The sequence below is a fragment of the Dipodomys merriami genome, unplaced genomic scaffold (genome assembly GCF_024711535.1).
Source record: "Dipodomys merriami isolate MVZ:Mamm:240054 unplaced genomic scaffold, mDipMer1.0.p SCAF_555, whole genome shotgun sequence".
Classification (NCBI taxonomy): Eukaryota; Metazoa; Chordata; class Mammalia; order Rodentia; family Heteromyidae; genus Dipodomys; species Dipodomys merriami.
Window position 1 is genome coordinate 388,929 of NW_027206130.1, and position 144,179 is coordinate 533,107.

The 144,179-nt window shown below is 35.0% G+C and overlaps 1 protein-coding gene across 3 annotated transcripts; it reads right to left on the reverse strand.

The window, feature by feature from the left end:
- Positions 1 to 3,312: 3,312 nt before the first annotated feature.
- On the reverse strand, positions 3,313 to 115,191 carry LOC138811994 (protein phosphatase 1 regulatory subunit 12A). Of its 3 annotated transcripts, XM_069999949.1 has the most exons (26): positions 114,733 to 115,191; positions 64,910 to 65,040; positions 59,784 to 59,902; positions 55,372 to 55,531; positions 52,943 to 53,087; positions 48,314 to 48,388; positions 47,399 to 47,487; positions 47,132 to 47,289; positions 41,254 to 41,378; positions 35,632 to 35,853; positions 34,332 to 34,426; positions 33,011 to 33,115; positions 32,042 to 32,209; positions 31,486 to 31,662; positions 28,007 to 28,097; positions 26,772 to 26,972; positions 26,401 to 26,569; positions 23,684 to 23,805; positions 20,768 to 20,833; positions 18,275 to 18,291; positions 17,116 to 17,251; positions 14,919 to 15,023; positions 12,380 to 12,427; positions 9,869 to 9,899; positions 9,126 to 9,176; positions 6,512 to 6,600 (listed from the first exon to the last, which is right to left on the reverse strand). In XM_069999949.1, exons 1-25 carry the CDS (start codon positions 114,967 to 114,969, stop codon positions 9,145 to 9,147), a joined length of 3,024 nt encoding a protein of 1,007 aa, XP_069856050.1. In that variant the 5' UTR covers positions 114,970 to 115,191; the 3' UTR covers positions 6,512 to 6,600; positions 9,126 to 9,144. The 3 variants fall into 3 exon arrangements, with proteins under 3 accessions (XP_069856049.1, XP_069856051.1, XP_069856050.1); XM_069999948.1 differs by lacking the exon at positions 9,869 to 9,899 and having other exon boundaries at positions 3,313 to 6,600; XM_069999950.1 differs by lacking the exons at positions 9,869 to 9,899; positions 31,486 to 31,662 and having other exon boundaries at positions 3,313 to 6,600.
- Positions 115,192 to 144,179: the final 28,988 nt, after the last annotated feature.

A 144,179-nucleotide genomic window follows, 5' to 3' on the forward strand; every position in this document is an offset into this window, starting at 1 on the left:
GAACTTGAAAGTAAATTAATAAATAAACAGGAAACACAAAACAATCTCCATGTAAGCCAAGGTATTTTTATTCACAAATATATACCACAATTATTCAGACTTACCATTTCCTTTGGAAAACATCCAATAAATACCTACTATTTACCAGGCACTGTGTTAAGTGTAGAGAATGAAAATGAGTAAGACTCTATTCTTTGTGGGAGCCCATATAAAATACACTTTATTTTTTAAAGCAGAAATACATGGTATGTAGGATTTGGTAGCAGAAAATACTAAAATCTAGTACTATTCCTCTATGCTTTTCTTGTGATTGGTCCCAGTAAAGCAACAACTAGATAGCTGAGGTGTAGAATAACAGAATGAGATGGGCAGGATTGAAGTTTCACACAAAAGAACTGACCACAGATTAGAAAACTTATGCAGAAGATCACTATGTACCAGTTAGGCTGACAAATAGCCCAGCTGAGCCAAGCATAGAAAAGCAATATGAAAACCTTTTTAATTACCCAGATTAGTGTTACTCTTAATGTTCCAACAACTATAAATTTTCTACTCTGCCAAGCACATTTTGTATGTGACATCTAGAAATACTCAGCCATTTACATGTGCTTTCTTTCCAATGGTTCAAACAAGCCCTCAAGAATCCCCATCTTCTACCTTTACTCTTACTGGTGTCAGGATAGAAACTGTTTTAGAAACTGGGCATATTATTTCAAATCCTGTGTGCTGGTCCTGGAGTTTGAACTCAGGGCCTGGTCACTGTCCCTTAACTTTTTTGTTCAAGGCTAGAGGCTCTATCACTTTAACCACAGATGCACTTCCAGCTTTTTCATAGTTAATTGGAGGTGGAGCCTATAGACTTTCATGCCCAGGCTAACTTTGAACCATTATCCTCAGATCTCAACCTCCTGAGTAGCTAGGATTAAAAGTATGAGCCATCAGTATAGGTCTCTAATATGTTTTTTTTTTTTTGTCGGTCATGGGGCTTGAACTCTGGGCCTGGGCACTGTCCCTGTGCTCTTCAGCTCAAGGCCAGCACTCTACTGCTTGAGCCACAGCACCACTTCCAGTTTTCTAGTGCTTTATTGGAGATAAGAGTCTCACGGACTTTCCTGCCCAGGCTGGCTTTGAACCATGATCCTCAGATCTCAGTAGCTAGGATTACAGGCCTGAGTTACCAGTGCCTGGCTAGAGCTCAAATCTTATACTACTACAAGATGCTCAAAAATACTGACATTTATCAAGTGAGCCTGGGATTATTTATGTCTGAATCCAAATGTTCATGTCAGTGCCCTTTGGGTTTTACAAAGGTGATTTTGAAATCCCACTGACTCTGATTTTGTCTGCCCAAAGGTTTTAAGTTTTAGAAATTACAAAAATACATACAGGTAAAATAGCAAGTTAGTAAAGAATACTAAAGCACTAATTAATACCACAATTTTGTATGGAGCTCTGTACTGATACTTTGGGGTTTTACTGTGTATGTTTTTTTAAAATTATTTTTTAAATTGTCTTGAACTATTAAGCGTGCTACTGAATTTCAAGACAGCACTAGTTCACTAGTTATGTTGACGTGAATTTGTGCTCTATGCTAGAATACAAATAACACATTTTTATTTAAAAACGCAGATCAGGTACATAGATTCACAAACTAAGAATAGTGGAGTTTTCAAATGAAGGAGTCCTGCTACTATGATGACAATGTATTAAAAAGAGTGATTTTGGATACTTTTGCCACTGAATCAGCACTATAGCTACTACGTATCTAGCTAGGACTTTAAAAAGTTTTGAGGGAATTGCACTTTAATTTCCAGTTAAAAAAGTAAACATTTTTGAAAAACATAAACAAAATTTTTGACATGGGCATGTGGAATCTTTAACAAATGTATGATGGCTATAGTCAAAATCTTTACCAGGGAACCAACTAATGCTTGAGAATTACAGCATTCATCAACTAGTAAAGAACAATAAAAACAATGTTGTTAACAGGTCAAATGGTACTTAGTAATAGAGGAGGAAAAATTTAGTAAATGTGGGAGCAAGGATATGGTATTAGACTCTGAAGGAAAAAAAAATCAAGAAATGCTAGCCTCAAAGTTAACTGGTTTAAGCCTAAACACAAACTCATAGGTAATTTACAAAAACTACCTTCAAAAGTATCTGGCATATTAAAAAAAGCCTTGGGTTTTAGAGGTAGCATTAAGGTTGGTAAGAACTCTGCCATGTAACAGGTTTTTGGGGCTAATTTATAATTTGCAACCCCAATTTTCTTACCTCTAAGATGGTGACGTACTCTTATTTCCCTAGATCAAATTAGATAAATTATTAAAATAGAGCAGTATCAAAATAAACCCATAAGAAACTGGGTGTGAAGATGGAGAGAGAAAGTAAGTTATCATCTTTTTCCTACTACCATTCTCTCAGAACCATTAGCACCAACTGCATGTTTTACTAGATATATAGGGGACAGAGTCTATAAGTACTGTATAAGTACTGTTAATTTCTCCAAATGTCTCCTCTTCCTTCCTTCAGCTTTTTAAACAATAAAATCTGGTTAAGTCCATCATCTAGACATTTATTGAAATTTAGTGATATTTTGAGGTAGCTTTGTTCAAAAGAGCTATTTATTTCTAATAAACTTTAGAAACCTTTAATAAAAATTGCAAGTTATAGCAATAAGGCAGAATTCATTGTTTGTCACCATATTACAGAATTTTACAGTTCAGGTTCTGAAGATTTTTTTTTTTTGATTTAGTACTTTGTAACCTGTAATCTACTTATTTTGTAGGCATTGATCAGCAAAATGATACTGTGTCACCTAATTAAAGAGAAAGGACCCTGTGCATTATATAGTAATTAACCATAGAAAAATTTTCCAAAACAAAAGCTAAGAAATGGATTTTATATATAGAGAAACATATGAAATGATAATGGTTAGAAAATCAATCACATTTCATCTTAAACTCCAAATCCATAATTTCTAAGTAGATACATTATTCTATTGAACTAGCACATTCAAAGACTACAAAGACTGTGCACCAGTCAACTTTCATCTTTACAATAAAGGTGTTCAATCGTAAGTCAGGACTCATAGTTGATCATTAGTGGAACATTCTCTGTATTCTGCTTATAATGACAAAGCAAAAGAAATTCTACAAAACTATTAAGGTCTTTGGGAAGCATAGTCTTAGTTTAGAAGAATCTGGCCTTCTGGATATTTTCTTCATGCCACAGTGAGAGTTGTTACTTGAGTCACAATTGTCTCAGATAAGCAAGGCCTAAAAATAAAGGCAAAAACATAAAGCAGCCTGATGGATGGATTAGCAAATATTTATTTTTCATATAAATAGTTGGAGACAGTTCTAAAGCTGCTTTCACTTAGTTTTCAAGCATCTGCATATTAAATGCTTTTCTTGTTACAATATGGACAAGTAAAAGTAATAGAGATAATTCTGTGAGTATGAATAGGCAAAATATTCAAAGTAGAGGTAAGGACAAAACTCATTAATTTAGTTCAATACAGACTTACTATAGGTCTTAACTACTACTCTATCAAATGTCAAAATTGAAAATAAAAAGGCATGTTGCTACGTGCAGTTGTGGATGCCTGTAATCGCAGCTGTGTGGGAGGAGATGTGAGGAACATGATTTCAGTCCCATTCAGGGAAGAACCAAGTTCAGCACACCTTATTACAAAATACATCTTATCTCAAAAACAAACTTGGCATAGTAGTACATGCCTATACTTCAAGCTACAGAGGAGATGGATGTAGGAGGACTATAGTTTAAGGTTTTTCTGGAACAAAAGCAAGAGACCATATATGAAAAATAAATAAAGCAAAAAAGATCTGGAAGTGTGGCTTAGGTGATATGCTTGCTGGCAAGGACAGGGACTTGAGTTCAAATGTCACTACCACCAATTAAAAAAAATGTTAGCTACTTACATGTTAGACTGAACTTTAGTCAAATCTAAGTTGGACAATGACCTAATAGTAAATTTATTTTAGTGGAATATTATTTTCATATGTATTTCTAGACCTAGACTTATAACTAAGACAGAAGAATAAGTTTAATTAAAAAAAACACAAAACTTTTATGTGAATAAAATTTTGTGCTACCTACTGAGACTGTTACCAATATTTTTTTACCCACTTATAAAAAACTAGTTCTCAGATTCTGCATACAGACAGCTTTATGTAAAATATATAAACATTTGTCCAAATTGGTACACAGATTGCATAAATATGGCAATTAAGATTGCATTTACAGATTGCACGTACAATGTTGTGCAAATTATCACAATATTACAATTTCAAAAGTTATTTAAATTGGTATCCAAATAATTAGTGAAAAAATACCCATGCAGAATTTAAATATCCTAGAACAAAATTTAAAATGTCTTCATTAAAAGTTCACACATTTAAAATAGTTTTATTCATTTTATTTGTATATGTCAAAATACATTTTTATTTCCAAAATAGTGGGTTTTGCAACTAGTTTCATGCAGAAACAAGGTCTGCTCAATACTACCAATAAAATCAATATAGCACAGTAGCTGTTCAGTTTTAGATACAAAGAATAAATAACCTAAATACAAAACACTAAAATATTAGAAACATGTATTTAATCATTCTTCACAGGCATCCAAACTTCACAAATATAAACCACAGCATGCCTTACTGTTGTGCAACCAGAACATGTTGCCGTCACTCAAACTGATCAGTTATCTGTATATTTCACCTCCACATGAGACCATGGAAACTCTATATTCAGACCCACCATTCATACAGTTCAAATATAACCAAAAATAGATTCCCCACAACTATCCTTGTACCTTTAAAATCAAGAATCCTGAGCTTGGTAGTAAGAGCATAACCTTATATCTTCATAAAACCAATCAAGAAAGAGGACTGAAATCCTGCTTACCAAAACACCCTTCCCCAACCCCAAAATAATCTAAAATAGGCAGTAGGACACAATGACCTTTTAAAATGAAGGGGTACAAATTCACATTTAATAAAGTATACAATACACTCAATAATACAGTTAGCTACTATAAGCTTTACAATGTACAATTTATTCAAATGGCGGAACTGTTCAGTGGTTAAGGAGACAGTTATGTGCCAAAAAGATGTAGTATTTTTTGCATGGTTTAATGAAAATATAAAAGCTATTTTGTCCAAATAAAAGCCATCTTTGCTATATACTTAGTTTTGCTTTTTTTTCTTTCTCATTTATAAAAAGGCCATTGAATGTATAAAATGGTCTGAACATGATGGTGGTATCAAAGTCAATGCCTCTTCATATGGCAATAACAGTGCATTTAACATTAACTCACGGGTTAGGTCTGCAAATGATTTCATAGCATTACTTTGGCTAGCACAACAGTTTTAGACAGCACTCAGATAAATATAGGTATGTGAAATGTGAAGCAATTATCTTATGCAACTTTAATTATGTTTGAATACTATCAGATAAAAACAAAATAAAAGTACAAGTCCTTTACAGTAGAAAATTTTGTAAAGCTAGGGCTCCATATAATGTGTAACTTTTAAAGTTGTTGTATCATATTGTTAGCAAATTTGTTTTTAACACTATCACGGAGTAGCCTACTTTGCATTAACAGACATTTGAAATAAGAAAATAGTCAAGCATGCCATGTGGTGGTCTAAAAAATCAAAACAATACACTTATTTATATATACAGCATCACTCAGTACCTGCTAAAAATGAATGTGAAAGTTACAGAATCTAGTATCTTATACTACAATTAAAAAAAAACAACAAAAACGAAAGGTGACCAATGAAGACAGAAAACAGGTCTTAAAAGATCTAATCACAACTGACTTTAAAGCATTCATATAAGAAATAAATGCATATTGCACAAACAGTGAAAGCAAATGTTCCACCAAGCAATTCAGGTTCAGGTGGGAGACAATACATTAGCATAATACATGACAATTACCTCAGAAGAGGAAGTTTTTTCAGTTAAGTGAGAAAGCTGTGAATACATAGAAGACTCTGCCACATGAAGAGTTAGAAAGAAAAAAATACAAACACAAACTTAGATGTAAAGAAAAAAATTAAATATTGAAAAACTGGAAACTGTGGCACATCAAAAAATGCTGAATAACTGTCTTCTGTGAGAGCTCAAAGTTTCTGTTGACACAAAAGTATCTATGTACAACTAAGGCTTACTGGTTAAATATCGGAGGCATACCTGGCCTTGAACACTTTCCTTATATGCTGGAGCTGTAAACAAGTTTTCTCAGTCATTAAAAAAAAATCTCAGCAGCTGCATTTACATGAAACAATGGTCTTGATAACGAAACAAAACAAAAATCCCAGAAATTAAACAAACAAAAATCCTAGATAAGAGGGCATTTGGCAGGATATCCGAAAATGACAGTCTCCAAGGATTCTTCTCAGGCTTCCAGTGACTGCCAATTATGGTCCACTGGGTAACTAGTATGTGCAATTCCTGCTGCTCTGTTTTTGCTTTTGTTTTTTAACTCTACTTGGAAAGTTTGCTTATAACTCTGATCAAGGCCCCATTTTCATCCTTTAGCCTCTGGTTGTCTGCTTTTAGGTCTGGTAACATCTACATGGGGAAAACAGAAGAACAAAAGTTGCAATAGAAAGATAAAACATTCTTAACAAATGTTATCACCTAAAATGTTCAATCTTTGTCAGTTATATGTATTTCTAATTTCTAAAACAAGGATCATGAAGGAAAAAAAATACTGCGAAGCTTATTAGTTTGATAATGGAATGAAATGTTTATTCTATCAAAGTTATCTACTGAAATGTAGTACTATATCACTTGATTATGACTAAGAAGCACACTGTATTAGTGCAGCCAAGAAAATGAAGCCTGCTTTTGTTAGGATAGGTACTTAAAGTGAATTCCTTTGAACGTTCCTGTTAATACCTAAACCAAAGTCTTTTTATTTATGCTAGTTAAAACCATAACACTGTTGTTCTACAAGAAAATCAGTCTATTTAGGAAAGTTTTGAGGGAGTTAGGCTTGTTTTAAATTATTAAAATTTCTTAAGCTTAAGTACCTAGTACAATGTCTGTTCCAAGACACGTGCTTATTAAAAATAATTTTTATCAGAATAGTATAAAGGAAATTTTAAATTATAGTAAAACATGTATCCAAGAAAACAATCATGCACAAAACAAGTATCTGAAGCAAAGAGAAAAGCACCTATCTTTGCAACACTGAAATTCAATTTTACAGACAAACTGAAGGAATGAAAATGCTACAAATTAAATTAATTTTCTACTAAGAATAATTATATAAGCTTCCATTTATTATTTAGCTTTGCCAGGTCAAATAATAAATGGAATAGTTTATATTTGAGACATGAAATAGTATATTCCAAAATCTTCTCACAATTACTAATTATATAAACTAAAACTTCTACTTGAAAAACTACCTTAAGCCACGTCTTTAGGAAGTTTTTTATTTTATATAGAAACAATTAATTCTTATTTGTGTTCAGAATGTTTAAATGTAAAATATACTAACTTGAATTTACACATTAAGGTATCTGTAACAAAGAACTAAATGAACATAACTTCAGATGGTTCTAAGTGAATGTTATTTTCAAATAGATGATATAGGCTTAATTTGGTTTTAAAATATATTAATTACTTGTTAATTATATGCTACTTTTTTTGCATTCCACTTTCTTTCTAATAAAGGACTATAAACATTAGACATATTTTAATCCCAAAACATTTTTAGCACAAGTCTTTAAATTCCTAAATCTTTCTTTCCCTGGTCTTACACTGTAAGTTACAATATGTTATTAGTGATACTTTAAAAAAATTCTGAGAAGCCATGCATAATTAAGGAGTTATATGATAAACTTCAGACACATGGTATTAATTTGTAAAAATGTGCTTTTACAAAAAACACACTAAAATAAAAACACCTGCCTGGCTCTACCAAGAAGAAATGATGAAACTATAATTTACAGGCTCACAGAATGCGGTTGCCTACAGAACCCTGAGCGCTTGGCTACCACTCTTGTCAAGGCCCTATTCTCAGTCAGCAGTCTTTCATTTAACTCTCTCAGACTCTGAATCTGCTTTATTTGGTGCAGGTTCTGTAGGAATCAGAACATAAAGACATAAAAATAAAAAAAAAAAAAGAAAATGAAGAGTACAGTCAGAAAATAAAGAATTACAAGGTAGTGAATAAAAAGGAGCATTCCAAAAGATTTAGAAAGGTAAACAATGTATTACTAAAATTCCATTTCAAACTGAACATACAAGCAAATAAAATCCAAAAGACTTGCCGCTACTTTTCAAAGCCTCTCAATAATAATGGTCTAACATTATGAACTAAATAATTCAATAGAACATTTAAATATTGAATTTTAGAATGTTGTACTATGTCCTAAGAGGACAATTTATTTAAGGCAATGTGGTAACAGGCCTTTAATTAGCTGATCTTTTTCTGTTTTTCCTGCAGAGTGGTCAAAATTCTAAACAAATATTTTCACAGAGAATGAATTTAATACATCTTTGCTTGTCCCTTCTTCTAATATACTTTATTTCCACAGAAGAATTTTTTTCATCTCCTTGTATTTATTTATTTTTGTTCGGTCATGGGGCTTGAACTCTGGGCCTGGGAACTGTCTCTCAGCAATTCAGCTCAAAGACAGCACTCTACCTCTTGAGCCACAGCGCCATTTCCGGTTTTCTGGTGGTTTATTGAAGATCAGAGTCTCACAGACTTTCCTGCCTAGGCTGGATTTGAACCGCAATCCTCTGATCTCAGCCTCTGAGCCACTAGCGCCCAGCCATGATTTATTTTTAAAGAAACATAAAAGTATACTTAGACATAAAGAGCTTCACAAAACCTTTCCTCTTATAGTTATTATCTAATTTTTATACCTGAATATCGAAAGTGTTATACATTTAGATTGTCAAAATGATTTGGGTTTTACATCTTCTTCTAGCTCACTACAACCTGGATTTAGAAAGAAAGAGAAGCAAAAGATATACATAACTCACTAATTGGGTAATTAGCTCTTTGAACAATATAAACATTTATACTTGTATAACATTTAGATCCATAAGCAGTACTATTTCTCACATGATCTACTTACTTTGAGCTCTTCTTCCATTTCAGATATTCTTCTTTCTAGAGCTCTTCGTTCCTAGATCAATTTAAGGTACCATTAATGACATAATGATTTCAGTTTCAATTTTTTCTCTATATTGTGAAATAGTGACACTTTAGAATCAATGATAAAATCAGGAGCAGTGTATAGAAAAATGTGATGCCAGTGATGTGAAAGAGCTTTCCAAAATGAGAAAATATGAAGATCTTTATTTTTTATTACTCTTCATGAGCTCTTTTTTTAAAGCTCTAACTTTCTGGTGAGATGCTACATAATGTGTTTAATCATTTTTTTGTTGTTCATATAAAGTATAGGCAACCAATCTCCAAGACTGAAGACTGTATAAGAAAGGAAAAAAAAAAAACTCACACAAAGATGCAATTATACTACTGTGATAGAAGCAGAAAAGCAAAAGCAAAGGTGCCTAGGATATGTGTACTTTGCAAATCTAACCACTTTGTCCTCTAACCACAATGTTTACTGGCCATTATTTTATCCACTTGCTTTTATAGTTTTGTATATAGGTTGATACTGTGTGTAGCATTAATGCGGTGATCTAATGGAGTAGCAACTCTAGCATAACTCATTTCAGAGTGACAGGCAAAGCCAACATACAATATATTATTGCAGTGTACTGTTTTATTTCCTTTATCAAATAAGCATTCTATGGTGTTATGCCAAAAGCAAGCAGCAGTAATTGATGAACTGTAAAACTGGTTAGGTCATACCGCCCAGAAGATACTGACTCTTGCCGGTCACCTTTCAGATACAAACCATTTACATTTAGTTTAATGACACTGAAACTTTTCCCAAGACATTCTCAGATTAATAATTCATGTTGATTTTTAGTAATGCAGTACATTTACTGTAAATGTAAATATCTATTGTTTTTGAAATATGTAACTTTAAGAAAAAGATAGCATCCTACTCATAGCCTTACAAGTGCTATATAGAATCTAAAAATCACATGGTTCAAGATTTCAAGTCAAAATTTACTTTCTCTATATAGACCTTTCTCCTAGATAATAACACATAAAAATTTCATATGAGCAATTACATTTTTGAAAATACTAGCATAAGGGAAAAATTTAATCCTCAAAATTTGTCAAATATTGCCAGGTGCTGGTGGCTCACGCCTGTAATCCTAGCTATTCAGGAGGCTGAGATCTGAGGATCAAGGTTCAAAGTCAGCCCAGACAGGAAAGTCCATGAGACCCTTATCTCCAATAAACCACTGAGAAAATAGGAAGTGGCGTTGTGGCTCAAGTGGTAGAGCTAGTGCCTAGAGCTGAAGAGCTGAGGGACAGCACCCAGGCCCAGAGTTCAAGCCTCGCAACCAACAACAAACCTCCTAAAACTTTGTCAAATATCAGAAATAGAATTTTGGTTGAGAGATAATTTACCCAAGTCTCAATTTTATTAGCTGTTTTCAAGGTTTTAAAAGTAGTAGAGTAAGAAAAGAATTCTATTCTCAACTGCTTAATTTTATAGGCTCAAACATACAGTTATAAAATTATAGGCCATTACCTGTGTTGGGTAAATGTATTACATTAAAAACATTAAAAAATATGGTTAAGAGAAAATGCATACAAATTGCTCAGCCCAGTGTTTATCTGATATACACAAAATGCTGAATACATGTTAGCAGTTCTCAATACTACAAATATCAATGTTTGTTAAATTGAGAGTAGATGAGCTACTTTGTAATTTACCTGCATCTGACAAGCAGAAAAAGGAGGTGAGGTGAAATGTGAGAATATTAACGAGTGAATCACAAGGATGGATACCAAAGTATCAATAATCTCTGTTTGATAAGATTGATAAAGATAAAAATAAAGATAATATATTTGATTCTTATGCTAAGATTAGGTTTTTGTGACCAAAATATACTACTTTCCTAAGAAATAGAAACTATTCTCGAGTATGATTGTGTAACAAATACAAATATTCTGATTGTGTATTTTGTTCTCTTTCATATCAACCATTAATGAGTAGAGAATTAATCTAATCACTTCTGCATAAATTATCAAAATTCAAAAGGTTATATAAAACTATATGGTAATATAAATATATAATAACTATCTATTACATTTAAAATATAAGTGATTCTGTATTTTTAGTGATTACGAGTTATAAAATTTTTTTCTTCCTTTTTTGAGATCACAATTTTGCTATGTAGCACAACAGTGTGATCTTGAGTTCTACAATACAAGTCAGGCTGTCCTCCTGATTCAATCTTCTGAAGACGAGCATTACAGGTATGTACCACCATACCCAACTAGTTGTATCAATTAAAAAAAAAATGACCATAGAACTTAATTTTAAAAAGTTTCAGAATGCTAAAAGGATAGTGTTTTTACAATATAATTTAGTACATGATAGACATTAATAAATTATGTTTAAATTTGTACTTGTTTTTCATTTTTTTTTGTGTAAAAGGCAAACTGGTAATTTTCAAAATGGAATAGAAAAAAAGTTTTCAATATTACCTTGATGTCATAGCTACCAGATATAATTTTTTCTTTGACAAAACCTCTACAATGAGGCTTAGATCAACTGCACTGCAGACTTGCAAACATTCTACAGGCACATTTCCTTTTTTGTGTGTGCTGTCCTGGGGCCTGGGCACTGTCCCTGAGCCTTTTTCTTTTTATTAAACCATGATCTTTGTATCTCCTAGATTTACAATCTGTGGAAGTAGTTGGGTGCTGGTGGTTCACACCTGCAGTCCTAGCTCCCTAAATGGGCTAAGAGCTGAGAAGGATGATTAAAAGCCAGCCTGAGCAGGACACTTTGTGAGATTTTTTATTTCCAGTTAATCACTAAAGAGCTAAAAGTACAGCTGTGGCTCAAGTGGTAGAGTTCTAGCCTGGAGTATTTTACCCCAGGCCCTGAGTTCAAGCCCCAAGCCCAGCTCACGTGCGCACCCCCCCCCCCCCCCACAAATGGAAGTATTTAAAATTTGAGAACTGAAGTAAATGTACACAATTAAAATATTTTAATAAATATACATATATTTATAAAAAAGTATTAAATATTACTATAGAATACATAATTTCAGTACACATGATTTAAAAAATTCTCTAAAATACAGAAATACAATACATTAACTCTTAGGGCCATTTCCTATCTAGAGAGACAAATTAGACTTAATTAAAACTGTCATCTATAAAAACAGAATACAAGAAACCCACCACTGCTTATACAAAAAATAACAGTTAATAAAATGGAATACTTACCCTTTTTTCCATTTCCAATAGTGACCTATCAGCAAATCTTTCTTGTCTCTGCAATAAGGTAAGAAATTACAAAATGGGATGTAAGTGCAATGAAGATGGGAAAAGTAACTTTCTTTAATGGGTATTAAAAGAAATCAAAATATTCAGGTGGTATAATACACATTCAAGTGTATAATAGGTTTGAATAAAGGAAAGAAAAAATGATGGACTTTGAATTTAGTAGATTTAAAATTGTCAAATATCTGAGAAAAAATTTATCAAATGACATGTCTTTCAAAAGCAGATTTGCTAAATAACCAGTTTTACTAATTCACAAAGAGTGTTATTTGCCAAAAAAAAAATTTTTTTTTTGGTCAGTCGTGGGGCCTGAACTCTGGGCCTGGGCGCTGTCCCTCAGCTCTTCAGCTCAAGGCTAGCACTCTACCACTTGAGCCACAGCATTATTCTGGCTTTTTCTACTTATGTGTCCTGAGGAATTGAACCCAGGGCCTTAAGCATGCAAGGCAAGCACCCTACCACTGAGCCGCCTTCCCAGCCCTGTTATTTGCCAATTTTAAGAAATGCTTTTTGTTACTACCAAGCACAAAATATATGTTGTATGTCATTTTAGTTAAGCACAATTTCACTGTTTAATGTGGTAATTGTGTTTTGTGACCAAAACCAGGGCTTTATGGAATGCTAAACAGTACTTAATGATCCTAATATGGTAATTTAAAAATATTTCCTTTATATAATTATTTTCTGCTTTAATCACATTTTAATATCTTCAGAACTTGAAGCTAGGTTTATTATTATTATTATCTTAAGTACTGATGCTGGGCTTCAGCACTCTCCTCAAGCTTGTGTTCAAGGTTAGTGCTCTACCACTTGAGTTACAGCTCCACTTATGGCTTTTTAGTGATTAATTGGAGATAAGAATCTCATGGACTTTCCTGTGCTAGCTGGATTTGAACAATGATCCTCAGAGCTGAGCCGCCTGAGTAGTTCAGTTTTACAGATAGGAGGCATTGGCACCTGGCTTCCAAGATAATTTTTGATACTTTCTTTCAGAATTTCTTCATTTCAAATGTTAAGACATATAAAATTTAAGAAAGGCCTGGTGGAATTCACTTATAATTCCAGCTACTCAAGAGCTGGGGAAGATCATAGTCTGAGGCCAACATGGGAAAAGTTAGCTGGATACCCCACCTGAAAAAAAACAAAAAAAAGCAAAAGGAGTGGGGGCATGGATCAAGTGGTAGAACATGATATTTTACCAATTAAAAAAAAATGGTGAAGATAAGGGACTGGTTTTTCCAAGATGGAATTAAGAACTCAGAAGGCATATATAACATGGATCAACAAACAGCAGAGGGTGTGGGTATGTTTTGAGATTATATACAGTTAATATAAAGTATCTTAATGTCACCTTTATGTAAATACACCTTACCCTGTTCATCAAACTAGCCAATTATGAGCAGATTGTGAACTTGAGCTCTACCAAGCTGAGCAGAGGGGCAAGGCCTACTGTGTTAGGAATAAATAGGCAACGACCTGCCTCTTCTGCCTGCTCGCCAGATTTTTGGCTGATAGCATACTTGCAGAAGTAAATTTTGCCTTGCTGAGACAAAAGAGACTGGACAAAAAGAAGTATGTGGTACCATTATCAGAACTGAGTATGTAATTTTAGATTCAGCTTCCAAGCTGGATTCTTGTACTAAGAGGCAGGAACTAACTGCTTATGCTAGGAAGTACCATGTTAAAATTAAATTGTTTGTATTTTTATTTAAATTACAGGACTCCTTAGAGCTTTTAACATATAAACAGACCCTGTAAAACTTCCAAGATTTAAATTATGAAGCAATTCCCAAGATTCTTTGATCACAAAGTTTTGCTTTGCTTTTTTAAAGGATGAGATGTGCTTATTACTATTTCCCAGAACTAGAATGTTCCAAGGAGAAAGACCTTGGGAAAATTCCTAGATCTTATGTACAAGATGGTGAGTCTTCTTGGCTATCTCAATTTTGTTAACTGAAATTGCCTCTTTTGGCATTCCATAGGAGGAAGCACTGAAGAGTTAAAATTACTTTGTTCCAGCACTACACTTCATCAAGCATTTTTAACCTGAAGAATAGGAAATACTCATAAAATAAAAATTGTTATAAAGAAATTTTGAGGGCAGCAGATATAGCCCAGAGGTACAAGGCCAAGGCTCAACTCACAGCACAACACAAAAAAATTATGACTATAAGATGATCCCCTATACTATAAAAGCGTCAATGCCTTGATACAACTGGTATGTATGATGGAAGTAAAAATTAGATCCCATATATATCATAACAAATAAAAACTTGACTTTTAATTATATTTCTATTTAATAACTTGAAAAAAAGAATATATTTATCCATAAACTGCACAGTATTGATCTCTTATTATTATTAGTTTTACTAGTTAAGCTACTATCAATAACCAAATTTGTCTTATAGAAAGTTTCAATGTGATATTTTAGGTTCAATGAAATACAACTATTATCTTGAAAGTAACAGAGAAAAATACAAACCTGGGTGGCCTTTTCCAATTGCAATTTAAGATCTGTTAGTTCCATATTTGTATCATGTAGCTGTGCCTTTAGCTTTTCATTTTCTGCTAGAATTTGTTCATAAAGCTATAAAAATCAGGTGGAAAAAAAACCCAAATTATTTTTCTGCTCTCTTTTATTTTTAAAAAAGTTATCTTAATGATTATATTAAAATAGAAAGACTAATATAGTGTATGTACTAGAAAGGATACATTAAAATATTTCAACTCTTTGTGGATGCTTTGTGGTTATAAATAAGTAGTTATAGAAAGTTAATTTATTATGTATACATTTTATAAAATAATTCTGGCATTTAAAATGTAAGATGTTAAAAGAAAATTCTGATTTTCTAAATTCTTCTAAAGAATATTTAGCGATCTGACTTTAAATCAGGTCTACATATCTCCATTGCAAGTGTAGCTAAGAAATCACTGTAATTTTTATTTTGGAGTATATGAGCTTTTCTATTATTCAAAACAGGGTTACATTTATTATTTTACTTTCATGACATATAGCAATAAAAGGCAGGTAACATTTCTTGGAGTAGTTCAAATGATTCTTGTTCTCTTTCTTAAGACTTTATATCTACTGCTTCTTTTCCACTCCAACTTTTTTTTTTTTTTTTTTTGGGTCCGGTCATGGGCCTGAACTCTGGGCCTGGGCGATGTCCCTCAGCTCTTCAGCTCAAGGCTAGAGCTCTACCACTTGAGCCACAGCGCCACTTCCGGCTTTTTTCTTTTTGCTTATGTGGTGCTGAGAAATCGAACCCAGGGCCTCAGGCATGCCAGGCAAGCGATCTACCACTGAACCACCTTCCCAGGCCTCCAACTTCTAATACATCATTCTGGCTATAATCTGCTTTCACACTGACTGTACTAACAGAACTGTTTTCCAGTTCTCCTCCCAATCTGTTTTTTTTTTTTTTTTACATACAAGAGCAAGAAATACTTTTTAAAATGAAAATTCCATAATTTTCATAAGGAAACTGTTTTGCTATCCTCTACAAATTAAAAACCCTTGAATGGCCTTCTCAGGAGCCTGATTTTAGCTTAAATATATTAGAATTAAATTATTTCAATATATTATGTATCCTTCCACCATCAGGTCTATGCAGTCTACTCAGTCTAGAATACAATTCTCATTCCCACCAATTAACAACTAACTGATCATCTTTCTGTTCTTGGCTAAAACCTTACTTCCTTAGGAAGTGCATTTAACCTGTACTACTACTTTTTGTTGTTGTTATAGCTGTACACTTCATTGTTGTTGTTGGTCATGGGACTTGAACTAAGGGCCTGTGTGCTGTCCCTGAGCTCTTTTGCTCAAGGCTAGCATTCTGCCACTTAGAACCACAGTGCCACTTGCAGTTTTGAGTGGTTAACTGGAGATAAGAGTCTCATAGGGACTTTTCTGTCCTCGCTTTGAACCGTGATCCTCAGATCTCAGCCTCCTGAGTAGGTAGGATTACAGGCGTGAGCCATCGGTGCCCAGCTAGCTGTACACTCTTTATAAAACTGTTCTCCCACTTCAGAGTAACTGTCAAAGCTTTAATTCAAACAACTGTCACCCAGGAAAATGGACAAATATCACAAGTCTTCTCCACAAACTTCATCAAGCTTAAACTCTTATGTGAAAAATAATAATCAGAATTTTGTACTGTTGAGTTTCTAAGATTTCTTAATTATTTCCAACCTTCATCCTAATAGCACCAGAACTACCATACTTTTTCAGTTACCCAGGACTGCATTATTCTTTACAAACTATATTGCTGTATGCTTATTACCAAACAGGGAAGCCATATATGGTAGATCAGTATTTGGGAGGCTAAGCAGGAGGATTACAAGTTAAGGCGTGGCCAGCCTGGGCTATATATAGCAAGACCCTGTTAATGTGAATGTGTGCATACACCCCACACATCTGCCTACTAAATGCCCCTTTCCAGTTCAATCACAGTAATTGCACGAGACAATACATGTAAAATAAAGTCTTGGATACTTTTCCCTTTAGAAAATAATACGTAAGTAAATCTATGTACAAATAATTTACAAATACAAAAAAAGAAAGTCATTTTCATGATATTGATTTCATTAAAAGTTTTTCAGAGTAAGATTAAAATATAAATACCTCAACACAAGAGATAACTTATTTTTAATTAAATATAATCAAACAACCCAAGTACCTTTTTGAAGTCAGTTGAGTCATCCTTTTCTAGCCTGCTACTATAAGGTTTTCTGTCTTCTAAGTAACTATACGATCCAGAGCGACCCAGTAAGGAATCATACCGATCACTAGATGATGTGGAACTGGTATCATATCTTTAAAAGATGAGTTCAAATAAAAACTTTATTACAGGCTTTCACAAATTACAATAACATACATATTAGTATACAGTGACTTGTTATTCTAAAATAGTAATATTTTCCTTAATTTGCTATGAAATCAACTTTTGTGATACATTTTTAATTTTTATTATTAAAATATTTTTATTTTTGTATTAACTTGTATTGAAGAAAAAAGTTTAGAAAAAGAGAATCCTGATTTTATAGTATGATAAATTATTTCAACAGATTTAAACTATATTGTTTTCACATTTTAACATTTCTGAAATCAGAACACTTTTAAGTAGTGATGTATTAAAGTTTAATTGGTAATACTTTTCCTTTTATGGAGGTAAAAATGTTTTAACATTAATAACATCTTAAATTTGATGAAATATAACATAACCTAAGTGTCAGATAATGGGTTTTCCTAAATAGCAAGAATAAATCTTACTAACTGAATTCTTTGCAATTTGGTTATGAACTAGGCTATTTTTTCTGCATTTCAATTCAACAGAATTATCAGTGCATACATTTTTTTTGCTATACTTTAACAATTATAAACAAAGCAACTGATCATGATTAGATTTAAGGATATAGTAATTTTGAGCTGGATGATACTTAAAAAAATATCTTCACCCATTTTTCTTATATCTAAAGCAAGGCTAAGGGAGAAGTTACCTAATAAAATTTTTAGCCAACTGTGGATTTCATCAGTTCCTATGTCAATGAGACAATGTTGAAATATCTTAGGAAACTTTGGAGATCTTAAGAAGAGTCATTATTGGAAGGTTAAGAAAACTTCTTATTCTTTCCTAGTGCTTTATACTATCATAGCCAGTCAGCCAAAAATACAGCCTTTAACAAAAGAAGCTAAAAAATGTAACTAGTTCACCTAAATTTTTATGCATCTTTATTACCCATCTAATTCCAATTCTAAATTTTACAGAATCCAGAAGTAACAAATGCTTTTAGTAAAAATACAAGAAGAAAAAAGTATTAAAATCAAGTTAAACATACCTAGAAACAGAATCCGTCTAGAAAGAAAAGAAACACAGGTTTATTAAAATTAAACCATTAACCTAAAAAAAACTTAATGCAAGAATGATCACACTATTAAATTAACTTATAACATTCATTATGTTGGCTGGTTTTTTCCTCAGAGAGTAGTTGGAGATATAGTCAGTGACTGTTCTTATATGCACAGTATAATCACAATTAGAACCATGTTTTATACTTCCTACAAAAACCAACATACAGTATTTCTTAAAGAAAAAAATAAAATGATTAAGAAACATATCCATTATTTATGCTCACTCAGCAGGAAAAAGTGACATATTTATACTATGTTAGCATATTATATTGCCAACTTCATATGTTTAATTGTCAATTTCTCTTATTTTAGTGGATTTTTGCCTTGGTGTTATACTTGGCTCAAGTTTTTCTGTGTGTATTGATCCCTGGGGCTTGAACTCAGGACCTGAGCCCTGTCACTGCCTTCTTTGCAAGGTTAGCACGCTATCAGTTGAGCTCCAGCTTCAGCTCCAGCTCTACTTCAGGCTTTTTGATAGAGACAAGAGTCTCAGACTTTTCTGCCTGAGCTAGCTTTGAACTGCAATCCTCAGATCATAGAGTAGCTAAGTTTACAGGTGGAAACCAAGGAGCACCCAGCCAAGTTTTTATTACTAAGTTTTTTTTTTGCCAGTGCTGGGGCTTGAACTCAGGGCCTGGGCACTGTCCCCGAGCTTTTGCTCAAGGCTAACATGCTACCACTTGAGTCACAGTACCACTTGTGGCCTTTTCTGTTTATGTGGTACTGAGGAATCGAACCCAGGGCTTCATGCATGCTAGGCAAGCACTCTACCACTGAGCCACCTTCCCAGCCCAATTACTAAGTTTTTTGTAAGCTAAACACTTTTACCAACAAATAGCTTTAAAAACAAACAACTGACAAAACTAAATTTCTGACAGTATAAGGTAATTCAAATTTTGCATGATAAAAACTTATCTTAATTTATTTTAAAATTTACGTTCTATAGATAGCATAAGCTTGATTTACAATTTTCAGTAACCTTTCAACATTTAAGTATTTCTTTAGCCAAATAAATACATGTGAGGAAGTCATTTCAGCACAATTAAATAAACCACAGAAATTTTATAACTGAATATATTTTTAAGGTAATGATGACACCATTCCTAGCTACACAATTCTAACTCGTGTGGTACAGTTAAATTCCTATGTGAATATTAGAGCTCCTTAAAGTATTTTCTTTTTTTGTGGGTGGGAGGGGATGGGGATACCTTGAATTCACGGTCTGAGGGCTGTTCCTGAGCCTCTTTGTGCTCAAGGCTAGTGTTCTACCACATGACCCACAGCACCACTTCTGTTTTTTGTTTTTTTTTTTGTTGGTCATGGGGCTTGAACTCTGGGCTTGGGCGCTGTCCCTGAGCTCTTCAGCTCAAGGTAAGCGCGCTCTACCGCTTGAGCCACAGCACCATTTGCAGTTTAGTGGTGGTTAATTGGAGATAAGAGTCTCACGGAGTTTTCTGCCTGGGCTGGCTTTGAAACGTGATCCTCAGATCTCAGCCTCCCCAGTAGCTAGGATTACAGGTGTGAGCCACCAGTGCCCGGCCACTTCTGGTTTTTGAGTGGTTAATTGGAGATAAGTGTCTAATGGGGACTTTTCTGCCCAGGCTGGCTTTGAACTGTGATAATCAGATCTCAGCCTCCTGAGTAGCTAGGATTACAGGCAGGCGTGAGCCACTAGTGCCTGGCTCCTTAAAGTATTTTATCTTTTTGAATAGTCAAATTGAAAACAGATAAGGGAAGGGCAACTTAGAAAAAAAAAAGAAAGAAAAAAAGCATTGCAGAAGAAACTTTCATATAACTTTGCCATTTACAAAAGTAAAGCCTGAGACCATTACTTCTGGTTTTCTACTACTCTGAGTATCCATTAAATATTTTCATTTGGTCAAGGGTATTATTATTATTATTTTGCCAGTTGTGGGGCCTGAATTCTGGGCCTGGGCGCTGTCCCTCAGCACTTCAGCTCAAGGCTAGCGCTCTACCACTTTGAGCCACAGCACCACTTCCAGCCTTTTCTGCTTATGTGGTGCTGAGGAATCCAACCCAGGGCCTCATGTATGCAAGGTAAGCACTCTACCACTGAGACACCTTCCTAGCCCAAGGGTATTATTCTTTTTCTTGCCTTTTCACCTCTGAAGGGTAAATCACAATAAACTACCCTCACTAGAATGTTATTGGATGAGTTGACAACTGTTGCAAATCAGTAAAACTATCATTGCAACTGAGATCCACAATATCCCATCATCTCTAAGACATTCTTAGTGTTCCTATTCAATCCTTCCTTCCCTGACTTCCAGGTAACTACTAATATGATAAGTAGGTAAGTACTGTGTCCAATAACTGCTCTGTGTGAATAAATGTAATTAAATACAATTTAAAAGCAATCTTTATAAATATTACTCAATGCAAAAAGTCAGGCTGTTTACCTGAGTTTCTTTTTTATTGGACCCTTCTTCTGTATCTGATTGTTGTTCTTGTTCATTTTCATCACTCTGAAATAGATTACCAATTTTTTATGAAAATAGAAAAATATAAGTGACTCGAGAAAAATATATCAAGAAATAGAGCAAAATAAAACCTGATTTTTTTTTTTTAAACTGTAGTGCTAGAGACTGAACCTAGCATGTGCTAGGCAAGTGCTCTTTGATTATGCTATATTTCCCACCCAGGAAAAACTGATTTTAAGTTGGTTTTTTTCCTACTATATTTAGAAAAACTCTTTTAACATGATAAAGAGAAGAAATTCCACTTTATATGACAGTGTATATACTTCAAAAGTCAAAATAAGTACTTATTTTTCCACTCATAATAAAGCAGTAGAAACAGAACTAAATTCAAATTCATTGTTTTATGTTAAAATAAAAGGCTAGATTTGCTAAGTTAAGCAAGCCTAATGCAAACGTCATATTATGTTTAGTGGAGTTCCTTCTAGAAATCTCTTGGAAATCTATAGAGTATAGAACAGAAAATCAAAGTCATACTAGGCTAAAAATTTATAATCTAACCTATGTAAATATTCTATTGGAGGGTTATAAAAAATCTCAACAATTCGGGAAAACAAACATACTGATTCTAGGTTTACTATAGAAGTACTAGAGATTGCCAACCAAAAGCTAGTTCACATGGGACTTTTAAGTCACATGGGACTTAAAATTATTTTTAAAAATTTAGATATAATTACCTCATCAATAAAGTGAGTATATCATTTTTAGATAATTGTTCCAAAGATTACAGAGTTATACAAGCTATCATTTTGGTATCTAACAAAATGGGAAGTGAAGTCATCAGAGAGCCAGAGACACTGCTATTGTTGTATTAAGTTTCATGGGAGAACACAGGTATTAGAAAGAAAAACATGAGGATGCTGAGTTCCTAAAAAACAGTAACTCGGACCTTATTTTTTTATATTGTCTGCTACAGGTTTAAATATGATGTGACAAAAAGGGGGAAAAAGTCCTGTTCCTGGATGGCAGATTAAAACCAAATCAGTGCTGGCTAAAACTAAAATCTTGTAGAGTGCCAATATGGACCTGAGGTAGGGGTCCTTATAAAGCTGTTCAAATGTACTCATCCAGAAAGTGGGCTTTGTGATAGAAAAAAACAGCGTGAATAAAATTGGATAAAAAAATAAAAATACTACATACAGCTTTACTTATGAAATTCCTAATATAAAATATTACTGGGGGAAAGGGCTGAGATGAGAAAAATGGCAACTTGGGGCTACAGCTAGGCTCAGTGTTACGTGCCTGTCATCCGGTACACAGGGGAGCTGAGGTTAGGAGGACTGACACCAGGCCAGACCTGGTATGAAAAAATCTCATCAATTCCTTCTTCATAGAAGGAGGTCAATGGTTTGGTGCACATTTGTGATCCCACTGATGATGGGACCTAAACTAGGTACATCAAGGTTCATATCTAGATAGGTGTGACCATATCTTAAAAAAAAAAAAAATCCCAACACTGAAAAAACATGGCTGAAGATGTGACTCAGCATTTTCACATTAATTTACCAAGTGAAAGATACTGAGTTCAAATCCCAAGTACTGAAAAAAAAAAAGAGCTATAAAACATAATAGTTGGGGGCTGGGAAGTTGGCTCAATGGCAGAGCGCTTGCCTTGCATGCCTAAGGCCCTGGGTTCGATTCCTCAGCACCACATACGCAAAAAGAAAAAAGCCGGAAGTGGTGCTGTGGCTCAAGTGGTAGAGCGCTAGCTTTGAGCTGAAGAGCTGAGGGACAGCACCCAAGCCCAGAGTTCAGGCCCCACAACCGGATCCAAAAACAAAACATATAGTTGGGGGCTGGGAAGGTGGCTCAGTGATAGAGTGCTTATCTTGCATGCCTGAGGCCCTGGGTTCGGTTCCTTAGCACCACATAAGCAAAAAGAAAAAAGCTGGAAGTGGCGCTGTGGCTCAAGTGGTAGAGCACTAGCCTTGAGCTGAAGAGCTGAGGGACAGCGCCCAGGCCCAGAGTTCAGGCCCCAAGACTGGACACCCCCCCTCCCAAAAAAAAACCATACAGTTGTACTCATAAGCTTTTTGAAACAGGTGTAATAAACTACAGTGTTTAATCAAGAAATTGACTCTCAAAATAAGGATGACAAAGATTTGAGTACAGGGATTTTGCATTGCCATTTTTACATTCATAAGGTATATTTTTACTATATGTTATACTTCAAAACAAGGTTTCCAGGCTGAGAATGTAGCTGTTATAGAGCACTTGTCTAGATTTAGTCCTTAGTTTTACAATAAAAATGAGTAAAAAAGAAAGCAAAGCCTGTTCTTTAAAACTGGGAAAATCAAGGTACTACAAAAAAGACAAATTATGTTTGCTGATCTGTAGTTATGTGCCATGTTGAAACAGCATAAATTTTTACATCAACAGTGCTATTGTATATAAATAACCATGTCAGACACACAATTAAGAGATATGGGGAAAAAAACCAATTTTGCTGTAATTTGATAAGTACTACTTCTACCCATAATTCTTGGACATGGAAATAGTTGTTACATACAACTTGCAGTTTTATTTTGTTTGTGAAAAATGAGATTAAAAATAAAAATGAGACTTGTAAAAGTTAGATAAAGGAGCAATCTAGCATTTTAAAATAATAAAAAAGTATATTTTGAGCAATAGCCATTACAATTTTTATTCCAAAATTGTGAAAGAATTCCTGCTCTTAAATAATAGAATATAAATATTTGTTAATCATTTTTATAAAGAACTTTAGTCTAAACCACAGTGATGAGTTCAAGAACATGTAATTTCAGACATATAAGAAATTATTAGTTTATATTTGGGCAACATTATGAAAACTATCAAGTAGTTCTAATAGGTTCTCACATCTTGTGTCCAAAAGGAAACTCCTGTAGATCTTCTTTTCTCTCTTGGTCGACGACGTTCTCGGATTGATTTAGGTTGCGATTTATCTTCACCTTCTTTCTCCTCTTCTTTTTTTTCTCCCTCTGTTAAAGATTACAATAGTGGTAGCAATTTATCTTGAAAGTGCTTTGAAAATATGTGTAAAAATAATTCTAGGTCAGCTTACTTTTAGAAGCCTCCCAAATGTATCCAGTAAGTTAGGTTTTTGATCTTTTTGGTGCTCCTGTACACTTGATATAAATGTGCAACTCTAACTTCTGGTAAGATACATTCCTAATGATCATGAAAATAATTACCTTCATTTTCCTAGTGTCTAAAATAACTTTTCCTGAAATGATAATAACATTTGCTGAATGGAAAATAATGAAATTCTTTAAGAAGAATGAGACTCTAGCTATTAATGTATGATAGCAAGGTTGTTATATATAAAGTTAATTCTAATAGGCAAAAAAAAAAAAATACAAACATATCAATGGTGGGAGAAGTTATAGGACCCATACAAATTTAAATCAATTTCTTCTACTATTACCAATACTTACATAATAGTAGTACAATATTTACTTTATTAATATTAGACAAAATTATGGCTCACACTTTTCTGAAAAATATATTTGTCTTTTGTTAAAAATAAATCAATGTATCAATAAATCAATGTTAAAATATAAATATAAAAATGTTAGAAGATTTGTTTCCTCCCTGCAAAGTTTCAAGCTTGTATAAAAATATATCAAGGCCTCAGAATACATTAAAAATGTACATGTACGTGGAACATAAATGATTTAACACTTACAAACTTAAGTATATTTAATTTCTATTAAATTAAAATAAAAATGATTTAAAAATAATAGTCATAACAAAAGAATGGTTAATGCTATTTTAAAATAAAGTTTGATCAAAGATCTAAAGCAGGTGGGTGTTGCTGGCTCATGCCTGTAATCCGAACTACTCAGGAGGCTGAGATCCAAGGATCACGGTTCAAAGCCAGCCAGAGAAGTAAAGTATGTTTCTTATCTCCAATAAGCCACTAGAAAACACCAGAAGTGGCACTGTGGCTCAGGTGGTAGAGTGCTAGCCTTGAACGGAAGAGTGCAAGGACAGTGCCCAGGATGAGAGTTCAAGCCACAGGACTGAGGACTCCCCCCCCCCAAAAAAAAGATCTGAAGCTCCAATATATAAGTGGGTACAATGAGACAATGGCCCAGGAGGACATAGTGATGAGTGGTGGTAGGTGTGTGTTTTATAATAGACTCAGCCAACTGTTAACATGTGAGAATTCAGCCTCAGTGTTGCAGTTCTTTTGTCTTTCTCTTCTAGACATGACTTGTGCATATTAAACAAATGACCTACTACTGAGTTACATGCTTAGCCTTCAACCTTTCAAGAAAAACAAAAAATACAAACTTTTTCCTTTTTTTGGTAGTATTTGGGGTTTGAACACAGGATCTCGTGCTTCTTAGAAATGTGCTCTATAGTTCCAACCCTTTTATTTTAAGTTATGATTTTGGATATGGTCTCAAATTTTTGCCTGGGCAGGCCAGGACAATTATTCTACTTATGCTTCCCACTGTAGCTAGGATAATAGGCAGTTACCACCGTGCTCAACTTTTTTTTGGGGGGGTCAGGTCGTGGGGTCTGAAGTCTGGGCTTGGGCGTGTCCCTCAGCTCTTCAGCTCAAGGCTAGTGCTCAACCATTTGAGCCACAGCGCCACTTGCAGCTTTTTTTCTTTTTTGCTTATGTAGTGCTGAGGAATCGAACCCAGGGCCTCATGCATGCAAGGCAAGCGCTCTACTACTGAGCCATCTTCACAGCCCATGCTCAACTTTATTGGATGAGATAGGTGATCTAATATTTTCCATGAGCTGCTGGCCTATGGCCTCAAAACTCCCCATGTCTGCAACTAGGATTACAGACATGAACAACAGCCCCTCAAACCAGTTTATATATAATTAATCCTAGGCTTACATGTTGCTTAAAATTTTTACAAACACTATATAGGCTTCACATCTAGTGGTTTAATGACTGAAATATTTCAATAACCACCAAAAAAAAATCTGGAAATTCAAAAAAACTTAATTTTATGACTTACCCTACATGATTATTATGCTTAATATTAGACTGTGCTTGAAAAGACAAAATGTCTAAAATTAAGAATAATTTTATTTAGTACTCACCTGTGATAACAAGTAGGGATTACAATTTTATTAGGAAGTGTATATTAAATAAGAAAGTAATGGACATGTAGATGAGAAATCTACTTTCTAAGAAAGCTTGAAAATTTTGTTTTAGCAAAGACATTAAATGTGTTAGGCGATTTTAGTTGAAAACAATTTCATATACAAACAAAAATACAATTACATAGGCAATTAAAAATACATTACATAGGCAAGAAATAAATTAACCTGAAAACTGCTATATTAATAAGTCACCACCAGTTTCTCTACATTCATTTCATAGGTGGACATGAAAATCTTTGTATTAACTTATAAAGGTTTTTGTATCAACTTCAGACCACAGCATTTGCTGTATCTGTTTTCTACTTTGCTCATGTTCATGCTTGCATTCTTTCTGTTTAGGCTAAGTAAGTCACGGTTTAAGTAATTCCTTTTCAGAATAGGAATATCCAATTTTAAACATTATATAAAGAAAACAATGTGTTAAAAATATTTGATCTTCCTACCTCTTTCATTTTCTTTTGTTAATCCTCGGGAGTAGGCTGATGTTATACCTACAAGACTATTTGGCCTGTTGAGTTGACTTGAAGCATACAGTGAACTACTCAAGGAAGAAAGTGAAGATGATGGAGTGGTTGAACTTGAAGTTGATACTGGTCTGTAACGTGGATAAGTCTGTGAAACATTAAAATTTAAACCTATTTGAAATAGTAAACACAATAAAAGTATATACAATACTTAAAAGTAATTTTCCAATTCCAACTTCCAGCTAAAATTTTTTCATATTTTATAGGTTTTGCTAGCACATAAATCTCTTGTATATTTAAAATCATACAAATGATTCATCCCACTTGTTATAGCTCATTAGATATATTACCTCATCATATGTCCTTGAGTACTTCTGTTTATATTCATCCTCTCTAGATGTTTCTGACTCTTTCTTTTCTTCTTGTTTTTCTTTATCCTGTTTTTCTTTCTCTTCTTTTTCTTTTTCTTCATTTTCTTGCTCTCTGGTTCTGGTAGAACGACTTCTTCCTATTGTTTTTTCTGCTTCCTGAAGATCAGTCAATGTCACTCCCTACATACAAAATGGGATAAATTATAAGAATAAAGTTTGTTTCAAAAAGAACATTTTTATAATAGATGAATGACTTAAAAGTCAAAGATGTATATTTAGAATTGGTTTGATAACTAAAATTTTGAACAGCAAATTATATTCATCTGAACTCTGGGACTGGGCACTATCCCTCAGCACTTCAGCTCAAGGCTGTGCTCTACGACTTGAGCCACAGCGCCACTTCTGGCTTTTATTTTTCTGCTTATGTGGTGCTGAAGAATCAAACCCAGGGCCTCATGCATACAAGGCAAGCGCTCTACCACTGAGCCACCTTCCCAGCCCCATTCATCTTTAAATGAAAAATAGTCGTACTATATGAGTACATGTTTCTAGTTCAAAGAACCGATATATTCATGATTTATATTACATGTATTTATGTTTTAAATTTAAAAAGTTAAAGTTTAATGAAGATTTCAGTAAGAATACGGTTTTTAGAGGTTATACCAAGAAAATAAAGATACAAAAATGAAAAAACTATGTTAAGACAACAGTTCACTTTGAAAGGTAAGAAATGGTTAAGACTGAAAGAGCTTTATACTGTGAAGCTGCTCAAAGTAAAAACACAAAGGAATATGAGTAGAATGACAAGGAGAAAGTAAGAAGATAATTAACTACTCCGAGAGACTTTATTTTCTCACAGTGTATATTAGCTGTTTAATATGTCCAAAAAGAACCTATTTTCCACCCTCTCAGACTTCTAAGTATTCACAGAACTATAGCAATTATTAGATACTTTATATGATTAATTAATTATGCACTTATCAAATACTCTTTGCCAGATATCAAATGAATGAATGAGGGACTAAGAAATAAAACAAAAACTCCTGAAATACTCAAAGAGAAACAAAGTTATATATAGGTAAATGTATATACTATTAACAGTGTAACCATAGTGACATCAATATTTTTCAGAGCAAAGTGAGAAAGATTATTTGTACATATTAAACATGTACAAATATTTGTATTTTTATTTGTGTTATACATGTTAAATATACCTGTGTTGATCGTCTAGACTGTCTTGCTTGTCTAGATCTTGCTTTTCTTTGGGATTCAGACTCTTCATCCCTAACAGGAGTGAGGTATGATCTATGGTAGTAAATTAAAAAAAAATTAGTTGGAGATAAGAATGTCTATGAATGCAAATACATATCAATGTTTGTGATTAAACATCAAGTCATATTTAATGAGTTTAAAGAAAAATAATCTTTACAAAATGGTTGCAGCCACTCTGAAATTGAAATTCAATAATAAAATCTGATCATTTCTTTTTAGATTGGACTAAATCTAAAAATTATGTAACATACCATATTCTTAATTTCTTCCTAACTGTGTAGCTCAATTTTTTTTTTTTTTTGCTGGTCTTGAGGCTTGAACTCTGGTCTTGGGTGCTATCCCTGAGCTCTTTTAGCTCAGATGAGCCACTACCACTTGAGCCATGGTGCCACTTCTAGCTTCTTCTGTGATTTAATTGGTGATAAAAGCAGACTTTCCTGCCCAGTCTGGCTTCAAACTGCGATTCTCAGATCTCAGCCTCCTGAGTATGAGGATTATAGGCATAAGCCACCGTTGCTTGGCTCATGTAGCTTAATTTTAAAAACAGGATACTAAGGAAAAATGTAAAGAACTGAAGATTAAAAAATTTAGCTCTGGGGAAGGTAGAGTGCTTGCCTTGCATGCATGAGGCCCTGGGTTCGATTCCGCAGCATCACATAAGCAGATAAAGCCGAAGTGGCGCTGTGGCTCAAGTGGTAGAGCTCTAGCCTTGAGCTGAGGGACAGCGCCCAGGCCTAGAGTTCAGGCCCCATGACTGACCAAAAAAAAAAAAAATTAGCTCTGTTGAAGAACACAGAAGCATTAAGCAAAAGGCTAATTTACCATAATAGAACAGGTCAGTTTTTGGTTGATTTTAATGGAAGAAGCTGTCTTACCCTTGCTCCAACACTATCCAAAAAAAGTGATAATCTAACCTTTGTTAATATACAACTCTTTCAAGCTTATTTTATTACTAGTTTTGAAATTTTAGTAAAAATTTACCTGTCCTCTTAAGGGACCACTTTCCACTATTTATTTATAAACAAAATTTTTTTTAAAGGAGCAGGATATGGTAGCTCACATCTCTTAATTTTGGTTGCTCAGAAGGCTGGGATCCAGAGAATCATGGTTTAAGCCAATTGGACTGCAAAGTCTTCAGTCACTTAGCTCATTTAAACCAGTAAAATGCTGGGCTTTAGGTATGTAAGAAGTAGTGGAGTACCAGTGGAGCAAGTGAGCCAATCAAGTACAGCGCCCTGAGTACAAACCTAGGAATAGGCAAAAAAAGAAAAAAAAAAGGTAGGGGTGTGTGTGTGTGTGTGTGTGTGTGTGTGTGTGTGTGTGTGTGTGTGTGTGTGTGTGTGTGTGTGTGTGTGTGTGTGTGTGTGTGTGTGTGTGTGTGTGTGTGTGTGTGTGTGTGTGTGTGTGTGTGTGTGTGTGTGTGTGTGTGTGTGTGTGTGTGTGTGTGTGTGTGTGTGTGTGTGTGTGTGTCTAAATACTTTACCAGTGTGTGTGTGTGTGTGTGTGTGTGTGTGTCTAAATACTTTACCAGTGTGTGTGTGTGTGTGTGTGTGTGTGTGTGTGTGTGTGTGTGTGTGTGTGTGTGTGTGTGTGTCTAAATACTTTACCAGTACTTTTAAATACAGAACGAAAGGTATACCAGGTGCTGGTGGCTCTTGTATGTAATCCTAGCTATTCAAGAGGATGAGATCTTGAGGACTGAGGCTCAAACCCAGCTAGGGCAGCAAAGTCCTCAAAAAATGAGATTTCATCTCTAAAATAACCAGCAAAAAGCTCGGCTAAGCTGCACATCTAGAGCAGAGGTGCTAGCCAAGCAAGCAAGCCAAACAAATGCAATTTAAGGGGTTCAAACCCTCGTACCCATAGCATAAAAGAACACAGGTATCAAATTACTTTCTAAATTTTTATTCACTAGCATATATTCCAAATTCCTTATAATACTGCTCTTAGCCCCCTTTCTGGTTTCCTATTAATTTTAAATGACATGTGGTTCACTGACTAAACTCTAGACTGTCACTGTCTTTGTCCAGTGCAATAATATAGTGAGTAAGCCATACTCCAAGCATTCTTGCCATTGTGCTTTTTACTATTGATATAATAGGTATCACATTCCTGTTCATACCATGAACAAAAAAACCTGACAATTCAAAAGGATATCTGCCCAAAGATAAGCAAAGATAAGACAGCCCTCTGAAACATAGCAGCTCACATTTACCTGAGAATTCTTACAAAATTGAGTGATTTTTTGGGTGTGTAAAGCTAAGTAAGTTTATTTTTTGCCACCTGCCTCTTTATAAATCCAAAACAACTGTCCAGTCACTTTTCTTTCACCAAATGCTCCTTCTTAAAAAAGGATTCTTCATTCTGCTCCTTAACATGACCTTACACATATAGACCTAACAAATTTCTGAGTTTTAAGTATCCTATCTTCTATTTATTTCCTGTATGTCCTTTAAAACGCTAAATTCAATAGCCTATCTTCAAACTCCTTAGAACCACAGGTTTTTAAGCATTTCTGTTCATTTTATATACACAGATATTCATATTTCTTTCCCTTCATACCCAATTTGATGACTCATTATTATCAACATTAATTTCTGTTTTATCTTCCCCTCCTTTATCTCTCTGTTTCTCTTGGCCTCAATTCTTCTATCTCCATATGCTAAATAGGTGGGATTACAGGCAGACACCTCCATATTTCCAGTCCTCCAACACCTCTTTTTGCCTAATAAATTTTGACATGAAGATAATTTTGACAGATCAAGACACAGTAGGGAACAGGGTGTAGTCCAGTGGTAGAGTCTCTGGTTTTCATCTCCAACTAACAAAAAGGAACAACAACAAATAAAAAAGAAACAAAGAAAAAAAGAGTAAAGAAAGAATAAAGATAAAAGAAACAAAGAAGGCTCTTTTTTCACCCAATTTTCTTTTGTAGTGCTGCCTTTCAAACCCAGAGCACATGCTAGTAAGAACTATACCACTGAACTCTACACTTATCTATACCTCTACCCAAAATTTTTATAATGTAAAATTAAAAAACAGAAATAGGTTAACACTCATCAAATATCTAAATAAAGGCAGAAAACAATGAGAAGAATTTTATCATGTTGCATCTAATTTCCCATTTAGATCTGCATCACAATTTAAAAGGAAGAACACAAAAATCTGGCTTGTTGCCTTTAAACAGTAACACTAAATCTTTCAGAAGCAGGCAATCAAGCCTAAAAACACATAACTGCTAGTTATATCAATTTGCCTAGTTCTGACCTGATGTATACAGTACTTCATTTATTAGCCTGCTGAAGAGATAGTTGTCAACTTCAAACATTAATGAACAATGAACAAAATGGAACAAAACAAACAAAACTCAACTTTCACCACAGGGCACACTTATCAGCAATACTTTAGAGCCTTTACACACCTGCGTCTTTCCCTGACCTCCGATGTGGAGGAGACAGTGCCAGCAGTAGTTGTAGTCAGGGTTGTGGTAGAAGCTGCAGCATTTACAACAGTTGGAGCAACAGGAATGGTCACTGCCGTAGGAACACTGTCCTTTTCTTTTTCAGTACTATCCTCAGCCCACAAACGATTTGAGGTACTATAGCATCATAAGCAGCAACACAAAAAAGAGAAAAGGAAAATAGCTAAACAATGAAAGCACTTTCTAGCAGCTGAAAACATGTGACAACAGGGATGGATTTTTTAAAAACATAAGGCAAGACATTGTTCAAGTCAATCAAAAAAGCTCATCCAGAGCTGTTGGCATGAGAAAGTAACATGTTAAGCAGTCTAATTAGGAACTTAATTTTTACCCCGAACATGCATAACTGCTTATTTTTGGAACCAATTTTTGTTTGCAAATAATTTTAACAGGGTAAATAAGAAAAAAATCCAGAGCCCCACAAACTTCTAAACAAAGATGCATGCACATACATAAGCACACACAGTAGACCTGGACGCAAATGTATGTCACTCACCTGCTTTGTGAGCCTGCTGAGGAAGAACCCGTTGTAATCTTTGTAGTAGTGCTTGTGCTGGAAAATAGGCTTTTCTGAAGCCCAGCTGCAGAGGTAACTGTTGGTGTTGATGTGGTGCTTGGAACACTAGAACTAATCAAATCATCTTGTCTTCTACCAAAGGAGCAACTAAAGGAAAGAATCATATCTATATAGGATGTATTTGCATGTGTACTTGATATTTAATGTCTTATACATTATACAAACTCACAAGACTAGGAAACATCTAAAAAACTGTGTTCCTACATACATATATATGTCTGTCTGTCTGTCTGTCTGTCTATCTATCTATCTATCTATCTCCAGCACCAAGAATTCCATCTATAATTTGCTAGAGTTTAGATAACCTCACTTATTTGGTTTTGTATCATCTTATGCTTCCTTCCAAGCCTTTCAATAAAAGACAAAGATAATATAATTTCGTATTTCATATTTTTGGAGTATTTGGGGTCATATGATCATGTTAATCTAAACCTAACAAAAAAACCCTTTGATTAAAGTGAAACCCTTGTCTTTTGGGAGAAAATGTTTTTATACTGAGTCAAATCCCTAGGAGTAACCTATGCTTATATGACAATCATATCCTTTATTTTCCCCTCGTTGCTTTTGGTAGGGGACTCAATTAGAGGCTTCTCCCCTCTTTAATGTGATAATATCAACATTCTAAATGGAGGCATTTTTTATTGCTCTGAGGTGTAAGAAAGTAGAAACTGTCCATATCATAAGTTATGGCTAGTTGTTTTATGAATTACACAAGAATTAAAAGCATGCCAGAGCACATCATTATGATCTTTACACATTGTATCTTTACATCAAGTTGACTTAAAGAAAAGTTAAAGAACATAATAACACTGAGGAATCCAAAACCTAACTACCCATGTACTTTAAATCAATAAATAAAAAACAATTAAGAACTGCATTATTTATTACCTTTTATGGTAAGTGGATCCTTCATTAATTGAGCTATTTTTTTTAAGATCATCTTCCCATTTTCTTCTTGTATAAGAACTACTTGTTCGCAAACTTGAAGATTCTCTGTGAAAAGAACATTCTTCAGATTCTGGCACATAATTTAAAAATAGGATTAAAAAAGGTGTACACTGCTGGGTACCAGTGGCTCATGCCTGTAATCCTAGCTACTCAAGGAGGCTGAGACTGAGGACTATGGTTCAAAGCCAGCGTGGGCAAGAAAGTCCACAAGACTCTTATGCCCAATAACCTACTCAGAAAAAGCTGGAAATGGCACTGTGGCTCAAGTGGTAGCATGCTAATCTTGGGCACAAAAAGGCTTGAGGACAGTACCCAAACCCTGTGTTCAAGCCCCAGGACAGGCAAAAAAGAAAAGAAAAGAAAAGGTATACACTAATAAATATCAGAAGTAGAAATTAGGAATCTACTTTGGAAAAATTCTTTACATAAAATAGTGAATGTAATTATATTTTAAAGACTGTCCCTGAATATAAAGAAAAAAATGTTATGATCACAAAATACTGTGATTCATAGCATATCTACAGCATTAAGTCAGTAGCATGGGGAGATACAAATACTTTAATCAGAAAAAATGTGGTCTTTGGAATATTATACTGGCAAAAATAATGGTTATTGGGCTGGGAAGGTGGCTCAGTGGAAGAGCGCTTGCTTTGCATGCCTGAGGCCCTGGGTTCGATTCCTCAGCACCATATAAGCAAAAAGAAAAAAGCCGAAAGTGGCACTGTGGCTCAAGTGGTAGAGTGTTAGCCTTGAGCTGAAGAGCTGAGGGACAGTGCCCAGGCCCAGAGTTCAAGCCCCACTACTGGACCCCCCCCCCAAAAAAAAAGGTTATTAAAAGTATAAATATAGCTGGGTGTGGTGACTCACACCTGTTATCCTAGCTACTTAGGAGGCTGAGATCTGAAGATCAAGGTTCAAAGCCAGCCTAGACAGGAAAGGCTGTGAAACTCTTATCTCCAACAAACCACTCAGAAAACCAGAAGTGGCGTTATGGCTCAAGTGGTAGAGCGCTAGCCTTGAGCTGAAGAGCTGAGGGACAGTGCCCAGGCCCAGACTTCAAACCCCACGACCCCCCCCCCCCACCAAAAAAAAGTATAAATATATATGAAACTGTACCTCCTCAGGATCATGTATTTGGTATTCTATCAGGAAAACATTTCTTTCCCAAATCCATATCCTATACAATTATAATGCTCATATATTATCTCTGATTCTTGACAGCAAGGAACAAATGAACAAAGAAAGCACATAATGAACTCACCTATTTTCCTTCTCTTCAATATCAGATGTACTTGCTAATCGTCTTGGTATTGTGGGCGCAACATATGCAAGCCGTGTTCCTTTACTATCTTTCTCCTATACAACAGGAAAACAATAAATGAAAAATAATTTTTGGGCTGATTATCAGCTCTACTGAAAAGGTTATTTTACAATGCATAATCACATGGCCATCTTAATTTGCTTTTTAATATTCCCACAGTTCTTAGCTTAATGTTAAAAATGATAAAAATCACATCAGATACTACATACACATACACTGAAGATTTGTCTGCCCAAGCTAATTTTTTCCATTCTGCTTAAGTTTACAGTTAGAAAATAATTCAACATTTCTCTGAATATGGTTTAGAGTATGTGGTGACAGTGAGACTGAGAAATTGTTGGTAACATGTCATAAAATACCTAAAAAATTTAAAGAAATAAACAAAAAAAGATGGGGGAGGGAGGGAGGAGCTGTGGAGATGGGGAGGGAAGGGATGGTAGAGGAAAAACAAAGGAGGAGGCAACAATGCTTGATAGGAAATGTAGTCATTACCTTGTTCATGTAACTGTAACCCCTCTGAACACTATTTTTACAATAAAAAATAGTAAAAAAATTAAAATTAACTTTAACCTCAGAATTTCTGATATAAGGAAACAGTGACAACGTAGGGGGTATGGATCAAAAAATAGGAATTTATATATGTTTAAAGTCTAAGTACAGATCACACAGTTAAAAAAAAGATAGAATCTAGCCATATAAAATAGCACTGAATAAATTGCAATATACCAATGTAGTGTGTTATTAATACTGCCTCTCAAAATATAATCAAAACTACTCACTACAACAAGTAGCTAGCGGCTTACAATGTAGCAAACCAAATGCTGGTAAAGAAAGTGCAGATACTGGGTGAATATAACCTATAAGCATTCACATTCTACAAAAGAAAATGTGTTTTTAAACTTTGGAAAACGTATTGAATAATAATGAAACAAACCTACTTGTTGGTAGACTTGTTTCATTATTATTATAATAAATATTATAATATTATTATTCTATTATAATGAGGACAAAATATTTTAATTGCAAGTATTCCTAAAGTTAATGTTTTGATCAATCACATCTGATCTTCTCAGTACTTAAGTATTTAAGTATCTGCCTCATGTAGGTACTGTACGTTCTGTATTATGAAAACCATTACAACAGGTGAATTTATCTGATACGATATAGATACCTCATTGAAAATATATCAGGTTTGACTCTGTTAGAGGTTTTATAAAAACCAGATGATGAAATGAATTACCTTTTCTTTATTATCCAAAGAGGAGGAAAGTCTGGGACTTGAAGCTGAACGTATAACTCCTGCAGTATCTTTTTCTTTCTGAGCTTCTTTTGCTGCTGTGATTTCAGCAAGTGCACCATAACTTCCAGTCTTTCTAAGTCCTAATCTCCAAGATGCAGGTGACTCATCTTTTCTTTCTTCTTCTTTGGGAGAAACTTTTGTAGTTGTAGTAGAGGTTGGAAACTGTTGTTATTGTTTTTAAATAAAGGGGGAGGGAAATGAATTATCAAAACTGATTATTTCTTAATTTGGAAAAGGTAAGTTTACAAATAAAGGCTAAAATTGTAGTTAATAATTTCAGAAGGAAAATTTTTTTTTACCAAGTATGTTAATGTCTTAGTCAAAAATATAAAAATCAGAAACTGAAAAGGTAATAGACTGCCTTTCCAGAGGTTAGATTTAAGAAAACACACTACACACTTATTATCACACAGGAAAATTATGATGGAGACATAGAAAACAGAAATAAGCACGCAGTAAGGACTTAAAACCATGCATCTTTGGAACCAATGTTTGTATTAAACTTGTTATGTTGTAACCTAATATACGTTCTTGCACATAGAGATGCCTCACCATAGATTTTTCGCCCTTACTGGGCACCAGCACAATGCCAGTTTTGCGCAAGCCCTGCCTCCATGATGCAGGATTTACTGACTCCACCACAGGCATGAGAGAAGCAATGAAATCAAACTAAAGCCAATTGAAATAAGACAGGTAAGGAGTTATAGACTGAAAGCATGAAAACAGAAAAGGGAAGTTAAGAGCATAAAATACTGGTTTTTTGTCCATTTTAAACAGGGTTTATAGTAAGTTAATGCCCTAAAATTGAAAAATGACCTAATCTTTGAAAAGTAATGGGGACAAGTTTTAATTTTAGCATGAGGCAATCAGAACCAATCTAACAGAAACTTTTAAAACTAGCTAATGGAGCAGACAAGAGTATTGCTTATGTCTGAACCAATTATGGCATTTGAACTTTGTTTTGATTCTGAAATGCCAACACAATAAATCTGAAAACTGGAATTTTCTAAGTAATGTTTAATGCAATAATATCTTAAATTTATTATTTAATTTTCACACATAGATTGAGTTAGCTTAATTCAAAACTTTTTTATGCACAAATAACAATCCCATTTTTAGGACTTTGCAACAGTCTTAAAAATGTACTATCTGCTATCTTTAAACAGTTTACTTCATCAACTTCTAGAACTGAAATGTTTAACCATATCAAATAGTTAATTATAGATTGTTTACAGCAATTAGATAGTTGCTATAGTTACCTAAGACTACTGATAACCTTAAAAAATTTTTGTTTTGTATTTATTGTTAAACTTTGCTATAATTAGTAGGCTTTTCAACTTTAGTTATAGTTCCTATGATGTTAGAGAACTAATTCATGAATAAAATTATTGTAGTTTCAGTAATTAATCTGTCTCAATAGGTTCTATGTATTTCTCGGTTCCTCAGATGTATATTCAAATATCTCAGGATATTGTAACAAAGTCACAGGGGGTTCCATTGAACATGTTGTGAGAATCTAGCCTAAACTCCCATTTCCAGCATGAAAAATGTTTCTTTCTCTTCCTTATTTTTCCTAGTTTAATTTTATTCCACTAAAATCCTTGCTAAAACTAAATAAATTTTTTTTAAGTTATGAAACGTGGGCTGGGAATGTGACTACCAAGCATGAAACCTCGGGTTCAATTCTTCAGTACCACATAAACAGAAAAGGCCAGAAATGGCACTGGGGCTCAAGAGGTAGAGTGCTAGCCTTGAGCAAAAGAAGCTCAGGGACAGTGCACAGGCTCTGAGTTCAAGCCCCAGGACTGGCAACCACCCTCTCCCCTCAAAAAAACCAGTTGTGAAACGTAACATCTCTTGGGCACTATAAAACTTACATTGTTAACTTACTTGAACCTAAATTGCTTAATATGTGAGACAAACATCTATTTTTCTCCTTTCCTTTCTTTTTTCTAGGACCTTACTGGGTAGCCATGGCTGGCCTCAAACTCATGATTCTCCTGCTTCAACCTCCCAAATGATGTGCCACCAAAATCAACTATAAACAGTTATTTCGTTTGGCTAAGTAGTAGTGTGTGGGGGAAAAAACCTACTGAAACACTAGTATGGTTCCAGACCAATAAATGCTGAGATCGCTGTAATATTCTATGGAGAATGACAGGTACATAAACTATTGTTTACTGACCTGAGTTTAAAGGGCTAGACTGTGTTTTGGGTTTTGTAGACCACAGATAATATATAAATGAATGAAAGTGGCTATATTCTAGTAAAAAAAAATTGAGGGGAACAACTTGGATCACAAAATAGTCTTTTTCTCAACCATTTAACAATGTTAAAACCATTCTGAGCTTGTGGGCTACACAAAAACAGGTAGTGAACCAGTTTTAGCCTACCAGCCATGGTTTGTCAAACCTACCCAGATTCTTCCTGTTCACCAAACCTGAGATGTTTTTCTTCTATGATAAAACAGAAATAATGAATAATACTTACTGTTAAAATAAAAACCTAAAGGTAGCCAATATTTAAAACCTACATGTAACCAATTATTTACTAGAGTCTGGCCCTAAAGTTAAGTGCTTGATATGGGTTGTCTTATTTAACCCTTCAACTATCCAGTGGATACTATTATTAAGTTAGAGTTGTCAAAATTGAGGTGGTAAACAGCAATTCTGAAATAGGTATTTGTTGCACTGTTAAGATGACATATTCTGCCTAAAATGAATTTGGATTAAGTACTGGTTCAGTGTTTAAAGCACATTTTTATTTTACTTGGTAATAAATAAAGCTTTCTGCAATGTTTAATAATACCTTCTACTTGCAACTTTTCTTCTTTTGTTTACTGCATTTTGACTTTCCTATTCTTCTCACCAGTCCATTTTAAGGTTTTTATTCCTTCCTATTAACAATTTTCCCTCTTCTAGCTCTGTAACACAAGCATTTCTCAGTTTGTTCTCTGATATCCCACTTTTCCTTTCTACTTTCTTCTGAAGGTAGGGATGAGGGCCTTTTCTATTTCATCAGGCTAACTATTAATTCTATTTAGCCTATGTTCAAATTTGATATTCTCCACTGACTGTAAAATTTCTAGTCTTGAATTTCTATTTATTGGCAAAAGAGTTATTTGACAATAGTAGGACAACTGCTTAGTTAAGTAATAAAGACAGCTCTAGTTTCTTGCCCAAATATAATTACAGGCAAGGAGTTTCTGACAACTTGTGATTAATTCTATGCTTTTAATAGCCAATAAATAAAAAAAAAAACTAAAAGATGGAGGAATAAATTTAGTATTCACTGAAGTACATGGAGGTTCTAAGAGTATATTAAATTTTAATTCAATTAAAGCTTGGTGGTATTAGTTACAACATAATAATAGTCTTCAAAATTATGCAGACAAAGCCGGTGCCAGTGGTTCATGCCTGTAATCCTAGCTACTTAAGAGGCTGAGATCTGAGGATCATGGATCAAAGCCAGCCTGGGCATGAGAGTCTGTTAGACTCTTATCTCCCTCTTATCTCCAACAAAACACTCAGAAAAATTGGAAGTGGCACTGTAGCTCAAGTGGTAGAGCGCTAGCCTTGAGCTGAAGAGCAGAGGGATAGTGCCCAGGCCCAGAATTCAAGCCCCATGACCGACAAAAATAAATAAATAAATAAATAAATAAATAAATAAAAATAATTATGCAGGAAAATTCTTTCTGGACTATTTCATATTAAAATATATACAATTATGACTTAATGAACATAGGTTCTAACTGAATTCAAGAAGCTCAAAGTTCTGGAATACAGAAGGAAAGAGTTTATTCAAATTTAGTATTTAATGTACCAGTGAAAGCCACTCAGTTTTCCTGCTAAGAATTTATGTAACTCCTTTTCTTTTGGAAGAGTTAGAGAGCAGGATAAGTCTAACAGTATACAGTTTCAATTTTTTTCTACTGTATGCATTTTTAAACTTATGGATCTTGAGAGCCTGTTTGGAGGTTCTAGAAGGGGAGCATGGCTACTCGTATACCCTTGACTGAAGTACAGTCCTCCTCTATCGGGTATGGTTGTCCTTTTCGACCGAGCACGCAGTCTCGGGAGGGATACAAACGGAGTGATGAGGGAGAGTCAGATCTGCTGAATCAACCCTGATGACCAATGGGGTGACAGACGTCACAGCCAGATTGCCCTCAGATACAGTATTTTGTACTTTGACTACCTTGAGCAAGACTGGCAACATAATAAAATGCAGGGATTTAAAGTCAGTTATCCAATTTATGCAACTCAAATACCAGGAGACAATCAATAAAAATGCCTAAAGGCAGAGATATGGCAATTATACTCCCCTGTACAGTCTTTGAGTGGATCCTGAGTTTGAAGAAATAGGCTGTAATAAAATATTACTAGAAGTGCAACTGGGATCATCTGAGCATGTATATTAGTGAATGTAGATAACAGTACTGTATAAAAATTAGATTTTCTAATTATAATCACTATTGTATGAATAAAGGAGCATTTTAAAGAAAAAATATCTATTGACATATTTAGGAATAGTTTTATGACTAGTCGGTTGTTCAATGTTTTGGAAAAAAGCTTATATGTATACAGAAGGGGATAAACATGGTCACTGTAATTTATGGCTAGTGATGAGAAAGCTTTATAAAGAGATAGTAGCATTCTAGCTACTCAAGTGTCTGAAATCTAAGATTAATGGCTTAAAGCTAATGAGCAGAAAAGTCCATCAGTCTCCAACTAACCTGCAAAAAGCCAGAAATGCAACAGTAGCTCAAAGGTAGAATGCTAGTTCTGAATGAATAAGACAAAGAACAGCACCTAGGTCCTGAGTTCAAGTCCTACTAGGGAAAAGGAAACTCCTTATAAAGATGACCACACTCACTGGAAAACACTGCATTAGTGGAGAACAGAGACATAAGAGAAACAGAGAGGAATGGAAAAAAAAAATCTAACATTTTGGAAGTACATTTAATCAACCACCAGCTGTCTATCAGCCAACCCAACTGACTTTACCTTTGATAATCCTGTTTTGTGACAGAAGAAGAAGATGAAAATGGCATTCAACACCCTAACAACTGAGAAGCAGTGGGGCAAGGCTGCTCTCTGGTTTGTAAATCTCAGTGTTTGGGTTCTCACTGGCATCCCATAGGGGAATCTAGGCACTCTGTAGGCAAGTCTAGATATTGGCTTCTCTCACTGCCTTTTCAGGTCCTACTTACCCATTTGAGAAATTATCAATACACATCTCTATTAACAGAGATAAAGGATATAAAACCCAAGCTCTCAAAATAAAAATTCAATAGGAATAATAAGTACTGTAACCACTGGTTCTCCTATTATGAAAGTCTTTCTTCTTGCCATTTAACAATTACAACAATCATTAAGTATCAAATGTAATATCAATTACAAAAAGAATTTTTAAAAAGTAGATTTTTTAAAAAAAGGTTCAGAGAAAAACATATGTTTTGGAGGAAAAAAAGCCTACAAAATTCAGAACTGTTTTAATGAGTTAGTCCAAATCGCACTTAAACAAAACTCATGTATTTTTGGAAAATACAATTTGGCTTACCTTCTTAATAGGTGAGGTGGGTGTCCCTTGACTGGATGACAAAGTAGGTGTTGTAACAGCTACAGGAGCTGCTTGTGTACTACAAGTGTTGGCATTAGTTACAGAAGCCACTGGTTTTGTCTTATCTATTTAAAACAAACAAAAAGTGGAGTCAACATTTTATTTGAATTTGGGTTCAATGACTATCTTTTCCTACTAGTCTTTACACAGTAAATTCCTTAAAAAATAGTTTTAAGGAGTTTCTAGAAACGTGTTTACCTATATGCTGAAGTAAGTACTTTACCAATTAAAAAAAAACACAAGTCTTCTGAGAATAAAAGAAGGTGGGAACATGGCTCAGTGGTAGAGTGCTTGCCTTGCATGCATGAGGCCCTGGGTTCGATTCCTCAGCACCACATAAGCAAAAAGAAAAAAAGCTGGAAGTGGCACTGTGGCTCAAGTGGTAGAGCGCTAGCCTTAAGCTGAAGAGCTGAGGGACAGTGCCCAGGCCCAGAGTTCAGGCCCCACGACTGGACCCCCCCCCCCCAAAAAAAAGATAAAAACACAACCAATTCTGTACTTTTAAAATGAAAGAAGTAGGCTTAGCACAGTGGCGCTTACCTACCTATCTATAATCCCAGTAACTGTGAAGCAAGAAATTGAGAGGACTGCAGTTTGAGACCAGCTTGAAAAATACAGTGAACTCCCTATCTCAAGAAATAAGCAAAGTGCTGGTAGTACCCACCAGTTGAGAAGAAAGTACTGCTGATTTGAAAGTCTGATCTGGGGGAAACACAGAAGACTCAGAAATAACTAAAGCAAAAAAGGCTCAAATGTGGCTCAAGTAATTTAGATCTAGTTAGCGAGTACAAGGCTTGAGTTCAAACTCTCATATTGTGAAAACAAAACTCAGGAAAATGAAATACAAACTAAAATTCAAAGAGTTTAAGATTTAAATTTGAATGCATAAAAGCAATGTAACAAAAATTAAAATAGCTAACTATAAAAGTTCCTAATGATAAACAGTATTATTGGTGATCTAAAACTTTGGTTTGGTTTGGAAGGCACTGAGTATGAACTGAGTACCCTGCATGTGCTAGGCAGGTGTTTTAGTACTTGACCCCATGCTTACATTCCTTTTTTGCTTTTAGTATTTTTGTAAGGTCTTGTGTGTTTGCCCAACGTCCATCTTGGACTGTGATTCTTCTGAGTAAGACTGACATCCCAAGTACATGGAGTTACAGATGGCTTGTTGAGATGGAAATCTCATTAACTTCTTGCCTAGACTGGCCCTTCAACCACAATTTTCTTGATCTCTACCTCTGTAGTAGCTGAGACTAGTTATAAGCTACTTTGCATGGTTGATGGTTATTTATTTTAGGAAATACTGTTGAAGGCCCTTTATTTGATTTTAATGAATAATTTAAAAAAAACCTTACTTCTAGAGAGGGGAAATGAAACCACAAATGCAAAGTCACACCATTTTTTCCTGCCACCTCTGAAATTTATAGATCATTTGGAAACAATTAAAATATTTGATCGAGTTTCCATTTTCACCTATTTTACAAGAGAAAGGGTATTAAAAATAATGGGCTTGATAGTTATTTATAAAAGAATTTAATGAAAAGCAGTTTTCATGTCAAACAGTTTCCCAAGGAGATAATTTTACAGCAGAAGGGGTTGCTTTTTCAGGTTTGCCACCCAACTAGGTATGATAAACCTTTGTTGATATTGAAAATATTGAAAGTAGAAGCCATAGTATTTACATGATACAACTGTTGGTATGGTCAATTTTCCTGGTACACCTCAGCATAAGCAAGAAGAACAAAATGATAAAGTACAAAGCCTCAGAGGAACATGTGAAGTCTGAGAGAAACTAAGCAGAGAATAACTGATATGTATAAATCTTAGGAACCAATACAAGGCAATCTGATATAGTTATAGAATTATTATTTATAGAATATCAGAGTTTAAAAAACTATCCAGCTGAGACAGCCCAACTTTTCTCATGTCATAATCACCAACATTTCAACCAAAAGCTGTCAGGGAATTTACCAGTTAGTGATAACACTGGCCGGCCTAAGGTTAATGTCTCTTGTTTATTTAAAATAGCTCCTCATCTATGATTGAGCAGTAAATTTATGTATATAAAGGTCTATTATAATGTTGGTTGCAGCACTATTCACTATAAACAAAATATGAAATCAGCCTAGATGACAAATGGATCAAAAAAATCATTGTAGATATAGAGTGGAATTTTACTAATCCATTAAAGAATGATATTGAACCATTTGCAAGGAAGTGGAAGAACCTAGGGGAAAAAAAAAAAACCCTAGGGGAAAAAACATGTTAAATGAAGTTAGTCAGGCCTAGAGAGAAAAAGGATGCATGTTTTCTCTCATATGTGGAAGCTAGAATTTACAAATAAATAAGTAAACACTTATGGTGGTATGCAAGTATACACAAATGTATTAACGGAAACACAGTAGCCTTAGAAAAAGGCTCACAGTCCAACAAAAAAATACTAACAAATGGTATTGCACTCCCCTACTGGAAAGGGGAGTAGGTTTCAGGGAAAGGGTGTAGACAAATGAAAAGAGGAAAAGGGGGCAGAATATAGCCATAAAATTCAATATCTATCCTATAAAATCAAGAAAATTGAGCTTTTCTTAAAAGGGGTGAGGAACAATGATGAAAAAGTGACATTGATCAACATGAATTGTATTCATAAATTGCCTTGTTAAATGGCAACTCCTTTGTACAACTACTTAAAGGTAATAAAAATATATTCTAAACCAAGAGGGAAAAATTAGGAAAGAGTGAGGGAAAGGGTGAGACTGTCAAAAAAGAAGTGTGGTCATTATCTGACATGTATAACTGTAACCCTTCTGCATATCACTTTTATAATAATGAAAAAAAAAACTTTAAAAAATCAGAAATCTTCTAAGGAAATGCCTGAACTTCTATTTCTTACATTTTATCACACTCAGTAACAAAGGACTTGGCATATGAATTAGGAGATCTGGATGCCAGTCCTGAGTTTTTTGGGTAGGGGAATATATGGTTTGATTTATAATATTATGCTTTAACTACACTAAAAATCATGGCCTGTTTCTCATGAAGGACACTGAGTGCATAACAGTACCTTCAAATATTTGCAAAAATAAGTGTGTTGCCGGGTGCTGGTGGCTCACGCCTGTAATCCTAACTACTCAGGAGGCTGAGATCTGAGGCTCACAGTTCAAAGCCAGTCTGGTCAGGAAGGTCCATGAGACTCTTAGCTCCAATAAACTACTCAGAAAAAGTTGGGAAGTGGTGCTGTAGCTCAAGTAGTAGAGTGCTAGCCTTGAATAAAAAGAGGCTCAGAGACAGTGCCCAGGCCCCAAGTTCAAGCCCCAGTCGGGGATGGCGGGGGGAGGGAGAAATATATCAATACTAATGACATTATCTCATGATAGTTTTTGCATTACCTAAGGAAATGGCGCAAATTTAAATGCTGTTAGGTAAATATGTACACTGATATTATTTAGATTAATAAATACTTCAATTTTACAAATTATAGGAGCTAACACTACAATGCAGTATATAGTATCCAGAGAAAGCAGTGATCTTTTTTCTTTTTTTTCTTTTTGTGCTAGTCATGGGACTTCAAGTCAAGGCCTAGCTTACCCTTCAGCATTTTTGTGCTCAAGACTACTGCTCTACACTTGAGCCACACCTCTACTTCAAGCTTTTTGGTAGTAGACCAGGAGATTTTCCTGCCTGGGCTGGAAAAGTAGCTAGGATCCTCAGCTTCCTAAGAAGCTAGGATTATAGGCCTGAGCCATGGGTGCCTGAAAGCAATTTTCTTGATTTTATAGATAAGAAATTTCAAGTTAAATAAGTTAGGCAATATATACTTACTTGCATGAATGGATCAGTTCTTGTTCCTAAATATTATATATGCAGATTTGCATATAATTTGCTTTTATAATTAGATATATTAATTAGCATGCTATTCAAACACATTTTGACATTAATTGACTAGCTATCTCTCTAGTTCCCAATTTCCCTTACATGATCATCCCAAAGGATATAATAGGATCATGTAACCAAACAATATGAAAGCAATGAAGTAAAATTTAAGTCTCTTAAATGACTATAATTTAGCTACTAGTTATTTCAGACTGTGTTTTACAGAAAAGAATTGTTGGAATGGGAATAATTTAGAAAATGTAAGAAAATGGGCTGGAAAGGTGGCTCAGTGGTAGAGCGCTTGCCTTGCATGCATGAGGGCCTAGGTTCGATTCCTCAGCACCACATAAGCAGAAAAAGCCAGAAGTGGTGCTGTGGCTCTAGTGGTAGAGCGCTAGTCTTGAGCTGAAGAGCTGAGGGACAGTGCCCAGGCCTAGAGTTCAGGCCCGACGACCAACCAAAAAAGAAAAGAAAATGTAAAAAACAAAACACATTTTGGTTTACCAATGACCTCCAAATTCGTCCTGATAAAAAGTTTTTCAATGACCAAAAATATTAATAGAAATAGAATATTTTTTCCTGATAAAATCTGTTGAAATGATAGTTTTTAAATTTAAAACATGAAAATATTACTATTTCATTTAATTCAGAATTTTGAGCTATTCTGATACAGATTAAAAAATGTTATTCAATAAAAGCAACTAGTCTACAAAAATCTATAAAAACATACAACCAAGAGAAACAAAGAAGCTACAACCTTAGTAGCAAAAAGTAAAGAAATATAAATTGTTAGTCATTTTTATAAAATAATTTGATAGTATCTATGAAAACTGAAAATGTATGCATCTTGTGACTAAATGATTCAATTTCTAAGTACATTAGAAAATCTCTTGCATATAAACACAAAAGACAAGTGGCTCGTGCCTGTAATCCCAGCTATTCATGAGTAGGTATCCAAAGTGGCTTGATGTTCAGGGTCAGCTGGGAAAAAGATTTAGTGAGACACTACTCCCACCAGTAAGCTGGATGTGGTGGTGCATGCCTGTTATTCCAGCTATGTAGGAGGTAATTAGGATTGCTGTACAGGCTAGTCTAGGCTTTTAAAATGTGTATTATATTAGAAATAACAAGCAAAAAAGGGTTAGAAGGGAAATGTATATTTGATGAAATACTAAGTAACAGCTACAGGGATAAATTACATTGAAATAGGTTCACTCATAGGTGAACCTAAACATTAAATTTTTAGTGAAAAGAAGCAGATACATAACAATTCCTAGAATATAGAATTAAACACAGAATCAGAAAAGCTGTAGATTACATGTAAAGGCTAGAAGATTACAGAGAAAACTAATGATAATGACGGTGTTTTGAAAAGAAGAAAGGAAATTAAATTATTAAATTTTGGTAAAAGAAAACATGGTAAATAACATGAAAACAACAACTATTAAGTCTTAATAGGCTGAATAGGTTTTTTTTTTTTTACATTATATATATATTTCTACACATACATATTTCTCAACATCCTCACAGGAAAACATCTGACTCAGCTCCTACTTATCATTTCTTAAAGGAGAAATTGGAATGCTGCTGGGACCACCTTCCTAAGATTTTGGGCCCCAGAAAGCAGCAGTAGGAACATCTTCAATTGCTGGTAAGTTATTCAGAGTCTATCTGTCCCATGTACGAGAATCCTTACGGGAGTAAGGGAGTCTCAGAAGCCTCCACACCTTCAAATCTAAAATATAGGTCCGCAATGAGTAAAGGAATACAAGAGCCTCCAGGTGATTATCAGATATACAATTCACTAATATTCACTGAATGGTTTAGAAGGTAACTGAAAAAAAGTACCAAACCTATCTGAAAAGCTTAAAAACCAGGCCTGTTCTTTTATTACTTAAAAAAAAATAAAATGCAACAGAAATTAATTTATCCTTCAAGTTTTCACCTGTTTCAGCTTCTGATTCTGAGTCATCTTCCTCATCTTCTTCACTAGAACAGCTAGATTCATCTTTCTTTCCTTCTTCTTCATCATCAACCTTCTCTTGTTCCAGAGATTCAATACGTGAAGCATTTTTCTCTGGTTCAATTATCAGTGTCTCTTTACTGTGAAAGGAAAACAGCATTCAAATTATTTTAAACACATAAAATGTGTGAACACAGTTTCCTTCAGATCTGCAGCACTAACAAAATCTGATTTTCACATTTTACTTACTTTTTAAAGGTCTTCTGTGATTGATTATTATCCATATTTGCAGTCGATTCAATCAGTGGAGACTTCTTATCCCGTTTTTCACTATGGAGCTTTATATAAAGTCATACAGAGGAAAATAGGAATATTATTAATAGGTAAAACGTACTTTAAAATAACATGAGTATCTAAACCCTAATGTAAAAGCAGATAAATGATTTAAACTTTCACTGCCAAGAAAAAAATCTGAGCAAAGAAAAAAGACTAGATTAGTAAAAAGCTCTAAGCCAAACCAAGTTGAACTTTTTATATCCCTCCAAATAGTAAAGACCCATTATCTAATTAGGATGGCTAATGGCTTTTTTTTTTTTTTTCCGCCATTCCTTGAGCTTGAATTCTGGGCCTGGGCACTGTCTCTGAGCTGTCTTTTGCTCAAGCTAGCACTCTACCACTTGAGCCACAGTACTATTTCCTGCTTTTTCTGTGGTTAACTAGAGATAAGAGTCTTACAGCAATCCTTAAATCTCAGCCTTCTGAGGCTTGAGCCACTGGCACCTGGCTGGCTAATGGCATTTTACTTATATTTGTTTCTTCGTTATTTAAGTCCTTATATGTTTGCTATTAGAAGTCTGGGATTTTACAGTTTATACCTTCTAAGTAACTTTGCTTATAAAGTTACAAATACATGATAGTCTTGAGAATATACATATTACAGTTATCCATTTTGTGAAGAAATAGCATTAAGGATAGGAAACATTAAAGGTTAAGTATCATCACTACTCATTTACAGTCTTCCACTGTTATTTAACATAATTGCTAGGAATAATTTAAAACAAAAAAGTACAAAACTCCGTAAAAGTGCTTTTTAAGTGTGTGAAATGCAAAAGTATTAAGAGAATTCATCCATATAGGCAAGATTTAGGCATTCATCAAACATACCAGATTTTGTTTCTTTTGCAACTCTTCTAAATATCCTAAAATGTCTTCATCTGCTACATCAAAGGCTGTTTGGCCCTACACAGAAAATAAAGGCAGTGATGTTAAAGAGACAATAAATCATAAAATGTTACAGTAATTCAGAATGATTATGTGGGGAAAAGTTAGGTAGCATTTTTAATGGAAATTTAGATCACATGATACATCAATTCCGAAAGCATGTATGAGAGATCCAGGTGAGAAAGAAGCAGATGAGAATGCTCATTCACTCACCTCAGTCATTCATTTCTAAACAATATGAGTCAATGTTCTAAGTATAGACACAGTAGGACAACAACTACCATAAGAAATTTAAAAAATTTTCATCCTCTCATGTCCTTGAGCAGATACTCTCCCTCCCATTTTCTCATTCACCCTAGACCAAGGCAATAACTAACCTACTTTGTCTCCATATATTTGCTTACTATGTTGTACATTTCATCTAAGTGGAATCTTACAATATACACTTCTATCACTTTGAATGTTTTAAGGCTCATTCACACTATGATATAACTTCTTCACTCATCTTTATTGACAAATAAGAGTCCACTGAATGACAAACATTTTTCTAATTTCATGAACAGGTGAACTTTTACTTTATGCCTATAAGAATGTTGCTATGTACTGGATGTACAAATTTCTGTGCAAACAATTTTCATTTTCTTGGCTGCACTGCTTATAGAATTACTGAATCACGTGAAAGCAGCAAACAACTGAGAATACAATGATGAGGAGTGAGACCTTCAAACTAACCATTTAAGAGTTAAAAAAAAAAAAACGCTCCTAGGACTTCCTTAAAAAGTCAATTCAGTAAAACCATTAACCTATAAATACACTAGAGCCATTTTTCTTAGCTCATTTATTCTAAATGAATTGCTTTTATAGACATTGTCTTGTATAGTTGATGAGACCAAGGGGTTATTATGATTTTCATTATACAAATGAGAAAACCTAACTTCTGATGATATGAGCCTAAGCCCCTAGGTGTCAGCGTATATATACCATACTTTCTTGATCCATTCATCTACTGAGGGGCATCTGGGTTGGTTCCATATCTTAGCTATGCTACAATAAACATAGTTGTGCTGGTAGCTTTAGTATGGTCTTGTTTGTGATCATCTGGGTAAATGCCCAAAAGTGGGATAGGGGAGCTCTATGTGGAGTCTTTTGAGGAACCTCCATCTTTTATTTTTTTTTAATTTTATTTTATTTGAGAACATACTGTACAGAGGGGTTACAATTACATTGGCAGGATAATGCATACATTTCTTACCAAGCATTGCAGCCTCCTCCTTTGTTTACCCTTCACCTCCCTTCCCAGCCTCCCCCCTCCCCCCCACCCAATCATACCCCCCTCCCCCCCCACTCCGACATTGTAAAGCTTGCTTTGACATGACATTTTGTAATTCTCCTTGTTACAACAGGTCCACCTGAATCCTTAAACGACTTGTTTGTCCCCCTCTCCTCCACATGTTATACTGACATCAAATAAAGTGAAAGCGGGGGTTACACTGTGGGGGAGGGACATACAAAGCAACAAAGAAATAATCTTATAAATGCGTTAGAAACACATGCATGAAAGAAACGAAAACATTAAAATACATATTTAAGGGTTCGTTTTCCTAACATCACATTATCTGATCTTTTCCGCTTGACTCATACCTATACTAGATATTGCAAATAAGGGAAACCATGGGACCTATGTTTCTTTGGGCCTGGCTTACTTCACTTAATATAATTTTTTCCAAGCCTTTCCATTTCCTAACAAATGGGGAAATGTCATTCTTTCTGATGGAGGCATAGAATTCCATTGTGTATATATACCACATTTTCTTGATCCATTCATCTACTGAGGGGCTTCTGGGTTGGAACCACCATCTTGACAATAATATTAAATTAAAAAAAATTCCAAGTAGAAAAGCACTATTGTTAATATTAAAGTATGTAATATTTAGATACATTTTACTAAAGTAATTTCTTTTAGTCAGTTAAAAAAATGAGATAAAAACCATTGTTTCAAATCACTACCAATTTGTAAGATAAAATGATAGTAAATGTGTTTGACAGTTTGCAAATAAAAATGAGGCAAAAATCTCTAAATACCTATTTTCCAGAAGATTTCTTCACTTTTCATATAAACTTTCATATTTTCTAAAGGATTTTATATATTTTCGATGCTATACATTATTTCCTCAAGTCATGTTTCCTATTATTAATGAATTCATCAAAAGTGATGATGAAAAAAATAGTATTTTTAAGCCAAAAGTACTAATGAAGGAATAAAATAATAAGTTCAGGCAGGCTTACACAATTAATTGGTAAGGATTGACTTATGTAAAATGTTTTCATAAATAAAACTACAAAAAAACAGGAGAAAAAAGAAAAAAACTTTCACTATTAGGACTTTGAAATCACTCAACTTCTCTGCAAAATACTTAAAAAACTTCATATGGTTATTAGAAGGGTAGCATTAGATAATATGTGTAGACAAAAGGTTGAATACTGTCAAATTCAAGGTAATTTTGAGGCACAATCCTCTCTATGATCAATCCACTAAAATGACAGAGTAAAGTGGTAAGGTTATAAATGGAGGGGGATGCTGGGTACTGGTGGCTCATGCCTGTAATCCTAGCTACTCAAGGAGGTTTAAATTTTAGGATTAAAGATGGAAGCCAGCCAGGACAGAAAAGTTAATGAGACTCTTATCTCCATTAAATCACCAAAAAAGATGGAAGTGGAGCTATGGCTCAAAGGTAAAGTGTTAGCCTTGGGCAAAAGCTCAGGAACAGTGTTAAGGCCCTAAGTTCAAGCCACAGGATTCGTATTTAAAAAAATAAAATAAAATAAACAACAAATCCAGGGACACATAAAGAGTTGCTATCATTGTAATAAATAAACAAAAAAAAAAAACCCTGCGATGCTAAAATAATTTTGTATGTGCTCTATTCTAGTGCATAATTATGATGTACCTATGGATCAATTACAGACCAAATGTAGCCATAAAGTGATTTTTCTCATATATACTTTACCTTTTGTATATTTCTGCAGAATATTTATTCAGCTAGAAAACCTAGCATGCTTAAACTAGAAATAGCATCTTTTTGGAAAATAATTTCAATTAACAAGTCTTTTTGGGGGGGCTTTATCTGAAAGCCATGATTATTAAATTAATCACTTTATCAGCACCACCAGTAGGATAAGGGGCTTGGGTCATTGAAAAATTCTGAAAAAATGAGGGAAGAGGTGACACTGTTCAAAGAGAAATGTATTCATTACCTGACCTATGTAACTGTAACCCCTCTGTACAATAAAAGAAAAAAGGAAAAGGCAGGAATAGAGGAGATCAGAATTCAGAGGTTAATAGGTATCCACTGATTTCTTGAGAAATATCATAATTGCAAGGAGAATTTCTACATAGAAACAAATGAAACATGAATTCTACCTAAAATCATCTGGCGTTTAATTTGAAATTACAATTAAATAGTGCTAACATTTATTTGTCTATTGATTACAAAGTTATTGTAATTAGAAATAAGAGAAAGCAAGCTGCTGAAACTTCAAACAGAAAACTGTACTTATAAGTACAAATCTCTAATTTAAGAAGAATCATCCTCAAACATTTCCCTTGACTTTGAAGATCTTTCATTACATCTTATCCTTTTCTTGGCTGCACATTTCTTACACAAAATGTACCTTAGGATCAATTATGAAATTACATATGGCAAAAGAGGTCAGAGGCCTTCTTATCTCTTTATGTCAGCAGCTAGGGCATAATCTGCATTGTTACCCTCAATCGTCAATCATTTATTCATAGCCAAATCCTAGGCATCTATGGTATGCCATATTTACTCTAAGCTACAAATAATTAAGCTCACTAGAGCACATATGTTTTGAGCTCTTAACAGTTGGTAAATGCAATTTATTTACTAACCTGGGTAAGGATGAGACTAGCAAGAAAATTGGCTACTCTGGTAACATGACCAATAGTATTTCAAAAGGAGTAGAGAAGAAAAGTCTAATCTAATAATAGACTTGATATTTTGAATCTTTTTATGATTTTCTGAGAAACATTTGTATGACATTTATTTGTTTCTTCCTTTACCCTAATTGTGAAATGTTAACTAGTTAATTCACTAAACTGTTTTCTCATATGCAAAACTTAAGAAAGGTTGCACTGTACTTGTTATAAAACTGTATACATTTTACCTTTCTCATCTCACTACCTTTTCATGTACCTATGAACAGATTAATAAGAATATCAGCTAAAGAAAATCAGGAACATTCTTCTGTAAGTATTCCAACTCAGTTATGTCAAAAAAACATACATATGAAAATGCACAATTTTCTTAACCTATAAACTCCTAGAATCACTACAAGTACCCAGTGTTCCTAGTTGTGTGATAATGTAATTATTTTCTTTGCAGAATAAAGCCAGAACTATCTCATTTGGGAGCTGAAAAGATTAAACAATTAATAGTCAATGAATGATGAACAAAATACTGTTTTATACAGCTGATAAAAATATAATTATATAACAGTAGTAAGATTTTTTCTAAAATTAAAATATTTAAAATATAAAATTTAAAAGCCTACCACTTTGTTGACCATCTCCATATCACACAGATTGTCCACTAAAATTCGACATGCTTCTTCTTTACCCCAGTGAGCTGCAGCATGAAGAGGTGTCCAGCCATCATAATCTTTAATATTAACATCATAGCCTGCCTGTATTAAAAGTCTAAAGAAATTACAATGAGATAATCATTAAAATCCAGAAATTAACGAACAATCAATAGTATTTTACCAGTTTAACTAAAATCTGTAACACATTTTTTTTTTTGGGGGGGTCGGTCGTGGGACTTGAACTCTGGGCCTGGGCATTGTCCCTTAGCTCTTCAGCTCATGGCGAGCGCTCTACCACTTGAGCTACAGCTCCACTTCTGGTTTTCAGGTGGTTTTATTGGAGATAGGAGTCTCACGGTCCCTCCTGCCCGGGCTGGCTTTGAACTGTGATCCTCAGATCTCAGCCTCCTGAGTAGCTAGGATTACAGGCGTGAGACACCAGCACCCGGCTTGTAACACATTTCTTTAGAGATCAAATTCTCAGTGAATTAACTGGGAACAACAGAAAAAAATCACCCAGAAAAAGAGGCTCTTGAGTCACTGACAAAAAGAAGCAGTTTTAATTAATTCCTGATGATTTTATTAAGTCTTTTTGGTTTGGCCTAACACTGATTCACACACTCACATCTATAATCCTTGCTATTCAGGAAGCTGAGGACTGCTATTTAAAGCCAGCCCAAGCAGGAAAGTTCATGAGACCCTTACCTCCAAATAAGATTCTCCTCCCTAGTTCTCCCCCCGCCCCGCGCCCCCCCCCCCCCCGCAAGTGGAGTTGTGGCACAAACTGATAGAGCCTAGCCTTGAGCAAGAGAGCTCAGGGACAATGTCTAGGCCCCAAGTTCAAGGGCCATGACCAACCAAAATAATAACAACAACAAAAACAAAACTGGTCTATAAAAACTTTCATCAACATTTATAGTTTATCATAGAAATTCTCAAACAAAACAATAGTATTCAAAATGAAACAAAATTAAACATATATTGAAAGAAACAGTGTAATTTTTTTGCATCAGTAAAAAGATATTACAAAAAACCATCAACAAGCTAGATAAATTTATTTATTTATTTATATATTTTTTTGTTTGGTCGTGGGGCTTGAATGCTGGGCCTGGGTGCTGGGCCTCAGCTCTTCAGCTCAAGGCTAGTGCCCTACCTCTTGAGCCACAGCGCCACCTCGTTTTCTGCAGTTTACTGGAGGTAAGTCTCACAAACTTTCCTGCCCGGGCTGGCTTTGAATCACAATTCTCAGATCTCAACCTCCTGAGTAGATAGGATTACAGATGTGAGCCACTGGTATCTGGCTTTGAAAAGGGATATTTTTTAATACAATGAAGAATTGGATAACTTTCCATTATTATGCCTCACTAAGCCTTTGTCACATTTAGAAATTATGCTCACAAATTTTTATTTATTTATTTATTTATTGTGAAAATACTGTACAGAGGAGTTACAATTACATGGGCAAGATAGTGAGTACATTTCTGTACATTTCTTATCCATATGCTCACAAATTTTAAGAAACTTTTTTTAAACTTTATTACATGGATACTACGATATTTTCTATTCTTTTGGTAACTAGCTACATCTACTTTGGACTTGGTAACAGTTTGAAAAGATCTGTAAAAAGTTTTACATTACAAACAGATGGTGACAGGTAAACTAAACAGCAATTCTAGAAGGTTATTTTACTGAAATTGTATACGGACTGAAAAAAAGGTAGGAAATCTGGGAATGGGTTATCCAGTTCATTGTTTTTACTGATAAGCAGGAATAAAGGACAGTATCAATATTAAGAAACTCAAATGGATTAGAAGGGAGGAAGTAGATGTTATTGTGAGCTAGTCTTATTCCTTTTACATACAGGCAAAAAAGTTATGCAAATACCATTAGTAACACTTTAGAAAAGTATGTAAAAGAATTCTAATCCAAGGAAATTGGCTGATAAGTATAGAGCCTTAGTTAACACTGCTTATGCCTTAATATTGAATATTAGGCTATTAGAACTTAGTTCTAGTGTTCCTGTAATAGAAACTGTATTTTAGATGAATACTTACTTATATTAGTAAATAGGTATTTAATAATATGAAGCTCTCAACTAGTGAATATGGAAGCCTTAAAATTACTCTACTAACTCATTAGTTCAAAAGATAACATATAATGGTTGAATGACACTGAAATTCACCTCATGGTAAAACTTCAGCTTAAGAAAATCAAGAGCAAAAAACTGAAAATTTGAAAGGACAAACTTCAGAAACAAAAGCAGTACAGGCTTTCTCTTTCTTCCTGCAAACAGTAATTCCTTTATTAGCTGTATGAAAACCTTAATTTACTTTAAGACAAAGAATTATGACATACAGAAAAACTAAAGTAGAAAAATAACTCTAAAAAATAGTACTAACTTTAATACTTCCGTGTAGCCTTTGGCAGCTGCCACATGGAGTGCTGTACCTCCAGATTTTGCATGTCGGATATCATTTATATGACCACTATTCAACCACTGTCTTGCATCTCTAAGCATTATCCGTTCCTCTTCCTTTCGAGCTGCTTCTATATCAACCCCTGAGAAAACAAAAATAACTATTTTCATTTTTTTCTTACATTGAAAATGATTTTTCCAAATAATTATCCAAAATATTTCAAGTTTAAAGAAAAACCAAAAGCAAAACCAGTTCTAGAAAATGAGCTGCTTATAACTCGTTGTTTAAATAATGTGAGAATACTGTAGATATTTTTAGTTTTCTCTTCTGATCATTTAGTTTCTGTCTCTACAATTTTAATCTTTTGTTTTCTTTTCACTTTTCCTGATTACTATTTTTTTAAGTTTGAACATTTCCCAAGGTATAATATCCTTGAATTTTTTTAAATTAAAACTTTATTAAAAAAAAATTATATGGGAGTAACAATCAAATTTGATCTTCTGTTTGACTTGTTCTCTGAACTCTAGTCTAGGAGGTACACGTGTTTACTGAGAGCTTCGATTAGGAAGGTCCTATATTCATCTAAAATGTTACAGATATTAAACTCTCTCTCTCTCTCTCCAAATTTCCTTTCTTTTCCCAACACGGCACATTCTTCATACCACCAGAATTATTTTTTATAATTTATGCAGATGTTCATTTACCAGACTCTTAGTATCATTTACAAGCACTATGCTAAGTTCATGTGATAAAAGTAAAAAGAATACAAAAACGAAGAGGGTACCTCTAACCTTCAAAAAGCTCTGCATTTTGGGGTAAAATAAATTAGTAACGATGGTCCTAGAATTCCTAAATGACCTAGTGGTATCTTATCACTTCAACTGATGGCTACTTAGAAAACTAATAACACAAATCATGATACATTTACAATCTCTATCTTTCTCCAGAATACCATGAGTTTATTAAAGGTTAAGGATCCTTTCTTTTTCCCACTACTGCCAGAGTATTTGGAACAAAGTAAAGGGACAGTAACTGCTTACTAAATGCATAGTGAATGAATAAGTAAATGAATTTTTAAAAAAAGTAACTTGTTTGTTCAGTAGAGGGTTGACCTAGGTTCAGAGACTCCCTGCCCAGACAATAGTAGGACCAGTTATTGGGTCGAATCTATAGTTTATGTTGGTGTCAATCAACATAAAGGACCTGATGAAAGTCTGCTCAAACCTCCTGCAGTGAACCAAAAGAAATGTTGAACAGATTTCTACAGGCCCATGCCTATAGTATCCTAGCTACTCAGGAGGTTGAGATCTGAGGATCACAGTTCAAAGCTAGGCCGGGCAGGAAACTCCATGAGACTCTTATCTTCAATAAACTACTCAAAAAAGCCAGAAGTGGTAGAGCATTCGCCTTGAGCACAAAGAGGCGCAGGCCTAGAGTTCAAGCCCCAGGACCAGGAGGAAAAAAAAAAAAAGGTTGTAATAAAATGTAATTAGCTGGCAAGGATAGGGGGGAAAAGGAACCCTCACTATACTGCTGGAAGGAATGTAAAATAGTACAACCACTCTGGAAAGTAGTCTGGAGGTTCCTCAAAAAACTAAACACAGACCTTCCCTACGATCCAGCCATACCACTCGTAGGCATCTACCCTAAACACATCATGAATCAGGATATGACTAGGACAGCCACACACATCCATGTTCATTGCTGCACTATTCATAATAACCAAGATATGGAAATAGCCCAAATGCTCCACAGTAGATGAGTGAATCCAAAAAATGTGGTGCCTATATACAATGCAATTTTACACAGCCATTAGAAAGAATAAAATAATGTCATCTGCAGGGAAATGGATGGAACTAGAACAAATCATGTTAAGTGAGGTAAGCCAAGCTCAGAGAGACAAACAGAACATATTCTCTCTGATATGTGGAAGTCAGATCTAAAATGCACTGGGATATGTCAAATTACACAGGATTCTAAATACTCACAGTGAGACCAAAAGAGGACACTCTTAGGAGAAAATCACTAAGGTCAAATCCCTTCTTCATATTTATATAAAATAACACACATACTTAAACTCCTAAAATATGGAAACAAATGATTCTGTCTTTTTACCTTATATGTGATATATTCCTCTGTATATCTTCGGGAGAGTCAGGAGGAATAGAACTCAAGGAAAAAGGGTAAAAAAAAGTAGAGCAGTAGAGCTCACTGGGCACTGTGGAGATGGAGGGAGGGACAGGGAAAGTGGTAACAGTTGACACTGTATGAAAGAAAATGTACTTATTACCTGACTCATGTAAAGGTAAACCCTCTGTATATCACCTTTATAATAAAAATAAATTTAAAAAGTATTTTCATAAAAATACAGGGAAAAAGTGCAGCAGAAGTTCAGCCACTGAATGTAGAGCCTCGAAGTCTCCTACAATTGTGTTTGGATTCTGAGTATGGAGTTCTCATGGAATTCTGATTCATTACACTATATATAGTATGACTTTCTCCCCTTCTTTCACTCTCAAAATTGGCAATTGAGTATCTTTTCTTCAGTCACATGGAAAGCAATACTTTCCATTCATACTTCAAATAATCCTTTGTTAAAGTCAGAAACAACATCTAAAGTACATAAATTGGATTAATTTCTTAAAAGTCTATGGTAGCTGTGGTTTGGTAAGAGTTCCTGTATTTAACTCCCAACTTGAGAATTTTTATGAACTCATCCTATCATATACATTTTCTTTTTATATATACTCCTAGATTTCTCTAACTCCCTTTATGGCTAGTATTTGGAGGTTACAGATAAATCCCTGCTTGAAGTCGAGGATCGATGCAACTACTGTAGTGCATTCCTGGCTAGAATTATAGGCCTGTATCTCTGTGCCCAGATGTATTTTAAAGATAATTTCATTAGGATACAGTTATATACTGTTTATAGTGCAGAAATCAATGGTAATATTCAGCAGAATTGTGCAAATGTTATTAAAGTTAATATCAAAATATTTATGAATCATAAGAGAAATTATACTTACCATTCTCGATCTGTGACATCTCCCAAATCTCCATCTCCATCTCTAAGGTCTTTCAAACTCACATATTCAACTGCTTGAATGCCAAGCAATCTCAAATGACCCACTGATACTTCCCTAAAACATATTCTCCTCACACTCTTCACAGCTCAAATACAAACTTCATTTATTTAGTTGCTCTTACTAAAAACTTATTCTTTTTTACACATCCTATGTTTAATAACTCAATCATTTTGATCAAATCTTCAAATATACCCATAATCCAACCTCTTATCACTTAGGCTACTATGACTTAGTCTAGTCTTATCATGACTAATCTAATCACAATTATTTTCTAACTGTTTTTCTTCTGTCTTACTACAATGAATTCTGAATACAGAAACCAGACTCTTTTCAATACTATTCATGTTAGTCATCTGCCTCAACACCTGTACTGACTGCCTGGTTCACTTGGATTAAAGGCTTACAAGGCTTTATATATTATGACCTCTTGCTACTTCTATAACCTCCTCTCCTAGCAATCTCTTCCTCTGCTATTTTTGCTTCAGTCATGCTAGTTAATTGCTGCTTATATACCAGGTACCCTTCAATCCTTATATTCATTGCTTCCTCTATCTAGAATGGTCTTTTCCCAGAACTAAATGACTCATTTCCTCTCTGCATTCAAATCTCAGTTAAATGGTCTCTTACCAAGAGGCCTTCTTGGCCACTGTACTTAAATTTGCAGCATTTAAATTTGTACTGTATTTAAATTGCACCCATCCTGTGTACTTTCTATTCCCTTTCCTAACTGAAACTCTTATTCCCATATAATTTTTTAAAATTTAATTTTATTGTCAAGGTGATATAGAGAGAGGTTACAGTTACATATGTAAGGTAGTGGTAGTGAGTACATTTCTTGTCAAACGTTGTTACCTGCCTCGTTTTTCTCCCACTTTCCTGCCCCTGTAATCTCCCCCTCCCCCCAGTATAAAGTTCATTTCCAACATGTTGTCTTGTGAGTATCACTGTTGAACTGGTTTGCCCTTTGTTCCAGCATTTTTGTTGTTCCCCTTCCCTTCCCTAATTCAGGTAAACGTATACACAATACATAGGATACCAAAATCAAATACAGACTGATCCTACCGCTTGTGATATTTCTTTCAGTTTAACAAATGTCAAAAGATACAATATTAAAAAAAAAGAAAAAGATACAATATTGAACAAGTTTCAAACAGAATCACACTGTACCTATTGTTCAGTAAGCTAGAATGTTTTTCACTTAAATTTTATGGTCATTCTTCAATGTTAATATTTACTTTTCAGGAAAAGTCAAAGTATCTAAGTGGTACACTTTTTTTTTTTTCCCATTTTGGTTGGTTTTTATATTACCTTGCCGATTAACTTCATTTTGAAGTAGCTCTTCCATTGCCTCTTCCTCTGCGATATCTAAAGGTGTGTCTCCTTCACTGTTAACAGCCCCTACATGAGCTCCTTGACCAATCAAAAACCTGTATAACACAAGAAAGATAGTTAAGCCAACATACTATCATTGAAATAAAACAAAATTCATCCAATAAAGACAAATTCCTACACTGGAGCAGTAACAGAGACCAATAATATTTGCATTATTTTAAAAATTTAACTATAGAACTATGTAAATTTAATATTGTGATGAATTCCAATGTAATTGGCGTTATGGTATTTCTATTTGTGTATCTATAACACAATTTTAAGAACGTAAGCTACTGATTCCTCAAGCCTGCCAAAGCGATCCAGATGCAATTAATCATTGTCATTGTGTGAACTTGTCATTATGTGAAATGTGTATCTCCTGGAATTATTTTTTTATTGGTATTACTAATGTCAAATACTGGTTTTAAAAACCTGAAATGGTGTTGAGCTCAACCATGCAAGAACCATGTCAAATCCCAGCTTTAAAAACCCCAAACTGTTATGAGCTCCATCATGCCAAAAAACAAGTAAGTTCCTCAATTATCTACTCGACATAATTTTTAATCTCATTCTTCTTGTTTCATACTGTAGGCTCTAATAATATGAAAATATTTACTGTTTTAGATTAAATCATGTTCTATTGGTAACCTTGATTTTTTTGTTCAATATACAAATAATGGGTCTATTTCTCTATGTCCCTAATCAATTTAACTCATACATATTTTAAAGCCAATATAAAATACTCTCATAAAAATGAGAAACTGCCAGTATATAGTTAAAAAAATATCCCCTCCACAAAGCTAACCAGTATCACCAGTATAGAAAAAAATCTTCAAGTACTTTTGTTATGCCTTTATGTGTATGTATAAACCTACAGTCAGTTATAGGGCTTGAACTCGGGGCCTGGGAGCTGACCCTGAGCTATTCAGCTCAAGGCGAGTCTCTACCACTTGAGCCATAGTACCACTTTGGGTTTTCTGGTGATTAATTAGAGGTAGGAGTCTCATGGACTTTCCTTGCCCAGGTCGCCTTTGAACTGGGATCCTCACTCAGATCTCAGTCTCCTGAGTAGCTAGGATTACAGGCATGAGCCACTGGTGCCCGGCTATAATCACCTTTGTAAAAACAAAATAAACCGGAATGCACATCTTTCCTTCTAACAGCAAAAAATATCCCACAGTATAGTTGGATCATATTTTCATTGAATACCTCTTTCATGCTAGTCATGTTCTCAAGTGAACATTTAATATTGTTATTTTCAGAAATTATTATTTTCATCGTATCTTAAAAATTTCTCAATATGACTACTATAAAATCTGTTTTTTCCTAGCTATGCATAAGACTGAAAATATTTACTGATATTCGTATATTTCCGTTTATGAACTGTTTGTCTTTTGTCTACATTTCTAACTGGTTTATTAATTCAACAAATGCTGATGATGTCACACTCCAGGAACACAGTAATAACCATAGGCTTTCCTCTCAAGAATACAGTCAGGTAAGAGAATCAGATTATGCATACAATGTAAGCATAAAGTGTTATGACAGCCAGGCGCTGGTGGCTCACGCCTGTAATCCTAGCTACTCAGGAGGCTGAGATCTGAGGATCGCGGTTCAAAGCCAGCCCGGGCAGGAGAGACCGTGAGACTCCTATCTCCAATAAACCACCAGAAAACCGGAAGTGGCGCTGTAGCTCAAGTGGTAGAGCACTCGCCTTGAGCTGAAGAGCTGAGGGACAGTGCCCAGGCCCAGAGTTCAAGCCCCACGGCCGACAAAAAAATAAATAAATAAATAAAGTATTATGACAAAAATAATGTAGCATATAGGAATAAGTATAGGTTGAGCAAAATTGTTGGGAAAAAAATGTTTCAGATTTCAGATATTGTGAGTGAGAAATCTGGAATATTTGCATATAAACAATGAGTTATCATCATAGGGATGAGATAATGTATTATCTTTAATGCTCTTGTGTTTTAACTAGGAGCTGGTACATTAAGTTAGGTATTCAATTTTCCCTTTTGTTTTCATAGTTTTAAAAACTGTTATACAAAACTAAAAATAATTTCCTTAAATGCTCCAAATAATAAGTGAGTCTGAAGCAGGAAAGTAAGAGAGGTGAAACAAGAACTGATGTACACTTCAAGACAATATACAATTATTCTGCTAGGCAAAATCCAGATCAAACAACTATGGGTACCTTTATTTTATTTATGTGTTAAGAAATCATCAAAAGGATACACATAGTGTATCTCCTCAGAATAGCTGTAGTGCTTAAAATAGAAAGAGCTATATTAAGCGCAGTTTTAAGGAAGCATAAGGTCAAAGCCAAACCAACAATGCAAGTTTATATTAACAGGAAGGATGCAAAGAGAAACTAATTAGAGCAAAGCTCTAAAAATTCTACCAAGAAGCAGAACCTGAGGGTTATGGGTATGGCTCAATACATCAGGCACAGCTTAGTGGTCCAGCTCATTATTTATTTGCAAATTGGTAAATACTGTTTTAGCACAAAATCAAGTATCATTGTGGCCACTTTGTGGACAGGAAAATAAAAGTTTCTGGTATCAGAGATACTACTCATGAACCAGATGCTTTGTATTTAGCAATTGCTGGTGATTGTTTTGCCCAAATTGTGCTTTCTAATTTGAAGCCTGATTCTATAATTTACTCTAATTTAAGGGCTGCATATAATAAACCTCTCCTTGGTTTCCAATAGCTTGAGATGCCGCCAACCTTCCAGTTCCTGTCACTTCTCAGTGTGCACATCCAAAACACAATTCTACTGCAGCAAAAGGGAAGCAAGCAATGACAAGACTGAGAGAGTTCATTTTGGTGTGTTAGACTTACATGTGGCTAAATCAATTCCCTTTATACTGTATTACCTGAACAATCTATTGGCAGTTATTATTTTTCTTGTTAATAGTGTTTTTACTCTGAGCTTTAGTATATTCTAATATTATGTCAATATCAATGAACAAATTTTCATTTGAGTGCAAGTGAGATGAGTTATTCAATGAAATAAAATCTGCATTAACAGCATAATCCAAACAAAGAGTTCTGACCTAAGACCTTTGAATGTTTTCCCAAAAGTATCAGTTCTTTTCTTTCAACACTTGAAACACTGGATCTCTAAGATTTGCAATAAATGAATCTGCTGTCATTAAACTGTTTCTCCATAACTGCTTTCAAGACAGTTTTCCCTTGTCTTTAATTTTTAGAACTTTACATAAGATATGCCTTTTTTGTTTTATCCTATTTGGGATTTACTAAACTGCTTTAATTTTGAGGTGTACTTCTGCCAAATTTGGAATGGCTATTTTCTAAATTCCTGTATTACTTTAATGCTCTCCTCCTGTTATTTGGCTAATACCTATTATTTAGCTTCTGTGGCTCCAAACGTACAATACATGGCTATAGGAGGTTAAAAGAAAAGGGAAGAGACTACACCAGTGTCCTTCTTGAGATTTCCAGCTGCTCTAACTTCTCTCTAGCTCCATTTCCAACATCTTAAAATCATAATTCCATAATTACTCTAAAATTAATTATACCAATAACAAAATTGAAGCTAACACTTGTGAAAGAAGTCTATTAAATTGGGCAAGGCTCTGGGTGTGGCTCAAATGGTAGAGTACCTGACTAACAAGAGTACTTAAACTCTAGTTTTCCCCAAACCAAGACAGATATAAGAGGTCAGACTGCAAATCTAGCTTGCCATTTGTAAAAGTAAAAACCAAAACAAGAAAAAGTACATTCTTTTCTTAAAGAAAACATTCAAGGTTCAGTTATTCGATTTTTCTACTTTTTTCTCTATTCTTGCCACACACTAACTTTTTTTTGGTGTTACAGGAGTTTGAATTCAGGACCTCTTGTAATCTACCACTTGAGCAATCCTTACAACCCTTTTTGCTTTAAGTTATTTTTCTGGATAGAGCCTTTGTCTTTTTTCAGGGCCAGCCTCAGTCAGTCATTATTCTCCCATTGTCTTCAGTGTTGCTAGGATTATATATATTATATACATATTATATTATATATATTATACAATACACATGTATCACATATAATAGTTTCATGCAACATCTCTCTCCATATTCTAATGCTTTCTCTCTATAAAACTATAGTTCCTAAGAATTTATTCAATTGTGGTCAAGTCTAGTTTGCTTGCTTAACCAAAAGGTTGATTCAAATAGGAAATCATTAGCTGGACACTATCTGGGCACTCACACCTGTAATCCTAGCTACTCAAGGAGGCTGAGATCTAAGGATCATAGTTTAAAGTCAGTCTGAGCAGAAGAGTCCCCATGAGACTCTTACCTCCAATTAACCACCCCAAAACCAGAAGTGGCACTGTGGGTCAAAGTGGGAGAACACTAGCTTTGAACACAAAAGCTCAGTGACAGTGTCCAAGTCCTTGACTTCAAGCCCCATAACTGACCCCAAAAAATGAAGAAAATATTGGGAATCATAAATATAATACATATATGTAAACACATTTACTTCAACATAAAAGACATTAATTTACCCATTCTTTAGTGAAGAACAGACTCTTTCCTTGGATCATGTCTTCAAATGTCTAGAAATACATGCTGCTTTTCTTATGCAAACAGAATCATAGTTCTTTATCTAAGACTAAAATGTCTAAAGGGAAGCATGTATAATACTGGATTTTTTTTTTCCTTCTAGTCTTTCAGTTGTCTCATCCACATATAATTAAATACCAATTATACTTTTAGTAATCCTTGCCTTTGGATCTTTCCAAAGTATTTTATTATAGCACAAGGAAAAAAACATGCATAATTCATTTGTTTGGAGATATCCAACTGTATTTTGTAATGCTGACAAGCATTAAAAAGGCTGACAAAACATACAACTAACATTTGGAAAGCTCACAATCCAACTCCACTGGTAAAAACAGAAGGGAACTTAGCAACACAGTACAGCCAATGTGTTTTAACAAAGAACATACAAGTTAATACAGTGAATGTCATTGTTAATATTATGGATGAGAAAACAGAGGCACTGACAAGCTGGCAATAGAATAAAACTAAAATACAGAACTGGCTTACTCTGCAATATCGAGATATCCACAGGAAGCAGCTGCATGTAGTGGTATCCAGCCTTCATTATCAGGCTGATTAATATTTGCTCCATTTTCTACCAAAAACTTGACCATGTCAACATTGTCATCAATGCAAGCCTAAAAACAAAACATGAAGCATAACTGTAAAATATTTGTATCAACAGTCCAAATAATAAAATTCTTAATAGATTTTATAATATATACAATTTTTGTAAATCTTCAGCTATTATGTTGTAAGACCAAAGTCTTTTCTTTGATACATATACAACAGTACTACTACATGACTACTTTTTATGGTAACACAATTACAAAAACAAAAATACATTAAAATGAAAATAATCAAAATATTATAATTATATGCCAACAATAGCAATAATTCATAATATGTAGTTGAGTATGGGTGCAAGATCCTTTCAGAGAGGAAATAAAGCTATTTCAAAATAACACTAAGATGTTATTTTCAACTTTTTCTTCATTGCATTTGAAGATGCAAAAGCAACAGTGATAAAATTGCATGTGTCAATCAAGGCAGAAGCAACAAACAAAAGCAATCACTGTATTGACCAATATGCACTCACAGTATACTATTTCCTTCTTCCCTCTGCTAGTCCTGGGATGTGCACTCAGGAGCCTCTCACTTGCTCAGCTTGCTAGTTCACAGCTGGGACTATCCCTATATTATTCTTGAACTAGTACTCTAGCCCTGTAGTATGCTGATTAGCTAGAGATGAAATCTCTCCTACTTTTCTGCTACACTGGTTTTAAAGTAATATCTTCCCAGTCTTAGCCTTCTTGAGTAGCCAGAATCTTGACTCTTAAATACATGCCTTTTTAATAAAATTATGTAATAAGATAAAAATACACATTAGAGCACTTATCCAGAAAACGAAAGTTGTCTTTAGAAAAGTATCCGTGCAACTGAATTGGAAATTATACTAGCCAGCTTTCCACTAAATTAATTTTACTTCAATGAGAAACTAGAATATAACTTTTGACTCCTGACTGAAATTTTCTTGAAAATGAGACAAATGAATGTCACTTTAAGAAAAGCAACTAACATCAATACATACAACATGCAATTCACAGTGCATGTTACCAACTGAGAAATCAAGCTTTCTAGATTAAATTAGCCATTTTGATTTAAAAAATGTTCTAGGTACTATAGAAAAATTGTTATTTTAAATCAGTAAATATGTTAATTGCTCAGTTTTAACCTGTAAGACTACATATTATTAGTATATACAACCTTTAGAAATTACAGCTCATTGCAATTTTCAATACTTGAAAGTACAACATTTTGTAAACAATAGTCTTACAGTAAGTAAGGAATTAAAAAAAAAATATTTGCTTTGTGCTAAGCAGTATGGTAGATTCTATTCTTTGAACAGGTATTTCAGGGTTTTGTTCTTGCTATCCTATTGAGAATGCCTGTCCAGCCTCTTCAGTAAATGCTGTTGGCAAAATTGGTTAATCACCTGTAGAAAACTAAAGCTAGATCCTTATATATCACCCTGCACCAGAATCAACTCCAAATGGATCAAAGACCTCAGAGTCAAAGAAGACACCCTGAAAACATTACAGGACAGAATAGGAGAAACCCTAGGTCTCTTTGGCACAGGCTGAAATTTTTTTGAGACCCAGAAACTCAACAGATCAAAGAAAGGTTGGACAAATGGGATTGCATGAAACTGCAGAGCTTCTGCATGGCAAATGACATAGCTAGCAAGATCAATAGAAAGCCCACAGATTGGGAGATCTTCACTAGCTAGACAACGGTTAGGGGTCTTGTAAGGTCTGAACAGGGACACCTCCCTCCCTCTTGGCTAAGTTTCTGCCCAGTATCTGTTAACTATGTAACTGGCAGCCTGGAAGTAGTCATCTTTCCCTCCTGCTAGGTGACATCCTGGGCCACCCCTCTGGTCATGTGCCTCCCATCTGACCTCAGGAGGGTCCTAGACCCTGAGGTCACATCCCGATCCAGTGTGTCCACACCTCCTCCTGTCCCTGGCCTAAATAAGTCCTGGCCCAAGAGTGGGTTGCCCAATTTCCCGCCTCCTTTCCTTTACAGCCATGCTTCTCCACCACGCATGGTGGGGGCAGCAGTTCGGTAAATAAACTTCTTTTCCTGCCTGAATAGAGCGTGATGTTCTCCTCACTGGCCACCTAATGAAACCTACTTATTTAATATACCTTACAGGTCTCATATCTAAAATATATTTGGAACTCAAAAAATTAAATCCCCAACAAGAAATCCTCAAAGAAACAAATGCCCCATAAATAAGAAGGCTAAAGACTTAAAGAGAGTCTTCTCTGAAGAGGAAATAAGAATGGCCAGCAGACACATAAAGAAATGCTCAACTTCTCTAGCCATAAAAGAAATGCAAATCAAAACAACATCGAGATTCTACCTCACCCCAGTAAGAATGGCTATAATCAAGAACTCTAATAACAACAGATGCTGGAGGGAATGTGGCCAGAAGGGAACTCTACTGCATTGTTGGTGGGACTGTAAACTTGTTCAACCACTTTGGAAAGCAGTATGGAAGTTCCTCAAAAGACTCCACAGAGAGCTCCCCTATGACCCAGCAATCCCACTTTTGGACATTTACCCAAATGATCACAAACAAGACCACACTAAAGCTACCAGCACAACTATGTTTATCTGAGCATTATTTACCATAGCTAAGATATGGAACCAACCCAGCTGCCCCTCAGTAGATGAATGGATCAAGAAAGTTGTGTGTGTGTGTGTGTGTGTGTGTGTGTGTGTGTGTGTGTGTGTGTGTGTGTGTGTGTGTGTGTGTGTGTGTGTGTGTGTGTGTGTGTGTGTGTGTGTGTGTGTGTGTGTGTGTGTGTGTGTAAAATGGAATTCTATGCCTCCATCAGAAAGAATGACATTGCCCCATTTGTTAGGAAAAGAAAGACTTGGAAAAATTGTATTAAGTGAAGTAAGCCAGGCCCAAAGAAACATAGGTCCCATAGTTTCCCTTATTCGCAATAACTAGTATATGTCTGGGAAATAGAAAAGGTCAAAAGCTATGTACATATGACCATATAAAATGAAGTTTGCCAGGCCTGGTGGCTCACACCTCAAATTCTAGCTACTCAGGAGGGCTGAGATCTGAGGATAGCAGTTCAAAGCCAGCCCGGGCAGGAAACTCCATGAGACTCTTATCTCCCATAAACCACTAGAAAACTAGAAGTGGTGCTGTGGCTCAAGCAGTAGAGCGCCATCCTTGAGCTGAAGAGTGCAGGGACAGCACCCAAGCCCAGAGTTCATGCCCCACAACCGACCAAAAAAGAGAAAAAAAAAAAGAAGTTAAGTGAAATGAACCCCAAGATAGAGACACAGGTGATTTTTTCTTTCTTGCTATTGTTTCTAACGTATTTATAAGGTACCATGTGATTTTTTGTTGTTGTTGTTGCTTTGTATGTTTCTCCCCCACAGTATAACCCCAGTTTTCACTATATTTGATGTCATTATAATTTGGGGAGGGGAAGGGAAAAAACAAATTGCTTACATAGGGATACAGGTTGACCCACTGTAATGAGATGTACAAGACACTATATTGAAAAACGAACTTTACAATTTAGGCAGGGGAGGGGGTATGGGGTGTGAGTGGAGAGTATAGCTGTGAAGGTGGGAAAGAAGGGATGGTAGGGGAAAAACAAAGGAGGAGGCAACAATTCTTGATAAGAAATGTACTCATTATCTTGCTCATGTAACTGTTAACGCCTCTGTACAGTATTTTCACAATAAAAATAATTTAAAAAAAAGATAATGCCTGTCTATCCATTTGCCCAAATATTTCTTGTACTGGCAGTTGAACTAAAGGACCTCACACTTGCTAGGCAGGTGCTCTACCATTTGAGCCCTTCCACCTTTTTAAAGTAATTGTTATTACTCTATCACATTAAAAACACCAGTATCTGGAAGTGGCACTGTGGCTCAGAGGGGTAAGAGCAGTGGCCTTGAGCAAAAGAGTTCAGGGACAGCCAGTCAGGCCCTGAGTTAAGACCCCATAACTGACAGAACAAAAACACCCATTAGTATTTTTATTTATCTATTTTATCTTTATCTATTTATTCATCTATCTCACCCAGTGCCTGAGATATAAAACATGTATAACAGGGCCTGGTATGGAGAAAATTACTTATAAATAAATATTTAAAAATTTTAACCACTTTCAGTTTAGGTACTTTTACCCATTTTCACCAAATTAGGCAGATATAAATGTTCCCCCTCCTACCATCCTTCAAGATCTACTATAAATACTATCTTATCCAATTAGTAATATCAACATTTGGATCTCACAAGTAAGCCGATACTTAATGTTATACTATAGCTATTTACATATGAATCCTAACGTTTTCATTTAAAATCTGTTCTTTAAGGCTGAGGATGTAATCCAGTGATAAAGTATTTGTCTAGCAAGCACAGGGCCCTAGATTTGATCCTCAATAGCTAGGTGAATGGGGAAACTCCAAACAAAAGACAAACTCCACAATGGAACTATTTACTTTTACTAATTTACTATTTACTAATGCATTTTTAGGAATACAACTGGATCATACATATCCAATGAAATAAGAGTGTAATTCCAGATGTATTCTCTTGGGAGGATTGCTAGATTTGGCACTATTCATTATTGTTATAGAATAGAATTTAATCAGATAAAATTCCTATATATGACCCTTACCTAAGAATCTATGAGAAATGCAAAGCATTTGTTTTATGGGAGTTAAAAAGGTGGGTTGAAATCTACTCAAAGAGCCTTACAGCTTCCCAACTGATATACACTATCAGGGTTTGTCTAAAAGGGCAAGTTGCTTTTTATCCAATTTGGGCAAAAACAGGCCAAAAAAGCTAATCATCTAGCTGGCGCTAGTGGCTCACACATGTAATACTAGCTAGTCAAGAGGCTGAGATTGAAGGATCACGGTTCAAAACCAGCCCAGGCAGCAATGACTCTTATCTCCAATAAAATAAAGTGGTGCTGTGGCTCAAGAGGCAGAGCCCTAGCCTTGAGTTGAAGAGCTCAGTCAGGAACAGCGCCAAGGCCCAGAGTTCAAGCCCCATGACTGACAGGAAAAAACAATAACAACAACAAAAAAACAAGCGAATAAGCTTGTTTTTTATCTATGTAAATATATAATCTACACATACTAGGGCTGAAGACTATCCTTTTCTAATGTTTTAAAAGTAATTCTAATACAACTAATGAGTACACATTGATTTACATTCTCTTAGTTCAGTGTCAAAAGATCCTTGCTTTTAAAAATCAGGCTTATTAAGAATCCAGGAAGAAACTGGCAGTGATGGTACATGATCATAATCCTAGATACTTGGGAAAGAAAGGTCAGGAAGAACCTGGTTCCAGGCTAAGATAAACAAAAAGTTAGCAAGAAATATGCCAATATGATTGGTAGTGGGGCATGAACTCAGGGCCAGGATGCCATCTCTGAGTTCTTTTGCTCAAGGCTAGCATGTTCTACCATTTTGAGCCTCAGTTCTTCTTCTGGCTTTCTGGTGGTTAATTGGAGGTAAGAGTCTCAGCTCACTTTTCTGCCTTGGTTGGCTTTGAACCACAATCCTCAGATCTCAGGCTCCTGAATAGGTAGGATACAGGTGTGAGCCACAAGTACCAGGCTAATTATGCACTTCTGCAATACCAACTATACAGAAGTCCTGGACAGCAAGATTGTAATCCTAAATATAGTATTCAAATTATACAAAACCCCTACTTGAAAAAGCACTAAAAGCAAAATAGGGCTACGGATGTGGCTGAAGTGGTACAGCAGGGTCTGAGTTCAAACTCCATTACTCAGTATACCTTGGCAAAAGAAAAAAAAATCTATGTAGTTACTGAGAATAAAGACGAGTATGTCATTTAAAAAGTACAGATAGAAAACTGTTTTCATATACCTATCCTTTTAAAACAGGCATAAAACTTGTGCTTTAACACAGACAGAAAAATATTTTTAAAGAAATGTAAGTTGAAAGAAAAAAAATTAGGTCAATATAGCATACATCTGTAATCCCAGCAATTGGAAAGTGAAGGAGAGATGGTCTCAAAATTAGAAAACAAAATAAAAACAGAAACTTACCAGTTTTTAACCATTAAAGCTTCTGTTTTACATTCAGAAAAATAAACTTTCTTCAGGAATGAAAAGTCATCAACAACAACAAATGAGGGCAAAAAAAATAAGAGCATCATTGTTAGGAAATGGAAAGACTTGGAAAAAATTATATAAAGTGAAGTAAGCCAGGCCCAAAGAAACATAGGTCCCATGGTTTCCCTTATTAACAATAACTAGTATATGTCTGAGTCAGGCAGAAAAGGTCAGATAAGTTGATGTTAGGGAAATGAACCCTAAGATATGTATTCAAATGTTTGTTTTCTTTCATGTGATTGTTTCTAACACATTTATAAGATTATTTCTTTGTTGTTTTGTATGTCCCTCCCCCACTTTATAACCCCTGCTTTCACTGTATTTGATGTTGGTATAATTTGTGGAGGGGAAGGGAAAAAACAAATCGTTTAAATAGGGATGCAGGTGGACCCATTGCAACAATGAGATATTCAAGTCATTATGTCAAAAAAACGAACTTTACAGCTTTGGGGGGGGGGGAGAGGACTGGGTGGGGAGCTGCGGGGAGGATGGGAAGAGGAAACAACGGAGGAGGCTACAATGGTTGATAAGAAATGTACTCATTATCTTGCCCGTGTAACTGTAACTCCTCTGTACAGTATTTTCACAATAACCCCCCCCCAAAAAAGAAATAAGAGCATCATTGAATCATTGAAGGATAAAATACAAAAGAGCCGAAGGACTATTTCAATCTAAGAAAAAGTAGCTTGGGGCTTACTAATAAGATATAATGAATAGTAGGGTGCTATTGGCCAGATCCTGAATTCAAGTTCCAGAACACATACACACACTATAATGAATAGTAGGGTGCTATTGGCCAGATCCTGAATTCAAGTTCCAGAACACACACACACACACACACACACACACACACACACACACACACACACACACACACACACACACACACACACACACACACACACACACACACACACACACACACACACACACACACACACACACACACACACACACCCCTAAGCGCGCGCGCTTAGTTGTTTACCATCTATTTACTTGACTCCTGGCATAACAGGCATAAAAAAGGCAGTAATTGTGCCATAATCCCAGTACAATCCCTTGAACAATGTTTAGCATATGGTAGGTACACAGTAAATGGATGTAGGGGATAACAAAAATTCAGAGATTAGACAGCCTGAAGAAATCAAATAGCAGGAAAATGACAGATCCAGGATTCTAACACAAAATGCCTGATTCCAAAAAATAAGCTCTTTTCACACTTAGCATTCTGAATTCCTACGTATGCTCCTAGTCTATCAACATAGTTTTCATGTATTAACAGGCTTTTCACAAGAGAATATAATACATCCTACCCACTTAGTAGGTATTTGTTGTACAAGTAGAACCAATTATGTTTTACCTACCACAAAAGCCAAAGGGAAAAAAAAGCTTTAAATAACATTTCCCTAAGAAAGAAAATCACAAAGTTTCTATCAACAATGCACTATATAGATAAAACAAAAACAAACAAAAAACATTAAGAAAGACTTGTAACTTTTGCCTCCAGGTTATTTTAGCTTACTATAAGTTTTGTGGCTATGGACAAGTAATATAAATAATTTTGGGCTTCTATGTCTTTATTTTTATTTCAAGTTGAGGGAAGTTAGAACTTCAAATATTACCAAAATTGTCTATTTTATTGATGTTCCTTTGTAACAAGTTATAAGCACCTTGAAAGCATGGCTGGAAAGTTCTCAGAACATACCTTACACATCAGATAATAAATACAAGTATCAACTTTAAGTGTATATTGCTTGAGAAAAAAACCTCCTGTTTTTCATGAGATACTGATTAAAGGAAGAAAGATTAAAGAGATTTAAGAACCAAAGTTATATATTGCAACAAAGAAAATAAAAAACCACAAAACTCTATTGCATTTTCTAGTTTATTAAATGGTATTTGAGTGACTTAATGATTCATAGTAACTTAAAAATATTAGAGCTATTTATAAGCATAATACTCCATTTTCCTTAACAAAAGAGACTGAGTAAATCTACTCTTTTTTTTTCCTCAATGCTTTAAATTCCCACATGCTTTGAAACAGTATCCTAATGTGTTATGTGAATATGATTATATAAATCATGGGTCCTTTACAAAATTATATAATATGATCGATCCATCAGCATTAGGTTCAATTTGTCATTAGTGGAGAGTAAAAGCATTTCAGAATTTCAAAGATGTTTGAAAACAATTTTTGAGCAGAGAATATGATCAAATAAGTATTATGAAGAGGGAAGACTCAAACTAATCAACAGCAGAAATCATTCAAGGAAAGAATATGGAGAATTAGAAAAAACAGTTAAAAAAACAAAAAGGAAGGTGACTAGTTAAGATACAGTAAATTAATATTAAACTGCTATCTATATATTCTTCTTAGAAAATAGATATGTGGCATTTCATCCAATCAACAGAGACCTACCAATAGATTTTTAATTTCTCTATTTTTTTAACAGCTTGATCCTCTTGTGCAAATAAAGAATTTGAAGATGAACAATTACACTGTATAAAAACAGTACTTACTCCTCATTATAGGAAAAAAAAATAAAAAATCTGTGGCACATTTATCTTTGAAAAGACCTTTTGCAAATGTTACCTCTAGAAAAACAAACTTTACTTCTCTCATGGATCATGTCTGTCTCTTTCAGAGGACTATATAAGGCAGCTAAATTTTCACAAATACTCCAAGTTGCAATTCCATTGCTGAAGCGGATAAAAATAAGTGGAGTTCTCCTGACTGTGTTGCACATTTTCCCATTGAAAGCATCCTAGCTTCCCTAAAATCACTGTAATGACAATAGCTAATCCATTATTCCACAGTAATCAAAGAAAAATTTATTAAAGATACACCAGTGATTTTCATTTATTAACTGGACCCCTTTTTCTCTTTTTTAAACAATTTAACACTACCAAGATTTGACTTTCCTCTAACAGTGTAAGGAAGCAAAAAATATGTAATAAAATTTATAATGGTAATAACTAAAAGGGCAACCCTACTCAGGTATCATATTTCAAAGTACAAGTACAGAAAACAAACACATAAAGAGATAATTAAAGTGAAAGGAATTTAAGTATAATTATTAAGATGTGCATTGGTTATTTTGAGAACCCAGAAATTCCAAATTCCTAAAGGAAACTCTATTCCTGACTTCAGTAAAAACAAGTGAAAGCTACTTCCCAGTATGGAAAAGACACCAAGTAGATATGGTAGAGTTCCAAAATAAAATCTTACTTGCCATGAGTAATCTTTTGACACTAAATAGGAAAAGCTTTTACTGAACAGATTAATTTTTAAAGATTCTCCCTCTGAAGAAGGTAAGTGAATGCTTTACTTTAGGAAAAAAAAAGTCCCAGCATATTGGAATTAGCTATTTTATAACAAGTGAAATGTTGATTATTATAAATATTTGTAGGTTTATAACTCAATGTAGCATTAAAAAACCAGCAAAAGAAAGTTAAAAACATTAAATCTGCTTCTTTTATTTTGTTCATAACTGTAGTATTTTTAAAATATTTAAAAATAAATACAAAAAGTACTGTCACAAATTTTTATTATATATGAATCTCAAATTTGTGGCATAAATCATTCAAGCTGTTCTCCTGAACATTTATATACCACATGCAAGCAACTGGCAAGGCTTTCCCATAAAAATATTGTTGCTCAGATAATCAAAAGCTAGCACATGCAGCACATTAAGGGACCCATGACTTGCTGACTTAAAAATATTTGACTAAATTTGGTCACTTTATTGAGCCATATAAGGAAAGAAACAGAACAAATCAAAGATACTTCTAAATTCTAACCAGACATGATTTACCTTATTTTTTAAAAATTTTTTTAATGAATGCATATCCAGAGCAATTAACAATAATAAACAGCTATGTGATGAAAATTCAACCTTTAATTCTACGTATAGGTAACAATGTTAATGAGCTGTAAACTTATTCATGAAACAAGTTCAAATACATAAAAGTGTTGCTTTTATTATTCCACATGGTCTGTAAGAAAACAATTGAGAAGTCTGATAACAAAGTGTTGGATAAAGGTGCTACACAAATGCACAGAGCAGGGAAGAGTCCATACCTTGAAGACAGATTTGGGATTGAACTATATAACTTGAAAAATCATTAAAATTTCATTCTTAAAACATCCAAATAAATGTATTTGTCAACTGTGCAACAACTAAAATCACAACCACAAAATTAAAAGGATTCAAAACAATTGCTATTACAAAGTTCACTCTGGAGTGAGATTGCCTAGGACTTACTGGTCAGGTGTTCATGTTATGAGCCAGTTTCCTTTGAAAAATGAAGAAAATAATACTTACCAATTCAAATGAACCCTTTGAAGCATATGAATTACACAGCAATAGATTAAATGTTCCACCTACCAATTGGTATCTAAGAGGATAATTAACTTTTAGAAGATACACTAAGAAAATTCTTCAAACAAGCTTACAAATGCATTAACACAAATTATCTATGTTGCAAAAGAGTAAAGCAACTGAAAAGATGTAGTTGTATGCAAATGTAATTACAGATTCTAGGAAAAAGTATAATATTATAGTCAATAGTTGAAATGGTGCCTGACTGTTAGTATTGACAGGCAAAAGACAAATTAATTTGAATATAAGCATTCTATTAATGGATTTCTACTCCACAGAAACAATTCTTTATCATTCTTAAGAGAATAAAAGCTCAATTTATAGGTAAAGAAATACGAAGATAAACTAGAAACAGTGTGTATTCAGAAAAATTGAAATGGATCCTGGCCAGGCAATGAGTTTGTTCTATCTTAAAGAAAACTGAAAAAAAAAAAAAAAAAAAAAAAAAGAAAGAAAGAAAACTGATGCTGCACATTTGAAAGAAGGAATTATAGATGCGATTTATACAAGAAAGACTATGAAGAATTCCAAGAAGTATTCCTATTTTAAGCAATGAACAATTTGTTATTGCATTAAAAGACTGAAAAGTAAATAAGTATGTTTAACTTTAGAAGAATACTATACTTAGTTATCAAGAAAAGTTCAACAACTTTCCTCTTCCTAACTAGATGTAAAAATAAAAACATACCCTTTAAAACTGTCATACATTTAAATGACATGATTAGAATTACAAATCCAAACACAGACTAAACAAATTGACTAAGACATAGAAATTCCTCATTTGGACAAGGAAAAGTTCATGCTTATGTCTACTAAAGAAATTATAGGAACTATTTCTGATAAAGAGAAGGCAAATACAGGTTTGAAAACACAAAATACATTTGTCTGGCAGAGATGACATAATATATGTTAATTGAACCACAGATGGTAGATACAGAGTATAAAAAATTCTGACAAAAACATTTGAGATTAAAAAATATATTAGTTTGTATGGGAAAGTTACTTAAGTCCTACTCAAAAACAAGCATTACATGGATAAATAAAAAACATAAAAAACGGAAGCTATAAACATTTTTACACAGTTCTGTCATTTCTTTTATTGATAAAGACCAATAAAATAGTAAGTACTAAGTGGGACTTGAGATTTTTAGAAGCAAACACTTTTATTTATGGGCTTAGAAAAAGTAATGCTATTTTTTTCTTCAGAGTTTAAGATGCTTAGAAATAAAAACTAAATTGGCCTTCAGCATCATTTTGTAATATTTTTTGTTGATAAACTATCATATACAGCACAGGAAGCTATGGACTTTGGAAGATATAAATACTAGCACTAGAGGGTATTTTCTCCTTGTTTCCTTTATACCAATGCCTGGCACATAGCAAGTACCTAATAAATACATGTGGACTGAAATAAAAATATGCTAACTCCTTTTTTTTTTTTTCTTAAGTCTTGGGGCTTTTGTCCGTCATGGGGCTTGAACTCTGGGCCTGGGCACTGTCCCTCAGCTCTTCAGCTCAAGGCGAGTGCTCTACTACTTGAGCCACAGAGATAAGACTCTCACGGACTTTCCTGTCCAGACTGGCTTTGAACCGTGATCCTAAGATCTCAGCCTCCTGAGTAGTTAGGATTACAGGTGTGAGCTACCGGCGTCCAGCAAATGCTAACTTCTTAATAAGCAGGCATTTATGACCTAGTGTGCAAATTGTGTTATTTTATCTGAGATATGCTCGCTTGTATTTCCAGTCTTACTCCTAACTAGATTACAATTCCATAAAAAGAACTGCTTTACAATGTTATTTCAATGAACAGTTTTTAGTGGACTAAATCAATCATGTAGTCCTGTCTTCAGTATGGACAACCCTGAATTAGGAGAAAAAATATGCACAAAAAGTAGAAAATTTTACTATGCAATTTATGTAAAATAAGGAAGAATGATTATATGATTAGAGATGAGTTAAAGTTTTTTGGAAAAATTGTATGTCAAGTGTCATTACTGTCTGAGCTCTAGGGACAGGAAGGCCACTATAGGAGTTTCCTTCTTAAATCTCATTTTCAACAGTTATGACTACAAACTCAGCTAGAATGGCTAATAAATGGATACAGTAATAAAAAAGCAATTTTAGTTTCAGAGGAAGAAATAATAATGATACAGTTCTTGCCACTGATATGTCTAATGAAGAGTCTGGAATACACGCTAAATTGTTAATTAAAATACATCTTTTAAACTGCTCTATACTAAAGATAAAAAAAATTCACAGCTTTCCAAAACAAAGCAAAAATTCACAATCTTTTGTACTTTTTATTTTTGGTGCCAGCTCTGCCTGGGGCTTGAACTCACTGTCCCTGAGCTTTTTTATGCTCAAGGCTAACTAGCGCTTTACCACTTGGGCCACAGCTCTGGCATTTTTGGGTAGTTAACTGGAGGTAAGAGTCTCATGGGCTTTCTTGCTAGGCTTGCTTTGAACCATGATCCCCAGATCTCAGCTTTCTTAGTAGCTAGGATTATAGGATGAGCTACCAGTTCACACAATTTTAAATAAATTTTTTTTCTAGAAAAAATTTTCAGTGTTCAACAAATCAGGTACTCACTAATTCAACAACAGATCTTGATTATTACCATAGCCAGCCAGTGTTGGCTGACAGAACAGTAAAAGACATTGACCAGATATCTGTACTTACACAACCTTTAGTCAAGCAGGCAAAACAAACAAAAATTCCCCAAACCCTCAGAAAACTCACACAGTAACACACAGTAACAAAAAGAGGGTAAATGTTATGGATTTTCAACTGAAGTACTAACTTAGATTTGGGGAAAAAAGGGAGAAATAAAAATCTTCAAGAGTGGTGCCTATGAATTTTTCCATCTACTCCATAAAACGTACTAGCCTGAGAAACTAGTCCATGATAGCAAGAATAAACATCAAGACACAAGTAGACATGTAAAATGTGATCAGAAAAGCCCATGTCATAGTCCAGAAAGCAATAGTATCTAGGTAATTGTGCAAACAACAAAGGAAAAACAAGAAGCAATAGCCTAAAGAGGTAGGCGGGAAGAAAAAGAAATAGAAGGATAGGTCTATAGAAGCAAAGGGGAAATGCAAGAAAAAAGAATATTAAGTTCTTCCTAGCAAAAACGCTAGGAAGCCAGATTTCACAGAAGGTTTCTTCCAAATAAACACTAACTGTTCTATATAATTTCTGAATGTTCCAGGCAACAGTTATACTTTACTCCTATTAACTTATTCACATATATTAACTCATTTGATCCTCATAACAACCTAACATTTTAAGTACATTATATCTAGTATTTAATAGCTAATAACTGCTAAGACTGGGATTTAAATCCAGCTGTCTAGCTTTCACATCTGTGTCCTTAACCAACAAGCTATCCAATTTGATGGCAGGTTCAGTATAAGATAAATTAATACCCCAAACTTGGTCCTATTTGTCAAAAGTTTAAATTCATATTCCTTTTGGGATTGAGACTTCTTTCTGGGGAGTTTATTTGGCAGATACACCCACACTTGTGCAGAAAGACATGCACAAAAATATTCACTAAAAACTGACAGGCATGCTGGGCGCCGGTGGCTCATAACTGTAATCCTAGCTACTCAGGAGGCTGAGATCTGAGGATCATAGTTTAAAGCCAGCCCAGGCAGGAAAGTCCGTGAAACTCTTATCTCCAATAAACCACCAGAAAACCAGAAGTGGCGCTGTAGCTCAAGGGATAGAGTACATGCCTTGAGCTCAAGACCTGAGGGACAGCGTTCAGGTCCAAAGTTCAAGCCCCACAATCGACAAAAAACTGACAGGCATAACACTGGAAATAAGTTCAAGGTCTTTTAATTTAAAAATCTGGAACTGTGGGTAGAGACAAGATGGGAAAATGAAAGAAGGAGTGACACTGACCAAGAAGCATTGTACTCATAACCTGACATCAATTGTAACCCTTTGTACAACTACTTAATAATGTTCAACAGGAAAAACTAATTTTTGTAAAAGAATAAGTATTACATGAGTGATATTTTTAATCAATGTGTCAAAAATTAAATTAGAATACTTTATGTATATTTATATATATTTGGTTATATCATAAAATATGTAAAAAGATATGTTAATTGTAAAAAAGCAATAGATTTATTGTGAGAGGACATTTGTAGGACAACTTTAGGAACAATAAGGTAATAGAGAACATCACAGAAAAGCACAGCCTACAAGGAAACATACAAGAGGAAACTACTCTTTTCCTTTTCCCACCAGCTTAAAGATATAAAAGACAACAAAATTCAGATTGTGAACATTACTTCTCAGTAGTTTACTTCCTCAGGTAAGCTACAGTGACTATCCACACATGAGGAACTCAAGAGACATTAGGAAACTATCCACCCACACAACTGTATTTTTATCTGGTTTGTACCCTTTGTATAATGTGCTAGACTTGTTGATACAATTCTATATTATGTCTAAGTCCTTCTTGCCAGTCCTTGAACAAATATCAGACTCTGTACTTTGGCTTAACTCACTATGAACATACCTTACAGGAACAAAAAAAATGCCATAAACGATGTCATATTTCCAGAGTATGGGAAGTCCAAGATAAAGACATGGACAGATTGAATATATGGTGAGGGCCTGCTACCTGGAAGCTATGGCACCAATCGTATCACTGGACTTTTAGGTAAGAGGAAAGACGCACAAGCATTCAGCCCACAACAGAATGTACACATGCAAATTCTAGGTAGAAAAGAGTGTTACAAAATATAATTTGATTAACCAAAGGAAATACTCTCCCTTTTTGAAGTATTTAATGACAAATATTGAATAATAAAGACTCATAATAAATTTTAAAAGAATCTAAATATTGCCCAGGTTGGCCTTGAACTGCAGCCTCTAAATCCACCTCTTCCATGTGTGGGACTACAATGTATCACTATGCCCAGCAATATGCATAATTTTTAACAAACGTACACCAAAGAATTTTTGAGAAATTCTAAATGATGTTTCCTAATTGAATGATGGTTAGTTATGGAAAGATAATGTTGACTGAAAATTATTAATTTTTAACATCAAGCATAGTGTGTCTTGTTTGAAGCTGAAAAGTGTCTGCTTCCTGCAATTAACTCTGCACACCAGACATAAGCATAAACACAAATTCTAAAGCTTTGCTTTAAAAAAAAATAGTATATTTTTATATGGAAATTAAGTTGAACACTGCACTGTGAATTTTAAATTTCAGATACTGATAATGAATAATACATTAGTCTTTGGTCATTTTACACTATTCAACTTTTGGGAGAAAACTTTGAACAGATTTTATGTATTACTGCATACAAATTAAGAAACTTGTAAAGAATCTTTAATCTACACATTCAATTATTACTATGGTTGGCTCAATATATTACATGAGATTTGCATTTGTGAGAGTTTTCCCACTATCTAAAAAAAGTATGACAGGCAGCGTTTTCTCTGCCAAACAAAAAAGAAACAAAAACCAGTACTGAAAACTCCTCAAAAGCACATTTTCATGTTCTGTTATGGTCTGGATATGGTTTCAATGTGTACTTAAAGCATACATGTGAAGGAGGCTTGGTTTCTAGTGTAGTGATGTGGGAGATATAAAGCCTTTAAGATTTAGCATCTAGATGGAGGTTAGAAATTAAAGTAGTTCTCAAAGAACAGTGGTTAATAAGTTGTTTAAAAAGGCCAAGAGTGGCCTTTCCTCTTGCTCTCTTTAGCTTCTTGTCTAGCCATGTGATCTCTCCCTTTACTTGTACTCCTATTATGATGTCAACGGCCAATAGGCTCTCCTCAGAGCTAAAATGATAGGGCTGCCTGATTGTGAACTTTCAATCTTCAAATGTGAGCTAAATTAATTTTCTTTATAATGCACCCAACTTTAGGTATTTTCTTGTAACAATGTAAAATAATACAGACACCATCATAAAAAGAAAATACCAACAGGTTGAAAGAGGAAATAGTTAAGTTCAACTGCCAGAAAAAAAATCTGATGAACTTCAAATCCTTTTGATTATCAAAATTAACTATGTAGTTTAGGACTATCTCCTATAACTTTTCTGGAAGACAAAAGCTACACATACTAAGGATTTGCTAAGTACTGGCTGACCTCACAGAATCCTTTATAATTTAGCCTTTTATGCCTTAGTCCTTTATTTCCCAACTATATTAATAATTCTCTTCTTCCATTTTCGGTATTATCACGAATATAGCGGCCCTAATTCATGCTAAACACTGTCTACTCATGTGTTATGTCTGATTTTTTTTTCTTTTGGTGGGGGTTGGCTGTGAGGCTTGAACTCAGGGCCTGAATACTGTCCCTGAGCTCTGTGTGCTCAAGGCTAGCCCTCTATCACTTGAACCACAGAGCCACTTCCAGTTTTTGAGTGGTTAATTGAAGAGTCTCACTGGGACTTTTCTGCCTGAGCTGGCTTCGAACTGCATCCTCAGATCTCAGCCAACTGAGTAGCGAGGATTACAGGAGTGAACCACTGGTGCCCGGCTTCATGTGCTATTTCTATATTCTCTTTTCTTCCTCTTCGGCTTCCAGAACTATAAGCTATATAAAGAGTAAAACCCTACCTTATTTGCCATTATACTCACAGTGTTATAGTTTGACAGTAATCAAATGCTGAATGAAAGGAACCTAAGAGGTGTTATGTCATTTCATTAGTAGGACTCAGAATTGAGTTGTCAACTCTGTGTCACTTGTTGATCAGCTTAACAAAATTATACTTCCATGTCATAGACTGACTACAGGAGGCTGAGTATAAATCAAAAGTTATGAAATCTTTCACAATATTCTTATGTTAAATAGGAGAGTAAGTTTCTCTTTTCCTAAATGGAAAAGCTAAATTGATACTAAGAGTTTTCTATAAATATAGATCTGCTTTGGGTTAAATGTACAACTGGATGATACTAATGATTACTGGGGAAAAATATCACATTCATCAGAACAGAAAGAAGTTATTATCCTATCATGTGTTGGTTGTTTATTGATAAAATATCCAGAATTGCTTTTAAGCTTTATTTTAAAAAATCAAATTATATAAGCATCACCATGTACCATCTGCTAAAATAACATTAGCATTCTAGCATAAAAACTGGAGCCACAAAAGGAATTCCTTCCCTTAGGAGAATAGACTACCAACGCACATAAGATTCTTAGCAATTTAGCTACTGTGGTAATAAAAAGCAGCCAAGTAAAGTAAAAGCCAGTTTTTTTTTTGTTTTTTTTTTTTTGGAATGGTGCCTTGCATTTTACTGAAAGTCTAAAAGCTAAGTCTTGACCATATAAGGCTTTGGGATTCCCAAGGATAGAAAAGCTGGGGAAAAGTCAAACCTTAAAAACTTTAAAATACATGAAGGAACTATCATGAAAGGATTCATTTTTTTAAATTCTAATTTCACTTTTTAAAAATCTCATAGATATTTCTACAAATATTCCTGTAAAACTTTAGGATCAAATGTAAAAGTTATTTACATTATTGTGGCTAAAGTGATACCTTCTTGGGAATCATCTTTGTACATTTTTGGCTTTCTAGCTTGATTTTGTTGTCACCTTTTATTCTGTTCCATTTGATAGATTTTAGTGTACCAACATTTTTTCTTTTTTCCTTTTTTTTTTTTTTTTGGTCAGTCGTGGGGCTTGAACTCTGGGCCTGGGAGCTGTCCCTCATCTCTTCAGCTCAAGGCTAGCACTCTACCACTTGAGCCACAGCGCCACTTCTGGCTTTTTCTGCTTATGTGGTGCTGAGGAAGTGAACCCAGGGCCTCATGCATGCAAGGCAAGCACTCTACCAAGTCACCTTCCCAGTCTCTTTACCAACATTTTTAATAGAATGTAAAGTAATAATATTTTAGGTAAGATCTTCTGAGTAAAGAACTTCGCTTGTTAAGGGGAAACAAAGGAGGAGGCAACAATACTTGATAAGAAATGTACTCATTACCTTGCCCATGTAATTGTAACCCCTCTCCTCTGTTCGGTATTTTCACAATAAAAAAAAAAAAAAGAACTTTGTGTGTGTGTGTGTGTGTGTGTGCGTGTGCGTGTGTGTGTGTGTGTGTACTGTAAAAATTCTTTTCCAGTTCTCTAAATAAGGATTATTTCTTGGTTATTTTTTGGCCATAACTTTTCTGATATTGTCAGAAAATTATTAGAAAGTATACCTCATAAAATGTGCAGTGTTGATTTAAAATCAACTAATATCAAAATTAATCTTGAAAGATAGAAACTAAATGCTAGTGGTATTTTTTTTCTCTGAAACATAGAGATGATCAATACCGGTAACGACACCAGATGAATTAGCACACACCTGTAATACCAGCCACTTAGAGGAGACTGAGATCTGGAGGACTGTGGTTTAAAGCCAGATTACACCAAATGTTAGACCTATCTTAACCAATAGAAACTACTCACAGTGGCAAGTGCCTGTCTGTTGTCGCAGCCATGTGGGAGGTATGAATAGGAGATGGCCAAAGCACATAAGTAACTAAAGCAAAATGGTAGAGTGCCTGCTTACCACACAAGACCCTACTTTTTGTTTTTGTAAAAGTAACCACATAAACCAACTCCTATTCATAATTTTAAAACGTCTAGAAAAATAGCAGAAACTCTCAAATTCCCAAAGACTCTAAGCTAACAGTTTACCTGTATACATGTATTCCTTCACTGTTGGTATTCTGAATACTGGAATTGCAAGAGTGCAACAGTATTCTTATTTTAATAATAACTTATTAAGAATTTTATGTACACATGACTTTAAAATGATAAAAAATATTAGTAAGCAGTAGTTTGATTCACACAACAATTATTCTAGAACAAAAACAGCAAAGGATGTAAAAGATACTAATTTTATAAAATAGAGCAATGTATAGAAGTTCAATGGAATAGTTATGACTGGTACAATGAAATGTTTTATGCTGTTATTTCATGTTAGTACTTAAGAGAACAGGCTAAATAAATAAATAAGCCATGTAGATAAATCTCAAAGTTCTATTTGATCACAATAAACTTTCTCTTCCAGAAAACATCTTTCAAAAGACAAAAAAAAAAAAAAAGCTACTTGACTTCAACTAAGCCTTTTAGCAAGCATTGTCTGTATTGTTCAGATCTTTTCAATAATTATTGAAGACCTATGATTGCCAGCTATTACATGATGGGCACACATATGACAACTCATAACAGATATAGATTGTTAAAAAATACAGTAAACAGGACGGCAAGTGCCCTATTTCTTTGTAGGAGCTCAGAAAATAGGGGCAAGGCTTTAAAGAATAAAGATGTGATAAGGGTTAAACAACTGTTTAAAAAGAGGAAGACAGGAACAGTGTACCAGACAGTATTTTGTATTACTGAAGGATCATAAAGCACAATAAGGATGATTAGGGAGAATTAAGTAGATATATAGTTGTGTGTGTGTGTGTGTGTGTGTGTGTGTGTGTGTGTGTGTGTGTGTGTGTGTGTGTGTGTGTGTGTGTGTGTGTGTGTGTGTGTGTGTGTGTGTGTGTGTGTGTAAACTATGATCAGAAACCTAAATTTAGTCTGCACAACAGAATTGCTCAGATATGAGTAAAATAGAGGTTCCATCTAGGTGAAAAAAATCAGAGCTCTCTAATACTGACAAATTATTTCATTAAAATGCTACTCAGAGACATGAGGACAAATTGAACAGAAAACTCAGAAATAAACCCACAGATCTATAGCCATCTAATATTCAAAAAGGGAGCCAAAAACATAGGCTGGAAGAAACACAGCCTCTTCAACAATGGTGCTGGCAAAACTGATTTCCACATGCAGAACACTGAAGCTAGACCCCTATATATCACCTTGCACCAGCATCAATTCAGTCAGAGACCTTAATGTAATATCTGAAACCATGAAATTTTTATAGGAATGAGTAGGGGAAACATTAGGGCACAAGTAGAAACTTTTTAAATAAAGATACAGAAGTACAAAAAAAAATCAAAGAAAAACTTGATAAATGGAATTACTGTATGCCAAAGGACATAGACAATAAGCTAAAAAACAACGCCTATAGAATGGGGAATATTTTTGCCAGCTCTATATCAGACCTAATATTCAGAATATACACGGAACTCAAAAAATTAAACCATCAAAGAACAAGCCAATTAATAAATGGACTAATGACTTTAAAGAGACTTCTCAGAAGATATAATAAAAACAGTCTACAGACACATGAAAAAATGTGGAACATCTCTGGCTTAAAAGAAATGCAAATCAAAACAACAAGGCAATTCAATCTCACCTCAGTTAGAATGGTGAATCAAGAAAACAAACAATAACAAATGTGAGGATGTGGCCAAAAGGGAACTCTAATACACTCTTGGTGGAAATGTAAGCTTGTCCAACCACTCTAAAAATCAGTGTGGAGGTTCCTCAAAAAATTAAACAAAGAACTATTCTATGTCTCAGCAATTCCATTCCTGGGCAATTTATCCAAAAGATTAGGTTACTGTAAAGCCACCAGTATAACCATATTCATTGTAGTACAATTCACCTATATTGGATAAGATATGGAATTAGCCCAGATGCCCCTCAATGAGCAAATGGATCAAGAAAATGTAGTATTTCACTCATCCATGAGGAAGAATGATATTGTACCATTTGTAAAGAAATGGAAAGACTGGGAAAAAAATTAGAGTCAGGTCCAAAGAGAAAAAGGCTGCATAGTTCCCTCATATGTGGTAGCTATAATTAGCCTATACATCTATAAGTAAAGTTGTTGGTTGTTGCACAAGTGGTTACAAATGTATTAATTGAAATATGGCGTAATTCCTTAGAAAGGTAAAGTTCAATGAAATAAACACCAGGAAATGAGTACTTGCAAGTATCATCTATCTAACTAGCCACGTTTGTGTATTTTACCTTATTTTCACGAGGAAAGTCAATTAAAACATTCTTGAGACAGATTAAGAGGAAAAAGTAGTTTCAAGGTTTATATGATCAGAAAGATGGAAGATGATGCCACTACTTTCAAATATTTCACATGTAAGAACTTACAACTGTGAAATTCAGCAACAAAATTGTGTCCTATCCTCCACTCGTTTTACCCTACTTTAAATGAATCTCCTTTCTTTGTCCTTTCTGTGAATTCCTAATTCATGACTCATTCCTGTTATTCTGGTCCACTATTCACTGGCTTTACCTGCCTCTTGGTCTATTTCAATTACACATTTATGATTTAAGAATTCCTTGTAAATGCTGCCAATGTTTAGAAATAATCCCATGTGTCTGTGTTCCTACAGTGATACTATAAGTTAAAGCTAGGAAAATTAAGGAATTATGTTGATTTGGTCCACTGTGAATTCACCATGATCTCATTGTAACATTGTACCAATAATATATAGTTGGATTTTTTAAAAAAATAAATGTCTTGCTTGGATTCCTATCACAACTGCTTTAACAACTCCAAATCTTCTCCAGTTTTCTTAAGATCTCACTAATATTAAGCCTCACTGTTCAAAAATCTTATTATAAGTCAATCACCTACTGGCTGGGCAGAAAGGTCCATGAGACCTTTCTATAATTAACAAGCAAAAAGCCAGGCTAGACATGTGATTAAAGTGGTAGAGTGCTAACACTAAGCAAAAAAAAAAAAAAAAGTTAAAAAAGCCCAAGGCTTCTGAGTTTAACCCCAGAATCAGCCCTAGGGGGAAAAAAAATCCTACAGATGGCAACATTCAATAGCTCTACTCTTACATTATCAAGAAAACTGAACTTGACTGTCAAGGGCAATTCTCTACGGATATAATTTCTTCCACATTAAGTTCATATATATTCACTCATCCTTCCCTTTGATTTGGAGAAAAAACTGTCTTATTCAAAAACAAAATCACCAATGTCATCTTGTACAAATGCTTTCTAGTTTTGCACACTCATGTTCCCGTATTTTATTCTATGCCTCAACCAAACCAAACTACTTCTAAGACCAAAACTTAATTCTTCTAAGGCTGCCTTTGTTACATCATAAAACAATCCTCATCTTGCCTCAAAACGAAACTTTTTCATCTCCCAATATCCTAAAAACAACAAAAGTAAAAAAATGCTAATATGTTCTTTACTCAAACTTCCAAATATGGTATTCTTCTTTTCCCTCTTATTATATTATGAAAAGAATACAGCAAAACTGAGAGGACTTTTACACCTTTGTATCTATCATTAAGATTTTACATGTTAGTATGCGCTTTAGCATTTATCTAACTACCTTCTCATTTCTTTACATATCCACCAATACAGCTATTTGGAGGTACAGTTATTCCTTTTTATCTACCAAGTTCCAGAGCCCCTGTAAACAACTGTTTCAGTCATTGTTCAGGTAATAAAGACAAGGAAAAAAAGTTTATACATGTTTAATACAAATGCAATTTCCCCTCATATGTTTTCTATCTATAGTAACTGAATTTAGCAGGTGGCCAAAACCAAAAAAAAGTTAAACTGGGGAAATTAATCTGCTTCTCTTGAAATATTTCAATATATGTGCATTATTAAGTAAACTACAAATAGTAGTTTAGTCTTCTCTGGGGCAAATTTGTATACAATCAAATGCAGCTAGGTCAAAGAAGTGTCCTGCTACCCACAAACAAAATTCCTAATGATTTCTTACATAGATGCTTCATAGTTTCCATATTCATGTTCCAGTATTAATATTCACTATATTTCCCTACAGATTAAACTTGTATAAACTCCTATGAATATTTAGACTCTATCATCATTACAGGAATTTTGTCCATGCACCATTCTAGTCTATATTCCCCAGTCAGAGGCAATCATTGTTCTGACTTTTTTTCACCATAAGTAAGATTTGGTCATTTTGAAATTTCATGTAAATAAAACCTTAGAGCCCATTCTTACTTAAAGGTTTCTTTAAACATAGTGTTTATGAGAGCCATTCATGTTGCTTTGGCTATCAGTAATACATTGCGTTTTACTGCTGAATAAAAATTTCTTTATATAATTTTAGTAGAGATAAATCTACTTCCTTACTGGTTAAACACTTGGGCTGTTTGAAGTTTTCAAACAGTAAAGATGAAATTACTATGAACACTAGTACAAGTCTTTTTTAGTATACTTTTGTCTTAGATAAACATAAAGAGTACAATTTTTGGGCAGGTGTTTATTGATAAAAAATTGCCAAAAAATTTCCAAAACAACTCTATCAATTTACATTTCCATGAACATTTAAATGAGTTCTAGTAGTTTGACATCTTCACTAACATTTGATGATGTCAAGTTTTTTTAAATTTTAGAATTACAAATTAGGTTATATCCTCATTTTGGAATGTACAGCATTGTATTATACCTCTATAGTGTTCCCTCTGCATGTGTTACTTATGTACTTGCCTTTCCTTTATTAAACTATACACTTCTTGTAGGTATAAATTCCAACCACTCATTCTACCCCCAGAATATTTACATATACATAATATATACATATACACATACATAATACATATACACAGAAAGATAGTCTGCTTGGTCACTGATGGGTTTTATTACTTACTACATATAAGGCACATAAGTGTTTGTTGAATAAGTACACACAGTATACACATTTGCATACTGTACATTTTCAACAAATGGCAAAAGACAAAATCTTGAATAACAAAACTTGTCACAGCTTTAGATAAAACATTCTAAGTATAATATCCATGAACGTAGCCTAGATAAAGTAAATTTCTGTCCAAGATTCAGAAATACTGAAAGTGAATTTTCACACAATCTGGAATAATAACGGTGTATATACACACGTCTCTATGTATGAGAGAATGCTCATGTGCGCGCACACATACCAGTCTGGAGCTTGAACTTAGGGCCTGGGAACTGTCCCTGAGCTCTTTTGCTCAGGGCTAGTGATTTACCCTTTGAGCCACAGCTCCATTTCCAGATCTTTTGGAGGTTAAACTGTGATAGATCATAGACTTTCCTGCTGGGGCAGGAAACCTTGATCCTCAGATCTCAGCTTCTAGAGTAGCTACGATAATAGGCAAGAGCCACGGGTACCCAATGATAGGTAGATAGATATAAACAGACAGACAGACAGGAAGAAAGGGACATGGCTACAGGATGCTTATATACTGAATTATAAAGGAAAGAAAAAGCTCCTGAATAACCAATTATATGAAATACACATGACAATCAATAAACTGTCATGACCCATAGACCATTTTTTTTTGTCGGTTGTGGGGACTGAACTCTGGGCCTGGACACTGTCCCTCAGCTCTTCAGCTCAAGGCTAGTGCTCTATCACTTGAGTCACAGTGCCACTTCTGGCTTTTTCTGCTTATGTGGTGCTGAGGAATCGAACCTAGGGCCTCATGTATGTGAGGCAAGCACTCTACCACTGAGCCACCTTCCCAGCCTGAATCATAGACCTTTTAAAAAAAAATCTTCAGGCCCAGAGTTCAGGCCCCAGGACCGGACCCAAAAAAAAAAAAAAAAAAAATCATCCATTTATGCATCAGGTTCTGTATACAACAAACAAATTAGGAAGAACAATATCTAATTCTTTTCAAAGTCCTAAGATTAAAAATATTTCAAACACATCATGATAAAGAGAATTACTTAAACCATTAAACATTTCTTTAATGTCTAGTAGCCAATATTCTAGGTACTGTCCTAGGTATTAAGGCTGTAAGATAAAATCAAGAAACTTATATTTTAGTGAAAGAGACAGTCAAGCAAATAAATAATCACAGAACTGTTACATATAAAAGCTGGCTGTACAAAAGGGACAAATAAATGCTTAGTTCTATTTTTAAAAAAAAGGCATAGATGGAAAGACCAGTTTGAAAATATTAAAACAAAAAAAGGACTTCATTTTACATTCCCAATCAGATTATAAACTTAAAGGCAGACACTTTCTTGTCCTAACACCTAATCAAATACTCAAATAAGAGTTCCATTTTTCCTTTAATGGGAAAGACCATTCTAAGTACTTCAAATAAACCAACTCATTTCATCCAGAGAGCCCTACTGAAAAATAGCATTGTTATTATAAATTTGCAATCTGATGATAAAAGAACTCAGATGAAAAAGACCCACATTAACTTTTAACATGATTCATAGTAATCCACTTAACACATAGCCTAAATAATTTTTCTTCTAGCAGTCATGTTACTAATTTTTCTCTCAACTGACTAAAATAGTTTTCTTCATTCTTTTGCATATTTAGCAAAATATAAGAGAAAAACATACTTAATCTAAAGGTAGCACCACTAGTGTTTAAAAACATAGTAATGCCAATAGCTGAGGGTTTAAGCACATAAAATAGTTCAAGTATCCTCTTATGGAAATATTTATTTATCTTCTTTGAAAGATAGTTACAAACTATCTGTGCATTCCAAATCTTCCCTGTCATCTTTGACAATCTTTTTCCAAGACTGTACCATCCAAATCCTACAAAAGGGGAAATATGCTCAACAACATTCTTTGTGTTTGCATGCGTGCATATTTTGGCATCAGGGCTGAACTCAGGGCCTCTTACCCATCTATTTTTTTTTTTCCATCCTCACAGCTCTGTTCTACCAGTTGAGCCTCCAGTCCAGTTTTTATTTTTTGCTGGTTAACTGGAGATAAGAGGCTTGAGGACTTTTCTGCCCTGACTAGCTTTGAACCACAATCCTCAAATCTCAGTCTGCTAAGTAGCTACAATTATAATTACAGGAGTGAGCTACCAGCACCAGTTTTAATCAGGGTCTATAGAAACAGCAAATAAGCGGAAAAGGAAGGATTTAAACTTAGGCACATAACTAGTATTCTTCTTAGCTGCCTTCTCCTATTTTTAGTCTTAATTTTAACTCACTACTCGTTAGTGTTATTTTTCTAGCTAGAAATGTTTCAATTTGTATTCATTCATTCTTAACTAATGTATTTTTAATTATGTTACACTTAGAACTGAAAAACTGAAATCAAGTATTTAGCAAGTATCAATAGAAAAAATTAGCTTGCTTTTCATTGTTCATTTACTTCACAAATCATTTCAGTAAGTTTTTTTGCATTAATGAATAGATTTAAAATAGATTTCATTAATATATAAATACAAGCAGGGGAGTTCTTACTCAAAGTTCTCTAGTACAAAAAACAGGCAAGGAAGGGAAAATATAGCTACCACCTGGAAATGCTGGTGAAAAAGACTGAAGGAAGTCAGGTGCTGATAGCTCACAACTGGGAATACTAGCTGCTCAGTAGACTTTTATTTGAGGATCCTGGTTAGAAGCAAACTATGGCAGACAAAGCCTGATTTCCAATTAGCCAGCAAAAACTAGAAGTAGAGCTGTGGCTCAAGTGGTTGAGTACCAGCCTTGAGAGAAAATCTAAGGGAAAACGCAAGGCTTTGAGTTCAAGCCGTTGTACCAGCAAAGACAGTTAAATAGACAGAACTTTAAAATGCCTCTTGATAAATTTCCTAATCACCCTAATTGATTATTAACACCAGGCCATGTCTTTCTTAGTTCTAGTAGAACCCAATTTGTTCATTATTTTTGTTTATGATAAACATTTTGGTCTTTGAAGACAATTGAGAAGATAAAATTAAGCTCTAAAACAACCTTTAATAAACTGAAAAATAAATTCAGTGTCCAAAGATATTTAGCCAATACTAACAAAAAAGATCATGAAATTTTAAAAAAAAAACGTAAATTTAAAATATTTCCATGTGGAGGATAAAAATACTAAACTGACAAACAGCAAGGGCCTAACAAAGGAAGATGAAAGTTCATTTTATCATTCTTTTGCAATTAAAAGACCAATGTAAGCTAGAGTTGTATAAGTTAATAGCTGTTCACACTATTTTTATTGGAGTGAACTCATTAGTGGCCTAAAGTGACATCAGATAACCACTGACAGTAAATCTCTGAAAGAATAGAAGATTGCTTCATAAAAATGAGTGGAATTAGAAATGTTTCATTAAGATACTAAATCATAATTTATTTTTCCTATATTAAACGTGTTAACTTTCATAGCATCTTGCATTATAATTAAGGAGTTCTCAAAATACCTTTCTATTTAAAACAAAGTGATGATCCAAAGCAATGTATCTTCAAAGCACATACAGTTTGTACTATTATAAGTATCTGTGATAACTACCATACATCAGCTAGGTTCTAGTTTTACTTCATTCCAAAACAGGAAAAGAATAGTTAATAGTAGGGGGAAAAATCCTTCAAATGCCTTTAAATTTTTTGTTGAAACCAAGAACTGCTTTTCTTGTAGACTTTTCATTTTTTATATCCCTGTCATCCAGTCCTGTAAAACGTAGATGTTCTAAACTTGGAATCAGATTATCCAAGAAAAACAAACAAGCCTTTAGTAATGGAAAAAGTGACTTAATATAAGAGTAGTAGCTAGCAAAAAAGCAGGTATATAAACTCATTTATTTGAATTAAAAATGAAATGGCATTTAGTAAGGTTTTTTATACACTGTCTATTGACAAAAAAGTAACACATTTAAAAAATCTTAATGGATATATAGAATACTAACATGAGACCTATGGCTTTATAGCTGTATTATAATACTTTATAATCATTATATAGTCACTTAACACTTTCCCTATAAATGTATTCAAAATTCAGGACTAACAGGGTTAGTAAAATTAACCACACATGGAATGTAAACTAGTACAACCACTATGGATGGTGGATGGAGGTTCCTCAAACTAAATACAGAACTTCCCTATGACCCAGCCATTCCACCCTTGGGCATATATTCAGAACATTACAAGTCAGGGTACCATAAAGACACTTGCACATCCATGTTCATTGTTACACTATTCTCAATAGCCAAATTATAGAAACAACTCAGAAGCCTACAATAGACAAGCAGTTTAAAAACAATGGAATTTACTCATCCATTATAAAGAATAAGATCATGTCATTTGCAAGGAAATGGATGGACCAAGAACAAATCATGTTAAGTGAAGTACCAATGGCACATGCTTTCTCTCATATGTTGAAGATAGATCTAAAATATACTGGGACATGATAAATTATACAGAACTCTAGGCAATCACACACAGTAATACTAAAGGAAGATACTCTTAGGGGAGTAATCGTGGGAAAGGACAAGAGGGAGAAAATGAGGGAAAAGCAAGGAAGGGGTGACACTGTCCAAAAAGAACTGTATTTATTACCTGATTTATGAAATGGTAACCCCTCTGTACAACACCTTAACAAACTGTATTTAAAAAAAGAAAGCATAAAAAAACAGGGTTCTCCATCTTTTCTGTCACCAAAAAGCCTTGGTAGAGGGGAGTATATTGACAAGCATATCCTAAACCTTGAGTCCTTTGGCTACATTGGTACAGTTTTAGAAGATAGCTGACCTATCAGATCTGCTTTGTCCTATCATCTGTCCAATAATTAAGCTCCAGGAATTCCTTAGGCTACTGTAGCGATAGCATCAGGTGATTCAAATAATACAGAAAGAGGCACTATAGCACAGAACTTAAGAGAATAATGTGCAATCAAACCCCCAAGTCAGCTCCTAGCTCTGTAATACAACTGTTATAACCTTGCAGTCATAATTATATCTCATTTTCTTCACTGTAATAGTAATACTTACCTCATGACTGAAGCAAGATAATATGAACTGCCTAAAACAAAGTCGGCTACAAATAGGCCCCCTTTGAAGATGCAGATGTAATCCTCAGCCATTAATAAGACTTTAAGTATTTGTTATAACTGAAAGATCTACACGTCAAACATGGTTCATTTTTAATGTCATCCTGATTTCAGAATAAAAGAGAGGAAAAAAGAGGAAGAAGAATTTTGCAAGCTAGTATAGGTTAAAAAAAATTCAACTATGAAAGTGGTGCTATGGCTCAAGTGGTAGAGCACTAGCTTTGAGCTGAAGAGCTGAGGGGTAGCGCCCAGGCCCAGAGTTCAAGCCCCAAGACTGTCCCCCTCCCCCCAAAAATTTCAACTAACTTCTCTCTTCGTTACCTTTTCAGGATAAATATGACTTGTTCTTAGTTTGCAAAATGATTACTTACTTGGTAAGAAAAAAGCCTGAAAAAAATCAATTACAATGCAAGTCATTTTATAGTCTAATTTCTAAATTCCAAAGATTAAAATTGTAAGATACTAAAAAAAGCCAACTTTTCAGTAAGTAGGAAATTTATAGCATTAAGAAAAAAAAATCCGACAATGAAAGGAGGTAAACTACTGGCATGGTTTCCCTGTGACTATCTTCTCCCTATTTTCTAGTATTATCAAATTAAATTCAATATACTATTACAAATCCATCAATTTATAAATTAAGTTGACATCACTGGGCTTTCTATGACTCATTTTTCTAGTCTTTGTAAAATAACTATTGGACTGAAAAGACATCTGAGAAACAGATCTCTTGTCTATTCAACTATAATAGCCTCTGGAACTTCATGGCCTCACTCCCCAATCCACCTGGACTCATACCTTAATCTGTTCTACAGAGTTGTGTAGAATAAATGTCTTTTATTCATGCAAATCTAATTGCACAAAGGCATTTCTAGAATTCTTAGTATGAAATGGACTCTATCTTCCACTATAGCTTTTAGATCTGGTATCAACCTATCTTTCTCCACTCTGGGCTACATCATTCTCTCCTCAGTGTACTCCAATCAAACTGGCCTTCCTCCAGATCCTCTACTGAATCGTTCTCTCTTCCTCCTTTCTTCTGATGAGACTACATCATTTCCTTGGACTAGAATCTACTTCACCTTTTCCCCAAAATTTACTTCTTCACTCCTTATCACCAACCATTTACTAAATTATACAAATCTGTTTTTCTGTGCTCCCCTCAAGCATTTACTTCTATATATTTCTCCATCTCCTCTTGAAACATTTTCCTTTATAATACATAATACAACTTGCATTGATATATTTAATTAATGAAGGTATGTCTTATTTTTGTTCATCTCTGTATTTCTTAGCTTGTAAAATGAACTTTTACAAGGTTTTCAATAGATTTTTTAAATTAATTTTTGAAATGACAGTAAAATCATCATGAATTTTAATATTTTAGAATACATCAGTCTAACAAGAACATCAGCTTTAGAATGTATTGTATGTCGATGCATAAAGTATTTTCATTGCTACTAAACATATGCAACCCTGTGGAGATTAACTTTTAATATATTTTGAATATATCTGAATCTCACTTCTAATTCTAGCAGTGTATGAAAATTCCAGTTTCTTCATACCAAATACCAGTATTTGGTATTAACAGACTTTGTAACTAACTTCAGCTATTCCACTAGATGAGTATGGACACCTACTGTTAATCTAGTCATCTGATGAATGAGATCGTATACCATTTTGTACAATTATTACCAGTCTTCCAACCCATGATCACAATGTATATCTTCATGTATTTGAGCTTAACAGGTGTTTTAGACTCTTACAGGAAGGCTACAAGGACAATATCCTTATTCTTTCACAAATGTAAAGTTTTCTAGGAATTACATATATGCCAAATGAAGTAGAAATTAGAGGATTCCTTATGCTTACAAAAACTGTAAAGCAATGCTGCTCTTCTAAAATGTTACATTTTATAAAAAATCTTATTTTTCAAAGACATTATTTACATTGGAATCAGAGTCATTACTATTTGAAATAAATATTTAGAAGTCCTTTAGCTAGATTATAACTTGGAAAATGATAACAGTGAGCCAACAACAAAAAGTCTCTCAAGTTCTCTAATAATTTCAACATTTACTAGACAAAAATAACAGCATTTTCTTGAGGTAACTGTAGAATCACATACAAGTGTAAGAAATAACAGAGACATCCTTTGCCCAATTATTATAATGAAATTTTGCAAAACTGTCAGATACTAGATACTCACTTCAGGTTTTCCCACTGTTTCTTATTTATGTATCATGTTGGTAATTTTTATAAAAGAAAGTTCTAAAGTACAAAAGTGTACAAACTACTGACTATAGATTTAACATATGTTTGTACTTTTATTTATTTATTATAGCTTGTCTATTTATACAACTGCTATTTGCAACTTCCTAAAGTTGTTTATTACTTTTAGTTTAATGTCCTCATTCCCAAAGATACCCTATTTCAGTAATGTTTGTTCCAAAGGATTTAGTCCCACCAGCCAGGTCTTATGACTGAAGATGATACATCACAACATGAATCAATGGATCAATTTATCCAATTTTTGAAACGCTTGAATTAAAATTAAAAAGGAGATCAGTCTCCATAGATAGCTGGACCAGAATATAATCTCTGAAATTGTTGGTGACTTTTTCTTTTGCCTTCTAAACTAGAAAAACAAAAAAATCTATTTTACAATAAAAATAAAAGCGGATTGTTAAAAAAAAAATCAATGATGCAAGGCTTAGAGAACTTCTAGGTTGCACATAGCTTCTGGTTCTCATTTATTCAAAAACTAGGCTCTATGAAATATCTCTATTATAACAAATAGCTTTATTTGGGCTAGTTCCAATAAAATAGTTTTAGTAAGCATCTCTCACTTAAAGACTTTAGGCTAATATGTACAAAAATATTGTCCTTCTAGCAACAGGTCTAACACAGTATATAACATAGCTTTGAAAATTGGCTTCTTTCAATTGGAGATCATCAAATTAAAGGAGGTAAGTGAAGCACAGAAAGACATTTTCATTGATATGTGGAATACAGACCTAATGAAAACTGAACACAGTATGACTGTAAAAGGAATGGAGTATGGGAGAATCAGCAAAAGGGGAAAATGGATGGATAATGGGGTTATTATGATAAAAGTAAATTGTGTGTGTAAATATGAAAATAGCATAATGAAAATTATAGTGTATTAGAACTTATAAAAAGGTATAGAAAGCATAGAGTGAGTTTAAGAAATACAGCCAAAACAGTGGTGCTATGGCTCAAGTGGTAGAGCATGAGCCTTGAGCTGAATTGTTCAGGGACAGTTCCCAGGCCTAGAGTTCAAGCCCCACGACTGACCAAAAAAAAAAGAGGGAGAGAGATGCGATTGTTTCTAACATATTTATAAGATTATGTCTTTGTTGCCTTGTATGTCCCTCCCCCATGGTATAACCCCTGCTTTCACTATATATGATGTTGGTATATGTGGAGGGGAAGGGAAAAAACAAATTGTTAAAACAGGGAAACAAGAGGACCCATTGCAACAATGAGATGTACAAGTCGTTATGTCAAAAAACGAACTTTACAAATTTGGTGGGAGGGGACTGGAGGGGGGGATACGAAGGATGGGAAGGGGAAACAAAGCAGGAGGCTACAATGCTTGATAAGAAATGTGCTCATTATCTTACCCATGTAATTGTAACCCCTCTGTACAGTATTTTCACAATAAAAACATATTAAAAAAAGAAATACAGTCAAAGCACATTATATCCATGTTTACAAATATCACAGTGAAACTCCTTTGCACAATTAAGTTATGCTAAAAAAAACTGGCTCCTTTCATTTTTCAAGAGACTCATAAAACTGTTAAGTTGATTGCTTTAGTAGGTTATTTGAAGAGCAAAAAAAAAGTGTGTATGTGTTTACATGTGAATCTGTTTAACAATTCTACAAAAAGAATTTAGACTACAGATCTGCTCTTCTCTGTTAATCTAATTTTACTATATGAAGCCATTACCCTATAAGGTATCTAGTGTCATCTGCTGGGAAAATTGTAAAGTGTACAGAGCTAGATACATTACACAGGTATGTTCTTACCATGTAGAAAAATAAATTTATTTATATAAATTTATACAATATGAATTATATAAGCTATATATATATATATATATAAACTATCCATATAAAGAAAATACTATTGTATCAGTTGCTTTCCTTCTTTCTATTCTTCTATTAATCTGTAACTTTTGTTTTCTTTTCTGTTGGTTGTGGGGCTTGAACACTGGGTCTGGGAGCTGTACCTCAGCTCTTTAGCTCAAAGCTAGCGCTCTACCACTTGAGCCACAGCACAACTTCTGGTTTTCTGGTGGTTTATTGATGGTAAGAGTCTCATGAACTTTCCTGCCCAGGCTGACTTTGAACCATGATACTCAGATCTCAGCCTCCTGAGTAGCTAGGATGACAGGCATGGGCCACCAACGCCCAGCTAATCTTTAACTTTTAAAAGTCCTTTCACTGTCTTCAGAAGTATTTTCACATAATCATATAACTCTGGGCTGCAATATTCCCAGTTCTATTCTTAAAATATGCACCAACAAATATTTTTATATTCATATACAACCAAGCCAAACAACTCATGGCATAAAATGGTTTAATAAACACCCCTCCCATCTCTTCTACCAGAATTATCTACAATTCTGAATCCAAAAATGGCATGTTTCCAAAACCTTTTGTCCTTCAAAAGATATTGCCTCTTTGGTAATTATACTTATTTTTTCCCCCTGAGTTTCTGTGGTCTGTTCATCAAAAGCTAGACAATGCATGAACTACATTCATAATTCTTTTATTTAAAAATTAAATGTCCATCATTTTGGCAATTATTCCTAAAGAAATACAAATTCAAAAATTATAATACACAAATACTTAACCATCAATACCAGCCTCCTTAAGAAGCCAAAGACTAGCAAACTATAATTATTAATTATGACAATGTCTATATTTAATCTTTAAAATATTACTGGAAACAGCCACTTAAGGATTTTACTCCTGTTCACATTTATCATGTTTTCCTGATTATTATAAAAGACTCAAAAATTATATAATTCAAAATATTTATCTCCCTCCCAGAGACACAGCTGAAGTGATTTCTCCAATTTTTCTTCTCTACAAAAATTTTCCCCCTCTATGGGATAAATATTGCCTTATAATTAACTTTTTTACATTAAAGCATTTTGGAAAGACAAGTATTTATGTACTACTGGCTCATTTCACACATAAAACATACATATACTCCAACATAAGACTGACTTTAAATGTCAACAGTGTAATACAATGGCAAAATATATTAGTGGCAAAAGCTTAATATATAATAATTTTCTACTTAAGCTATAACAAATCTAATGATGCTTACACCTCAGATAAAATAACTCCCCAAACCCATAGAAGCTACTTCAATTGTTCAACTTTAAAAAACCTAACAGTCAAATGAGGCTAATAACATTATGAACAAGAAAGAATACAAAAAGAAGGTATATCAAAGTGTCTCTTTGCAATAGGTAATATTTTATTTTTTATTTTTCCTGAAACCATTACTGAGCAAATTTAGAAACTGAAGAAAGTCAGATAGTTAAATGAACTAATTGTACAATTTGTAGAATTTAAAAAACATATTCAGTTACTGTGTGTACCTAGAAGCTTATGCACATCATCAATATTTCTCCAACAATCCTGTTCTTGACTATTCTCCATGCCTACCAAAAAACTAAACTACTTATCACACATACAATAATCATGAATTATCACAAAAGTTATCACAAAAATCAGGAAGTCTGGCTTTATTTGGAAGTTCCTAACTAATTCTTCAGAACTAAAAGGCACCAAAAAAAGGGGGTAAATTTTATATATTTTAAGAAGATCATGAAATCCTAAAAATTTTTTTACCAAGTCTTTAGTCTGTGAGTTTTCTAGCTTCATCAAATATTTTACTTGGTCTTCAACTTCTCAGAAAACCAAAGAGACCTCAGAGAACAAAGTCCAAGACAAAAAAACCAAACCAAAACAAAGCAAAAAAAACTCCAAGTGAACTTTCAATACATTGTTTATAGCTAGGCACATATATAATGTTCCTCCTCAGTGTCACAACATCACATCTATCCTTTAGTGTATACTTCATGCATGATTATAATTTCTTATTTATTTGTCTGCCTTCTCAAGTAACATTCTTTTAATACACTTTACCTAAGTAGTAAGAACCCAATATTTACTATGTGCTGTAAAAAGCCCCTCCCTTCACTCAAATGTGCATACCAGAAACCAGGAGCCTGTACACGTTGGACTTCATTCCCTCAAGCCAATCCACTTGCTATTCCTACCAATTCTACTTCTTGAATATGTTCTGAGTGTAACTGCTACTAGGCTAGTTATGTCACAGTCATCTGCTAAAGACATGACTTTAGTCTTTTCTTCTTCGCAGATCACACTGCTGCAAAAGTGATCTTTTCCCTAAGGAGAAATTGGGATTTTCTCATTTAACCTGGTATGTATCTTTCAACACTTGTATACCTCCACATTTTTACATACACTATTACATAAGTAAGAAGATAGATACATTCTCCAATACCCTTTCTTCCTTCACAACCTTGGCTAATAATCATTACTCATTAACAGACATGCTTCCACAATACTCTGTATGTCATTGCACATAACTGATGTAAATTTATATTGCCTACATACTTATCTTTAACTCTGGAATGAAAGCTGTGTTTAAGACAAGAACAGTGTCTTGTTCTCTTATATGCCATCATAACAAGTGAGTAACATAAGGCTTAGGATGAAGTTAAGGGGACTGCCAGTGCCTCAATTTTTTATTATTTAATATGGATAACTACACGAACTAATTCACTTTAAAAAATGGGACAGGAGCCAGTGGCTCTTGTATGTAATCTTATCTACTCAGGAGGCTGAGATCTGAGGATTAAAGTTCAAAGCCAGACTGGGCCAACAAATTCAACTGTCTCATCTCCAACTAACCAACATAAAGCTAGAACTGAAGGTATGATTCAAACGACGAAGGGCCTAGTGAGCAAGAGGCCTTAAATTCAAACTCCAGTACTGGCATGCATGCATGTGCATGTGTACACTCTCTCTCTCACACAAATTAATAGCTTATTTATACATTAATCATATGCTATACAATAACCCCACTTACTGTGACAATGAAATAAGTATAAGCATATTCAGAGTTGTTCAACTGCTATAATTTTAGAACATTTTCATATTCCTAAAATGAAACAATACATCCCTTAGCAGCAACTTTCCAATTCTTCAACATATTTAACTTCTGGCAATCATTTACTCCATAGACCTGTCTATTCTGGGCCTTTCATATAAAGGGAACCAAATATTACTTTTATTTAACATACTATATTTCTAAGAGTCATCTTTTTAGAAATCATCCAATCTTCCTTATTGTTGAAAAACAAGCCTTTAATTCTAGTAACAAGATATACCACTTTACCTCTTGATCAGGTGATCCACATTTATACTGTTTCCACTTTTTGGCTATTATGAATAATGCTGCTTTGAACATTAATACAGGAGTTTTTTTTTTAATGTGGCCAAATTGTCAATTCTTCTGGATAAATGCAGGAGTAGAATTTCTGGATAATACGGTAACCTTCTACCTTTTGAAGAAAGGATTGTTTCAAAAGTAGCTATACATCTTCCACCAACAGTGTAGGAGTAGTCCAACTTCTCCATAACTTAGTCAATATTAGTCAACACTTAATATTATCAATACTTTTTATTATAGTTGTTCTAGTGGGTGAGAAATTAATATCCCACTTTAGCTCTGAACTGATTTCCTGATGGCTAAATCATTTCGTTTTACTGAAGAGTAATGTTGGTATTTATTTTACTCAACTATGTATCCTCCTTAACACCAATAATGTCTGGCATAGAGTAGGCCTTTAGTATTTGTTAAATGAATATATAAATGCCATCATGTATTTGAAAGTATGTCGAGCATGTCGGAGGAAACTATATGAAAGAAGTGAAGAAGATAAAATAAAAAAAAAAAGAAGTGAAGAAGAAATCAGCAGATGACTCCAAGATTTTAATTTAGTTTATAAATGACTAATATAACTAAAAATAAAATATAAAAAAGCAGCATGCTGTTGGCTCACTTCTATAATTCTACTACTCAGGAGGCTGAGATCTGAGGATCGCAGTTCAAAGTCAGCCTGGGCAGGAAAGTCAGTGAGGCTCTTAGTTCCAATTAACCACCAAAAAAGCTGGAAGTAAAGTTGTGGCCCAGGTGGTAGAGTGCTAGGACACACACACACACACACACACACACACACACACACACACACACACACACACACACACACACACACACACACACACACACACACACACACACACACACACACACACACACACACTCTCTCTCTCTCTCTCTCTCTCTCTCTCTCTCTCTCTCTCTCTCTCTCTCTCTCTCTCAATATCTCTCTCTCAATCTCTCTCTCTCTCTCTCTCAGAACAGAGATGGCTCACACCTGGAATCTCAGCTACTCTTCTCTAGAAGAGATCTAAATCACAGTTCAAGGAAAGCCCCAGACAAAATCAGAAGGACCTATCTGAAAAATGACTAAAGCAAAAAAGGGCTAGGACATGGATGAAAAGGCAAAGCACTTGTGTAGCAAGTAAAAAGCTCTGAACTCAAACCCCAGAGTTCATACATACCCTACAAGAAAAATAAAAGGAAAAACAATTCTATAAAAATAAGAAACAACTGAAACTACATGAATGAATGAGATAGAAAAATAAAATACACAAAGCTTTGGAATATTCTTCTCTAACAAAGAAATAGATTAAAAATGCAAATTGTACAATAGTATTCAGGAAACACATCCAGGTTACCAACTAAGTTGGCTTCTGAGTTGCCTTTCTTTGTTTTTTTTTTTGTTTTTTTTTTTTTTTTTTGTCGGCCGTGGGGCTTGAACTCTGGGCCTGGGCGCTGTCCCTCAGCTCTTCAGCTCAAGGCGAGCGCTCTACCACTTGAGCTACAGCGCCACTTCCGGTTTTCTGGTGGTTTATTGGAGATAGGAGTCTCACGGTCTCTCCTGCCCGGGCTGGCTTTGAACCGCGATCCTCAGATCTCAGCCTCCTGAGTAGCTAGGATTACAGGCGTGAGCCACCAGCGCCCGGCTCTGAGTTGCCTTTCTTAACACTCTGGGTTAAACAACTCCAATAAAAACTTTTGTCTCAACAGGTACACTGGTTGAACCCTTTCAAATGGAAGGCAGAAGTTGGAGGATAGCAGCCCAAGGTCAACCTGAGCAAAAGGAAGTTTGCAAGACTCCAACTCGGTCAATGGCTAGGTACAGTGGTGCATGCACATCTGTCATCTTCGGCAACATGGAGAAGCACAAAAAGGACTGCAGTCCAGATTAGCTCCAACATAAAGCAAGTTCTTACCCAAAAGTAAGCAACGTAAAAAGGGGCTGGATCTGAGGGTCAAGGGGTAGAGCACCTGCCTGGAAAGTACAAAGCCCAAAGTTAAATCTCTAATAATCAACCAAATAACAACCTTTTATTACTACTTGCATTTAATAAAATGTCATCATTTATTCACATTGCCACATCAAGTAAATTGTGTGCTACATGCAGGCAAAGGCCTGTTTTTAGAAAGTAGTAATGTGTTAAGCAAATGATGATCTATCTATTGCATAATGAGTTAATCTTTAGTTCAAAACTCTAGAGTGAAATGCATCAAATCAATTTAAATGCATACATACACAGGCAATAATATATGAGCTACAGGGGATGACATCATGGCAAGAATTTAACAGATGGGTTTCAGCAATAGTTTCAAGGTTAATTTCCATATTTGAAATACTAGAAACTTTACTGAAAATGTCTTTTTTATAAACAAACACTAAAACATAGTATCATTTTGAGCAAACTATATAAAGAAACAATCCCAAGAATGTAATGGAATGACTCAGAAAAGAGGTACATGGTACAATGTTCATCTAAAATGCCATGAGAAAGTGGAAAATACATTAGGTGTTCATCATAAGACTAGAAAACTTTTTGTATATTTAGTCCCACATAAATACTATGTAGCCCTTGGAAGGTAACATGTATCAATACTAATTTATATACTATGAGTATTAAAAAAATTAAAGGCTGTAAACCAAAAAATTAAGTATGACCCTATTTACAGAAAATTACATATCTGTATATAGATATACACTGGAGTAAAACCAGAGTTTTAGGTGTAGTTATCTCTGGTCCTTCAGACAGCATTAAATTTCTTTTATAGTTTTTTATGATACTGAAATGAAATAATTGAGTACCTTTAAAAATTCATCTATTGCCGGGCGCTGGTGGCTCACGCCTGTAATCCTAGCTACTCAGGAGGCTGAGATCTGAGGATCGCGGTTCAAAGCCAGCCCGGGCAGGAGAGACCGTGAGACTCCTATCTCCAATAAACCACCAGAAAACCGGAAGTGGCGCTGTAGCTCAAGTGGTAGAGCGCTCGCCTTGAGCTGAAGAGCTGAGGGACAGCTCCCAGGCCCAGAGTTCAAGCCCCACGACCGACAAAAAAAAAAAAAAAAAAAAAAAAAATTCATCTATTTATTTGGGATAACACATAAAACAATAAACAAACTTGAAACTAATCTTTGTTTAAAAATAAACAGGAAAGGGAAGACTATATAAAAGCCAAAGCAGACACTGAAAACTTAATAATCACTTATAGCATTTCCATTCATAGGGTAGACATTTTATTGTAAAAAGTGATAGTTAAGAAAAGTTTATCAAAATAAACACTTAAAAGCAAAAACATGCCAAGAACTGGTGGCTTGTTCCTGTAATCCTAAACTACTCAGGAGGCTGAGATCTGAGAATTAGGAGTCTAAGACAGCCCAGGCAGGAAAGTCTGTGAGACTCTTGGCACCAATTAATCACCAAAAAACTGAAAGTGGCTTAAATGGTAGAGTAAGAGCTTTGAGCAAAACAGCTAAGCGACAGTGCCCAGGCACTGAGTTCAAGCCTGAGGATCAGCACAACAACAAAGCAAAAACACCTGATGTGAAGTTTTTATGTAAATTGTTCCATGTACTTCAAAAGATAACGTCATCTGTTCAAAAGTTTTAAGAAAAGCTGTACAAATGACATTTTATAACTATCTAAAATAATTTTAAGGCGATCCAAAATAATTTTAAGATATACACACACACACACACACACACTTTGGTGTGCTTATTATAAAATAAAGGTAGTTGTTGTGTTAGTGTGTGTATATAAATAGATTTATTAACAGTGCATGAAAATCTACTTTTCTATATGGTTACTAACCTTTAACAAGGTATCAATTCACACCTCACAATTGAATCTCCTTTGTACTACATGGTACTCAAGAAAACTGATACAAATCTCTACAATCTTAAGGTTTCAGCTCAATAGAATTTAACAAGCTAAAGTTCAAGCCTTTTTTTTAAATAGCTGTCCCTGCAGAATATCATACTAAGTACACATACTATACTTAAATAGATTACTAAAAAGTTGACAGCTGAGGAATGCTTTCACTTCTTTCCATGGTTTCTAGTGAATGACATTTCAGAAATGCCTATATAACACATGACAACAAGGAATGTCTCCACCCATGAGACTGTTTGAGTCAAGCAAGCACTTAGGGCAATAAACAGGGAACTCAAGTTTGCCTTTTTATGGTTAGCCAGCACAACAATAAAAAGATAAGCAACCAAAAAACTAAAGTCAGAAAATACTGGCATGCAGTAATCTATAGTGAAAAGTATTTAGAAAAGACAGTGATTAAAATGGCTAGAATGCAATTATTGATTCTAATGTTATGAATTCCTTTACTAAACCAATACCAAGATTCACTTAAAGAAATTTATTTGTAATACAAATTATATAAATTAAGCAAAATTTTACTTTTATTGGTAATATATTCCATTTCAAAAGTGAATCTAAAATCTTGGCATTTTTACTGTAATAATACTTAAAAGCTATTGTCAAATGCATTTTTGTTGGGATATTTTATATGCTTGTGATTGATTATATTTACCATCACTTTGCTTTTTATGAACTCTGTTCAAAAAATTATATCATATTCAATTTTAAGTCAATAAACTTATTAAAATGAGATATCAAAGTACAAATTAAAGAAAAATGAATCAAAGTCTCTGCTAAGGAGTTCACAATTTGGTCTAGAGTTAAAATGTACTAGCAAGTAGCAAATAGTAAGTGTCAAATTTGTGGCTTAAATAGTAAGAGAATCACTGTGTACTCCACTGGTCAAGTAAGTTCACATATAGTGCTTTAAACTATGCCATATAGAAATATGCTGGAAAAATACATTCCAGAACATGGTAACATGCAAACACTTACAAGAGTATAAATATGGAAATAAAAGTTCTTAAAGAAGTTTTTCATCAATCCTCTGAGTCCATCCAATTTTTTTTTTGTTCTTACTAAATGACTAAGGGCTGCACTGTTAATATTCTGAGAATCTAGTCTGTTATCATCCCAACTCTATCAAACCTCTCAAAAGTGTGGATAGGGACTCCTCTATGATATCTGCTCACCCAAGGCTGTTTCTACTCTCATGAAAGAGCACAAGGATAATCCAACAAGTGAGTACCAATTGTCCTTTAGGTGGATACTACATCCTTTTGCTATGAAAATATTTTTCTAAAAAATTTGAGAATTTTTCTGATTCATTTTTATTAGAACCTATTAATTGTACACATAATTATATTGTATCTTAATACTTGTATGAATGTACTACATTCATCTATCTCATCCTCTTTTATCTGCTTTGCCCTTCTTCCTAATAGTTTACTGCTACTTTTGTCTTGTTTGCTTTAAATCTAGATTCTGCAGGTGAGAAGAAAATGGGATACCTGCCTTTCTGAATCTGGCTCATTTCCATTAACTTAATGAGCACTGGTTCCACCCACTTTCCTACAAATGACATAACTTTACTCTTCTTTATAACTAAATAAAACTTCATTGTACATATATACCACATTTTCATTTAGAATGATTCCATAGCTTTTCTGTGGTAAATAGTACTGGGGGAAAAATGGATGTAGAACTATGACTTAGATTTCTTTAGTTTGTAAGGTAGTTCTTCTTTTAGAGAGTTTTCTTCTTTTCTTTTTTGGTTGGTATTAAGGACTGAACCCATGGTCTCATACTAGCTTGCTACATAGATACTCTACCACCTGAGCCATGCTACCAGTCTTTTTTACACTGAGATAGGGCATCACTTTATGTCCACTTTATCTCCCTCCTATCATGCTTCCCAGCATTGCTGGGATGATTGGTATGCAACATAGCAAAATGTCATTCATTGGCTGAGATAAAAGTCTTGTGGACTTTTTGTGCCCAGGGTGGCCTCAAACCATGATCCTCTGATCTCTTCCTCACAATTAGCTAGAACTGTAGGTTAGGGCCACCATGCCACGCTTAGGTTTTAGTGCATTGTTGTTGTTAATAATCCCTACATTAGTATCTGTATTGGTTGCACTAATTTACATTCCTAACAGTATGTATATACAGATTTCTTTTCTTTTTCTGGAATCTTTGCCAGCATTTGTTGTTTTCTTAATGACAGACATAGTGTTTCAGATGAGATAGATTCTCAATGGTATGACTGTGATTAGTATTTCCTTAATGGTTGAAGATGGTGAACATTTTTTCATGTATTCCTCAGTCACGTATACTTCTTTATAGAGCTGTTGTTTGAACTCATTTGTCCACTTATTAATTAGTTTAAGGCTTAATTTTTTTAATTCTTTATACATTCAGCATATTAATTCTGTCAGATAAAGAGCTGATAAAGATTATCACCCATGTCTATGGTGCCTATCTTGATAATTGGTTTTAATTTGATACAATCCCTTATGTCAACTCTTGTCATTATGTCCTGAGCTAGGAAAATCTTAATTAGAAAGTCACTGCCTATATCTTTACATATTTTCTGTATGTTTCTTTCTAGTAGAAAGTCTACCAATAATTTTATTGCATAATTGATGTACGATTTGTGACTGTCCTTTGTTTGAATACTACATCTTTTAGTTGTTGATATAATATCCTTTTTATGAAATGATGATACTATCAGTTTGTTTTTAATGCTCTTATTGGACAAAATAATTGAAATAAAAATTGACTGGCCCATGAGATATAACATTTAGAGAATAAATGAAGGGCAATAAATAAGTCCCTTTACATTTTTACCAAGAAGAAAAAGAATTCTGCCTGTTCCAACTATGCCTCAAATATAACTTGGTTAAAATTTGTAAACCAATTTAGGGAATGGACTATTCTCATACCTGTATAACCCTTCCTAATCAAAGGGTCCAAACTAAAACCAAACATGATTAACATAAAAAGTTCATTTTTCAAAACCACAAGTCATATCAGATAAGCACTGTCTCAAGTCCTACTTATAAACATCAATCAATCACAGGATAGAAAATAAATTCTAGAGTTTACACTCTAGAATGGGTGAGACATTAAAAAAGGCTTTTTCTTTTTGTTCTAATATCCAATAAAATGAGCTTATCTATTATTTGTCTCTAAAAATGAACATGTACATGAAAATTTTAATAAGTATATAAAACACCTAATGGAGTAATATGAGTAATATTAGAATAAAGAAAAACTAAACTCTATTTTCTGAAAAATGATGTAGTTTTGTTGTCACTTCCTTCTTGCAACTTTCCAAAGCACTGATCAAATAAATATTTACATAATGGTCAGTAAAAAACAATTTTCAGACTTCTAAAATTTAGTACAATTTCAAATCCTAAGACTAATTTATAGTACTACTATATTTCAATTACCATAGAAAGATCTTAAAAATTGATTTGAATATCAAGTGATATACAAGGAAACCCTCCAACTACTAGTCACCAACACAGTGACTGATTTAGGAATGTTAACTTCTTCAGAATTAAAAAAAAATACACCTAGTGTAGACATTGAGCTCTGGACTGCCATTCTAGGTCTGCCATTCATTATGTTGAGATCTTAAGCAAGAGAAAAACTATGCTAGGAAAATTAAATCATACTGTTTCTTTTCGTGCCAGTCCTTTTGCTCAAGGCTAGAACTCTACCACTTGAGCCAGAGCACCACTTTAGGCTTTTTCTAAGTAGTTACCGAAGGTAAGAATCTCATGGACTTTTCTGACTGGACTGGCTTCAAACAGCGTCCCTCAGATCTCAGCCTCCTGAGGAAATAGATTACAGGTGTGAGCCACCAGTGTCTGATGCAAACAGTACTATTTCTAAAAGCATTTCTCTTCTAAAAAAGCACTGTGATCTACTTACTGAAGATCAAAACAGAATAAACTGAATACAACAGTCCTCAATTCCTTCAATAGGCATACTAAAATGCCCATATCCTCTTAGGATTGTGGAGTCCAACAAGCTTTCAAAAAGTATGAGGTTAATTTCTTTTTTTTTTTTTTCTGCAGAGACAGAGACAACAACAACATCATCAACAACAACAAATTCAGGAAATGTCACGGTAATAACATGTTACAGAAGAATAAAAGGTATTTTCTAAAAATCCTTAAGTAATGGTAATTTCTTATGTAAACAGTATATGCAAAACCTAAGGACGGAATAATGGAAAAAATTTCCTGTCTTCTATTGAGTGCTATACTAGAAAATGCTCAGTCACAGCTTGCAAATCACACTGTAGCTGAAGCATATGAAAGATGGTGTTGATTATGACACTTCAAAGTCAGACCACAAAACTGTTGCCAGGAAGCAAAAAAGCAGCAACTAAAGAGAAATCAGCAGTATGGGCACTGCTACTCTAAAACCAGCATACCCCTTATATGGCTAGGGTTGTCCGTTTACTTGTCGGAAGTGAGGTGACAGTATGGAGTTGGGAATTAGTCTAATTGTTTTTTTAAAAATGGATTTATGATGATGCCAAAAGCCTTATTATATCCTAAAAACACCATTTTAATATTATACACTTGATCCAATAGGTTCTTCCAAAGCCTTAACATTTTCTAAGTTTGCAACTATAAATTCAATGTTTTTTTTAAAACAAATTCATCGTAAATAGCAATTAAACTTATTTCTTTTTTCTTTTTTTTTTTGGGGGGGGGTCCAGTCGTGGGGCCTGAACTCTGGGCCTGGGCGTTATCCCTCAGCTCTTCAGCTCAAGGCTAGCGCTCTACCACTTGAGCCACAGCACCACTTCCAGCTTTTTTCTTTTTGCTTATGTGGTGCTGGAGAATCGAACCCAGGGCCTCAGGCATGCAAGGCAAGCGCTCTACCACTGAGCCACCTTCCCAGCCCCTAAACTTATTTCTTAGCAAGCAAATGAAAATTAATTGATTCTGAACTCAGGGCTTTGAGCCTGCTAGGCAGGTGTTCTACCACCTGAGTCATACCCTCAGCCTTGTGATTTCCTGGTTATTTTGGAGATGGAATCTAAAGAACTTTTTCTGCCTATGCTGGCCTCAAACCTCAGTCCTCAATCTCCTGCATAGCTAGCTTCACAGGGTAACGGGTTTCTAATCTTTAACTTTTTTTTATATTAAGACTTCCTTTTACTGACAAGTCACATATTTTACAAAGATGCTTCAAATGGCTCTTAGAAGTTATAAAAATCTGTTTTAAAAACAGGATGATTTAACATGTCTGTCGGGTTGAAAAGTAGGAAATTACAAAACTATTAAAACTGTAATAGAACATGTACCTAATTCAATTTTGGATTCCCTATGGACCTATCTCAGGCTTTTATAATGGCTCAAATGGTGTTTCATTTTTTCCCATGTAACCAAAATTTAAATTGCATTAAGGTTTTGAAATAGAATTAAGGTTTTTAAATAGGTTAGTACTTAGAATTTTTAAACTATGAAGATATTAAAAACATGCCGAGAATCTATAACAAAATCTATAACAATGTTACATTTACTTCACAAACACAAGTTCTATTATGTGCAAGAACAATATTCTAAGTATCTGTATATGAAGTTTTCCAAGATGTATCACACTATACACAGGTAACTATGAAATAAAAAATAAAATTCAACAAACATAGTGAGCTAGACTCTGGAAATGTGAATGATTGGGTCTTTATTCTCCCAGTTTGGACACAGACTTACAATCTTCAGTAGAGAATGGCCAAAAATACTACAGTTTTTACACAATTTGAAAGATCACAAAGATCCTTTTTGTTGGCAATTGAATCAAGTTTTAAAGAATGACTAGAACTAGTGGTCAACTAAAACATGGCTACTGGTTAGAAATTAAAATACAAATACAAACTGTTTTAATCCTTAATTTAAGAGGAGAGACACAAAGTGGTAAAATTTGTTGGAATATAATTGGAAATCACTATGTAAGCCAGAATAATACAGAGTGAGAATAGAAATAGGCAAAGTATTACTATAGTGTAAGGATAAAAATAATAACGGTAGGAGACAAGGAAAAGATACAAATATAATTCTGAAGAATCTGAAATTGGAGATACACACAGAGGAAATGAGTAAATAGTAACTAGAAGGTTTAACTTGATTAGAGAGGTTAAAGTGGTATTAATGAGCAGAGATGTTTTGTTTCGTATTCAATTAAAATACATTTCTGACTGATTTAAAACTATCAACTGCATTAGCATTCCGATAGAAAAATAGGATCTATCATATATATTCATCTCATGTAATATTATATACAAAGTATGTTGATAAAAGATTTTATAATAAAACATATAAAAGATTTAAAAACTAAGTTATAACATACAAACCTAAGTTTGAAAGGCAAGTTTGAAGACACCACAAAAGTTAATGTACATACAGTAGATGTTATGCTGTTGCAAGGAGTGAATTTGTATTTAAATATGTTAAATATGTTAAAATGCAGATATATAATCACAGGTAGTTACAATATCAGAAGCTAATGAAATTGCACTCTAGGCCTCAATTTTAGAGAAAAAATAATTGGTTTCATATGTTGACTTTGTACTGTTCTCCAGCTGAAAGGAGGAAAAAAGGTAGTCTAGAGATTCATGTAACCAAAAAAAAAAAATTTCTTCTATAGATGGCATTTCTATAGGATGGTTGTAAACTGAATATTTTCATGACATATAGAGAGACCATTCAACCAGTGAATAAAAGTTTAAATATAAACTACATTAAAAATGTAAAGACAGTACTAGGTTAAAAAGCGTAAAGGCTACAGTTTTCCAAAACACTAAATTAAAAACTAAAAAAGAACAAGTGAAATAAATTTTAAAAACTATGAACCAATACATAATTTAGTAAAAACATTTAGTTTTTCTATGATCCTGCTAGAGATTAAGTTAAAAAAAACTATTAAAGGCCTATTCAACAAATAAGGTCATTTTAGTACCAAGTATTTTATACAAACAGCATTTCTTAAAAATTGAAAGTCTGTGGTTCTTAAAAAGTCTTTTGTTACCTTTCATTATCTAGTGTTCTGTATTTCTGCAAAGTGAACTACTTGTTCTAACAGTTACAACTGAAAAAAATATGAGAAAAGTGTGGAGAAAATTTAATAAAAAATTTTAATGCTGATCTTTTAGAGATTCTGACTTCACAGATTTAAGAAATGTACAGATAAAGCTTACAAAAAGGTCTAATGTAAATATCCACCTTCTCCAAACTAACCAGTGAATTCAGTTACTCAAGAAGACTCTAGTTAGGTCTGATAATTCCTGCAACAAGTACAATTGAAAGGGGGGGGGGGAACTTAAGTCCTATTACACGTCATTGTCTTGTATCACCTGAACAACTATTATATTCACATCAAAAATCATTTGAAAATTTTCTCTTCCTCCAAGCCAACACAATTGGATTCCTCCACAACAGTAGCAACCAATTTTTTAAAAACATGCTGACAAAAATCGTTATTCTGACATCAGACATGAAATTATTTTTCATAAAATTATGAGTTTCATACAAAAACATGTTAATTACAAAGAAAGATGAACATTTTTTCATCACATACAACCATTTTTGATGCCCAAAGACACTTTCATTCTCAACATAGTACTTTTAATATCAAGTTATACTAGGCTTTAAAACAAACTTCCGCCGAAGTTCGCTACACATTATAGGACCACACTATATTCTCATTGATGTGATTCTGAATTCCAGATTTGTCCTGCCATTTGTCAATCATTTCGATCCTTCCAGGCAACTTTGTAAACAAGGGCTATATGCCAAGCTTGATATGATAATTTGATTAAATAAAACTTAAAATGGTCATCACACAAACAGGAAGCAGTCAAAGGAAAGGTGCCAATGTACTCATCCCTTTTAAAGCGGCATCAAGTTAATATTCATAAAAATAGAAAGCCTAAAATTTCAACCCACCAAACTAGTCTGCTACTCAAAATAAGGCTACCATCCTGCACATTCCATCAAGGCAAGTGTGAAGTATCTAGTGAGTCTTTTCACTGTAAGGAGGTTTACTAGTAAAAATCCTAATTCTCCAATAAGAAAAAGGGCAGAGTCTAAGTCATGTCACCTATCACCATCACTTATAAATCGCTTTTTATGCACAACCGTACGGGTTGTGTTGCTTTTGGCCTGTTAAAGGCAAAGCAACATTATCTCTGGATTGCCAATAGTTTCTCCTTATTTGGCTAACATTGAGAGATCCCAATCAGACTACTATAAAACTTTAACATGCACAAAGCATCCATTTTGAGAAAAGTCGGTGGCGACCAGCTTTCTTTTTCCTTTCTGTCTTTTCTTGTTTTCCCACCCCGAAAAGAAAAAAATTGGGGGTTTGATAACCGGCTTTCAGGCTCTGCACGGCATTTGTTCTTGCTGGCCCTAGGTGCACACCCCGGGACTTAGACGGAGCCCGCGGATCTCTGACACTGCGGCAAACTCTACGGTCGCCGTCCCGAGGTGGGCACGTCCTTAGGGAACTCCTTTGCCCTCAACACCACCATCCTCTCTCCCTTTTCAGCCGGCGCAGACCAGCTAATTACACCCCATTCTCCCCTCCCCGGTGACCAAGAGTAATAAAGGAGAAAACAGGAAATCGTTCGCTCGGGGCTCTCGGCTTGGGTCTCTGGATTACTATTATTATCCTCATCATTGGTAATCAAGACCTGAAAAAAGTACCACAAACGCGCTGCCCACCTAACAAGCTAAAGGGGGTCCATCTGCCCAAGCGTCCCTCGAGCTCCTGGCTAAGTCTTTCTCTTTCAAGACTCCCCCTCGCCCCCAAATAGATCATTGACACCGTGCCCCCCCCCCGGCACAACCACGACACTCCTCCCGGTCTTGACCCCAAACACCAGACACATATCCACAAATGGCTCGGGGGGGGGGGTCCCCCAAGACGCCCACAGTCCCCTTCTCCCCCCCCCCCGCCCGTACACCCCGGAAATCACCCAGCTCCCAACTCCGACAGCAACTGGTCAGAAGGGGGCCTCCAGCCCAGCGCCCTCCCGCCCTCCCTCCCGGGAAGCCGCCCCCTCACCGCCGAGCCGGGAGTCTCTCTCTCGCGCGCCGCCCCCAGCTTCAGGAAGACCACCTCCCCCCCCCCAAGCCCCCCCATCCTCGGGTCCGGGATCGAGACCCAGCGGCGGGCGCACAAACCTGATGGAGGGCAGTGAGTCCGTCCACATTGGCGTAATTGATGTCGGCGCCGCGGTGCAGCAGCTTGAGGACCTCGTCCGTGTCGCCGCTGGAGCAAGCAGCCAGGAAGACGGCGCCATCGTCGAACTTCACCTTGGTCTTCTGACGCTTCACCACGGGAGGCTCGAGGTCCGTCTCGGAGCCGATCCAGCGCTTCAGCTGCTCGTTCCGCTTCTGCTTCGCGTCCGCCATCTTCATCCCCTCTCCTGCCGCCGGGTCTTCTTATCGCGAGGGGGAGGGGAAGGGAGGGGAGGCGGGGAGGGAAGAGAGGGGAGGCTGGGGGGGGTGTGTGTGACTGTCTCGATGAGTGCGGGCCCGACCGGGGCTGGGAACCGGGAGGAGACGCTCGAGACTTCCAGTATCCCACAGAGCACTGGGGCGGCGCGCCCGGGCCCCGCGGACCTCCCCGTCCTACCACAGAAACCCTCCCGCCCCTCGGCGCGGCCGCTCGTCACTGGCGGCTCCTCTAACGTAACTTCGCGAGATCCGGGAAGGGAGTCGCCCTTCGGCTCCAGTGCGCACGCGCCCTAGGGGCTCGGAGGTGAGCCCCGCCCCCAGGAAGAAGCCTTGGCGAACTGCGGCGGAGGCGGGCGGGCGGGCGAGCGAGCGGCCCGGCCACCGGAGGGAAGCGGGTGTGGCCCCGGCCGCCGGGGTTGCGCGGGGCGGGACGGGACCAACCTGGAAGGGAGGAGACCGGGGGAGGAAGGTTGTCCTTGCAGGACTTGACGGCTCCCCTCCGCAAGAGGCCGGCAGCCGGGGCTGCGAAGGTTCTTGCGGGGCCCGCCGGCGGCCTCAGCGTTGGCGGGGGCCTTTCCTCTCGGCTGCGGTCTTTGACTGGAATGGAGGGTGGAGAGGTCGCGAGTTGGGGTGTTTTGCGGTTGCTCTTTCCCAGGAACGTGGGGAGGGACGGCGGGGGCGGGGCGGGGGGGGCGGCGGCCGCTCGGCCCCGGAGACGCTTTGCAAAGTGGAGTTGGTTGGGCCCAGTTCCCCAGGTGACCCACCCTGGGCCCGGGGTTGGCCTGCGGTGGTTGGGGGGCGGGGGGCTTTCCTCTGGAGCTGGCTTGCTCGTCACTGCGACCCCCCCCCCTTCCCCTCACGCCGGGTTTGAATCCTCGTCCACTTCCTCCAGTGCTGGGAGCCTGTGGGACACTCACCCGTGAGCTCGTTAACTGGTCCTGACCTTTTAAGGGATTTCTAGCTCCCAACTCCATTGCTTTCTAAGGAGCGAAGACCCAACTGCTGCTAGAATTCAGAAGGAATGTTAATAAAGGGAATTAACTCAACCACTACTTAGCGCATACCTCTTTCATAAGCCGTGACTTATCAGGCACTGACCATGCAGTGTTTTAACCACCTCTTGAATTCTTAGGCCGAGGAAGGTATGTGTGTGACGACACCCCCCCCCACACACACACACAATTTGTAATGCTGGCATTTTAGAAGTTATCTTCAATCTCCACTAATGGGTATTTTCCTAAACACCTTCTTGTTACACACGATTGTTAGAGCCAAAATAAGTCATGAAAATTAACAATGGAAGTTCAGAGGTCAATTATCTACCCTGAACCCTAAAGACCTAGTTTATTTCCTTAATTTCACCAAGATAGGATAGGATTCATTCAGCAAACATTATACAGTTGTATTTATACGTTGAATTTCCTTCGAAAATTTTGTTAATCTCATTGGAAATATTTTTATTTATTTTTTGTTGGTTGTGGGGCCTGAACTCGGTCTGGGCACTGTCCCTTAGCTCTTCAGCTCAACCACTGGAGCCACAGCGCCACTTCCGGCCTTTTCTGTTTACCTGGTGCTGAGGAATCGAACCCAGGGCCTCATGCTTGCAAGGCATGCACTCTACCGCTGAGCTACCTTCCCAGCCCGAGAAGTTTGTTTGTTTGTTTGTTTGTTTTTTAACATTAATGAATTACTGAAGACCTATGGCTAAAGCCAGAATAAGGCAAAGTAAACCTAAAACCGAAGTGCAAATTAGGGCTAGGGATGTAGTTCAGAGGTAGTACACTTGCCTAACTCTGGGTTTGATCCCAGCAACTTACAAAATAAGTGCACGTTAAACTGTACTGATATTAATTTGCTATTTTTCTCAGAAAAATCATTCATGATAGTGCACAATCAATCTTATGTACCTCCTTTTTAAAAGTTTATTTTTCTACCAGTTAACTAGCTTTTCTATACTTTATAAAAAATAGTAGGGGTATATTATATATAGTAAAGATATATATATACAATACATATAGTACAGATATATACACACATATATACTAAAACATGTAAATATATACACACATCACAAATACAGTGCAATGTACTAACATTTACACCCATTTTTGGTTAGTGCATCTTTTCCCCAGTACCTTTTATTATGCAATTTGAACTATGTTTTGGTACATATGATATTGTTAAATACACTCATATATTTATGATTTAATTATCCTGAATTTAAACTTCTGATTCTAAATTATAACATATATATGCAATTGAGAATATATTAATAACAAGGCACTTTGCTTTTTATCTCCAATGTTTTATTTAAGAACCTGGAGGAAAAGTTATAGTATGCTAATTAGCATCATACAATTCAGTCTCAAATAGGGAAATTACCAGGCCCACCTGAACTTGCTTTGGGCTGCATTTATTAACAATCCTGATTTGTGGATTATAGTATCTAACACTTTGCTTGCCTCTTGAGTTATAAGGTCATTCTGCACAATTCTGGTGGTTAGCCCTCTTCTGAGTCATCAAGATAAATTTTTTTGCTACATCTGCCTTCAGCCAAAGAACCTAACCTTAAAATGGAACAAGGTGATATTTTCATGAAGCTGTACTGGTCTACTAAACTTGAGAATCAAATGAGTGTCTGGCCATAATTAAATAATTATTTTCGTGTTCATTGTCACAATATCAAATGGCCATTATGGGAATTATTTAAGAGCTACAGACATTATTTAGTAAATGTTTTTTGTTAACCTTTAAAAATTTAAATTATTTAAAGGAAATGTATTGCTTTAGTAAATAAAAGACTGTAGAAACTAAATTAAAACAATTATTCTAATAAGCCTATGAAAGCTCTGAACCACCACCTGTAATTGTAATAAAGATTATTGATAAGGGTCAGACATATTAGTATCAACCCAAACACATTTTTATACAAAGGATATTGATAAGAGAAGAACTTTTATTTGCTAAGAATTTCACTGTTAATGGTTTGTCTACTTGCAATTATTCTATGTATAGTACAAAGTATACATGTTTCGTATATTGGAAAACTGGCTTACTTTAATTACCATATCTCATTATTAATGCTGTCTACAGGGTCTTAGTTGCATACCTCTATTGATGTGAAGACTAGCACTGGAAAGCCAATATATGAAAGTATAAGTGCTTTGGGAAGAAACTCAAAGGAACTTTAGACCTAAAGAATCATGTTCCTTAGATCTGAAATTACAACAACTGAAGGCATCTTAATTAAGGGATCAATTCAATTATTCTTCAAATTAAATCCTTGTAAAAACAAAATTCTTCCATAAACCAGAGTGTGAAAATAGGGTAACATACTAGGGAAAACAAAACTGTGTAGTGATAACAGAGAACTTTGCAAGTAATGATACTCATTAGGCTCAGTTTCGATATAGAAAACAAGTTAACCTTATGGGCTTATTTCAAAAATTAAATGAGTAATGTATGAGAAAGAAACGTGTGTGTGTGTGTGTGTGTGTGTGTGTGTGTGTGTGTGTGTGTGTGTGTGTGTGTGTCTTCCTTTTCCTTCTTCATTTATGCAGAATTGATGGCAGGTCTCCACTGCTTTCCAAAGGGAGCTTCACTCTTTATTACCTACATTGCCAGCCTAGAAGGGCATAAAGGACAAAGTGGTCAAGGCTACCTCTGACGACATTGATTCTGGATTATCAAGAGTTGGAAGTTGACATTGAATCCAGGTTAAGGATAGAACATGTGGAACTGAAAGATGGTAAGATGAAGATTTTTTTCCATCCTTTTTATAAAATTGTATTGAAGGATATATACTAGGTTTAACTGGGCCAGTAGAGCCAGTCTGGCTCACTAGAAGTTAGTGGAATTAAAGTGAAACTAATTGCTCCAGACACTAGCCTAACACTAGATCCTAGGGATGGCTCCATGTTATCAGAGGACTTAAATGATTTATGTATTCCATCAGAGAACAAGTTAGAGGGAAAAATGATCTTCTAGAACCCAAAATCCAGTAACAGATTTAAAAAGAAGATGGGCAACAATGGTGTCTGTGTTCATGTTTGGAGAATAGAACTATATTGTTGATATGAAGGCAACTGAATCCTATAAAAGGCTAAAAGGTTATCTGCCTTAGATGATATTTTGTGGATGGATTAGATGTCATTGTTATGTTTACCTGGGCTCCTCACCTAAAACTTCATTCCTCCTGATCTCTGCTTTCCAAGTAGATAGGATTATAAGTGTAAGCCACTGTCCCTGGCCTGGTTTTCAAATTTCTTGCACTGAGCTCTTTAATGACTTCTTATAATGTAATTATTTTGTATATTATATTGCTAAATAGAACTATACATAAAGCAATGCTTAAATTTCTTTGTTAAATGATGGATACAACTTATCTAAATTGTATGCATAAATGGCAAAGGAAAGAAATTATTATTTAATATTACTGAGAAACACTTTTTTTTTTGGTCAGTCATGGGGCTTGAACTCTGGGCCTGGGCACTGTCCCTCAGCTCTTCAGCTCAAGGTGAGCTGGGCAATACTTTTTAATACCTACCTAGCTTTTAGAAGAATATGTAGGTAAATAAGACCTTGATTTTGTGAAGTGCCTAATTAGGATTTTTTTCATAATTCATTAAATATATTTTCCTTATAATTTAGAAAATTAAGTTTGCTCTAAGACAAAAACAGTTAAGTTGATTCTTATGCTATCCAAAGACCATGTACATAATATAAGTGGATTAGTACCATTCAAAGCTTTTTTTTTTTTGGTCCTTTGTGGGGCTTGAACTCTGGGTCTGGACACTTTTCCTACGCTTTTCAGATCAAGGAGAGTGCTCTATCACTTGGGGCAGAACCACTTCCTTTTTTCTGGTGGTTTATTGGAGATAAGAGACTCACAGACTGTCCTACACAGGCTGGCTTTGAATTGCAGTCCTCAGATTTCAGCCTCCTAAGTAGCTAGGATTACAAGCATGAGCCACCGGCACCTAGCCATCCAAAGCTTTTTACACATTGATGTACATTGTTCTTTAATTCTGAAGGTAAATATGAGTGAATTGCACTTTTTTTGCTTTTAAAGACAAATCAAGACACTTAAGATTGTGTGTGTGTGTGTGTGTGTGTGTGTGTGTGTGTGTGTGTGTGTGTGTGTGTGTGTGTGTGTGTGTGTGTGTGTGTGTGTGTGTGTGTGTGTGTGTGTTTATTTAAACTATATAATTTTTTGCCCTCTGGACCAAAGTCAGAAGTGTTAAAAAAAAATTCTAGATTTGAAGTGAGAGTGTTGTATAGTAGTTAGAGAATGGGATAAGTACTCATGGTTACTACTTTTTATGTAAAATCTCACTCTTTTTAAGCAGTTACCAAAATACTCCCATATCCAACATTTGAACTCAAAAGTAGCTTGACCTAGTCTCAGATGGTGTGCTTTAGTTACTGTTGAATTGTGTTTGATAATCTGTAAATTATTTTGTTTAGTCTTAGAACAGTTACATTGTGCAGTTTGAGACAACACATTTGATACAAAAATGTAAGCTTTTGTTTTATCTGTAAGTGCCTATACTCTCTTTACATGGAAATAAACTTTATTTGTAAAAGAAAAAAGAGCTCTCTGAGTTGCTGATAGCAACTCTTAGCTTCTGTGCATGTTTGTCACAGGGTAGAAAGCAAAAGTTGCTCTCAAAATACTTCCTACCTTGAAGCAGCTACCTCCAATTTGTATTTAATAAGTGTTTAGGACTGAAATATCATATGTTTTTTCTTATATAGGGAAGCTAAACATAAAAAGACATATTCATGGACATGTACATATGTACATGGGAGAAAAAAAAGATGGAAAGGTACAGTGCAACTATATATGGAGAGGACATAAGGAACTTCAGTGAAAGCTGTTGATCCATAGGGGATTGGAGGTGCAGCAGGGGAAGAGAACACAATAGAGATGGTTATTCTGAATGCAAAACATAATATATGCACATCTGAATACCATAGTGAAACCCCTTGGTGCAATTAATAAACACTAAAAAACATGAATGACAGGCAAGTTAGAGCAGGCTCAGATTGAAGGGTTGGCAACCAGCAGGAGGGGAGAAGGCTAAGGAAGAGAAAGAAGAAGGATGAATATGGTCCTATGTTTATTTGCATGTATAAAAATAGAACAGTGAAATCTATTGAAATTGTTGTAAGAAGAGGGAGTGCAATGAGAGAGAGAGTGATAGGTGGGTGAGATACATCGTTTACAAGTATGAAAATATCACAATGACACTGCCCCCCATACTGATAATATATGCTAATGAAGAAAAATGAAAGAAAATAGAATTTATAAAAGGAGTTTAGGGCTAGTAATCTAGCTTGAATTAGCATATGAAATGCCTAGGAATTTATTGAAATTACATAAAAATAATACTATTTTCTAAATTGCTGTCTTACTTGACAAACCTGTTAACCTATAATATCATGGAATGTTGTTTTTGTTTAGGGTAGAGAAGAAAGAACCAAATAAATCACCAAACTGTCCTTGAGTGCTATGGGAGGAAAAGGATTTCACTGAGAATAGAAATTGATCCTTGGATATATAAGGATGAGAGAGAAGTCAATGGGTCTCTTGAGCAGTAGGAAATTTCATACTGACACCAGGAAGTACCCTCAGAAAGGCAGTCTAAAATAAATGGCTGAATACTACTTCAGAGACGTGGGGATTCTCCCTAGCCAAAGTTAAACTATGAATGTAGTTGGAGTGTAGCAGTTTGTTGGATCTGAGGTCAGTGAATACAATTTCAGTTTTTTGTCAATCATTCTAGGCTCCTGGGATATAGGAATGAATGAAACTACTGAGCTACACCAACAAGCTTACATTCTAGTGAGGAGGGACAGAAAAGGACCACATTATGCTTAGCCAAAAGGCTGAGAGGCAGTGGAACCCCATTTTAAATAAAAATGCTTTACTAGCAGAAACCTAAATTAAATTATTAAATTCAGATACTGCTAAGTATATTGAAGAAGAGGGTGAAAGAGAGAAAGAGCAAAAGATAATTTCTGAAGCTATTGTCAATAAAGAAACAGGGGACTACTTTTACTAATAAATTAATCAGGAAAGGTCTAAGCTGAATTTCTGTCCAAGTTTTCTAAGAGCTATAATTGGGAAATTTTTCTTTATGACAAAAGATTTAAAATTACAAATAATCTACCAACATGAGAGGCCCTGATATTTCACAGTAAATGTGCCCTTGACTGGGACATGAATGTTGCAGAAGACACCTGAAAAACCCATCACACTAGTATGAATGCATCCGTTTTTATCAGTGTGTAAACACATAAAACTCATGACCACAGTAGCACTAAGTGGGTATGGGCTCAGAAATTTGATATACAACTTTGATATGGACGAAGGATGACTGATATTGAATTTCCTTCTGAACAGGTGGTGAAGTTAAAACAAAGTTCTTTATGGAAAATTAGGAAAGATGATCTTTTGAGTTTTAAAGTACAATTCATTCCAGTACATAGGTAAAGAGCCTTGCATACATTTGGCATGTAGTAGGAGCTTATATTTGTTTTCTTTGGTATTGTATGTCTATTAAAACAATGTCCATAAATTATTTCACAGTTCTGTGGGTTTTAAGTCTGGGTGGGCTCAGTTGGGTTCACTGCCTAGGAACTCACAAGACCAACATCAAGTTGTCAGCTGGGATGAGTTTTTATCTGGAGCTTCTGAAAGAGTCTACTTCCAGTTTTCTTGATGTGGACAGAGTTGGTTTCTTTCTTTCTTTCTTTCTTTCTTTCTTTTCTTTCTTTTTCAATTGAAATTCTGTTTTCCTGCTGGCTATTGGCTGAGGCTGTTTCTTACACTTGACCTCTTTTATCTTCCAAATCAGTAACCATGTGTCACATCCTTTTCATGCTTTGCTTTCAATCTCTCTCACTTCCTTTCTTGAGAAAAGCAACCTTTGCACCCGGCTTGAGAAGGTGTCTGCTAGAAAGAGCATAAAATAAAGTCTCTTCATCTTGAAGGCATATATCATATAACAGAAATTAATTACAAAATTGATGTCATATTTAAAGATACTGGGAATTAAAGCAGGATATCTTTGAAGAACCATTTTAGAAATCTTGCCTGAGGGGCTGGGAAGGTGGCTCTGGTAGAGCGCTTGCCTTGCATGCCTGAGGCCCTGGGTTCGATTCCTCAGCACCACATTAGCAAAAAGAAAAAAAGCCGGAAGTGGTGCTGTGGCTCAAGTGGTAGAGCGCTAGCCTTGAGCTGAAGAGCTGAGGGACAGCGCCCAGGCCCAGAGTTCAGGCCCCACGTCTGGACCCAAAAAAAAAAAAAAAAAAAAAAGAAAAGAAATCTTGCCTGATAACCACCTCAATGAATAATAATTCCTTTCCACTTTACATTTCAATATTCTTTACTACCTGCTATAATAGAGGGTCTGAGTTTATATATATATCTATATCTATATCTATATATATATATACCTATATATATATAGATATATATATGACATCTTTTAGGTTAATGGATTTACAATTTAGTGGAGGAAATAGATGCTGAAATAGATCATTTGAATACAAGAACTGTATTTATTTGGAATATACTAAATGACCCTTCTTGTTGCAAGTACTATCTATAAATGTTATCTTACAGGGTAAGAGAAGGGATGCAACCTGATCATAATATGAGGGATAAGTGAAGGAGTGACCTGTCAGGGAAGTCTTTGAGGGAATAAGGCTACATGAACTCATCTTCATGGAAGAGAAGTGACTGGTTAAACATAAAATGTCTGTATAAGGATGGGCACATTGTAGAATTGATTTTGTATGTATAAAGACAGGAAACCGAAAGTTTAATAATATTCTAGAACATCATAAGATTCAAAGTTGGAGAAATACACAGTAGCCTAATCACTGAAAGTCTTTTATCTAAATTAAGTGTCATGAGGAGGCTAATGACTGAAAATCTTCTATATAAACTTAAGTGGCAAGTTTATCATAAAAGTAGTGGTAATAATTGAAGGATTTTGAAAAGTGCTACATACAATTATTTTCAGTAGCTCAGATTACCCTAGGGAAAAATGTAAAGAAAGCTTAATTTTTTTCTGGAAACTTTGGCCTTTTCCCCATGCATTTATATTTTGACTATTTTTCTATGATCAAACTTGAATAATCATTGACATAAACTGAGAACGAACATCTTAGTTAATAAGGCTTAAAATATGATTCATGTTGAAAAAAGTTTTTAAAGACTGAAAAGTTATCAGTATAACAAGCTGTTGAAATCCTCATATTTTTAGACTTGAGTGAATGCCTTTTTTCTGTTTGGTGATATAGAAGAAAGCTAGTGGGATTATGGAATTAAGGTGAGTGTGTGTCCTGCTTCTTTTCCCCTTTGCTCTTTTGTCCATTCTGATAATATCTTGAAGTATTAGAAATGATCCACTGGGTTGTCCCCAATTATGCGTCAGCTAAAGGGACTGGATAGGTTAATGACACTATGTTTTCTCACACATTTACCACGACACTTATTACACCATCATATTTCAAGGTAATAAATGAAGACTTGGGAGACCATCAAGACAGAGGAAACTTACAATTAGAAATTATGTGGTTCACACACAGCCAGGGATACCCATTGTCACTTGAGCCAGGCATGGTGTTTGTTACATACCTGGAATCCCAGCACTTGTTTGAATCTCTTTGGACTATATACCCAGGAATGTAATTTCTGGATCACAATGTAGTTCTAGGTTTAATTTTTGTTGAGTCCCCATATGATTCTCTATAGAGTCAGCCCCTTTTTACATTTCTACTACCAGAAATACTTTTTGAGGTGCTTGGCATCAAACTCAGGGCCTCATTCATGTTAGGTAAGTACTTTACAAATAAGCTACATCCCCTGCCCAGAAAGAAAAAAAGCTATTTTTGATTAATTCAGACTTATTTGAATTTGTCTGGGACATTAGTTACAATGTCTTTTTTTATTTAATGTAGCCTAATTGTGAGACCAACATCCATTGTATTCGAAGGTCTCCCACACTCAGGAGGTGATAAGACATGGTTTATACTACAGGAGTAAGAATGCTGCTGCAAGTTCAACCTCCTATTTTTTCATAAACAAAATATAGTCATGAAAAGGATGATGACTGCTTTCAAAACTAATAGGTGTCTAATTAATGAGCCCCTAAAATAAGATAAAAGATAAGGCAAACAATAAGAAACAGATCACATTATGTGAAAACCCCAATAGAATAACATTGTTGGTATCATCATAAGATAGTAATTTTTCAAAAAGCTGTTTTAACTAGCCTCCCAGAGGTACCCCATGATCCCAACAACCTGGTATTTGTATCCTCCTATAGTGTCTCTCAACTTGTCTCTGTGTTGCTCTATATGACCAATAGAGAGCACAAGCAATCATCTGTCACTTCCAAGATTAGGCAATAATAGACACTGTGGCTTTGGTCTTGGTTTTCTGTCACTCTGTTGAATCACTAACCCTGAAGGAATTGTGCTGTCAAGTCTAAAGATAGTTAGGCAACTTAATGGAGAGGCTCAACTAGTGAGGAACAGCCTCCAGTAAAGTTAGTGAGCCTTCTTGGAAGCAGATCCTCCAAACCTAATCAAGTCTTCAGGTAAATGACAGCAGTTCTGGCTATCTGGGAGTTAGGATTTTATTATTTATTTATTTTGTTGGTCATGGGCTTGAACTCAGAGCTTGGGCACTGTCCCTGAGCTTTTGTGCTTAAGGCTAGTGCTCTCCCACTTTAAGCCATAGCTCCATTTCCGGTTTTCTGCAGATAAGAGTCTCATGAATTTTCTTTCTTTTTTTTTTTAAATAAGTTTTTTATTGTAAAAATACCATACAGAGGGGTTACAATTACATGAGCAAGGTAATAAGTACATTTCTTATCAAACATTGTTTCCTCCTCTTTTGTTTTTCCCTACCATCCCTGCCCTCCCATCTCCATGACTACAGCCTCCCCCCCCCCCACCAAAGTTGTAAAGTTTGTTTTTCAACATAGCATTTTGTACATCTCATTGTTGCAATGGGTCCACCTGTATCCCTATTTAAACAATTTGTTTTTTTTTTCGCTTCCCCTCCCAAATTATATCAACATCAAATACTGCTTTGAACTGTGAATCTCAGATCTCAGCCTCTTGAGTACCTAGGATTACTGGCATGAGCCCCAAGCACCCAGCTCTAGATTGGATTTTCTGTAACTTTAAAAGCTTTAAACAGGAAGTGGTGCTGTAGCTCAAGTGGTAGGGCATTAGCCTTGAGCTGCAGAGTTGAGGGACAGCGCTCAGGCCCAGAGTTCAAACCCTGTGACCGACAAAAAAAAGAGAGAGAGAGAGAGAGAGAGAGAGAGAGAGAGAGAGAGAGAGAGAGAGAGAGAGAGAGAGAGAGAGAGAGAGAGAGAGAGAGAAAGAAAAAAGTTTTAAACAAACAAATATGAATCTGGGACAGGGACCATAAATGGCTATTACCACCTGTTACTTTGCAAATGAAGTTGCTATTACTATTGAGAACAATTTTGAACTCTTCATTTCTAACATTTCTCCAATTCAAATCCTTGACATGAATGTACACTTAGTCAAGGCTAGAACTTAGCTGCTGAGATCTAGAAGAGAGTTCTTTTCCCTGTTCAGCATTGTCTTTCCAAAAAAGGCTCAAATCTTGGGAATTCCCACCCAATTATAAGGTAACAAACAATATGTAGTGTAATTCCTTTTATATCAAGCACTTGATTTCTGTTTAGCGTTAGCAAAGTTGGCAACTTGAAAGAGACTATCTAGTATTCTAGTTAATGCCCACTTTTGTTTCTTTACCCCTTGTTTCTGTTTTCTTTCTGGTTTTTAGCTTTTCTTTCATTTGAGAGCTGCTCATACCTTCCCAACACATTCATTTTTGTTTTTAATCAGAAACAGTTCTTCTGCTGGGAACAAAAGAACTTTTCTTGGTAGCAATATTACTGCTATTATGCAGATCATCACAGAATGCCAGTCTTGATGAAACCATTGTAAATAATTTCATCAACATATTTTACTCCACCAAAATAGTTTGTGCCACCAAACTATCAGTGGGTTTTCCACCGCCCCATCCCCCTCCAGGATACTTTTTCATAAGCATTTCATTCCTCAGAAGCAAATGGTATCAGGATATGTTTTGTGAAGAATGACTTAATGACACAGATAAACAGAAAAATATATGCTCATTATAAAATGTATTATTTTTATAATAAATTGCTCAACAATATTTTCCTTAATTGGATGTATAATCCAATATTCTAGAACATGTGTGTCAAAGCTCAACTCTATTTTGTTGGTAACTATTAGTATCAGTATGTATCATTTGTGTATTCATTCATTCAACAAAATATGAGTGATTTCTGTGGGGCAAGCTCTATTTTAGCTAAAGTTATAAAGATAAGAACATTCATTTTCTTCTATCTACAAGATCTAGTGGACAACTGAACTCTCTGGGACCAAATGTACTACTACCAATAGCCTCTATCAAGTCCCTTGGCATTATCTATGATAACTTTTTTTTCCAGTTCTGAATGCTGCAAGTACAACTAAAACTTTGAGATCAAGTATTACTTTATATGAACTATGAGAGACAGATAACATACTAAATAATACTACAAGGATTTTTATGAGACAAATTTAAAAATGCAGAATGTCTATTAGGAAAATACACCTGAAATTTTAAAAAATAAAATTAATGCAAAAATTTAAAAATAAGGATAGTTTAAAAGAGACAAAAATTATAACACAAATATATGTATTTTGTTTAGGTTTGGTATGAAACACTCTTTGATTATTGAGAAATTTTGCATATTAGTTGTATTTTAAGCTGGCAGAAAGGATTTTTGTTATTTGCATTCAAAGCTGTGGTAATAGTGTGATTATGAAGGAATTTACGCAGATTCATGAAAAGCATGATATGGACAACTTCCTTTCAAGTGTTTCAGCTAAAGCAAATTTGGCAAGATTTTAATTTTTCAATGTAGGCAACAAGTATCTAGTATTGTAGTATCCTTTCAACTTTTTTGTTTGAATTTTTTAATGTGGTACTGGGCATCAAAATCAGGGTCTTGCAAATAGTAGGCAAGTGGCCTTCCTCTGAGAGATACCCCTTGTGCCTGAAAAAATTAAGAATAAAGTGTTGAGAGAGAACAAAAACCTCTTGTAAAGAGACTGTTTTCTAAGAGTGGATCCCCTTGCCCTAGAGGCATTTGAAAATGTAACTAGAGTTTTTTCCCCCTTATCCACTGTGAGGCACCACTGTGATTTTAGTGGGAGGAAGGCAGCAGGAATGCTAAATATCTTGGGATATGTGGGAAATTTTCAACCATGAATACCCTTCTCAGAATCCTAATAGTTCCTCTATAGATCCATGTATGTTTTCCACTACCTTGTTTTGTACTTATTTTTCATTCTATTCAATTTTTTTCTTCTATAACTACTGTTCCTTAGTTTTGTCAGAATAAGCACTGATGGTATTCTGAAATCTGAAGGACTCTGAAATGTTCTCTTTCATGAGAGGAGAAATAGTTTTCTTTCTAACCCTTCAGTTATCTTTAGTTTTCTTTTATAAGCCCCACGTTTTCATTACCTATATTTTATTGTATAAAATTTCATCTGTAGCTGTTCTGTCCCTTCTCTCACTTCTTTCAAATCTCTGCTTCAAGACCAGATACATTTATGTTCCATAACTACTTATTCAATTAATATTAACATGCCTACTACACATGAAATTGCCTTTCTTTGTCCTTTTCTAGTCTTTATTTCAGTTAATGACTGGAGCCTTTTTAATGCTTTGAGATCCTATTGAAAAAGAAATATCTCCTCATGTCAATGGAGAAAAAGCAAAGATACGGCTTAAGGGAGCAATGACATTTAACTAGATAACTTATAGGGGGATTGGCTGGTGTGTTTTGAAATAACAAAGTGGCTGCAGAGTAATAGAGGAAAAGTACAAAAACAAGCAGAACCATACTTCTGGAAAGGAAATAATTCAGACTCAATCTGTACTTTTTGGGAAGAACTAGCAATAGATGTTTGAAAAGGTAGACAGGAAATAAATTATGAGTAGCTTTTTATTTGCTGTGCTAAGAAGTTTGGATCTTATCCTATCAGGTCACAGCCCACAAATTGCTTGCTCATAGGCTTTGTTTGCTTAAAACCGTATTGAATTGGTTGTTATTATTTAAAATTTCACATAACAATAGTAATTTGTAGCCTTTCTTTTTTGTTTGTTTGTTTTGGCCAGTCATGGGGCCTGAACTCTGGGCCTGGGCACTGTCCCTCAGCTCTTCAGCTCAAGGCTAGTGCTCTACCACTCAAGCCATAGCGCCATTTCTGGTTTTTCTGCTTATGTGGTGCTGAGGAATCGAACCCAGGGCCTCATGAATGCAAGGCAAGCACTCTACCATTGAGCCACCTTCCCAGCCCTTTAGTCTTTCTTAAGAACTGTTTATGCCACCTATTTGGCCCCTATGGGCTTTGGCAATTGCCCCTTCTGCTTCAGATGATGGGAGTCATTTAAGGACTGTTAGCAGGGGAATAATGTCACCAAACCCTTGGGTCAGAAAGATCATCCTGGAAGTAATATGCACAGTACATAATAGGAGATAGAATTGAGAAAGAGAGCTGTAAAGAAATGAGTCTGCAAATTCATCATGGTCTAGAGAGGAAGAAAAAAATCACATTTCCATCCCAGATACCATTTGCCCTTCTAAAACATGGGATAGATAAGAAGAGGCAGAAGAGGCAGTACTGGACTGACAGTAGAAGACACCCTTAGCTAGGAAGGACAATGCAGATGGAAAGGAGGCACCAGTGATCACTAAGGCTTCATTGTTGATCATCGTATGTGGAGTATTTAGAAGGGGTGTACAATAGTTTCTTAATGGATGATAGATGAGAGGATATATTTTACCTAAAATACCTATTAAGTACCTATTATCAAACTGCTTGCTAAAAGACAACCTTTTTTTGCACTAATTGAACAGATTTTCTTTTTACAGTGTTGACTAGATATATTTTCACAAATCACTAGTGAGTGTAAGTCAGTAAGTTATGCATTATTCTTGACAAAAACTTCAGTAAAATGAAAAGAAGCTAAAGAATGTGGTGGTTAATAGGGACAGTAGTAGGTTTTGGAAAATGGACCATTATAAAATGAATTTACTTCTCATTTGCATTGTTAAGATTGCTAAACTAAGCTAATAGGTGAGAATAGGCACAATTTAGAAAACCTCACCAGTGATTTGCTTTGGTGCACTTATTTCTCAAGTTGTTCTGGTTTTCTATCTTTCAAGAATTCTCTATGTTTTCCTAGTTTCTTTGTTCATTTTATTTTTGATTGAAAAAATTCTTTTGTGTGCTTAATCACTAACAGAATGACTTGGTATTTTGTTCAGTTTTTCAGTTTTTACAAATGGCATGATTTTTATTTAATTATCCAATATGTACATATCTTTGTTTCCTCTATGACTCATAATTCATCTCACTTGTGATACTCACAAAAATGCTATATATATTTGTACATATATTTATCCTGCATAGGTAAATTACCTATAATTCCACTGATTTTTATTCTAATTTTTATTACGCTTAAAGTCTTTTGAATTTTCTATTTATCTGTTTGTTACTATACATGGAATTCTGTTATTAGAGATAAAATTTCATACTTCTTACAAGTATTATATCTTTACTAGAATCTAAGGCTAGAGAAGTCTCTATATGCTTCATTTTAAAAAAGAAAATATAAAAGAAGAACCAAGGAGTAAGATCATATTTGCCATATATATGAAGATACATATGATCACATGTATGAAGATTCATATCTTTTGACGTGAATAAGTTGATAGTATGACTGAGGATGGTTATTCTAAACTATATCCAAGCAAGCGGTTGGTTAAGATGGGAAAGTAACTAATTTTCATGTTTCCATAAAGTGTAAAAACAAACTGTAGAGGGTACAAGAAGGTCTTTCCTCTCCTCATGTTCTATTCCCTCTGGCATAGGCAATGTGAGGTGGCAGCAGATTAGTTTAGACAAAAAATGAAGCTTGAATTTCTATTCCTATTATACTGTCTATTTATAGTCACCTGTGTTTTTACTGTTTTGTTCTCTCTGTTTTGCTTTTAACTCCAAACTTCTATTGCAGTTCAGTGTAGTTGACCTCAAATCTGGAGATGAAGGTTGACATCCTGTAATTTTCTCACTTGTATATTTTCACTAACACATTATCTTCTGTACTTTTAATTCTAATCACTCTAGGGAGGCAGAGGAAGAAGAGGAGGAGTAAGAGAAACAGAAGTATCTTTCACAAATTACTCATCTTACATAAATAAAATTACTTTTTAACTGTGATTTCTTTATTCTTATCTCCATTGGAAACCACTATTCTAGTCTGTGTTTCTAGAAATTCAGATAATTTAGAGACAATAGAGTGCTCATTCACTATTCTGCTTGTTTCATTCAGCATAATATTCTTTAGGTTCATCCCTACTGCCACCACCACCACCACCACCACCTCCTTCTCCTCCTCCACCTCCTTCTCCTCCTCCTCCTCCTCCTCTTCTTCCTCCTCCTCCTCTTCCTCCTCCTTCTTCTCTTCCTTTTCTCCTCCTCCTCCTCTTCCTCTTCTTCCTCCTCTTCCTTCTGCTCCTCCTTTTCCTTATCCTTTCTTCCTTCTCCCTCCTTTGTCCTCCCTCTTCCTTTAGTTCATAAGTAGTGGAGTTTGAACTCAGATCCTTGTGCTTGCTTAACAGGTGCCTTACCATTTGACTCATGGCCATCAACTATTTTTTGCTTTAGTTGTTTTCAGATATGATCTTATGCTTTGTGCCCAGAGCTATCCTTGTACTGTGATCCTTCTACCTATGCCTCCTGCATAGCTGGAATTACAGGTGTGTAACATCACATGCACCTTTCTTATTGAGATAGGATCTCACTAATTTTTTGCCTGGACGGGTCTCAAGCTACAGTCCTCCTGAACTCTGGCTCCTAAGTAGCTGGGATTATAGGCACAGATCATTATGATTAGCTCAATTTCCTTCTTTTTTAAAGCTGAATAGTACTTTGTGATATGTATCCCTCATTTTCTTTAACCAGTTAGCTGTTTATAGGCATTTATGTTGTTTCCATATTATAGCTAGTGTGAGTAATGCTATAATAAGCACAAAATTTCTCAGGTATGAGATGCTGCTTTTATCTTTGGATATCCAGTAGTGGAATTTTAGATCATCTGGCAGTTCCATTTTTAATTTTTTGAGGAAACTTCATATTATTTTCAATAGTGAGTAAACTGAATTGTATTCTGCCAACAATGTACAAGGATTTTATTTTTCTACATTTTCACTAACACATTATCTTCTGGGTGTTTAATTCTAGCCATGCTAATAAATTTGAGACAATGTATTTCATTGTGGTTTTGCTTTGTATTTTTCTGGTAGTTAGTGACTTTGCCTTTTTGATTATCTGTTGGCCATTTGCATGTATTGTTTTGCCAAACATATATTCCTCTCCTAGATTGTTTATTTCTGCTTGCTTATTCGTAGAATAGGATGACCTCCAAATAGCAACCTAGCCCTGTTAGAATTGGAGCCCCAAGCTGCTTCAGGCTCTGCTATTGGACCAGAATTGGATTGTGTAGACTGAGTGTAAAACATGCATGCTTCTCCTTTGGTAGTCCTTTAATAGATGGGGTCATGGTCGGCCTGTGGCCAATCAGGATATAAAAAAGTTCATGAGGGAGGCTGATCTGCTTCTGGTCTATGGCTTGACCACTGTCAGCCATCCTATCCCTTGGATTTGGGCCTGCCTTCTCAATGCAGCCCTCCTCAGTTTAGGGCATTATTGAGATATGACAGCTCACTAACTGGATCTGAGAACTCCTGCAAAGGCACTTTTGTCCGTAGGTGGCTGTTAAATTGTTTCTGTAGGGGGGTACATGCTTCAAATCTCCTATTCTGCCATATTGGTCACCACCTGAAGGGATATTTATGTTTTTTAATGGGATCACTTTGTGATAGTTTCATAATTTTTTAATTTGACCATACAGATATCTCTCATTTCAATGAATATAAGTCTACAGCACAGAAATGTCATTCTACAGGGTCTTAAAAATATTTAAGTAATCCTCTTATTCTTAAAGGTAGTATCATAAAAATATATAACTGAAATTCTTTACTCTCCCTTTTATTTGGAAAAAGCTTTTAAAAATAAAATTGCATAATGAAAGTTTAATAATCTCTAAGCATGAGACCAGCAACTACTTGTTGACTGATTATTATAGACTACATGAATGATTATAGTGATAAACTATTATCTGTTCAGATAATTAGTTTGATATCAGTATCTGCCATGGGAGATACTAAACCACAGTTGTTTTGTGGTTGATGTTAACAGCAATGTTAAACATAAATAATGTCTCTTGTTAGTAATAAGTTGATTCTTTTTAATGCAATTTGGCTATCATGTATCAGAATATATTTATACTAGAAATGAAAACCTTTTTTGGTAACTGAAGCATCTTGGACAGATATTGACTTTTTGCCATTGAGGCTAATTGAGTTCCAGAGAAAGAGTTTTGGTAAAAAAAAAAATATACTAATTTCACAATTTTTTGAATCCTTGAAATCATTATGTGAAACAAATAGTAGAACAAAGGTCTTTGGGATTTGACATCTGAGGATGGAATTCCATTGTTTTCTCTGGGGTAATAAATTGTTAAGAAAATTGTTTTATTTTTTTTTTATAAAGATGGAGATAATCTCAGAGCTGTTATAAGCTAATGCTAGGTGCCTGTCCATGGTAAGCAGTCAGAAAATATCAGTCTCTCCTAATAATCATAGTGATGCCCTACATCTTTATCTAATTCTGTGGAGATAGTGAGAGTTCAGTTTCAACATATGAGTAATGGCCATTGAACTTTATTCAATATTAAGGTAGAGCCCTGTATTCTTTTGTATGTAATCATCTAAATATATTTATTTATTTATTTATTTATTTTAAATTGTATTTTATTTTATTTGAGAACATACTGTACAGAGGGGCTACAATTACATGGGCAGAATAATGCATACATTTCTTACCAAGCATTGCAGCCTCCTCCTTTGTTTACCCTTCACTTCCCTTCCCTGCCTCCCCCCATCTAAATATATTTAAAGTCATCCTAATTTTACTGATCGTTAGAAGAAAGCCCAAGTTTCTGAAAAAGTATAAATTATAGATTACTTGAAATGTTGATTAATGCTAAGTACATCTAATAACTATAAGTTAGCTACATGGACAATTGTCAATAAAGTCTTGATGAAATAAATTTTATTATATAAGTAAATCTTTTGTCTTTTTAAACCTATTAATTGCTGGTAAATTATTGTACCTCTAAAACTTCTTCAGAGTTTAAATCATTCTCTCCCTGAAATATAATTTTCTTTTAAAGTCATGATTATAGACAAAATTTGTCAGAATACAGTTTTTTTAAACTTACTATGACTTTCCTTATAAGTACAAGTGTTTTAAATTGGATAAAGGAAAAATAGAAACAAATCAGCTTTTCCCTACAGGCCATTTAAATTTTCATTTCAAAGTTAAAATTGAAAGCAATGTTAGACTAGAAGTAAGGCAATATTGTAAGGCAATATTTGAGAGACCGTGGGGCAACTTCAATCTAATTCAACTGATAAATATTCACCACACATTTTGAGTCTAGCATTGTGTTGGGAATACAAAAATGAATTTAATGTGGATGTTCATACAACTCTCTGAATGGCCAGAAAAGGAAATTAAGGTCCTTAAAAGATGGAGTAGTTTTCCCACACTTGGTAGAAATGTAGCAGTGCCAAAATTAGAACAATTGGTATTCCTTGCATAGCCTCACACTCACCACTCCAAAGTTTTACAAAAGATACAATTTTTACACTGACTAGAGTTCTTGTGCCTGTGCTATCCCAACAAAGCAAATTGGGAACATTTCCATGATGGTCAGCATCTCAAAACAGCAGCTGGTCACTGTAGCTTTGTTCTTAACTCTAGAAGAATGAAAGCAATTCTAATTATACAACTGGCACTGGACAAATGGTCCCTCTCAACAACCATTTGAGTGCTTACTAGGTGCCTGGCTGTGTATTAAACTCTAGGAATATAAAATAGACCCTCAAAACTGTCCTTATCCTCAAGAAACTAATAATCTAATGGGTAAAATAGACTTGTAAAGAAATAATTTCAATAACATTAAAAGAATACAAATGAATGACTAGGAAAATGCATTGCAATTTCTGTTTCCTTTTCTCTTTTAAATACTTATTTGCCAAAATGTTGTCAATGAATGTCCAAGTTACAGAGAGCACCTACATTTGACTTTAACACCATTCCAAGAAGTTTCTGTGCCAGAAATAGTGAAAGAAACCCTGACAAAGCAAGGATATCCCTTTGACTCCAGTCTCAATGCAGAGGAATATGTATGGGCTACTTAGTTGGGTTAAAATGATCATAGATTTCCACCAACAATGTATTAGAGTTCCCTTTTGGCCACTTCCTTGCTAACGTCTGTTATTGTTTGTTTTCTTGATAATGGCTATTCTAATTGCTATGAGGTGGAATCCATTGTTGTTTTAATTTGCATTTCCTTTACAGAGATATTGAACATTTTATGTGTCTAGTGGCCATTTTTACTTCTTTTTCTGAGAAGTCTCTTTAAGTCCTTAGTCCATTTGTTAACTGACTTGTTTCTTTGAGGGTTTAATTTTTATTGTTATTAAAAAGATTATATACAGAGCAGTTACAGGTACATAAATCAGGTACTGAGTACATTTCTTTTGGGACAGTGCCCACCCTTCTTCCCTTGCTCTCTCTATTTTTCTGAGGGTTTAATTTTTGAGAGTTTAATTTTTTGAGCTTGAAGTAATGTATAACCTGGTAATGGTAAAGATCTCCCATTCTGAAGGTTTTCTTTTTACCTTGTTAGTTATGTCCTTTGCTATGCAGAAATTTTGAGTTTGATGCAATCTCACTTACTAAGTCTTTCTTTGATTTGTTGTGTTTCTGGATTCCACTTCTGGAATATAGATCCAATAGAACACAGTAATAAGCTACAATAAGACTACCAGCACAAACATGTTCATTGTAGCACTGTCACTATAGCCAAAATATAGAATCAGCCTAGATGCCCTTCAATGAAATATATACACACAATGGTATTCTACTTATCCTTCAGAAAGAATGATATTGTTCCATGTGTAAGGAACTGGAAAGTCTTGGAAAAAATTATATTAAGTGAAATAAGCCAGACTCAGAGAAATATAGGTTGCATGGTGACCTTCATTTATGGAAGCTAGAATGTGCCTCTAAATCTGGGTGTTAAGCCAGGGGCTACAAATGAATTAACTGAAGTATCATAGACTATATGGAGAGTACAAATAGTATAATTAAAAAAAAAAAAAAAGACCAAGTCAATGCTCAACAAAATAAGTACCAGGAAATGAGTGCCTGTGGGAGGGTAGGGTGGTTCCAAGGAGATAGGGGTAAAAGAATGAAAGGGTTAAGGGGGAAGAATTGCAGTCAGTAATTACTGTAGATAGCAAAAAATTAAGAAACGTAAGGGAAGGGGTGGGTTGAAGAGGAATGAAATTGTTGAAGCGAGTGACACCATTTTCATTTACTGCTTTTAAAACGACACCTTCCTTGTACAGCTGCTTAATAATTTAATAAAAAGATCTTAGCCCTAACCCCCACTTAAAATCCAAATTTAGACCTTTAGATCTGATCACATGAAAGAAAAACAAATGTGTATGAGAGAACGAGCAAGCTAGCCAACTGGTTAGGCCTCTTCCCTTCTAGACTAACTGTAGCCTTAATGCTTAGATGAGCTGAAAGGGAAAGAAGGAAATGGAGCCCCTATCTTCAATACTCTAAAACTTAGAAATCCCATCCAGTAGATTTAGTGCTTAATAAATGACTTTGACAATTCCACCTTAATTAGCTTACAAAAATGTTCGTTCTTAATATTAGCAGATTTGAATGAATATCAATAATGACATAAGCCATTGTTTTAAATATAAACCTTATACTTTATATAGATTATATCCAACTTAAATATTAATGGCCAACTTTGATGTACAGTTAAAATAATATGTATGTATGCAATGTGTGTGTATGTATTGGGGATTGAACCTAGGCCCTTTACTTGAACTTTTATTTTTATTTTGTATTGAGTTAGGGTTTTATTAATTTTTCCTGTCATTTTTTCCTACTTATGATCCTTTTATATCTGACTCCCTAGTAGCTAAGATGACACAGAGTTCAGCTAAAACCATGCTTATCCAAATCATGTTGAGCGAGGAAAGCCAAATCAGAGAGACAAATGGCACATGATCTCTCTGATATGTAGATGTTAAGTTCAAAATGCAAGGAGATATGACAAAGTAAACAGGACTCAAGAAACAAAGGACCTCTACTTAATATATCATAGCATTTCTAGATGATTCCACGTTCTTGACTTCATATATGGTATATACATGTGCACATCTGAGGGAAGCTAGGAAGAGGGCACAGAAAGAGGGAAACAGGGAAACGGGAACATATACAACAAAGGGGCCCATCAGCTACACTGGGCATGGATGAAAATGAACTAAGCAACTCAAGTGCAGCGATGGGAGGAAGCCAATGAGAGGGAAAGAGGAAAGAGCTCACACTAAGCAAAAGGAAATAAATGGACATATCACCCGATGTGGAAGGAATAGTTGTATTGTCAAAGTTTATAGAATTCATAAACTTTATAGAACATGATAATGACAGTTCACCCTGTGAAGGTTAAAATGTGTTTGTGACTTTAGCTAAGTATCACTAACCCACATTACTGTGAAATTTGTGAAATGTATGTAATCATTTAATCCTAGTACAAAATTTTTTTACAGCACAACTATGTTTATTGCAGTATTATTTACCATAGCTAAGATATGGAACCAACCCAGATGCCCCTCAGTAGATGAATGGATCAAGAAAATGTGGTATATATACACAATGGAATTCTATGCCTCCATCAGAAAGAATGACATTGCCCCATTTGTGAGGAAATGGAAAGACTTGGAAAAAATTATATTAAGTGAAGTAAGCCAGGCCCAAAGAAACATAGGTCCCATGGTTTCTCTTATTTGCAATATCTAGTATATATATGAGTCAAGCAGAAAAGGTCAGATTAGGTGATGTTAGGAAAATGAACCCTAAGATATGTATTTAAATGTTTTTTTTTCTTTCATGCATTTGTTTCTAAAGCATTTGTAAGATTATTTCTTTGTTGCTTTGTATGTCCTTCCCCCACAGTATAACCCCTGCTTTCACTGTATTTGAAGTCGGTATAATTTGTGGAGGGGAAGGGGAAAACCAAGTCGTTTAAATAAGGATACAGGTGGACCCGTTGCAACAATGAGAAGTACAAGTTGTCATGTTGAAAATGAACTTTACAACTTTGGTGGGTGGGGGGGAGATTGGGTTAGGGGAGGCTGGGAAGGGATGGGAAGGGTAAACAAAGGAGGAGGCTACAATGCTTGATAAGAAATGTACTCACTATCTTGCCCATGTAATTGTAACTCCTCTGTACAGTATTTTCACAGTACAAAAAAAAATTTTTTTAAAGAAAAGAACAGGATGGGAGTAAAGCAGCTTTGACAATTGTTGCAACTATTTCAGCTGCACCCATGGTGCTTCTGGAAACTCAGTCCTCTGGTGCTCTTCTTTGTGTGCTCTTTACTTTATTCCTCTCCAGTGTAAACACCTTTTCTTGTTCACAGAGCTCATTGTTTCTCTCATATCACCTACTTCAACTTCTTGCGCTCTTCCATTCCCCCACCCCAAGTATTTCCTATTAAGAGATTCTGGCTGTGAATTTGGAGGTTGGACATAACCACCTGTGGTCTGAAGTTGACATATTTTCTGCCTCAGTTATATTTTTTCATATTGACCGCCTCAGTGTACTTTCCTTTTCCCATATTGTATTTCTATACTTTCCTTTTTTTTTGTTTGAGATCAGATATCTGCAAGTGTTCCTCATCCTAAAAATGAAACAGAAGGACCCACATTTCTTACTGCAATGAGCCCACTATTCTCATTATGAAGTCTATTGAAATTTTTTTTGTAAAGAATGTCTTTTTTCCTCCTTCATACCAGCATATTGTAATGGCACAAAGGATTGAATTGTGGCATTTCCATAGGATAAATATATTTCTGCTAATGATTGCTCTCAGCTTTTTTGATCAGATTCTTAATTTTTTAAAATTAGTTTTCATTGGTATTATAGAATTGATATACAGAAGGATTAAAGTTATATTAATCAGGTAATGTTTCATGTGATCAGGTACAATTCTTTCTGAACCATGTCTACTACTACTGTTTTTCCCATAATTGATATTATAATGGTAATTTCCCTGGCCTTTACTGAGAGCCTACCTTTCTCCCCATTTTCTGTTGTGCTGGAGGAATGACTCAAGTGGCAGAGCAAGCAAGTAGTCAAGCAAGCTGAATGAGCTCAAAGCCCTTAGTTCAATTCCTGACACTGGTAAAAAGAAAAGAAAAAGGCACTGTCTTACAACAACAAAAACAACAGCAACAACAACAACACCCCCCAAAACGAGTGTAATTTATGAAATCATTAACTGAGTGGCTCATATCTGCAAACCTAGTGATTCAGGAGGCTGAAACCTGGAAGAAAAGTGTGTGACATTCCATCTCCAACAACATACTGGTGGCATGGTTCAAATGGTAGAACACCAGCAAAAAAGCTGATGAAAAACATATGCAGGCCCTGACTTCATTTCTGCATGTGTGCAAAATTACCTCACAATTATACTTAAACTTAGGCAAACAGCAGAGAAACATTTTATTCATTTCGTCTCTCCAGAATGCAGAGATCTCTAAATAAGGGGTGTTCCTAGTTTGGAGGAGATAGAATCAGGGAGATGGCAGAGCAGCTGTGTCCTGTTTTTAGGAGAGGAGAAAATTCGGGCTCACCCTTTCAGAGAAGTTGCCAGGCAGTGTTGCTGCTGAGCAGAACTGTCCTGTTTTTGCCACTGGCAACCCCACCCTTGCTGTTCCCAGAAACACCCTCCAATTTCCCCTCTTCTTAGACTGTATCATTTCTCTCTCCCACTGGTTTGCACAATCATTATTGTTAAATAATAACTAAAGAAATTTTCTTGTATAGCTTGAAGAAATCGATTTATTTTACACCTTACTACATTCATGGTAAATATTAGATAACCTATCTTTTATTAGGTATGAGCTAGGCTAAAAGTAGAGAAAATGGCTATTTCCTTGCATTTATGACTAGAGTACTTAATAGTATTGCAAGAACTTCTCTTTTGATCTAAGCCAGTATTTATCAGTGTGTTATAGTTTGCATCATCAACATTACCTGGAAACTGGTCAAAAATGAAAAATGTTGGGTGTCAATCAACTCTTTGAGTCAGAAGGGAGTCTGGGAAAGGAGCCCAGAAATCTGTTTTAAGTCTATCCAGGTGATTTCTTTTACACACTAAAATTTGGTAACCACAGTATTGCCCAAGTTTCTTTATTAAATTAGGCACCATCTGAACACTACAATTACAAAGAAATAATATAACAATTGTTCAGGGCAGTGATATGATACAGAGGGAGAACAGCATTTACACAGAAATCTGTAACTGATAATCTTCCCTACTTCTGTGTGTAAAAATTTGTTGGTGAAGGTGAGCGACATCAATGGATGGATGACTAAAGAAAATGTAATGTAGATATAAAATGGACTAGTCTTCAGCCATAAAGAAGAATAAAATTCCCTCATTTTCAGGAAAGTGGATGGAAATAAACAATATCATGGTAAGGGAAATAAGCAAGATACAGAAAGGGAGCTACATGATTTTCCCTCTCATATGAAAGAAAACAAAGAGAAAGTTGAACTGAAAGAAGAGTGATTAATAGTGACTCGGAAGGGTGTTAGGGGTTTTTAGAGAGGCAAAGTTAGAAGAAAATTAAGTAAACAGATATGGCATATATATGGAAGTATCACAATTGATATGTATTAATGATAACATTGATATTAAGTAATGGCATGAAGGCTAGGTCAACATGTATTTGTAGAGAAGAACATCTTATGTGGTTGAAGACAGCAAGTTTTCAGGCAGTGAGTAAAAAAAAGAAAACCTGTTTTATTTTGAGAATGAAGAGTTAACAAAGAATTAAAAAAAATGACGGAAGAGATGGTAGAACTTAGATGATCTTATTTGAAGGGAACATTTAAACTATGCACAGTCTGAGTAAACAGCATTATCTGTCCTTAGCCTGTTGACTCAGCTGGTTAGAGTTCTAAGTCACAGATTCAGTTCTCTACGGGGAATGGATAAATTATCCTGTTCTCTGGCTAGAGTCTCCATTCCACATTATAATCCAAGGCATCAAATAAATACAGATGGAGTAGAGGATCAGGGAAGAATTATGTATCATTTCACGTTCATCCCTATTCCTGGAAAGTAAATAGTTAACCGATAAATCTCTATTTCTCAAACCTTTCATTGGTATATATTTTTATACTTTCATTGGTTTATATTTAAAAAAATATAAACACAGTTTACCTTTATTTGAAGAAAGTACATGATGATTTCTCAAGTTTATAGTATATAACTGTGTAACTATGAAAATTTTTATGTTATATAACTTGTAAGATATTTCATTCTGTACAATGAGTTCATTTGGATATATCTACTTCCATACCACCATACAAGCATGTAGCTCTTCTTATATACATATTAAAGAGATAAGGAAGAGTCTTTTTTTTTTTTTTCCAGTCCTGGGGCCTGAACTCAGGGCCTGGGCACTGTCTTTGAGCTTCTTTTGCTCAAGGGTAGAGTTCTATCACTTGAGCTAAAGTGCTATTTTTGGCTTTTCCTGTTTGTGTGGTACTGAAGAATCGAACCCAAAGTTTCATATATGTCAGGCAAACACTCTACCTCTAAGCCACATTCCCAGACCCAGAAGATATTTTCTTTAAAAATTTGGAAGTTAATCTCTTGCATCTTTATAAGGAAATACAAATTAAATGCTTTACTTTAACATAGAGCAGGCTGTATCCACTAACTTTAGCTAGGGTGTTTCAATATTTCCATGGATTTCTTGTCCCTCAGTCAGCCTTAGGGTATTGCTTTAAGATGAAACTTAAACAATGTCTGCCTTTCAGCAGACCATTTAAAGAGACTACTGAATGTCGTTATCATAAAAATGGACACACAATGGAATATTTGTATGATCACTCTCCCTTTCCAGTATTAAATCAACAGGAAGGATTTATAATAAAGCATTGAGTGTCAGTGGCTAACAGGAACATTTTTCTTTGTATTTCCCTAATGTTTGACACCAAATCTGTCTAATGCTTCAAGGAAAACCCCAAATATAGTATTAAAGGCTCTATCACTTAAAAAATACTCTCGTTAGGGTCTTTTCCTTGTTGGAAGCTATGTCACATCCCTTAATTGATTGTTCAAATACTTTTTTTTGGGGGGGGGCGGTCCTGGGGCTTGAACTCAGGGCCTATGACTGTCCCTGAGCTTCTTTGTGCTCAAGGCTAGTGCTCTACCACTTGAGCCACAGCACCGTTTCTGGATTTTTCCGAGTAATTTATTGGAGATTAAGAGAATCTGGAACTTTTTTTTCTGTCATGTATTTTCTTTTTTTTAATTAAAAAAATTTATTGTCAAGGTGATCCATAAAGGGGTTACAGTTACATAAGTAAGGTAGCGAGTTACCTTTCTTGTTGAGCTTGTTACCTGGGCTGGCTTCAAACAGCAATCCTCAGATTTCAGCCTCTAGAGTAGCTAGGATTACAAGTGTGAGCTACCAGGGCCCGGTTTTCAAATACATTGTTGTACTGATATCCACCTATCTATAGCTCCTTCCTAGCTGGGATTACAGTCACGTATCACTATGCCTACTTTGTTTGTAGATAATACAAATATCATCCAACTATGTAATACATAATATGTATACTATCCAACTATGACGTACCTGATCTCTACCTCCTGAGTAGCTAGACATTGCAAAGTCTGCCTCCACCCTCCACCAATCACTTGTAAAGTAATAAAACACAAGAAATTCATCCACACACACAATTTTCCATCAGCTATGGCCATGTACCATTTTTAGAAATTATTTCCATGGAAATATGCCATGTGTCACATATGAGGATATTGCTTTTTATCAATTGTCATTAAGATGACTTTGCTAGTATATGGTAAATAATTATATGGAAATATAAATTTATAAAAATATACCTTAACTGGGCACCAGTGGCTTATGTCTGTAATCCTAGCTACTTAGGAGGCTGAGATCTGAGGATCATGGCTCAAAGCTAGTCCCCATGAGACTCTTGTCTCCAATTAACCCATCAAAAACCAGAAGTGGTGCTGTGGCTCAAGTGGTAGAGCACTAGTCTTGAGCACAAAGAGGCTCAGAGACAGTGCCTAGGCCCTGAGTTCAAGCCCTACAACACACACACACACACACCTTAAGAGTTGGGTGGTCAGTGGCTCACACCTGTAATCCTAGCTACTCAGGATGCTGATAGCTGAAAATCATAGGTCAAAACAGCCCTGGCAGGAAAATCTGTGAGACTCTTATATTCAGTTAACCACCAAAAAGCTGGAAGTGGATCTCTGGCTCAAGTGGCAGAGTGCTAGACTTGAGAAAAAAAAGCTCAAGGATAGAACCAAGCCCTGAATCAAGCTCCAGGACTGCTGCATATGCGCATGCGCACGCACACACACACACACACACACACACACACACACACACACACACACACACACACACACACACACACACACACAACATACTGTATATATATTTAATCTTGAATATATATCTTGATAGATTTTTATATATCATTAGATAATGTAATATATATCTTGACAAACAACTAATAAATAATCTATTCAGTAGGAAGATATCATTTTTTTCTAGCTATAAAGAAACCAACAAATAGAATTTTGGGTTTTTTTTTTTGTGTAAAGTGTCATAGCCACTTAAAAATAAATATTTTGAAAGCAAGAAACAATATCCCTTAAAAGCAATAAACAGAATATCAAGATGTCAGAATATTAAGATGTCAATATCTTCCACAATGGAGGGGAGGAAGTGTTATCCTCTAT

Bases quoted from the DNA above. Each gene is read 5' to 3' on its own strand.
- LOC138811994 (XM_069999948.1), bottom strand. From the start codon at position 114,969: ATGAAGATGGCGGACGCGAAGCAGAAGCGGAACGAGCAGCTGAAGCGC. The intron at 28,098-31,485 runs GTGTGTAAAGGC...TTACTACCATAG, and splicing joins GAGGTCAGGGAAAGACGCAG to ATCATACCTCACTCCTGTTA. The intron at 15,024-17,115 runs GTACTTGGGTTG...TGATTTTTATAG, and splicing joins ACTCAACTGACTTCAAAAAG to CTTTATGAACAAATTCTAGC.